Here is a 144179-nt window from a genome sequence, read left to right on the forward strand (position 1 = left end):
GCCTCTCTACATTTCAGGAGTATAAATATTTGTTGAAGGAATAAATGAATTAGTCCCCATTACATTATGAAGTAGATGTTCTAACTGCATTCATTTCACAGTGAATAAACTGTGACACTGATAGGTTGAATAACTTTCCCATGGCCACCCAACCAGAAAGGAGAGCTGGGTTTGACTCAAGTCCTCTGCTTTAAACAATCTGCTCCTCTATTTAAGGAAATGATACCACTATTGAACCTGACATGTGGAATGAAAGTGAAAGACTCAGATTTATCTCTTTTACTTCAGTCTCTGCCCCATATATCCTAGTAACAGTGTCAAGTTCTCCAGATGACCCATCACTTCCCTCCCACTCCAGATGCTGAGGCCTGCTTAAAACTAACTGAAACTCTCCTTCACCTCTCTCACCTGAACTCCTGCATTAACTTCCTACCTGGTCATCCAGTAGTTAGTCTCTCTCTCCTCCATCTATTTTATACACAGACAAATCCAGCTGTATACTTCTTTTGCTCAAGATTTTAACTCATCCTGAATGACTAAATAAACTTATGCTTCTTAATTTTTCCATTTAATACAGTTCATGACTCTATAGATCATTGACCTACATCCAAGGACCTTCTTTTCCAGCCAAATCCTGTTCTTCTTCCTCTGAACACTCCTGGGGCTTTAGCACTGCATCTGCCCTCATCTTCATGGATGTCCTCCTGGCTAGTTTGTCCTGTGAAAGCCTCTTCCACTATTCCATGCAGACTTCTCGACTCCCTTCAGGCAGAAGCAAATCAGAATTCCCCACAGATAAATGGCAAACAAGCACATGAAGTTCTCAGCATCTTGTCATCAGGAAGGTGTAAATTACCATTATGATGAGACCACTACATACTTGTTAGAATAACAAAAATCAAAAAGACCACAAATAGAAACTGTCTGTGAGAATGTTGAACAACAAAAACTCTCATACCTTGTTGATGCAGAAGAAAAATGGTCCCCCTACTTTAGAAAAATTCCTGAGGCTGGGCACAGTGGCTCACTCTTGTAATCCCAGCACTTTGGGAAGTTGAGGTGAGAGGATCACTTGAGGCTGGGAGTTCAAGAAAATGTGCCAGCAGCTTTCTGATGAAACTAAACCATCTTAGCTGTTCTGTAGCTATGCATTTACCCAAAAGAAATGAAGATGCATGTTCACAGAAACACTTGCACAAGAATGCTCATAAGAGTTACATTCAAAATAGACAAAAACTGGAAATGGTTTAAGTGATCATCAACGAAAGAAGAAGTGAACAAATTGATACATTCATACAATGGAATTTTACTCAGCAAAAAAGAAACCAATTATTGATATATGGAAAGCATGTACAATTGGCAAACAACGTTATGCAGTGAAAAATAAGTCTTACACTAAAGAGTACATTGTGTATGAAGTTTCTATAGCAGGCAAAATTAATCTATGATAGAAAAATCAGAATAGTGGTTACACCCTTGGGGTGTAGGTGAGGGCTGGCTGAGAAGCAACATCAAGGTCTTTCTGGGGAGATCTACCTTGAGAGAGGTTGGGTAACACAAGTTCATATATTTGTCAAATCTCATTCATTGTACACTTAAGACTTGCGTGTTTCATTATATTTAAATTTACAGCAAGAGAAAAAATTGTGCCTATGAATATTAAATTTCAATTAACCCTATAAATACTGAAGTTTTTAGGGAAAATGTGATGATGTTGTGCAGTGCATTTTGAAGTGCATGAAAAATAAGATGGTGGATGGATAGAGGGAGGGATGAATTGATGGCTAGGTATGGAAAAAGGCAAATACAGTAAAAGGTTAGTAATAGACTCTAGGAGGTTGGTCAGTATATGGACATTCATGATGAAATTCAACTCTGCTATATCTTGGGGAATTTTTGTAACAAGATTTGGTAAATAACATTTTACAGCTCTTTTGTTTCACTGAATTTGAGATTTCTGATGTCTCTTCTGACTTATCTTTAGCTCCCAATGCGCAGTGCCTAAGGCACTATTAGTCTGGTTTCCCCGCTGTAAAGAAATACGTGAGACTGGGAAACTTGTAAAGAAAACAGGTTTAATTGGCTCATGGTTCCGCAGGCAGGAAGCATCTGCTTCTGGGGAGGCCTCAAGGAGCTTTTCCTCATGGCAGACAGCAAAGCGGGAGCAGACGTCTTACATGGCAGGAGCAGGACTGAGAGAGAGGGAGTGCAGGGGGCGAGAGGAAGGTGCTACACACCTTTATACAACCAGATCTTATGAGAATTCACCATCATAATGACATCACCAAGGAAGTGTGGTGTTAAAACATGAGAAACCACCCCCATGATCCATCACCTCCTGCCCGGTCCCACCTCCAGCATTGGAGATGACAATTCCACATGAGATTTGGGTGGGGACACAGATTCAAACCATATCAGGCACTGTAGTAATCAATAAATGAGTGGTTTATAAAATGCAATCCAAGGGCCATATGGTGGCCCTGAGAACTTTACAAGGGATCTGCCAGGTTAAAATCATTTTCATAATAATACTAAAGTGCTATTACATTTAAAAAATCATTCTTTTACAAGTATACAGTGGGCATTTTTAGAGGCTGCATGATTTGCAGTATCTCAATCGATTAACTACAGAAGTCTCTTGAGAATTCAGCTGACTTTATTAAGCCCGGCAATAAAAAAATTTGCAAGAATGTAAAACAATTCCATCTTTGACTAATTTTTGTTGGTTTTGGAAAATGTAGTTTTATTCAGCAGAAATTTGTTATTTATGTTAACATGATAATGGTTTTACATTGCAATTTTAAAATGTGTCAATACCCACTTTTTATAAATTAACTTAATTTTATATATTAAATGAGTTTAAAAGTCACAATTTTAATTACTGACATAATAAAGAACAATTCTTAGCACTAATAGTTAAAATTTAGATCAATGTTAATCATGAGCATTCCCTTGGCAAAGTTTAGCTCAGTTTTATTTGCATAAATGAAGTTAGGGCATCCTCAAAATGTGTGAAGGGAAGGAGAGGTCCTAAAAACGTAATGTGTGAAAGTCTCTGCAATTATAATTTATCACAGGAGAATGGGCAACTTCATATGAAGGTTAAAACACCTGCATTTGACTCTGGCTTTTTTCTAGAATTTACTGGCTGTGTGATCTTGTACTGGTTTCTTAACCCCTCCGGTCTCAGGTATTGATGCTGAAAATGAGAAACTAAGAGTATCTCTCTTACCTAGTTTGTCAAAGGCCTGTAAGAGCTGAAATTAGGAAGCACTTAGAGCATACCGTGTGCTGGAAAAATGTTTATAAAAAATTAGGCCAAGCCTACGTTCGAATCATTTGTACATGTGAAATTTTCTCTCTTCATGGATTACAGCCTTCTTCAGGGAAAGAGACTTTCTCACTTCCTTCTTTGTATCACCACTGGAGCCTTAAACATTATATACTTAGTTTCCAGGAGACAGTGAAATCAACAGCTGCCCAAGTCCCTGTATATACAGAGTCCTTATAAACACAGCAGGCACCAGCCCATATTTATGGAATGAATTAATACATATTTGTACAGTAGCCTTAGTTGTATCCAGTTGGAAGTCAATTTATGGAAGGAATTCCAAATTTTTAAAGAAACTTATTGTGGTGTTTTTATGTGTACAGATATTAAAGAGAGCCTCACTGGAAACAATTTATCTGAAAGTGGTTCACAAGGAAATTTCCTTAACAAAGAAACAAGAGTGACTTCCAATTAGTGTGTCAAGCTTTTACAAGTAAACAGATGCTTCTAGACACTTGGAAGTGCTTGAAAACTGTGTCCATGGAAGTAGTTTTAGTATTTACTTAAAATATTATTTCTACTGCATATTTATTTAATAGATGCTCTTCAAATAACGCACGAGATTAAATTTGAGTGTTAGCTCCAGCTCAATCACTAACGTCAGATTAATAAGATTCCCACAGTGGAGAAATAACAAGGATAGAACAAAGTCTCCCTGACACACCATGCACAGAGATAATTTTGCCATGTGGCCAAGAGCATGCCCAAAGAATTGTCAATCATCAATGTGAGTTGCCTCTGAAAAGAAAAAGCTCTGCCTCTTGGGCTGTCTTATTCAGAATTAGACCAGATTTTTCAGGTGTCTTTCATGATAGACTAGGAGGGGAATAGAAGAGGGAAAAGACCATGGGATACAGTGTCATATCTCTTTCTTCAGCTATGGAAGTAACACCGAGCTAAATTTTGCCAAGAAAAGGTTGATTATTGAAATAGATCTGGTTTCCAATGACAACAGTTTGTAATTGCCTATTAATATGCTTACACAATGATGGCAACTATGCTGTGAATATTTAATTCTAGAATGAGCTGACAAAAATAAATTATAGATGGAACACGCATTAACACAAATTGCTTTCATTAACCACAGGTTTATTTCAAAATGAATAGACATGTAGGAAAGCAAAATATTTTCATGTCTGTCTACTGATGTGATTATGTGGCCTGCTTTGATGGAACTGTACTAATGAATGTGAAGTCACTGCAGAAGCACTGCCATCAAAGAGCTCATAATACTATCTTGTAAATATTGCTGACACCAATTTTTACTTTACAGACTTTCTGCCTATTTTATTCAGAGAAAAATTCAAGTACTTCGGATCTGTTGTATTTTACCATAATCTTTTAGTTCTTTCACTCTCTTGGTTAAAATGCAATTTCTAAATGTTTCATTGCAGAGTGAACATGTTCATGTGATTTTATGTCTAGCCTAAAGGCCTTACGTGTTCCTTGCTTTTTGTCTTGGAGAAATGTCCTTTTGTTGCTTACATGCCAGGTCTCTCTCTGCTTATCTTGAACATTATTTTTGTTATTGAGATCTCCATTGTCCCAAAAAATGCCAATATAGAATTTAGACTCTCCACCTGCATGGGTCTCCACAGTGAGTTTTGCAAGGTGCTCTCTGAGCAGCAGCCCTTCATTCCTGGGTCACTGCTCCTGGATCTTTCACCAGGGCACCTATCTCTTCTTCCAAACGTGTTGCCTCCACCAAGTATTCCCAGGTACCTGCTCACTCTCCTTTCCTAGAGCCAATGTTAGCCTTGCAAAAATTGATTTGTACCACAGCAGGAGACGTTACAAGCATGGCGTACAGAGGAAAGGGTGTTTGGTCATTCAGGCCACCTGCTTTGCTGACCTTTCTCTGGAGCTCCCAGTCATTTCCTGCCTTGCTGGGCTGTGGCTTGTCCTTACCTGTTCCTAGAACAGGTTTTCCTCCTCACTTATTACCTAACACTTGTCTCGACCCCGGTTAGCTCTGCATATCCTGTTTCACCTCATTCTGACTTCCGACTTTTGCTAATTTATTCCCAGCCTTTGCTAAATATCTCACACTCCCACTTCCCTTGGGACACGTTACCTTCATGCTCCACTCTCCCCTCTGGTTTAGTTTCATTCCCGCAGTAATTTGTTGTTATGAGCCTAATGTTCCTCCTTTTCATCCTAAATTACCCTAAACTTGAGGTAGGAAATGGGTCCCTGAAATAGATATCAAATATATGTGTTGTAGTCTATGCAGGCTGCTATAGCAAAATGCCTTAAACTGGGTGGCTTCTAAACAACAGAAATTTTTCTCAAGTTTGGAAGGCTTAGAAGTATGAAATCAAGAAGCTGGCAGATTCAGTGTTCAGTGAGGGCTCATTTCCTGGTTCACACACGGTGCCTTCTTGTGGTGTCCTCACACAGCAGAAGGAATGAGGGGTCTCTCTCTGGCACTAATCTTACTATGACCTAATCACATCCCAAAGGTCCCACCCCCTAATACCATCACATTGTGGGTTGGGATCTTAACATATGAATTTGGTGGGGAGCAAACATTTAGTCCATAGCAATATTACATAGATATACTATATATTACAAATAATATATTAAGATATTATAATATAAATGTAAATATATTTAATATATATGTCATATATTTATAATATCTAAATATGTTATATATAACATATTATTATATATAATATGCCATATATGATATATAAATACAATATAAAAAGTCATATATAATTATATTATATATCATATATTAAATATAACATTAAAAACATATTATATCATATATTAAATATAATAAAGTATAATATATATTTACACATATATCTATATTTATCTATAGAGGGAGATATACTCCCAATATATACATATATTCTCTCCCTATATAAAATATTACTATATATTCCCAAATATATATTAATATACTAAATATTAATATATATCCCCAAAAGAGAGCTCCTTTCCCCTTAAAAAATTTTAGCATTTATGAATTTCTGCCTCTATAATTTCCAAATCTATGAGAATTTTAATTTTGACATTTTCAAATTGTAATTCAGTCCATGGCGGAGAGAGGGGCTGGGAAGCAGACCCAAGCATTGGCATTGGAAGCCAGACATAGTAAGTGGTGTGCAGATAATTTTGTAAAAGTAATCATAATTAATATAACTAGCTGAGGGTTTATTGTTTAAAAGTGAACTGTAACCAATATTCTTTTTCATTTGATTTATGTCCTTATTATTTATTGTAGTGAACACAAAATGTTAAGTTTCCCTAACAATTTTCCTTGTAAGGTCTTCAATTCCTCCATCCATTCCATTCTTCATAATTAAATTCACTTCAACCAATATGTATTGATGATCCATTCTGTAGCTCTCACCACAGCTGAAACACGTCACTAAAATGTCATCCCTTCGAAAGGGATGCCCTTTACAAGTTGAATGACTGGAAAAGATTTGGAAAATGTTCACTTAGGATTCACTGCAATAAAATGCCACACATTGAGCCAGGTTGAGTTGTCCTATGATCTGAATCTTTGTGTCTCCCCAAAATTCATATGTTGAAATCCTAACCTCTAAAGTAATGTGATTAGGAGGTGAGGCTTTTGGGAGGTGATTGGGTCGGGGCAGAGTCCTCATGAAGGGACTCAGTGTCTTTAAAAGGAGGACCCAGAGAGACCCTCACCCTTGCCCCCATGTGAAGATGCAGAAAGAAGTCTCCATCTAGGAACTTCCAGATCTGCCAGCACCTTCATCCTGGACTTCTCAGCTTCCAGAACAGTGAGAAATAAATGCTTGTTGTTTACAAGCAGCCCAGATTAGAGTATGTTTTATAGCACCCTGAGTGGACTTAGATGAGCTACCACTGGACTCTGTGGAAGTAGTGTCTGAGCCAAGACCTAAAGCGATGGCCTTAGTTCTCACATGAATGGACTTTTCCTCCCTTCTCCCTTCCATCCAATCTACTTGGAAAGGAAATACTATGATGCTGTACCTCTAGGATATTTTAATAGAAACTTGACTTCTTATTTGGTCCTCCCATGTTTTCAGTGTCTCTGCAGCACTAACTAAATATACCCTTAGTTTTGTTAGCCTGGACGCTATATTATGCATTTTTCTGTGGAATAAGAGCTGACTTACACTGATTTTGGGGGGGAATTAAAAAATAAAACCTTAAATTTAGTAACACATGAAAGGATACACGTGTATTAGTTTTCTATTGCAACTATAATAAATAACCACAAACTTCATGGTTTAAAACAACATATATGGCTGGGCACAGCGGCTCACATCTGTAATCCCAGCACTCTGGGAGGCAGAGGCGGGTGGATCACCTGAGCTCAGGAATTCAAAACCAGCCTGGCTAACGTGGCAAAACTGCATCTCTACTAAAAATACAAAAATTAGCTGGGCATGGTGGTTTGGTGCCTGTAATCCCAGCTACTTGGGAGGCTGAGCAGGAGAATCTCTTGAACCAGGAAGGTGGAGGTTGCAGGGAGCTGAGATTGCGCCATTGCACTCCAGACTGGGTGACAGATCAAGACTCTCTCTCTCTTCTCTATATATATATATACACACACACACACACACATATATACACACATACATATATATACACATACATATACACACACACACATATATATATAGTCTTACAGTTCCAGAGGTCAAAACTCAAAACTCTTCCTGGACTAAGATCAAAGTAGTGATGGGGCTGAACTCCTTCTGGAGGCTGAGGGAAGAATCTGTCTCCTTGTTGTTTCCAGCTTCTAGGTGCTGCCTGCATTCCTTGGCACAAGGCCCCTTCCTTCGACTCCAAGCCAGCAGTGTAGCATCTACAAAGCTCTCTCTGACTCTTGACTTATCTCCGGTCTCCTAAGGACCTGTTTGATCACATTGGCTCTACCAGATAATCCAGGATGGTCCCCCTCCCTTAATGTTAACTGATTAGAAACCCTAATTCCCCTTTCCCATGGAACCTACATAGTCACAGATTCTGAGGATTAAGGGGTGGACATCTTTTTGTGGGGGCAGGGACACTAATCTGCCTACCTACCATAGCCCTATGATTTTTTTCTTTAAATGCCTTACATTCCAAATGCTTGTTTGTAGAAGTTCTGCTTCTTATGATGACGTAACAACCTCTTTCAGACCAACCAGCCTCCTGAGAACTAGAAAATCTTGAGAAAAAAAAATCTCTTGAATGGGTTTAAGTGCATCAGAGAACTGCTTCAGTAGCTAGAAATTGCAATACAATTTCCCAGAAGAACTCAGGAGATGAGTTCAACATTCTCTGAAGCTTCATTCTTCACAGCACTTGTTAATTCCTGAGCACTGCAAAACCCAAGGGCTAAGGATTTGAACAGAAAGCAGGAAATGAATGCTTGAGAATCTGAGCTAAGGTTGGCTGTTGATACAACACGTGGAGTCAAGGGTTATTAAGACACCCACATTTCAGGGGCGGCAATCTAGACAGGAAGGAAGTGTGTGAAGGTGAACATGGCTTCCTGTGTCGCTCAGGCACTTGCTGATTTTTAAGCAGCTCTGGGCAGACAGACATGGTTAGGGGAAGAGAGCAGAAGGGACAAAACTTGGAGTTCAGGGCCTGAACAATGAGGGTGCCCTCACAAATCCTCCAGATTTCCAGGAAGAACCCTAGAACCAGAAATAGAACCACTCTGTTGTGAAAATGACAGCTCAGTGTCAAGCAGCTTAATCCCAGACTTGATTAAAGTAACTGCCTCATCACCCAAATGCCTTCTAAACAAAGAAAAACAGATCTTTACCCTACATACTTACTTATCTGTGGTGGGAATAATTATAGTCTACTCTTAGTAACTGTCAAGTATACAATACAATGTTATTAAGCTTCAGTTAGTCATTCTGAAATATACACATACATCAGAACATCATGTTGTATACTATAAGCATATACAATTTTCATTTGTAAATTTATGAAAATCAATCAAGTTTAAAAGCAAATATTCATAAGAGGAAAATGATTTCAGCAAAAGACTCGAGTTATTCATACAGTTTTTTCATACTTCATGTCTGACCTTCAGTAAACAATTATCAGGCCTAGCAGGAGGCAGAAACAAATGACTAAAAGCCAAGAGTCAATACAGAAAACAGAAGTAGATCCATAGGAAATTCCTGCTTTTCTGGATCACATGCTCTGGGGAAAGCCAGTTATGAGGACACTCAAGCAGCCTTATGGAGAAGCCCAGGTGGAGAGAAACAGAGCCCCTGAGCCAGCAGCCAGCAACAACCCGCCAGCCATGTGAGCCATGACTCCAGTCCCAGCCAACATCTGACCATAAACATAGGAGGGACCACAAGAAAAAACTGCCCAGTTGTGCCCTCTCAAAGCTCCTGACCAATCAAGACTGTGAGAGGTAACAAGTGGTTACTGTTGATTGTTCAACATACTATGTTTTGGGGAAATTCTTTTTCCATGTAGCATCAGAAAGTAATACAATGCCCAGCAATGCACCTGCATGTGTATACCAAAAGAAATATATGTAATATTAAAGTTAATATAATTGATAGTAAATCCAAACTAAAATAAACTCAAGTGACTATCAAGAGTGGAATGGATAAATAAATTATGCTATACTCATACCAAGAAATACTACAAATCAATGAAAATTCAACTACTACTATATGCAACAATACCAGTGAATTTCACAAAGGTAATATTGAGAAAAGACTCCACATTGAGAAAAACTACCCACCAAATGATTCCATTTATATGAAGTTCAAAATCAGGTACAAATAATCTGTGGTCATAGAAGTCAGGCTGTAGTAACCTTTCAGAAGGAAGGCAGGTGGGCTTTGAGAAGGGACATAAGAAGTACTTTCAGGAGGCTTGTAACATTCTAATTTTTTAAAAAATCACGGTAAAGGATGGGAAGATTCTTGATTTTTTGACAATTTATCAAGCTCTGCAGTTTATGTTTAGAAAAGTCTTATAGTGTTCCTATATATTTATGGCAATGCTGTTGAAAGTACATATAAGCAAATAAATCTCAGAATATTCAGGATAAATAATGGCTCTTGTAGATATTTCTTCATTTTAAAATAGAGTAGCTTACCCTGAAGATATAGGCCTGCCATTTGATTAGAGAGCCTGGGTAACGAAAGAGCAATTTTTCTATTATTTGGCAGGCTTGTGTACCTGCAGCAGTCCCCGAGATGGAACTAGACAGTGAATGATGGAGAGAAGGCTGCTTCATCTCGCTGCTGTGTAATGTGCTGTAGAGCTTGACAATGCCCCTGGCTACTGGAGTTTCCAGAGCAGACACCAGTCTTACCCAAGGCATTCAATCTCTCCAGGACCCAGAATTGCTGATAATTGCTCAGATCTGATATCCCTCACACCATGAAGGGAGAACCAGCAGCTGCCTGGAGGCAGAGCCATGCTGCTCCTGGGAGGAACAAGCGTAAGGACGGGAGAACACTTCTCGTGGCAGTCTTCACTGATGGATGTGATGGCCGCGGGAATAAATAGGCATTCCCAAAAATTTGTCTTTGAGAAAGTGTTTTTAATCTGGCATCTGAGATATATCAGCCAGTTTTCAGCAAAGTCATTTTTACCCTGGATCAGAACCAAAGTTTCGCCTGGCTTCTAGGCTTCTGAAAAGCATAATCAAATTTTATGACTTTTAACTTTGAAAATCATAAAACAGCTCCAACACTTGGCTGATTACAGAAACACCAACCTTAAAATTACTTTATCTGCTTTAGAGATAAATGAGGTTGTTTGAGCTTCATTATCTTCTGTTTTCACAAATTAAACTGCTCTTAGATTCTCTTTTGCTCTTAAAAGTTATGCAACAACAGTTTTTTTGTCCTCCACGAGGTTAACGTAATTTTCCTAATCAAGAGGGAAACGTGGAAGTTGTCCTCACTGAATACATGTGGACTCTGCGAATTGCACAGTAAATACTCAGGTCCATTAACTGCAGGCCATTTCTTTCAACAAAAAAAAAATAAAAAATAAAAAATAAAAACCTCTAGGGGAAATAGATTTTATCACTCTCACATAACTGTTCTCTCCGCTGCAGCTGTATGAAAACATCAAGAAAGAGCAATTAGAACCTTTTTTTTGGTCCTGTGGCTGCAGCATCCATCATTTTCAGAGATAGGAAAACTCCTGCTTTGATTTCTTGCTGTTAATCTCTTCTCCTGTAAGAAAGTGCACTGGAAATATCATTTGTATGTAATTGATTTGTATCTCACATCCAAATGCAATAACTCCTTAAAGAAAGTTTTTATTCTTAAACCCTGAACTGTAGTGAAGATGGACTGCCCTCTACTCATTATATAATGTAAAAAAAAAAACTATTTTAAAGGCTGAATGCTTTTTGTTTCCTTCCGATTCCAGACTCTAGTTCACTGCAAAAGTGAATTTTTAAAATAGGGCTTTGCAGCCTAACTGAAAAAACAAGAAGCCTCAACAACATTTCAGTTCAGTTGGACACATATTAAATGACTGCCTGCGATGGGCCAGGAAATGCAGACTGTAGGGGAAAGTGGGTCTTTAGACATGGCCTCTTGCATCATTGAAAAGTGTTTAATTCAACATGCAGACATTCTGTAAGAAGGAAGAAGCTCTGTTTTGTTGAGGGTCACACACACACACACACACACACACACACACACACAATTTTTTCACCATGCAAATTTAAAAGGTAATTTACTTTTGTTTTTGTTTGATCTTTAGGACAGGAATAGAACAATCCTATTTATCTGTTTTTCACATTAGTCATGGAAAATCACTTCTGGTTCAATTAATTCAATATGCTAAAATTCATTTCAGTTGCAGACAGTTTAGGAGACGAAATATTGCAAGGAGGAGGGTTGTGGTGTGTGCTGTTGTTATGGGCTCTCTGGGGTGTCATTTTTTCAGGCTGGAAACCTCTGTGGCCACTGTGCCTTTGCCTGAGCTCTTGTCCTGCATCCAGGAAGAATGAGGTATGCAGACAAGTGAACGGTGAAGAAGAGTTTTACTTAGTGTTAGAACAGCTCAGAGGAGTGGGTAACTCCTGTCTGTGGGCAGGTCATCCCTTCAGTTGTTCAGCTCTCAGCAGAGAAGAGGCCCTGGAGAGGGTGGCTTCTCTCTGCAGGCAAGTCATTCAGACGTCCTGCAGGTCTCTGAAGCTCTCAGCAGAGACGGTAGCTCCTCTCTGCCAGCAGGCAGTCTCTGCAGTTCTCAGTGGAGAGGGTTCTCCTCTCTTCAGCTGGTTGTCCTGGCCTGCGGTCTCTCTGCCCTCTTCATCCACTGGCCATCCTCTGCTCTGCTCTGGCTGAGCCTAGGGCTTTTATGGACCTCAGAGGGGAGGAAGTGCTTGTGAATTGGCCCATGGGTGGCCACAGCTGGCCCAAAAGAACCACCACGAGTCTCCACTCCCTTCCACTGGACCAGCAGCCAGCCCCCAGCCTTCAAGCCCTCCATGGCCTGAAGGTAGGGCCTTACTGGGGACCTGCTCCTTCCACCCAGGAATCAATCTGCCTCCCACTGCCATTCACGGCCCCCAGATTGGGCCCCAGCCTCCCACTCAGAGATTGGAGCTGGCACTGGGAGTGGAGAGAGGCCAGGCAGTGGGAGAAGACACCCCGAGCCTGCAGGGATGGGGAAGCTCCTTGCTGGGGCCCTCAAGGGCTCAGGCAGAGACACACAGCTCCTGCATCTGGGAGGGTGGCCACAGCTGCACCCAGGAAGGCAGATCCTGCCTGCTCCCAGCCTTCCCCCAAGAGCACAGGGGTCCCCGATCCACAGTTGCAGTTTAGGCGACTGTATCCCCACCCAGGAGATCGGGAATCCTGGCTGCTCAATAGAACAGGAGGACTGGGTCTGCAGCTGCTGTTTAGGTAGCTGCAGCGGAATAGGGACCTCCCGTCCCAACTCAGAAGGGGCAGATCTCCTGCTGGCTCCATGGAGTGTGCACCCCCAGCTGCGCTTCTCTGCTGCAGCCAGCATGATGGCAGCAGCCACTGCCATCACTGTCTGGAGAGAAGCACAGACAGGAGGAACTGAGGTCTAGGCTCAGAGGCAGGGCAGGGATGTGGTTATCAAAGATTTCATTGGTGTCAGGGGTACAACAGGTGCCACTAGGCTTAGGTGCAGTGGTGGAACAACATGGCATCTTGTGGCATGCCAGCATTCACGATGCAAACTCTTGCAGTTATGGCATCCCATATCTTTACAGCCAATCTCTCTACTCTACCACCTACACAACTTAGTTTAAAAGCAAACAATATCATTGAAGAAGAGAAAGTGTGAATGAAATGTACCCACAGAAAATCTGAATTTGTGAATTATTGCTTAGTGTAGTATTAGATGTGCTGTGTCCAAATCTGAGACTTGAGGGACTCTGGACCAGACCGAGGAGCACATAGGGGTGGATGCAGTGAGATGAGCCCTCCCGTCCCCTCTGTGCCTGGGTTCCCATCCCAGTGACCCTGTCAGGAAGAGCCAGGGCCTCAAGTCATGAAGATGAGCCTAACAAGCCACTCAGCATGCACTGACCAAGTCACAGGGGTGAGCCACTTGGTGGCTTGCGGTGTTCCCTTCTAAAAGTCATCTTTGCTTTTTCAAGATCACATAGCAGTCTTCATTTATGGTTCCCAAAATGAAGATATATCTCTGCTAAATAAATTATTTATAGCTTACACACACACACACGCACACTCACACATGCACGTGCACATGCGCATGTGTATCTCAATCGTAAGGATCCAGAGTACATTCAGGTAACCAGTAATAGAAAGGTAGTTGTGTTTGGGATTGACACTTCTCATTTGCATGGCACGCAATCCACTCGGCTTTCCCTCTGTCTGTCCACTTTCAGAGCAGTTACATTGAACGGGAAAAGATCTACTTCATCAGCATCAAGATGGCATATTCTTATCTATACTAATTTGTGATAGGCAAGTTTCGTAACTTCAACAGTCTTTATCTCTAGTTCTAAAATATTGTATCATCTACATAGTTTCAGAAATATTACTGCGCTCTCAAAGGCACTAAAAATAGAATAAAAACTGTTTTGTAGTTCCCCCTTGATATGGTTTGGTTCTGTGTCCCTACCCAAATCTCATCTTGAATTCTAATCCCCATGTATTGAGGGAGGAACCTGGTGGGAGATGATTAGATATTGGGGACAGATTTCCCCTATGCTGTTTTCATGATAGTGATAGAGTTCTCACGAGATCTGATTGTTTAAAAATGTGGCACTTCCCTTCTCGCTCACTCTCTTTCTCTCTCCTGCCACCATGTAAGACTTTCCTTGTTTGCCCTTTGCCTTGCACCATGATTGCAAGTTTCCTGAGGCCTCCCCAGCCACGCACAACTGTGAGTTAATTAAATCTCTTTTCTTTTAAAATTACCCAGTCTTGGGTAGGTCTTCATAGTAGTTTGAAAATGGACTAATACACCCATCAAAGAGACTAATCCTTACTTTGGATGGAGGTAAGGAATCCAAGTCCCTAAAACCACATTAGGGCTGGTCCTCACTTCTCCATAAAGACTCCTTGATTTGTGATTGGCAGGCACAATGCCAGTGTGTCACCTGCCATCCAACGTGTAAAGAAGCCTGCATTGGCCCACCTCCATGAGCATTTTCTTTCCTACTGTTTCTGCCCAAGAAGCCTGATACCAGACAGCAGTTAAGGAGGGAGTGTCAATTTCTTTGCATCATAAAATACTTCAGGGTTTTTCTCCAGTGGATGAGCTTTTGGTGCCATGGAGGCATGCCAGCCACCTTTCTGGATCTTGACTACAAATCTTGCATGAGTTCACTTATCTCCAATATGTGTCTCCAAACCTCCACCTTAATTATTCATTTGCCTTCCCTAAAGTAACTTGCTTTTGATTCCTGTTGTGCATTTTATCCTTTCTCATGGGAGAGGGCTTACGCTAGCTGAATACCCTGATTGCACCTCTCACACAATCAACACATCATTATGAAGCTCCAAGTGTGTGCCAGCCATTGCTCTAAGTACTGAGGATTGGGTAGAAACAAAATGGATAAAAATTCTCACCCACAGGGAACTTATGTTCCAGTGGGTAGAAACACATGAGTAGCTATCTATTTATTTCACACAATCTCACTTGTCTCAAATCGAGGAGAAATTTGGAAGATACTGTAGAGAGGTAACCATGTGGAGGAAGAGCATGGAAGATGGTGTGGGTGGTGTAGGGTGGGGCAGGGTTGCAGGGTGGGGAAATGACTGACAGAGGGGTGGGGTGGGATATCAGTGTTGCAGCACATTGTAGTGAATTGTGAACACTTTGGTTTTTACTTTGAGAAGGGAAGACACCGAAAGGTTTTGAGTAAGCCAATGTCGTTTTCCGCCACTGTGCTTCAAAGAATTGCTTGACTCCTGGATGGAGATCTGACTGAAGAGGACCAGGATGGAGGCAGGAGGGACAAGCAAGAAGCCACTGCAATAATCAAGGCCAGAAATGGCAGCGGCTAGGACAGATGGTCTCAGTGGACCAGGTGAGCTCTGCTCACACTAGTGAAATGTGCTTTGAAGGTGGAGTCTTCAGGGCTCTCAGCTGGCTGAAGCTGGATTCACACCAATGCTTTTCATTGCTTGCTATCCTGCTTCTACTCTAACCAGGACCAGCTAAAGGCTTCATGGGGCCCATGTGTGATGAAAATGTAGGACCTTGTCAATTATAGTATTGAGAATTTCAGGAAGGCAACAGCAGCGTATAAACTGAGTGTAAAGTCATAAGCAGGGCTCTGTGAGACAGGACAGGTCCATGTCTCAAACTCAGCCCTGCTCCCACCACCAGCAGACAGCCCCACCAGACCTCAGGAATGGCCTTTTGGAGGTTTCTACGTTCCAGATGTGTTTTTTCTCCAAAATGCTCTGAAGATAAGGTTACAGGTCCTGGGTCCTGCTAACTGGGCTAGTTCCTGGACATGCAGTCTGGGGCAGGTTTCACCACACTGGCTGCCTTCATCAGGTCCCTGGAAAGTCTTCTACTCACTGAGGGACTGACACAGGGACTGATGTGCTTCTCTGATTTAAACTCTATGATGCAAAACTGAAATCAAAGATGCCTCTAAAATGTTTTTGTTTTTTTTTTTTGAGAAAACAGGAAAATGAACCTTTTTTCTGATTATTTTTGGAAAATCGTTTCTTTTTTATAAAAAGAGTGAGATACTTTTGCTATTAATTAACTGCTGAAAAATGCTCTTGGTTTGGAAGGGACACGCAAGGAGAGATAGAGGTGAGCCTTTTGGGATTTCTCAGTGTAGGCACTTGATGTTACCTAGGATTGCATTTTTATGTTGCTTTCTTGTTTTAAGTGAGGACTAAGATTTATTCCAACAAAGTGAGCTGCATTCTTGTTTCCATTTGTTTCATTTTGCTCCAGGTTGTACCTACTCTGAGAGCTTCTGCGGTTAGCACATGCCCTGGGGGTTCTGAGTCACTGAGTACATACAGCTAGAAAAATACTGGAATTAGCTTTCAAAGTGTTTCAGGTTGTCAAGGTACCAGACAATATGTTTCTTACTGAGCCAAAGCTCCAGGGTTCTTGAAATGGATGGAAAGAATGGGGCTGTTTCCATGAACCTCTTCCACTGGCTTCTGCGGAGGTGGTTGTGGAAGAGAGTCCTGAAGGCCCTTCCTGGGATGGGAATAGGGAGGAGCCGAGGACGGGAAAATGATGGATGCATTTTTTTTTTTTTTTTTTTTTTTTTTTTTTTGAGATGGAGTCTCGCTCTGTCACCCAGGCTGGAGTGCAGTGGCGCGATCTCGGCTCACTGCAAGCTCCGCCTCCCGGGTTTACGCCATTCTCCTGCCTCAGCCTCCCGAGTAGCTGGGACTACAGGCGCCCGCCATCTCGCCCGGCTAATTTTTTGTATTTTTTTAGTAGAGACGGGTTTCACCGTGTTAGCCAGGATGGTCTCGATCTCCTGACCTCGTGATCCACCGTCTCGGCCTCCCAAAGTGCTGGGATTACAGGCTTGAGCCACCGCGCCCGGCCGATGGATGCATTTTAATCACTTCACGCACAAAGAGTTTCTCACAATCTTATTATTTATCTGACTGAGCTCAACTATTCTATTTAAACTGAAAGTAAAGAACACAATAGCATGGGTAAAAATTTTCCTGCTGGCATTCCCCAAAATAGGGCTCTTAATATATTTTTAAAGCTTATTTGTATTTGAAAACCTTTTTAAACGATGAAAAGAGTAAGAAAATTCAGGAAAAGGCCAGGCGTGTTGGCTCATGCCTGTAATCCCAGCACTTTGGGAGGCCGAGGCCGGTGGATCACCAGGTCGGGAGATCAAGACCATCTTGGTTAACATGGTGAAACCCCATCTGTACTAAAAATATAAAAACTTAGCTGGGCGTGGTGGCGGGCGCCTGTAGTCCCAGCTACTTGGGGGGCTGAGGCAGGAGAATGACATGAACCTGGGAGGCAGACCTTGCAGTGAACCGAGATCATGCCACTGCACTCCAGCCTAGGCGACAGAGCAAGTCTCCATCTCAAAATAAAAATAAAAATAAAAATAAAGAAAATTCAGGAAAAAATACTGAAACATATAAATATATTACCCAGAAAAGAAGATAGACGGCGGAAAAAAAAACTTGGCTAAGTAATTTGTGTTACTATGAAAGTAAGTTGAATTTATCAATTTTAATTCCAAGAGATTGAATAAGAATTCTTTTTTGCAATTCTACTTGTTGGTTTTTCTCATAAACATCTGAATATGCAATAGTGATCAATTTAGATAGCTGTTGAAAGTGATAACATTTCTTTTTAAAGTCTTCAAATCAAAGCAATTAGGTAATCTTGAATATCTACCACGTGATCCCACAGTGAATTGGAATAGACTTTTCCAGCTAACTCGTGCATAGAATTGAGTGTTATCCAAATGAGAATAGTAAAATGTGTATTGTAGCAAGTGCAAATATAGTCATTATATTTCAGAAAACTCTTACTTAGTTTTGTAGCCATTATAACAAATGTTCTGATTTTTTATTATGTAAGTTTCACTTTTTTGTAACACCAAATTACTGTCAGGACTTTTTTAAAGGAGAACAAGTCTCACCCTTGGATCACAGTGCGTGCAAGTCAATGTCATATGCAAGTTGGACAGGGAACAAGCTTTGGGGAATACCTATTAATTTTGACAATTGTTTCCACTCTATTCTTTATCAAACTTCCTATTTAAATTATCTTCTATGTGTAGCATTTCTAGGTACAATTCTCTACATTGGCAGTTCCCAACGTTTTTGGCACCAGGGACTGGTTTGTGGAAGACAATATTTTTCTACCAACTGGGGGAGGTAGAAAGTGCAGGGAAGGGGAGAAGTCAAGTGCATTACATTTATTGTGCACTTTATTTCTAGAATATATGGCATTGTAATATATAATAAAATAATTATACAACTTACTATAATGTGGGATCTGTGGGACTCCTGAGCTTGTTTTTCTGCAACTGGATGGTTCCATCTGGGGGTGAGGGGAGACAGTGACAGATCGTCAGGCATTAGATTCTCATAAGCAGCATGCAGCCTAGATCCCTTGCATGGCAATTCACAATAGGGTTCATGCTCCTGTGAGAATCTAATGCCACTACTGATTGGACAGGAGGTGGATGGAGCTCATACAGTCATGTGAGCAACGAGGAGCAGTTGTACGTACAGATGGAGCTTCACTTGCTCGTCTGCTGCTCACGTCCTGCTGTTCAGCCCCATTCCTAACAGGCCACGGACCGGTACTGCGGGTGGGAGCGGGCCCTGCTCTTCACTTCCTTTTGGAATGTTCACTGTCACTGGTTTAAGACCACCTTCATTTCATGAAAGTGAAAAGCAGACTCAGATCCATCAGTGAGTGAATCCCTTGTTTCTATGCTGAAGTGTGGTATGCCCTTCACACTGTTCCAAAATTAAAACATGAAAATCCATAAGCTAGAAAAGTACAATAAATTAGTCATAAAGGAACAAGAATACATTAAATGATCCCAATGCCTGGGAGTAGACTTCCCTGAACTGTGTTGGGAGGATGCTCTTTCTTACAGCCTCTGGGACCCCTGGCTGCCAGCCTGCTGCGGCATCTGGGGCAATCAACATCCTTGGAAGCCCCTTCCACAAGCTGAACCCCTCTCGCTTGTCTTTCCCTTCGTTTCTTCCTTCCTGCTTGTGCCTGAGTTATTGCAACAGTGTCCAGATGTCCCATCTGTCCTTGTTTCAAGAGACCTGCAGGTGACAGACACATTTGTTTGCTCTCAAACAAATCTTTCCCCTTTAAATTGCTGTCCAGTTGCTCCCGGCTTTTTATCATTTAAAGTCTAATGCACAGGGCTTGTCTTGTGAGATCCTCTAAAATTTTTTCACCCAAGCCACCCTTGCCGCTTGAGATTGTCTGAGATTATCTGAGTGGACTATGAATGTAATCACAGTGTCTTCATAAAAGAGAGGGATGACGCCAGTGGGGGAGAGGCAATGACCGAGAACCGAAGGAGACCGTGGGAGAGGCCAGTGCCAATGGTCTCCCGCAGCCTGTGGAAGGAGCCGTGCTTTCAGCCCCTTAAGACTAATTTTGGACTTCTGACTTCTGCAATTTTAAGATAAACAAACCTGTTTTGTTTTAATCCACAGAGTTTGTTTTATTACAGTAGCCATAGGAACAAATGCATGACTCAGAGGCGGAATGATTAACTTGAGGGTGAATATCCTTGTGCTTTGTTCCACACCTGCTTAGGAAGTGCTGCTGTCTTCTAAATTCAAATCATTCTGCTGTAAACCCAGGGGCTGTTCTCCACACTGCTAGACCAGTGTGTGTTTATCTCTTCGAATATTTATTTTTCCCCAAACTCAGTACAATACTTCTTTCTGTCCAAACTCAGATTTCATTGCATCTCTCCCCTCAGAAAGGTTCTTCACATCTAACAATGTCTTCCCAATGTTCCCAATCCAGCAATTGAAGATGACCTCCCCTCTCCTCTTCTTTGAGCTACATCGTAGTTATATCTGCAGCATGCAGTTGAACAGTCTTGACCTCCCAAACTATTCTATCAGCTCCTTTAAGGCAAGATTCTTCTGTCAGGATAAAAGCAATAGCAGCAGCCTTGGAGGCAGCAACACCCCAAACCCCTGCCTTGGGGAGCATTCCTCTGCTGCTTCTTGCTAAACATTTTCCAAGGCGTGGCTACAGTAATCTGGCCCTTTGTGGAACTTCTCTCAGTTGGGGTTTGCTTAACGTTTTCTCATGGTTAGATTGAAGTTCTGCATTTTTGCCAAGAATAACCCCAAAGTGAGACACCATGTGACCCTCTCCATTGCAAGGAGACTTGGTGGGTGTGTGTGTGTGTTTGATGGGAAAATATGTTCTTGTTAAGTGAGGAAGTCACACCCGTCCTACTATCTTGGCAGGTGGAGAGGAGGAGAGGAATGGGATCTGGGACATGGACATGGGCTGCAGCTCCAGGACCTTCTCGAATCCCACCATGCAGGGGGGCACCACCCTGGAGTTAGGGATCCTGAAATTCTGCCTTTTCAAGAGCAGCATCTAAAACACCATTGTCTTAATAGAAACTTCTGTTTCCAGGTCTCTTCTGAACTCCTGATTTTTACCCCATGAGTCCTTCCTTATTGAAACCTTCCAGTTCCTTCTCTAATGAGTCTCAAGATTTTCTAGGTTTTGTTTTCTAACTCCCAATCCCCATTACCTCCCTCAGTGGTCAGGCAAAATGGTGAAGCTGTGAGGCTTGTTTTACTTGTTTAGGTGGTAGATTCATGTAAACTCCAAGCATGGAAGCCATACATGATGAATGTACCTTACTCTTTTCACTGCACTGTATTTACTTTTTATTTTATAACACGGACAATGCTCCTTTTCCTTGACACTTGTAGATCACTGGCATTGCCTTTAACCAGCTATAATTGAGCATGAAAAATGCATTGAAGACTCTACGAACCAAAACATCAACCTAAAGCCTTTCCTCTGTGGTATACGTGGCTCTTTCCCTTGTGATGTCATGATAATTTTTATAAATAAGTAGTAGGCAATTGGGAAAGGAAGAGTTGTGATCTTTGAGTCCTCCAAACACAGGTAACAGAAGGAACTCTCCAGTCATCAAAAATAAAAAATCCTTGAAGCCCTTCCCTCCATCTCCTGTGTCCATGAGACCAAAGTCTGTTCCATAGAAAGTCCAACACAACTTGTCAGTCAATTGAACTGAGAAGTTGCCAGTTTTTTGCCCCCAGCCATGAAGAAACAATAAGCAGGAGGAGTAAGAAAGCATTCAGGAGGAGGTCAGAGCAGTTTTTAGTTTGTGGAGGATCCGAAGGAGAAAGGGGTTGTCTGGATTTTGTTTTGCTCTCAATAATGGCACATTAGCAAGAGCCAGAGTGCCTTGCCTTTGCTAGTGTCCTGGGGAGAAAGGTTTCCTATTAGAAAAAAGCAGAGGGAGGAAGGATAAGGCTATGTCTGAAGAGTGTGGAAGGACAGGGGCATGAACTTTGACATCCATGAACCACACAAATCCTGCCTTCACTTGGAGGGAGTGGCAGGCAGAATCGGGCTCCCCTAAAAGCTGTCCATGTCCTAATCCCTGGAACCTGAGAATATGTTACATCACAGATGGACATGGAATTAAGGCCTGTACCAGACCTTGAAATGGCGTGATTATCCTGGATGATGTGTGTGGGCTCAGTGTAATCATGTGAGTTCTTAAAAGTGGAAGACGGAGGCATAATCCCCAGAGGGATGAATCTCCAGGGGGAGGAAACAGCTGGAGGCTTCTAAAGTGTGAGACAGACTCAACCCAGTGCTGCTGGCTGCAAAGATGGAGGAACAGGCGTGAGCCACAAAGTGCGGGTGGCGTCCAAGAGACAGTCAATGAGGAACAGGCGCCTCAGTCCCATCACAAGGAGCTCTGTCCTGTCAACCACCTGGATGAGAAGGAAATGGGCTTCCTTAGAGCCTCCAGGAAGGAACTCAGTCCTGCCGACATTTTGATTTTAGCATGATGAGACCGGTGTCAGACATCCAACCTCCACAACTGTGTAAAATTATAAAATTGTGTTGTCTTAAGGTGCTAAACTTGTGATTAATTTGCTACAGAGCACACACACAGCTCAGTGGCCCACAGGAAAGCATCGTGTATACAGAGTGCACCCAGACAGTGAAGATAAAGGGAAAGATTTTACGCTTTATGCACCATTTTCCATTCCACGGTGGTTCAAAAGCTTTGAATGCATGGGCTTTGTCACAGCTGTTTGCTAACACAAAATTGAAGTTGCTGGAAATCGAATCTTTGGGTAAACAGAGCGCTGCTACAGCTGACCATACAATGAGAAATGACATCCACTTGGGCTGGGAATTAATGGCTTGTTTGTTTTATTGTTTTCTTTTATTATTTTCCTATTTAACTATTCACTTTTTTTCCAATAAACATCGTGTTTTAGAATAACAATGTAACAATTTGTTGTACCCTGTCTGGTGTTTTGCAGCAGGAGCTGGAAATCTGAAAAACATTTTTCTCTCTTTTCAGTGGCAGTGTTCTGAATTCCTAAATTGCTACAGTTTTTCAGGCCCAGTAAGACTTCCAGGTCATATTGAGTGTCTGTCACGAACTCCTGATTTCCTGTGTGATCTTCCCACTCGTGCATATGTTTTTCATATGTTTCTACTCGTTTTACCTATTGTCTGGCATGTGGCAGGGTCACTTAGTCCATACAGACATCATGTATTTTCGAGGCCACAGAAAGCAATAATTTTCAAAGATAACCAAGGACAGCTCCAGAAAGTGCCTTCAGTAGACATATCAGGAGATATTTTGATCCCCTAAGACCAGACCCTGATGGAGCTTGATTTCCTGCACTCTTGCAATCATCCCTGCTGAATTTGGGCTCTCTGTTCCTTCTTTCTGACATTCAGCTCCCTCTTGTTGCCTGTGGTCTTCACCTTGTGTTACTGGAAAGGTCCTGACACTTTTAAACCTAACTCCCCTTCATGCAATCATTATGAACGTATACAACATTTAAAATCTCTTGGCTTTAAGTCTTAATAAGTATAACTTTATTAAAGGATGGCTAGAGTCCCTATGACCCCTATAGCCTAGGGGAACCCTGTTTCACCAGCTTTCCTCCAACCTGGTGAAGACCCTCCAGTTCCATGCAGAGCTTCCTCCCCAGGTGTTCCTGGGCATCCCTTTGAGATACCTTGTATGTTTCATAGGACATAGTGCTGTTCTATAGACATAGACATTTCTGCCAGGTGCTGGCTCTGTATTGTTCTGCCACAAACACTGCAGTCTCTAGTCAGGGGTGACAGCTGCTCTGCCCAGCACTGCAGTTCATTGCTACCAACAGCAGAGACTTTAAGCAAGCAGAGCTTCACATTACTGTGTCATGAGGTGTGGAGTAAGAGCCCTGAGCTCTTCATGCAGTATATCTTGCTAGATGGGTGCCCTGGCAATGTGGCCTGCATTTCATCCTCTTGCAGTGATTTTAGCAAAACAGACCTCTGTTTTTCATTGCAAATTCTTCCCTCCGTAAAGCTCAGACCCACATCTAACAAAATGTGGGGATGCTTTGTCCTTCTTGGAATTTCCCATCTCTTCTGAGAATCAAGGCTTTGTTCCTGGGTTGATTTCATTTTGGATGACCCCAGGCTTTACTTCTCTCCATGTGTTATCAAATCAGGACTTGATCTGTCTCTGTGCCTGACAGCCCTCCCAGGAGAGAATCACGCAAGCAACCTGCAGCAACTCTGAAAAGAGTGTAATCCATGAGCTCATTTAATATGCAAATTGGTGACTAGCATCCCATCGTCATCCATACCATCTCAGAACACGAAAAGAAGGTGCATGTGAGCAGTTGCTCGTGACGGCTTCTCACCCACACCGTCAGAATTCTTTGCTTCTTTTGCAGCTTGCAGTGCACTTGAATGTGGTGGGTTGGGTTTCCATGGATCACATCTTCATGGCTGGATGATGGCTTGCTTACTTCTATTACATTAAGCCTAACCTGGCATATAACACACAGTAGACCCTTACGAATGTTTCAAATACATTTTTCATGAAATACTAGATGAAATTAACCAACGATAAAGGCTTGGTAGGTTGATCCTCATCTTTATGGATATTTGTTTGATTTCATTCTCTGCTCTGGCTGTCACTGCACACAGTTACTCTGTGGGCTTCATCCCTTAGCTTTGTGCCTCGACACCTATAGCTCCAATGTTATCAGTTTTATCAAACATTAGTAGATTTTTAAGAACAATTTTAGGTGTATGGAAAGATCTATCATATAATAGAGTTTCCCTGTACCCTTCTTTTCTCTGACACAATTTGCCCTATTGTTTACATCATGTGTGGTATATTTGCTAGAATTTATTAACTAATACTGATGCATTAACTATGGTCCACAGTTTCCATTAAGGTTCAGTCTTGGATTGTACACTTCATGAGTCCTGTCAAATGTATGATGGTGTGTTTGCATCATTGTAGTATGACAGAGAGTATTTTCACTGCTCTAAAAATTCCTCTGCGCTCCGCCTATTCATCCTGCCCTCTCCCACCTCCTGGCAACCGCAGATCCTTTTGCTGTCTCCATGGTTTTGCTTTTTCCAGAGTGTCATATAGTTGGAATCATATAGTAGGCAGTCTTTTCAGATTGGCTTCTGTCACTGAGTAGTAGGCATTGATGGTCTCTCCATGTCTTTTCATGGCTTAATAATTCATTTATTTATATCACTTAATAATATTTTATTTATTTGTTTGTTTATTTATTGTTGAGACAGTGTCTCACTCCATCACTCAGGCTAGAGTGCAGTGTCACAATCTTGGCCCACTGCAACTTCCACTTCCCGGGTTCAAGCAATTCTCCCACCTCAACCTTCCAAGTAGCTGGGATTACAGGTGCCTGCCACCACGCCCGGCTAATTTTTGTATTTTTCTTAGTGACAGGGTTTCACCATGTTGGCCAGGCTGGTCTCGAACTTCTGACTTCAAGTGATCTGCCCTCCTCGGCCTCCCAAAGTGCTGGGATTACACGCGTCAACCACCGTGCCCAGACATAGTCTTTCATTTATAAAGGTACCACAATTTGTTTATCTGTTCACCTATTGAATGACACATTGGTTGCTTCCAAGTCGTGGTAATTGTGAATAAAAGCTACTTTTAAATGGTGGATGGGAGAGAAAGGAAACACAAGCACAGGTTCAAGCTGAGATGAAAATTAACAGTGTTCTTAGGTGACATACATAATGAAGTCTTCCATATCTTTATCTTAGTTTTATTTTATTGTATCTCTGTTACGTATAATCTAAAAAATTTCTAATTTCCCATTATCCTTTGCTTGAAATTTTCAGATAACTTGTTGTCAAACTTCCCATGTTACACAATAAGAATACAAAGATCAAGCCTTTTATTTTTAAAAAAATCTTTACAATGCAAGAAGTGTTTGTGTGCCTATGAGAATTTTGATACAGTGTGCATATGATAGAGATCGGTTTTCTCTAAGGCTTTCTACAGGGATTCCCATCACAGCTGGGGTTGTCTTCTCTCTGCTGCTTCTCCCTTGCTTCACTTAACATATCCATGCAAGCCTTGCACCAGCTAAACCCTTGTAGGAAGCAACGGAGATGTCTGTGATCAGAGGACCTCGCGTGGTCAGCAGCATTGCAAGCCTGGGCAGGCAGCTGGAAGCTCAGGACCCACTCCCGGGAACCGTCATTACTCACTGATTCCTGGATTTGAAAGAGGGAAGGAAAAAACTCTAAAATTATTTTAGGCGAACATTTTAGTCAAAGGCATAGCACATTTGTTTCTCAGTGGAATTGCTACCAATCAACCCAGCAATCTGCTGCAGATGGTTTTGCTTTTCCTGCACCCCATCCTCATATGGCATCAAGAGATAGCTCGTGGCTGGCCGCAGTGGTTCACACCTGTAATCATAGCACTTTAGAAGACTGAGGTGGGTGGATCACCTGAGTTCAGGAGTTCGAGACCAGCCTGACCAACATGGCAAAACCCCGTCTGTGTTAAAAATACAAAAAAATTAGCCAGGTGTGGTAGAAAAAAAAAAAAATTAACAGTGTGATGGTGGGTGCCTATAATCCCAGCTACTCAGGAGGCTGAGGCAGGAGAATCACTTGAACCTGGCGGGCGGAGGTTGCAGTGAGCCAAGATCACGCCACTTCACTCCAGTCCGGGTGAAAGAGCAAAACTCCATCTAAAAAAAGAGAGAGAGAGCTCTTATGATCACTGTGGTCTCGATACCCTAGTCTCTACACCTACAGGGATGTATCACCCACGTGGGCCTAATCACTCCAGACTTCCAGTCTAAATTACAGGCAGCAGGAAATGAGGCAGGTTTCATCCAAAACAACTCTTAGCAACATAGGACTGTTTCTTTTATTATTATCATTTTATTTGAGATTCAGGGATACATGTGCAGGTTCTTTTGTTTTGTTTTTATTACATTTATTTATTTATTTTGGAGATGGAGTCTTGCTCAGTCTCCCAGGCTGGAGTGCAGTGGCATGATCTTGGCTCACTACAACCTCCATCTCCTGGGTTCAAGCAATTCTTCTGCATCAGCCTCCTGAGTAGCTGAGATTACAGGTGTATACCACCATGCCCAGTTAATTTTTGTATTTTCAGTAGAAATGGAGTTTTACCATGTTGTCCAGGCTGGTCTGGAACTCTTGACCTCAAATGATCTGCCTGCCTCGGCCCCCCAAAGTGCTCGGATTACAGGTGTGAGCCACTGCCCCGGGCCCAGGTTTGTTATATAGGTACATTGTATGTCACGGGGTTTGGTGTACAGATAATTTTGTCACCTGGGTAATCAGCATGGTACCCGACAGGTAGTTTTCCATCCTCACCCTCCTTCCATCCTCCACCCTCCAGTGTACCCTGGGGTCTGTTGTCTTCTTCTTTGTCCATGTGCACTCAGTGTTTAGCTTCCACTTATAATTGAGAACATGCAGCCTTTGCTTTTCTGTTCCTGCGTTAGTTTACCAAGGATGATGGCCTCCAGTTGCATCCACATTGCTGCAAAGGACACGATTTCCTTCTTTTTTAATGGCTGTAAAGTATTGTATGGTACATATGCATCATATTTTCTTTATTTCTTCTACCATTGATGGACATTTAGGTTGATTCCATGTCTTCACTATTGTGAATAGTGTGGCAATGAACATATGTGTGCATATGTCTTTATGGTAGAATGATTTAAATTCTTTTGGGTATATAATGGGATTGCTGGATCAAATGGTAATTCTGTTTGAAGTTCCTTCGGAAATTGCCAAACTGCTTTCCACAATGGCTGAACTAATTTACAGCCCCACCAACAATGTCTAAATATTCCCTTTTCTCCACAACCTTGCCAGTGTCTGTTATTTTTTAGATTTTGTAGTAGTAGCCATTCTGACTGGTGTGAGATGGTATCTCACTGTGGTTTTGATTTGCATTTCTCTAGTGATTAGTGATGTTGAGCTTTTATTCATATCCTCATTGGCCATGTGTATATCTTCTTTTGAGAAGTTTGTGTTCATGAGCTTTGGCCACTTTTCAATGGGGTTGTTTTTTGCTTGTAAATTTAAGTTCCTTACAGATTTCGGATATTGGACCTTTGTTGGATGCATAGTTTGCAAATATACTTTCCTATTCTGTAGCTTGTCTGTTTACTCTATTGATAGTTTCTTTTGCTATACAGAATCTCTTTAGTTTAACTAGGTCCCATTGGTCATCTTTTTTTTTTTTTTGTAATTGCTTTTGGCATCTTCATCATGAAATCTTTGTACAGCTCTATGCCCAGAATGATATTTCCTAGGTTACCTTCAAGAGTTTTTATAGTTTTAGGTTTTACCTTTAAGTCTTTAACCTATCTTGAGTTGATTTTCGCATATGGTGCAAGGAAAGGGTCCAGTTTCAATCTTTTACATGTGGCTAGCCAGTTATTCCAGCATGATTTATAGAATAGGGAGTCCTTTCCTCATTGCTTGTTTTTGTCAACTTTGTCAAAGATCAGATAATTGTAGGTGTGTGGCCTTATTTCTGGGTTGTCTATTCTGTCCAATTGGTCTATGTATCTGTTTTTGTATCAGTACCATGCTCTTTCGGTTACTGTAGCTTTGTAGTATAGTTTGAAGTTGGGTAATGTGATGCCTCCAGCTGCGTTCTTTTTGCTTAGGATTACCTTGGCTATTTGGACTCTTTTTGGGCTCCGTATTAATTGCAATTTTTTTTTTCTAATTTTGTGAAGAATGTCATTTGCAATTTGATAGAAATAGCATTGAATCTGTAAATTGCTTTGGACAGTATGACCATTTTAATAACATTGATTTTTCCTATCCATGAGTATGGAATGATTTTCCATTTGTTTGTATTGTTCCTGATTTCTTTAGGCAGTGTTTTATACCTTTCATTGTAGAACCTCTCTCATTAGCTGTATTTCTACATATTTTATTCTTTTTGTGGGAATTGTGAATGAAATTGCATTTGTGATTTGGCTCTCAGCTTGCATCTTGTTGGTGTATAGGAATGCTAATGACTTTTGTACATTGATTTTGTATCCTGAAACTTTGCTGAAGTTGTTTTCCAGATCAAAGAGCTTTTGGGAAGAGACTATGGGGTTTTCTAGGTATAGGATCACATTGTCTGCAAACAGGCACAGTTTGATTTTCTCTCTTCCTATTCGGATTCCCTTTATTTCTTCCTCTTGCCTGAATACTCTGGCCAGGACTTACAATACTATGTTGAATATAAGTGGTGAGAGAGGGCATCCTTAACTCGTGCTGGTTTTCAAGGGAAATGCTTTCAGCTTTTGCCCATTCAGCATGATGCTGGCTATGGGTTTGCCATACATGGCTCTTATTATTTTGAGGTATGTTCTTTCAATAACTTGTTTACTGAGGATTTTTAAACAATAAAGAGGTGTTGAATTTTATTGAAAGCCTTTTCTGTGTCTGTTGAGATAATCATGTGATTTTTGTCTTTAGTTCTGTTTATGTGATGAATCACATATATTGATGTGCATATGTAGAACAAACCTTGCATCCTGTGGATAAAGCCTACTTGATTGTGGTGGGTTAGCTTTTACATACGCTGCTGGATTTGGATTGCAAATATTTTGCTGAGGATTTTTGCATCTATGTTCATCCAGGATATTGGTCTGAAGATTTTTGTCACTGTCGTTGTGTCACTGCAAAATTTTGGTATCAGGATGATGCTGGTTTCATAGAATGAGTTAAAGAGGAGCCCTTCCTCCTCAAATTTTTGGGAATAGTTTCAGTAGGAGTAGTACTAGCTCTTCTTTATTCATCTGGTAGAATTTGGTTGTGAATCCATCTGGTTCTGGGTTGTTTTTTTTTTTTTTTTACGGGTAGGGGGCACTGACAAGCTTCTTATTACTGATTCAAGTTTGGAATTTGTTATTGGTTTGTTCAGAAATTCAATTTCTTCCTACCTCAGTAATGGGAGGTTGTATGTGTCCAGGAATTTACCCATTTCTTCTAGGTTTTCTAGGTTGTATGCATAGAGGTGTTCATAGTAGTCTCTGATGGTTATTTGTATTTCTGTGAGATCAATGGTAACATTCCGTTTGTCATTTCTGATTGTGTTTATTTGGATCTTTTCTCCCTTTTTCTTTATTATTTTAGCTAGCCGTCTATCTTGTGTGTGTATATATATGTGTATATATATATATATATATATTTTTTTTTTTCTTCAAAAAACCAACTCCTGGATTAGTTGATGTTTTGTATTTTTTGTTTGTTTGCAACTTAATTTCCTTCTCTTCAGCTCTGATTTTGGTTATTTCTCATGTTCAGCTAGCTTTGGGGTTGCTTTGCTCTTATTTCTCTATTTCCTCTAGTTGTGATGTTAGGTTGTTAATTTGAGACATTTCTAACTTTTCGATGTGGGCGTATAGTGCTATAAACTTCTCTCTTAACACTGCCTTAGCTATGTCCCAGAGATTCTGGTATGTTTTATCTTTGTTCTTATTAAGTTAAAATACTTTCTTGATTTCTGCTTTAATTTCATTATTTAGCCAAACATCATTCAGGAGCAGGTTGTTTAATTTCCATGTAATTATATGGTTTTGACTTATTTTCTTGAGAGCTTGTTTGGAGGTTCTAGCAGGGGAGCGCAGCTACTCGTATACCCTTGACCGAAGACTGGTCCTCCTCTAGTGGGGATGGTCGTCCTCTTCGACCGAGCGCGCAGCTTCGGGAGGGACGCACATGGAGCGGTGAGGGAGGAAGGGGACACCCGCCTAGCCAGCCAGATCAGCCGAATCAACCCTGGCGATCAATGGGGTGACAGATGTCGCAGCCAGATCGCCCTCACATCCTTGACTTATTTTCTTAGTATTTATTTCCGTTTTTATCACACTGTGGTCCAAGAGCATGGTTAGTGTGGCTTTTTTTAACTTGCCAATTGTTGTTTTATGTCTGATTGTGTTGAATTTTAGAGTTTGTGCCACGTGCAGATGAGAAAAACTTATATTCTGTTGCTTTTGGCTGGAGTGTTCATAGATGCTTATTAGGTCCATTTAGTCAAGTGTCAAGTTAAAGTTCTGAATATCTTTGTTTGTTTCCTGCCTTGATAATCTGTCTAATACTGCCAGTGGGGTGTTGAAATCTCAACATGGGAGTATTTTCAAAGGAAACTAGGAAATGATTAGATCTAAATCAGAGAAACACAAAAAGGAGGAAGTGAGCTTAGATTATCTTTTCTGAAATTTTTAGCTTAAAGAAGCTAAGGTTGACTCTGGGTATACTTGTATACTGCAAAAGTATATCTAGAAATATTCGGTCAGTACCAGAGATGGTCCTTTATCATACAACCATATTGAGATGAGTTGATGTCAAGAGAATGCTGCCTAAAATGCTCGAGGGTGAGTGGCATGTTCATCTTCATGATGAGTCAGTGCAGTGCAGGTAGTCAGCTTTGCAATGGTTTCAGCCTTCCCTCTGGGAGTGCACATTTGGTAAACCTTGGGAATCTAGAGTTTTGAAAGTCGCTTCTCTGAAGAAAAATAAGTCCCTTTGGGAGAATAGATAACTGTGAGGGAAGATGGACTCACCCAAATCGAAAACTGGCAGCAGATTCCAATGAATTTCACAAAATTAAACATGATATCCTGTGGCTTTTAGATTTTTTTAGAAATAAGATCTTTACAGTAACTCAGTGGTTGGGGGAGGCTTGTTTTATTTTGGAGGGTGTGTGTGTGGGAAAGCTTAAATGCCAGTGTTCTTCACTTTAAGAAACACAAATCGATAACATCTTAATCATTTAGGAGGTACATAGTCACCAGCTTCGTGGCCTTTACAGAGCACATCACTACTTTGAGAAATGGAGTTATTATGTTAAATATCTCTAATAGTTCCAAAATGTTACTGCTTTGGGAGTGTCATCAGATACTAAAATAATAAAGTACATTTTAATGTAATCGAGTGTGTGGACCATAATGTGACCACATACCATGAAGTTCGCATATTGGCCAGCACAGGATAGCATTTGGGTTCTGAATTAAAGCTGAAGGATGTCACATGGCACCCACTACTGTAAATGTATCCATCTTTATTTCAGAGATTTCATAGTGTAAAGAAAAAGAATTTGTGTGTCCTCAGAGCCACCTCTGGTTGCCAATATTCCGAAATCCTGAGTTGCAGTGCAAGAGGCAGTCAGTCAGAAGTGGCTCAGGCTGGCTCATCAGGGCTTGTATCCTGTGGTAGTTGTCATGGATGAGCTTCCCAGAATATTTCATGTAGCTTTTGTGGGTCCAAGACAATGAGAAATCAGACACCAAGACATTCTCACCTACAATTTTCAACTTTCCATATTCGAGAACTCAAAACTTGCTGATACCAATTATTGTTCAATGAGGATTTCATTTTTCTGAGATGGAAGCCATGGCTGGTTTTGCTGACACAGCCACCCATTATTTCCAAGACAGACACCACAATCGTACTTGTCACCCAGAGGCTGGTAGCTGCGATTTACCTGTATAATTCTGTCATCCCTATAACTTTGTTTTCTCTTCTGTCCTTGTGGATTAGATATGTCACGGGCTATTCTAACTTCACAAAAATTTCTCCCAGTGAAAAGAGAGGGGAACTATCTGTACTTGGATGAATCTACCTTAAAAAAAAAAAAAAAAACAGGGTTTATTTCAGGACATAGTTGTAGGTTGGTTGCTCAGGATTAGGTTTCTCTGGAAGGAAGATTGCTTGGTACAAGAATCTCAGCTCATCAAGTTCTATTTAATTCAATGGAAGTTTGAGGGGTACCAATGCAGACTGGATTCTGGAGTCCAACATTGATATCCAGTTCTTGGGGGGCCTCAGGAGGTTGCTCCCACTTGGTTCTCTGAAAGTATGAGCCATTTAACTGCATTGGAAACCCTCTTTCTCTAGGAATAGTTGTATTCACGTTAGAAATCCGGAATCCAATCTAGGAGATTAAAATTCACCTTTCATGCTCCTTTCTTTCTAGGTAATTCCCTGAAAATCAGGGTAAATTAATCTACTCTGCAGACTCAAAACTTGCTGTTTTTCTTCTGCAGACCATCCTTTAACCACTCAGGTGGGGTAACAAGTTGTATGGTTTTCTGTCAGAATCGTGCTCATCAAGTCCAATATTTTTGTTATATTGGTTTTTCCTTCTCACTATTAGCCTTGGCCTTGGAGAGGCCACACTCCTTGCTACCCTTCTCTGTGGGTCACAGTCACTGCCTCATAGGGATCGGCTTCAGTCCTAGACATGCAAAGTGCACTGCAGTCCCAAGCAGCATGCGGATTCCGAACATTCCACACACAGGAGGTGCAGAATTCCCCTGAGAAACAGAATCCATTAGGATATAGTGTAGAAAGCAGAAATCATGCCAGGTATTTCAAACAGAGGACACAAGTAATTGTTTACATAAAAGTTGAGAGTCTAAAAAGGCAAGAAAAGGGTAACCCAGGTAATTAGTACATTTTTAAAGTACCTAACACCTCCAGGCTTTAGGTGATCCATTTACTAGTAACTTAAAGGAAACAGCCATCACCTCTCTACAGCTGGGGAAACACAAGAAGGAAGTGGGATTATTGGCTTTGAAGCTCAGAGGAGGACCCTACAAGGCTAATGCCCAGACCTCAGAATGGGGCAACAGAGAGACCGCTTGTGTTTAGACGTGAGGGCAAATCTTGGAACACTGAGAGCTGTGCTACGGCGTTTGTCCTCGGAGTTGATGCCACAGGAAGTGAGAGCCTTGAGCCATAGCTGCCCTCTGTTGCACATGTTTGTGGGTGGGAGACAGATGCTTAGAGGAGCTGGACCCAGGAAGAAAGTGCCTTTTCCCTTTCAATCTTCCTCCAATATCTTGACTCCCAGAACCTGACAGGAAGTGAGTGAGAATGAATGAGAAATGGTTTCAGGGTTGCAGTCCCAGCATCACACAGTCCAGGAGCTGAGAAACAATAACAAATGACTGAACAGTCCACCCTTTGGACTGCTCAGCATCCAAGTACACCCTGTGTACTTGGGTTTTAACCCTTTCCATTTTAGCAACTGCAGAGTTCTGCTTAGAAAATGCAATTTTGCCTCATCAAGATGAAGACGGTGTCACCTACAAAGAGGGTAGACTCCACTCTCAAAAGTCACTGTATCTACCTTCAGATAGAGCTGATGTATCTGGTAGTTCAGTCACAATCCCATGTGAACATTCCGTAAGTTAAAGACTAAATTGTAAAGTTCGTAACAATGAACAATTCTTACATAAAATACAGAGGAAAAGAGGAAGGAGAAAAACTAGTAAATGTGTGCAAGTTATAACAAGCTACAAAGGAAATATGCAAAGCTGCTAGAGTGCATGCTTCTGTAATGGAAACACAGTTGATAACTGTAATTCCAGTCCATGTTTCCTCTGTTCTCAGGTAGTACTACAGCTACCCCTGGGTGAGTTAGGATGTCCTAAACTTTTACTTTTTAAGTAATCAAAACCTTTATTTTTAAGTTGGTCTTATTTTTCCAGTTAGGATGCTATAGTTTCCAACTTACATTTTACACAGGATGTGAGCAGCAATAGGAACCCTGAGAATCCCCTAGGTTCTAAACGTAGTCCCTTCTGCCCTTACTGTGTAGCACCACCACTGAGTCCTCCAGGGAATTGCCATCTTCTCCTGTGGCACTCAGTGCTTTATTAGGAGCTGTGATGGTGAGACAGCATGATGGTGAATTGGGTATTCCACACACCCACAGAGGTTTCTGCTGACAGAAGCATTAAAGATCAGAAACACAAATACGTATCCATATTCATAAGCAAAATATGTGGATTTTCCAGAGAGTACAAATCATTGCGCCTTTCATGATAGAAGCTGTTTCACATAATGAGCTTGGAGCAAGGTACTTGGATGGCCCCTCAAGGAAAGATGACCACGCCAGGGCATGGAGCTCTTGTCAGAATGGAATTCAACAGCAACAGGTGCCAGATCCATGACGGTGGGAAAAATTGCACGTTGTTGACCCCATGGATGGTCTCATCAGGGCATGGAGCTCTTGTCAGAATGGAATTCAACAGCAACAGGTGCCAGATCCATGACGGTGGGGAAAATTGCATGTTGTTGACCCCATGGATGGTCTCATACCAGACATCATGCCCTTTAGTTTGGCACTGGTGTGACTGAGGAAGGATGACAATGAACAGACAGCTCACCTGGTTCTTACAGCCTCCTCTTCTGTGGAGATGCCCTTTGGTAGGCAATTGTATGGCTTGCAAAACATCTTCACAGCCTGCACCTATCATGAAAGATCCTTCTATGCACTGTTACCCAGACTTTCAACCCCAAAAGACTGTTCATTCCAAGTCCCTGACCATAAAACCAACTCACATAGCTTGTAAATCAATATACAGCTGTTTCTCTTCCGTCTTTTAACCTGGAAAATGTGAACAGCAAATTATATTGCTCAAAATTCTGGCCACCACGATAATTTTCCCTCACCTCTATCATTTATGGACATCCCTGGGTGATGCCATAATGTTGTAGCTGTCAACCATTGGTTGGTGCCACCCTATTGTAAAAAGGATCTATATACAAAGCCTGAGTATTATTCTTCTTCCTCAGTCAACTAATTCATAGGGTTGCACACTGCAAACAAATACACAATCTAATGAGTTCATTAAGTGTTAAATAACTAGGTACCTGGTATTTTAAATTATTTATCTTGTGGAGAAAGTGAAAGTTTCTTTAAAGTCTTTAAATTTTAAAGTGGTGTTAGTTTTTGTTATGCTGTGATACAGTATTTTTGTCCAGTTGTGGCTACATTGCTGGACACAATGTCCAGCTGTGATACAGTATTTTGTCCAGTTGTGGCTACATTGCTGGACACAATGTAGGACACAATAGGGAACTCTGCATGAGGTCATAGGTGTGACCTGAGGGACAGGAGCAAGAGAAGAAGTGAGTTCCATGAGATCTGTGCCAAATGCTCATGCTGCTCATTTGTGCTTTCAGGACTCTATGAAACCCTATATGTTGCATGCGTTGCTACTTGATGATGGGTTTCCTGCTACTCACACCCAGTCTTATGGCTTGGAGACTATAAGGGTTCAGTAGCAAGTTGGAAGATGTGCATCAAAAGCAGAATATTTTTCTGAAGTTTTATTTAGAAACCTAAGGTTCTGTGCTTTGAGTCATTGGTTGGAGTGGACCTTAGTCCCTGTTCAGTATCCCTGCTTTTCACAGATACTTCCAGTGCCATTGGATCTGCTGATTCATAAAACACATGTTGGAGAGCAATGTAGCCACAACTGGACAAAAATACTGTATCACAGCATAGCAAAAACTATCACCACTTTAAATTTTAAAGACTTTAAAAAAACTTTCACTGTCTCCACAAGATAAATAATTAAAAATACCAGGTACCTAGTTATTTAACACTTAATTAACTCATTATATTGTGCATTTGTTTGCAGTATGCAATGATACTGTAAAGACCAAGATGCTAATTATATTTTCCTTCTACACTGAAATGGACATATAATGTAACCAAAATAATAAAACATTATGTTAAAAATACATAATTAATACAAAAAGACTGCAAAATCAAATGCATAAACAAGGAAATACTAAAGTAAAGTTTTTTTTATAAATACAGATGTTGTTGATTAGGGGTTTGTTGTTGGAGAAAGAGATAGGAGTCTGTAGTCACTGTTGCTGTTTGGTGGATGGTGAATGTCAACAAGAGTAAGCAGGTGAAAGAGACAGTGTCCATGACTTGGGGCTGGTCCACATCTAAACTCACAGAAATGGTAGGTGGTCTCTCTTCATCATATATGATGCCCTAGAAGTGAATAATCAGGAGGCATGCAATTGGTAAAACATTAAGAAGAGAGAGAGAGAGAAAGAGAAAAAGAGAGAGAGACAGAGAAAGAGAGAAGAGAAAAAAGACAGAAAGAAAGATAAGAAAGGAAGGAAGGAAAGAAGAGAGAAGGAAAGAAAGAAAGAAAGAAAGAAAGAAAGAAAGAAAGAAAGAAAGAAAGAAAGGAAGGAAGGAAGGAAGGAAGGAAGGAAGGAAGGAAGGAAGGGAGAAAGGAAAGAAAGAAAGAAAGAGAAAAAGAAAGGAAAGAAAGAAAGAAAGAAAGAAAGAAAGAAAGAAAGAAAGAGAAAGGAGGGAGGGAGGAAGGAAGGAAGGAAGGAAGGAAGGAAAGGAGGAAGGAAAAAGCCATGTGTACTAATTCGCCAGGGTTGCCATAACGAAGTACCACTTGCCAAGTGGCTTAAACAACACCACTTTATGGTCTAATAGCCTGGAGCCTGGAAGTCTTAAATCAAGGTGCTGACAGGGTTGGTCCCTTCTGAGGCTGTGAGGGAGAATCTTCTCTCTGGCTCTCTCCTGGCTTCTGGGGGTTGCTGGCAATCTTTGGAGTTCTGTGGCTCGGGCAGTCTACCTGAGCTTCACACAGTATTCTTCCTGTATGTGTATCTGTCTAAATCCAAATTTCCCTTTTATAAAGACATTAGTCATATTACATCTGGGCCCATCTTAATGACCTTATATTAACTCAATCATTTGCAAGGCTCTATTTCCAAATACTCACAGGTACTGGGGATCAGACTTTCAACATCTTTTTGAGGGACACAATTCAATACACAACAGCATATGTTTGCATTCCCTTTGTTTGTGAATGTACAATTTCTGAATGTACAACACAACTGTACTTGAAATTGTATCTTTAATGTGATGTTTTTGTTCAAGTCCTTGTCAAACTCATTTGGAATAGCAATCATTTCTCTGCATTCTTTAATGTTTCTTGCAAGAATTTGTCCTGAAATAATTGTGACTTTTCTTCTTCCTTTCCCTCTGTGCACTGGAGGGATTGGTGTTATAGCCAGTCCGTTCCTGGGGTAAGTTCCTTGTGTTTCAGCATTTTCACTGTGCATTTCACTAAATTCAGCCTCCTTAGCAAAATCTGAGAACATTTGTTTTGAATTTATCACTTTTCTCTAACTTTGGAAGTGTTCCCAAAATGAGAGGCCAATTTTTTAAAAATAAACTTTCTGTTTTAGAGCAGTTTTAGGTTTACAGAGAAATTATAAGCATAGTATAGAAAGTTCCCACATACTTGACATCCAGTTTCTCCTATTTTTAATATCGTACATTAGTATAATATCATTGTTATAACAAATGGATCATTATTTATACATTGCTAGTAACTAAAGTTTATATGTTTTTCATGTTTCCTCAGTTTTTATCTAATGTCCCCTTTCTGTCCCTGGATCCCATCAAAGATATCTTGTTACATCTAGTAGTCATGTCTTGTTGGACTCCTAATGGCTGTGGTAGTTTTGCAGACATCCCTCGTTTTGGATGACCTTGATGATTTGAGGAGTATGGGGTAAGATGATCTATAGAATGTCCCTCAACTGGACTTGTCTGATGTTCTCTCATGATTATCCTGGGGTTATGGTCTTCCAGTAGGAAGACCACAGAGGAAATGTGACATTTTCATCACATTGTATCAAGGGTACATATATCAATATGACTTAACACTTTTGATATTGATGTTGGTCACCTGGCTGGGGCAGTGTTTGTCAGATTTCCCCAATGTGAAGTACACTTGCTCTTGTCTATATTGTCTAGACTCTAGAATGCTAGACTCTAGAAAGTCTAGACACTTTTTCATATATAGACTCTTTGGGAGAGCCTAGACCTAAGGAGTGGAGATTTGTGATACAACATCTTCAGGGAACAATAGCTACAGAAATAATTTGGGATTCTTTTGCAACTGAGATTTGTTGCTTCCATTTTCTTTACTTATTTATTCAATTCTTCCTTTAGATCAGAACAAATATATGGATATTCATTGTATAGATTAATACTCCTTTATTTTACTGTTCAAAGTGTTTGCACTTTGGACATTGGCAGTTCTTTTAGTGGGCATTTGTATTTGACATCCCTCCATATCTTAGTCCTTTCAGGGTTCTATTTCAAATTGCCATAGACTGAGTGGCTTATAAACAACAGAAATTTATATCTCATACTTTTGGAAGCTCAGAAGTCTAAGTTCAGGGTGCCAACATAGTTGGGTTCTGGTGAGGGCCCTGTTCCAGGCTGCAGACTGCTTTCTTCTCATTGTATATTCATACAATGAAAAAATGGTGAGAGAGCTTTTTAGGGTTTCTTGTATAAGGGCACTAGTCCTATTACTGTTTTAACAGCCTGATGGGTTCTTCTTGCCTGCTGCCCAAAAATGCCAATGCACTGAGACAGTAGGTTTTGCAGCAAAGAGAGAGTTTAACAATCACAGGTCCAGCCAAGCAGAAGGATGTGAAACATTTCTCAAATCCCCTGCCTCAAGAAATTGGAGGCCAGGATTTAAAGGATAATTTGAGGGTAGAGGTCTAGGGACTTGGTGCTACTTTTTGGTTGGGGATGAAACCATAGGAGTATATAAACCATCTTCATGTGCTAAGTCAATTCCTGTGGGGTTGGGGGTCACAGTTGAGTCAGTTCATTGGTATGAGTCATGGGTCTCATTGGAGTCAGTTGGTTGCCAGAATGCAAAAGTCTGAAAAACATTTCAAAGACCAATTTAGGTTTAGACAATAGTGATGTGATCTATAGGAGCAATCAGGGAAGTTATTGAAAAAAGGCAAGCTAGGAAACAATAGCTGATGAATGTTTATGCCTACATTTTAGCAGAATTCAGGCCCCTCCCGTAATTCTAAACTTGTGGCCTTGTGTTAGTCTTACAGAGGTGGTTTTCGTCCCCAGCAAGGAGGGGTCAGTTTCAGGAAGGAACTATTATTATCTTTGTTTTAAATTTAACAAATGCAGTTGGCTTATGAGGTTAGACGCAAGGTGGAGTCAGTTAGGATAGATTGCTTTTATTGTTATAATTTTTGCAAAGGCAGTTTCAGTGATGGTTCTATCCTCATGATTTAATCACTTCCCAGAGAATGGCCTACCTTCCACATCCTAATGCCATCACATTGGGAGTTAGAATTTCAACATATGAATTTTGGGGACACACAAACATTCAGACCATAACATTCCATCAGTGTTTGATGCTATAAGATGTTTCACCTTGTATACGTTCTTCCCAGTATTATAATAAGCCATTTCTCTAAATAGTCCTTGTTCCTTGCTTAATGAATAGCATTAAAAACCAAGATCTGAGTGCTTGTGTGCTCTTTTCTACAAGAGTATCTGTTTCTAGGTCCTCTCACCTGACAGATCAGGGGAATATATGTGTATACTAACCCCAGAAGTACACATGTCTAACATTTCTATACATAGCCATGCATCTCTATTAAGTTAACTACAAGTTTGTATTGATGTCTCTGTGGGGTCAAAGGCCACAAGGGGATTAAGGGTCAAGGTTTGCTGAAAAATCACTGACCTGAGGTAGACTGATTAATAGGAGAAAATGTATACAGACTTATTTAATGTGTATACACAGAAGCCTTCAGAATGAAAACCCATCCCCTCAATGAGTTACAGAAGTTTATATGCCATCTTGAAGTTACAGAAATAATGGGGGCTTGGATCTTGGTTACGGGAAGAGAAGAATTTCGTTGAGGGGCAATCAATGATTGTTATGGAGAATGATTGGATGGGGAACATAAATTAACTTGCAAATTGGTATTTTGGGATTCAAATGATCCTTGGACACAATCATTATCTTGCAAAAGGGTCTGTTCACGTTTGGTTACATACGTGATCTTACAGGGAGGGGAAGAGAAAACAATTATCCTCCTTGGTGGGTCTGAATCTCAGGCAGATAAAGAAAATCTAACAAGAACTATAAACCACTGCTCTCAGTGAAATAAAAGAGGACACAAACAAATGGAAAAACATTCCATGCTCATGGATAGGAATAATCAATATCATGAAAATGGCCATACTGCCCAAGGTAATTTATAGATTCAATGCCATCCCTATCAACTACCAATGACTTTCTTCACAGAATTGGAAAAAACTACTTTAAAGTTTATATGGAACCAAAAAAGAGCCCTCATTGCCAAGATAATCCTAAGCCAAAAGAACAAAGCTGGAGGCATCATGCTACCTGACTTCAAACTATACTACAAGGCTACAGTAACCTGGTACCAAAACAGAGATATAGACCAACGGAACAGAACAGAGCCCTCAGAAATAATACCACACATCTACAACCATCTGATCCTTGACAAACCTAACAAAAACAAGAAATGGAGAAAGGATTCCCTATGTAATAAATGGTGCTGGGAAAACTGGCTAGCCATGTGTAGAGCTGAAACTGGATCCCTTCCTTACACCTTATGCAAAAATTAATTGAAGATGGATTAAAAACTTAAATACTAGACCTAAAAACATAAAAAGCCTAGAGGAATACCTAGGCAATACCATTCAGGACATAGGCATGGGCAAGGACTTCATGTCTAAAACACCAAAAGCAATGGCAACAAAAGCCAAAATTCACAAATGGGATCTAATTAAATCAAAGAGCTTCTGCACAGCAAAAGAAACTACCATCAGAGTGAACAGGCAACTTAGACAATGGGAGAAAAATTTTGCAATCTACCCATCTGACCAAGGGCTAATTTCCAGAATCTACAAAGAACTCAAACAAACTTACAAGAAAAAATCAAACAACCCCATCAAAAAGTGGGCGAAGAATATGAACAGACACTTCTCAAAAGAAGACATTTATGCAGCCAACAGACACATGAAAAAATGCTCATCATCACTGGCCATCAGAGAAAGGCAAATCAAAACCACAATGAGACACCATCTCACACCAGTTAGAATGGCGATCATTAAAAAGTCAGGAAACAACAGGTGCTGAGTAGGATGTGGAGAAATAGGAACACTTTTACACTGTTGGTGGGACTGTAAACTAGTTCAACCATTGTGGAAGTCAGTATGGGGATTCCTCAAGGGTCTAGAACTAGAAACACCATTTGACCCAGCCATCCCATTACTGGGTATATACCCAAAGGATTATAAATCATGCTGCTATCAAGACACATGCACATGTATGTTTATTGTGGCACTGTTCACAATAACAAAGACTTGGAACCAGTCCAAATGCCCATCAATGATAGACTGGATTAAGAAAATGTGGCACATGGAATACTATGCAGCCGTAAAAAAGGATCAGTTCGTGTCCTTTGTAGGGACATGGATGAAGCTGGAAACCTTCATTCTCAGCAAACTATCGCAGGGACAAAAAACGAAACACCACATGTTCTCACTCATAGGTAGGAAGTGAACAATGAGAACTCTAGGACACAGTGTGGGGAACATCACATATCGGGGCCTGTTGTGGTATGTGATGCGGGGAGGGATAGCATTAGGAGATATACCTAATGTAAATGACAAGTTAATGGGTGCAGCACACCAACATGGCACATGTATACATATGTAACAAACCTGCATGTTGTGCACTTATACCCTAGAACTTAAAATAAAATTTCAAAAAAAGAAAACAAAAAAAGAAAATCTCACTTCTTTAGGAGAGAACGTGGGAGGGGGAAAGGTCAGAGAAACCTTGAGGTTTCTTCAGTTCGGCGTGTCAAAATTCTGGGGTATGGGTTTCTGAGCCTCAACATCTCCTAATGTAATCCATTACTACCTGAATTATTCTAGCCTCTTTCTCTTGATTATCTGTAAATTCTTCCTCCAACAAAGATAAATCTGCCTCCTACCAATCACAATCTGTTCAGTTCATTTTTCAATTCTAGTACACATGTATAATGGTATCAGAATTGTTCATCTATACCTCCATATGTAACAACTTTATCAACCAGAGTGCAGTGCTTAAGCACAGTTTCTTTTATCCTTAATCTTACAAATTTCAGTCCTCTTCATAGTTTCCCCCATCCTCTTTAATGAAGTTGTTTCATATATTTATAATACAGTTATATTATTTTGTCACAGACTGCATTCCTGTGGAGATCCTCCAAATTCCTAATTGATCTCTGTTAATTTGCGTACATAAAAGTTCATTCTTTGTGCTGTAAATTTTTATGGGTTTTGTCAGATGTATAATGTCGTGTATCTACCATTACAGTATTACACAGAATGGTTTTATTGTTCTAAAAAAATCCTTCTGTGCTTCACCTATTTCCCCTTTTCCTGAGAACCCATGGAAACCTCTGATCTTTTTAGTGTCATTATAGTTTTGCCTTTCCCAGAATGTCGTGTAATTGGAATCATACAGCCTTTTCAGATTGCCTTCTTTCACTAAGCAATATGCAGTGAAGATTCATTTACATTTTCTTTTGGCTTGAGAGCTCATTTCCTTTTTATCACTGTTTATTATTCCATTGTATAAATCTATCACAGATCATTTAGCCATTCATTTATTGAAGGACATCTTGATTGCTTTCAGTTTTCAGCAATTATGAATGAAAATGCCATAAATATTTATGTTCAGGTTTTTGTTGGGGCATCAGTTTTCAAATTGGTTGGGTAAATACATAGCTGCACCAGTGCTAGATACTAGGGGAAGACTATGTTTACTTTGTAACAAATTGGCAATCTACCTTTCAAAGTTGCTGTATCATTTTTCATTTTCACCAGAAATAAATGAGAGCTACTATTACTTCACATATTGTAAGCTTTCTATACTTCAGCCATTTTAATGAGTATGTGGTGCCTTTTGATTTTTAAATGTAATGTTTTCTTTTCAAGATAGACTGATGAGTTATTTCCTTCTTAATGTCAAAATTCTTCCTCAGTTCTTCTTCAAGCATCATTATATGTATCAACACCCCATATTTGCCACTTCATCATCAAGCACATGTAATGTGCCTTGAAAGTTTTTATAATTTTTGGCTCCACAAGTTTCAAAGGGAAAACAAAAGACCATTCATATGTTTTTATAAAAGACCAACACTAAAAGAAAGTCTTGACATATTACCGGGTTAGACAGATAATACAGTCTGACCTTCCGTTTGGGAGAAGCTGGGCTATGCAGGAACACCATCATGGCACACCTATTGGCAACTGGGTTACCAGAATCAAGGTGGATTTAGCCCTCAATAAATTAATACAAAGCAGCTCCTTATTGCTACTTCTTGAGGTGGAAGGAAAATCACTGAGAATATGGAAAGAAAAAAGTAACATATCTATCAATATGGGAAATGGATATCCAGGAGACTATCCATTCCATACATCCTGGATATATTAAAACCTTCAGATGCTCTGTAATCTATCTTGCAGCATTGCTCAAAAGTGCCTTCAGTGTGATGAGAAGGTGTGCTGAAACCCAAGCATTGTGTAAATATGAATGAGAATGGTTTTATTTTTCAAATCTTCAGAATCTGAAATTTCTAGATGCTATGCAGCATCTAGAAATCCCTTTGACTCTGCTTGAAAATCTGTAGTTCTTTTATGAAACTGAACCTTCCTTAAAGAACTTTGTCAAATAGAATAATAACAATAAACTCATACTACTATAATCTGACTTATAACTTCTTTGTCCCAGTGCCACCAGGTCAGTCCATTAGAAAATTTTCTGACTTTAGATTAGCAGAAATAATAATTTGACCAAATATTTTGCCATTGTATAACATAGATAACCATTTTTTTTCAGTCTCCAATATCATTTATCTATTGCTTGCCACCCTGCCAATGCCATGTAATTTCTGTATTTGCTAGGGCAGCACCCCACTTCTGATACCAATTTTTATATTAGGAAAGTTTTACTGTAACAATGATGCATAACACACTTTCCAAAAATCTCATTGAATTTTATTAGCAACATCAGTTTGTCCTTCGTTGAGTTGCTATGACAATTTACCTCTGGTTGAAGTCAGATTCAAATCTGCTCTAACCCCAATGACTTAGATACAATTAGAAAATTTTTTGGCTTGTTATATTTTAAGTCTTTAATAGTAATTTACTCTGGGGTTATAAAATAATGTGCATTTTATGTGCAGAAGGAAAATACCACAGTTGTATAACGGGCTCTCAAATGAAATTGAATTTGAGTTGGTGGCACTTGTTATCTGAAACATGGGGATTGAAATCAAAGCTGGCATGGAAGTTTTCTATTTTTGGTGGTGACTTGCATTGAGTCATGCTTTCTGCCTCTCAAGTGCTTTGGCATGTGTTATCTCACTGCAGAATAACAATTTTATAAAGAGGTGACTTAGATGATTTGACCAGTGAAGGAGATGAGAACCAGTTTTTAGGTGACTTGGTCATGATCAAAAGCTTGAAGGTGGTACAGGTACAACTTGATCCAACCAAATCTGACATGCATCTGTGTTCTCTCCACTCTATACTTTTTTTCATGGAGGACAACTTGGAGAGACTTGCTTTTATTGAGGTGACAGAGGAAGGACAGGAAGCAGTCTTCTGGAAGTTTCTAGTGTATAATAACCATATTTCTTAAACATCTGAATCTGCATGGGAACCATTCTAGCTAAGAGACAAGTATACTTTGATTCTGTTGGGCTATTATTGAGTACTCTACCCTGTAGTTCTGCATCTGCAGTCCTGTGGTTGACATATGTGTGTATAAAATGAGGTATCATCTAGCCACACAAGCTTACGTTAATGTTAGTTATCGGAAAAATATTCAAGGAAAAACAGCCAATGTCTCATGAGTACCAAATTACTTCAGGGATGGCCTTACATTTCCAAATTAAATTATTTCAGCAAAGTTTATGCATAAATTCCAAGCATGCAGAAATTATTTAGGAGATGGTTGCTATGGTAGAAAGTAGTGAACATCCTAATATAGAGATAATCACAGTTCAATTTAAGTTATTCCAAAATGTAAATCTTAGTGAAAAGTTGCTGCCAAAATATCTTACTTGTTGAATAGTTTGATATCTGAAGATAGGTCATTCTATTGGAAATTGATATTTTTAATCCTTAGAGAAATTTAATCAAAAATGTTTACAATCAGCATATTTTCTGAGATCTAACTGTATTGAGTTTTTAAGATCTAGATTGCTTGTTTAAATGTTTTATAATGGTTTATCATATACATAGATGAAATTTTTAAACACATTTCTTTAAAGAAGGGCAATTGTGTTGTTTATAGTTTGTTTTAATGTTACAGACCCTACAAAATCTCTTGGCTTCCATTGGTTTTATAAAAATTCTCCCCCAGTACTCCCTCATTATTTTACAATAGAAGTGCTGCGATTTTTTTTTTTCATATTTTGAGATACAGGGGAATTGAAAAGACTCTGAGAAGCTAGAATATGAGATCATACCCACTAACTGGGCTGAGGTAGACTTACTATAGGAAAGCCCACATTGACAAGATGCAGGAGGAAGCCTAGGCTAACCTAGTGAATTCATCCACGTGACTTAATAAGTATTTATCACACGATGAAGAATACACTGAGACTATAGGAATTAAGTAACGTAGCACCATCCCAGGCCACGGAGTCAAAGGCTGACAGGAAACAGGGACTACAGTTTTCCCAAGCTGAGGCAATGACTGACCTCATTGTTAAGTGTTGGCAGAGTGAGTGCCAGCTACCAAGCTCAGAATTTAAGGACAGGGTTTTAGACCCTGGGGAATTTCAGAAATAAAAGCCTAGATCCAGGACCTCAGATATAAAGATTTAAGTACATGTTGTCAAGTAAGAACAAAGCTGGAACTAGATAAAGAGAGACTTTATTAAAAGGGACTGTTTCAATGAAGGGAGGGGAACTATTGATGTAGGGAGCACGCTCTGGCCATAATATCTGCACTTGTCTCAGAGTTCAGGAGAAAAGAGTCTTTTTATAGAAAGAAGTGAATGAGGCTAGAAAGAGCTGGCTTTAGGAAAGTAGGTGGTATGATGGCACAATCCATCAGGGAGTGTTTTTCCCTATGGGTAACTGATTCCTGAGAGAGGTGGTTAAGGAGGGATTGTCTGCTGGTTCAGACGGAGAATAAGTTGAAGTTCAGAGACCTGAGAGAAAGAGAGAGGTTTGGTGGATCAGATATTTTCCTCAGACTGGTGAGTGAGTGCAAAGAGTTCAGCTCATTATTTAGGAGGCAAGGAATGGGAATTTGAAGGATCTCTGTCTGTTTTTTCCATAGGTAGATGGGCAGCAACTGTGAGTCTTGTCTACGTTACACAGAGAAGAGTGTTTTTTGCAATAAATTGTTTCCCAGAACAAAAGAGGGTGGGTGGGTTTCTTCAATTATCACTATTGTTCAGGATCACAAGGCTCAGGTAAAATTCAACATTGTCAAGGGAACAAAGGACCTAGAACCTTGATGCTAGTGCAACCTCAAGTATAATTGTATAATTCAATACTCAATCCTGACATGCAGGACTTAACACATTCTATTTAAAATCATGACTGATCAGACAAACTCAAGTTGGATGAACTGGTTCTATGGGTAGGAGAGGAATGGTGCACAGATGAAGAGGCAGGTAGGGTCTGAACTAAAGTAACAGGTGTGCTAGTCCCACTCTGTTGGGTCACTGAATCCCTCTTACAATACTGGTTCCATTGCAGAACTTTCTGTAGATGAGTTTCTTGTATTGTTGCACAACAAGATCTTAAACCAGAAAGTGAAAATTCAATTGTGTCTGCAACAATGACTGCAGTGCAGATCCAAGTAACTTTCATTGCACAAATCTAAACTAATTCTGAATTTTCAGAAAGCAGAAGACTATGTTTTGTTATTTTACATTGGGAAAATTGTAATGTGTTCCTAGCCCAACAGAAATGCCCACTGATTCCTCCCAACATCATTAAAAAGCATTTAAACTTATAAAAGAAAATTTGCCAAAGATTTGTCCACATTAGAAAATAATTTTCAAGCCATCTACATAATTATTTAACAATTAATGAACTATTTGAGGGTTTGCTTGCGAAATACAGTATCAGCTAAAAATTACGTTTTGCTTTACATTGAAAAAACATACTGCTGCACCATGTAAATAAATCATAAGATATTGTGTTAGTACTGTGCAATGGATGCAGATAGCATTCACCAAGATAAGGAAAAAAGTCAACTCACATGATGTTTTCCTACTGATTGAAGAGTTCCTTGAGTGGGGCTGAGTATCGAAGTGGAGGAGATGGTCACAGGTATTTGAGTGGGGAGGAAGGCAGCAGGACTGAAAGGGCAGATCTGAGGGTTATTCATGTGCAAATCCAAAGATTTGCAGACTTTGAAAGTGTAGACAAAGTAAGAGGTTGAACAGAACTCAAAGATATACTCTAGTGATAAGAGTTTATGGTTCTTAGTAATATGAGGTTGTGCCTGGAATCGCCTTTTTTGAATGGGGTGCTTCCATTTGTATCATGAATAATTGTGCTATCTGAATGAACTAAATCTTTGAATTGATGTGCTTAATACTTTAATGGATTTTTCTAGACGGTGGTAAATTTTAATATTTAGTTAAGAAATTATCAGTCTTTTGTGGGCTAACTTTTTTTTTCCTATCTCCTGGAAACTTTTATAAGTTTCTTTCCACCCCTGATATTCTTCTGTTTCATTATGATGTAACTAGATAGAGATTTTGAAAGCTTACCCTGTTGCACATATGCCCAGGAAACACCTGTGAAGTTATGTCTCTTTTTACTTCAGGGATATTCTAAGCCCCTATCTCTTCAAATGTTGTCTGTTCACCATTCCACCTAACTCCAACTCTAGGAAATATTGGAGCTTCTCAATTTGTCCTTACTCTTTTAGGATCATTTTTATATTTTCCTTACTTTAAATTTCTCTGTAATTGAGGTTGAGTACTCTGGTACTGTCTTGTTACAGGTATTTAGACAAGTATAAGCAGGACAGGAAATGGCCCTCCCTCATCCACTAGGAATGTCAGGTGATGGTTCGACAGTGATCACATTGCCTCTCTCAAAGTGATAAATTGTCAGCCTGTGCCAGGCAGAGGCCATTTCCTGACGCCCCACACCTGTTGCAGTAAAGTGTTAATTGAATGCAGGCACCAGGGAGAAGTAACTTCCTGGGCATGTGCATGAAGGGACAAAATGGCGGACTATGACCTACTGAGGGCACTCCACAGGAAAAGGGAAGAAAGCCTCAGACCGGCATGTGTACAGCTTCTTAAACACACTGCCTGTGCTCACTTCCCAAGGATAAGGAGGACACTGTGCATCTGGACAATAATGCCCACCCTGAGGGAAGAATCATGGGAAAGGGGCCAGCCTATAAAGTCGTAGATCAAGGTTTAACACTGCAACCTGACCTCAGTGCCCACGTAGGACTCTCCCAAGCGTACTTTCTTTTCTTCCCTATTCTAAAGCCGTTTTAAATAAGCTTCCACTCCTGCCCTGAAACTTGTCCTGGTCTCCTCTTCCGCCTTATGCCCCTCAGTTGAATTCTTTCTTTTGAGGAGGCAAGAACTAAGGTTGCTGCAGAGTTCTACGGATTCACTGCTGATTGCTTGGATACCTTCCACCAGTAACATATTTGGGGCCATAAGACTTGGATATTTGCCACCACAACATTTTAATTCGCTAACACCTTATTTTCATTATATCTTAATATGTTGAAATTTAATTTTGTATACGTTCTAACTGGCTCTTTAAATAATCTCTTTCGACTTGGTTTGTATTAGCTTTCTGTTCTGTTGCTCTTATTTTGTCTCTTTGGATGACGTTCTGTCTTTGGGAAGCCTGCTCTGTCACTTGCACGTTCTTTAGGATGACTGCTTTCTTTAGTGAGTTTGTGGAGCTCGGACTTCCATCACTGGGACTGTCTTTCTTCATGTGCTTTGGAATTTTGGTTTCCAGGCTTGTCTCAAGTTGTTTCATGTGTGTTCACCTGTGTTTAATTTTCCTCTCCCTGTCTGCACACAGATATAGTAGAACCCACTGATTTGCAGTTTCACTTGCTGTGTTTTCTGTTACCTTTGGTCTGTGAACCAAAAACAACTGAGTCAGAGCTCAGTCAATTTAGAAAGTTTATTTTGCCAAGGTTAAGGATGCACCAGTGACACAGGCTCAGGAGTTCCTGATAATATGTGCCAAAAATGGTTGGGGTACAGCTTGCTTTTATACATTTTAGGGAGACATAATACATCGATCAATGCAGGTAAGATTTACACTGATATAATCTGGAAGGGTGGGACAACTCGAAGGTGGGAGGAGGGCCCTCCATTTCATAGGTAGATGTAAAAATATTTTAACTGGCAATTGGTTGAAAGAGTTATTATCAATAGAACAGAACATCTGGGTTAAGGTAAGGGGTTGTGGAGACCAAGGTTTTATCATGCAGCTGAAGCTTCCAGGTAACAGACTTCAGAGAGAATAGGTCATATATGTTTCTTATGAGACTTAAAGTCTGTGTTGATGTTAATGCTGGAGGGGTATAATGAGGCATATCTAACCCCCTCTTCCATCATGGCCTGAACTATATTTTCAGGTTAACTCTGGAATGCCCTTCGCCAAGAAGAGGGCCCATTCAGATGACTGGGGGTCTTAGAGTTGTATTTTTGGTTTGTAGGTCTGCAGTGGCCCAGAAATATTAAATAAAAAATTCCAGAAATAAGCAATTCATAAGTTTTAAATTCTTTCTGAATAGCATGACAAAATCTCACGCCATCCTTCTCATCCTGCCCAGGACAAAAATCCTTCCTATGTCCGGTGGATCCACACTGTCTACACTCCCTGCCTGGTAGTCACATAGCAGCCATCTCAGTGATCAGATTGACTGTCGTGATGTCACAGTACTTGTATTCAAGTCACCCTTGTTTTACTTAAGAATGGCCCCAAAGTGCAAAGGTAGTGATGCTGGCATATTGTCACAATTGTTGCATTATTAGTTATTGCTGTTAACTCTTTCTGTGCCTAGTTTATAAATTAAACTTTACCATAAGTACACATGGTACATATGTACCATAGGTACATAACAGAAACATAGTACGTGGAAGGTTTGGTGTGAACTGTGGTTTCGGTGTTCACTGGGGGCTTTGGGACACATCCTCCTTGCAGAAGGAGAGACTACAGTGTTGCTAAGGCTTCAGGGGCCCTTCAGGGCCTAGGTCAGAACTCAGTTTATATCAGCTGTTCAGCCCTGGCACTGCAGGGACACACGATGGTAAGTGACCCTCACTGGTGCCTGCTCACAGAGGCCTCCTCCAGTCTATGCTGCTCAGCAGGAAGGAATCTCCCATCTGATTCTGAGATCTGAGTCTTGACTCTGCAAAACACATGTGTTTGGGTCCCATTTCTGCTTCACAGGAATGCTTATCCCATTTTAGTGAGGTTATGCTCTTTTAATATATTTTTGTAAATTCACTGCTGGTCTTCACCTGAAGTAGAACAAGGAGAATCCCATGGGGAAGGCACGTGACTCACGTGCTTTTCCTAACCAATCACTTCCTTTCTTTGGTGCTTATAAGATATGCATGAAACTGGGTAATTCCCAGCTAACTTTCCAGAGGTGCCTGTCCTGATATCAAACAGCAACAGCCTTAGCCAGAATCCCCCAGATGATCAGTCTTAGAAATTGAACCCGACAGGGACAGCCCTGGGGGGTCCTGCCTTACATGTACACGTGTGCTTCAGTTATAATTAAATTGTTCATCTGGTTGTTTGCTTCACTCACACGTTGAGAAAAACAGACTGATTCTGTCTCAGTGACTTGAGAGTTCGGTTTGCTACTGTAAGCAGACGAAATAAATAGGTGTGATTAGTAACGTGGTTCACTGGAAACTGAATATGTTTTTTGTTTTGTTTTGTTTTGTTTTGTTTTTGAGATGGAGTCTCGCTCTGTCGCCCAGGCTGGAGTGCAGTGGCGCGATCTCGGCTCACTGCAAGCTCCGCTTCCCGGGTTCACGCCATTCTCCTGCCTCAGCCTCCCGAGTAGCTGGGACTACAGGCGCCCACCACCATGCCCGGCTAACTTTTTGTATTTCTAGTAGAGACGGGGTTTCACCGTGTTAGTCAACCTCTTGGCCCTGTGATCTACCCGCCTCGACCTCCCAAAGTGCTGGGATTACAGGCGTGAGCCACTGCGCCCGGCCCGAAACTGAAGAGGTTTTACAAGGAAGGAACAGTCTCTGTTTTCTTGAACTTCCTCCTGTTCAAGTTAAACTAGAGAAGATCATGCCAGGAGAAAAGTGAGTATTTCCTCTTTAAGTGATTGTAGTGAAAGCTTCCTGTCTTTATGTTAAGACTGTTCACATCACAGAATGAGTAAATGTTAGAAAATTGAAAGGACTCTGAGATCTTTATGGAAATTAGCATTCACCTGAGACATTACAATGAAGATGAAATAGATGCATTTTCTACTCAGCTTATAAATCGAGTATTTCCCTGTTGAGATTTCTCCCTGTTACAAGGCTTATCTTTTTATTCAAATGCTCACGGACTCTCCATTTTCAAGATGAGTGATGTGGGTTGAGTCCGAAACTTGGTGTTTTCTTGGGTAGAGGTCCTCCCTTGTCATCAAGTTCAGAGACGAAATAATGACAGATGCTCTGGCATTTCGGTGGCCTCATCCTTTGGACTGGATTGCCTTTCTCTCTTGTTCTAGAACCTCCATGAACATAGGTTTTGAAGTATTTCTTAACCTTACAAAAGTCTGTGACGTTCATAGCATTCACTGTGGCAAAACTTGTAGATACTCAAAATCTACACTGTATGTCAGTTCAAGTCACACTTCTGTGAACAATAGCAGTAGCAATATTTGGAATAAGAACTATTTTAAATAAATGTTTGTCAATTGTTTTAGACAACGTTGAGAATGTGTAGTATGCAAATAATTCCTAAAGATGTCAATATATTCTGACCCGAACTAAAACAAAAATGTATTCATGCACCATGGAGCTTGTGGGCAGAGACTTTGGGGCTAGAAATGAACTGGTCTGTTCCTACGGCAATCACTGCAGGTGCCCCTTGGTGCATCTGGGTGTGAGAATGAACAGGAGTGACACTTCTCCAGAGGCCGCATCTGGTTCCTCAGATAGCAGACCCTGACTACCCAACTTTTTCTTTATACCTTAACCTATTGTTTTGTGAGACATGCATGCAATTTGAGGTTATTGAAATTGAGAGGGCTGGTAACTTCCATCCCATTTTCAGTATTAAACTTTTTGCACTATTTTTTTGTTTCTTTTTTTTTTTTTTTTTTGTGCCACTGAGAGATCATAGCTCACTGCAGCTTTGACCCACTCAGCTCTAGCAATCCTCCTGCCCCAGCCTCTTGAGTAGCTGGGACTATAGGCACACACCACTACGCCTGGCTAATTTTTAAATTTTTTGTATACATGAGGCCCCACTATGTTGCCCAGGCTGGTCTTGAACTCCTGGCCTCAAGTGACCTGCTTGCCTCAGCCTTGCAAAGTGCTGGAATTACAGGCGTGAGCCACTGTGCCTGGCCAAACATGGTTGCTTTTCCACCCATCGTCTTTGCTGTTCCTATTGCGTGGAGCTTCTCATTCTCTCACCAATTAGAGGCAGTGTGTGTTTGCATAATCCATGCCTTCCTTTGCTGATTATTGCGGTTTAAACCATTTCAGATCATTTCATGCACCTGTAGCTTTTGTTATTGTCCTTTTTGTTTTCGTTTTGTTTTGTATGTGATTGGTTGGTTAGTGAAACTGGCTTGCTTCTGTTACTTTCAGTCATTACAGCCGTGTGAGGACAGGTTCTGCCCACTGAAGACCAGGTCTCTCCATGTGTGGAAGGTGATTTCATCCTCTCCAGGTTGAGCTCTGCAGTTGGACTCAGAAGCTTTACATTAACAATCAGCAGCTGGGTTTGGAGCCTGGTTCCACAAACCGTAAAGATGAGAATTTCATAAACCCTGCTGGATTCAGTTTGGTTTGCAGTTACACCTGTCTAGCGGGCTGCACTGCACTGTGCTCTTCTTGTGGTCCGGGGCTCTGCATTCGGTGTGTGACAGAACACTCTTTCCATACCTGTCCTTGCTGTCCAAATATATGTAGCGCCCCAGCAAAGCAGGCTGTGGCCATGTCACTACTAAATTGCCTAATTTTGTTGCAGTGGTTCTTAAATTATACGGAGTGGCACTACTGATTAGTCCACCCCCAACCTGCTCACGTGTGCAGACATCAGCTTTCCTCAACTCCAGAGGAAAAATGAAGGACGCGAGCTTCGGCAAGCCTGATTGTTAGCTTCAGCCTTCAGAGGTTATTTGTAAATTTCATTTTGGAATGCTGTTTAAAATCACAAAGGCATCTTAGACTGTTTCATGGCTATCATCCTTACATCCAGCTTCTACCCTGCAAAAGCAATGTTTCCGTCATCGTATATAATTGCAAATAAATTGAATTTAAAATGAAGGCAAACCTCTTGGGTCATGTAAATTAGGGCAAGTCACATCATTTCTTCAAACCTTGAGTCCTTCACCTCTAAAAGGGGACACCGACAGCACCTGTTGCCTACAGGTGTTGTGAGAATTAAATGAATGTGTGTCCAGCGACTGATACAGGCAAAACACTCGACTCCTTCAAAGAAAATTAAAACATGTTTTAGCTAAAACATGTGTTCATTGTAAATGCCTGTCTTAGCTAAAACATGTTTTAATTGTAAATGACTAAGGTTTGCTTTTGGAATTTTGCTTTTCGACATAATTTTTACCACTATTCTTTTAAGTAAAACAATAATAACAACAACAGAAACCGCTTTATAGTCTGTTCTATCTAGGAGACAGATATTCTTAGATATTTGGTTTTGAGGCATTTACTGCAATTTTCTTCCATTTCTCTTGCTTCTAACCTAAGATCTTCAATACTCACTATGTATACACATATGCCCATCCATATATATACATACATATATGTAGTATAAACTGAATATACATATCACACATCACATATATGTGTATGTGTGTATCCATACACACACAAGGCCTATATAATAAGATAAATCTGTGACTTATATATTAGATAATCCCAAGATTAAAATAATAACATGAAACCTAGTAACACACCAAAGAAATGAAGGTCCTCAGCTTTTATTTCCCAGTAGAAGTCTTGGCTAGTTTCCCAGTGAAATCGTCTTGTAGATTTGAAGACTAAATAGCAACTTCTCCTTACCTGAGAGTTCTTTATTATGGGAAGTTTTAAAGTAAACTGAAAACGCCCTTCCAATTTTATCCATCACAGCTTTCAAAACTTTGCCTCGTTAAAACCTTCAAAATTAGAGTATGTTTTAAATATTGAGGTGGAATGTCCAAATAATAATTTGTGAAAAGCAAATGACCTTTTCACTATGGAGTTGAAGAAGTGGGTGTTGAGTTCTGGCTCTGTCTCCCATCAGGTGGCCATGAAGGCCAGCTCCTTAGCCTTCCTCAGGGAAACCTGCTTCAGGAAGCCAAGTTGACTGACAGCCCTCATTCCCATCCCTCTGTATTCACCCTAGGCTGCTCTGCACCCATGCCTTGGCATAGTCAGAGAACAAGAACTGGCCCATTCCTGCCCATTAGTGGTTCCAACAGGAAGTCTTGGGTCCAGGACTCCCCATGGCCTGGCTGAAGCTGCCTCAGGTCTCTTGAGGTTTCAGACCCTTCCTATTCAATCCCTTCTTTTCTCACTGGTAGCAAACCTGCATCACAGTCTCAAGGTTCTTCTCATCTTTTACTTCTGCTCTCTATCCTTTATCATATACATTAATTTCTTTTAATTAATGTGTTGCATTTCTCATCTCATCTTCACATCTACTTCTTAGAGGACCTATCAGGCATACCCACTGTCCATTCTCTCTGTGCCTTATCTTCAGGAGAGTTTTGGACCCTACTGTGAGAATTTCAGATCTCTAAAATGGGAAAAAATATTTTAATGGAATCACAAATTCTAGATTATATGTTGCTATACTATTGGAAATAATAAATAAGAATTAACAAGGAAATAAACCCGAATACTTTTTTCAAGATATAGAGGTGTTTAAGAAAGATACCAATTGCTTGCATTCACCCAGAGTGGTTCTTATTTTTCTGACTGAGCACTGAATGACTTGAATGACTCATGGTCCAAATCCATATACTCAAACCACATCTGTAGCAGACTATCAGCCACGTTCACTTAGATGTCATTTGGGCAACTTAACTCAATATTTGCAAAGTGGGATTTACAATCTTCCTTTTTTCCTTCCTAAACCTTCTGCCACCTTTTGGCTTTCTCTTGAGAAGAATGGCAACACCAGTGCTCCCCTAAGTAGACAGGACATCATCTTTGCAGATTCCGCCTTCTTCAGTCCTCATATCTGCTCTTTGTAAGTCTGGTGGAGTCTGTCTCCTCCATAGTTTCTCATTAATTTCAATTCTTCATCCTTGTCATTGTCATCACTTGCTGGGCCACTGTCACCTCCTGCCGTTTTTACAGCAATGATCTTCACACAGACTCACCTGACTCCAATCTCACCTCGGTCAATTTCAACCTTTGCAAAATAGCCAGGATGATCCCGCTCCAATAAAAACTTACTCTTGCCGTTTTTCTGCTTAGAAGATACTGGAAATTGATTCTGATTGCCGTTAGGATAGGGTCCAAATTCCCTTCCCAACATGCTTCTAAAATTTCGCTGACCATCCTATGCGGCCTCTCTCCCCACTCCACCACCTTCCTCAGTCTCTGCACCTCCATGTTGAATTCACAGTTCCCAGAATATGTCATATCTGGCTTTGCTATCAGACCTTGGAACTTGTTCTCTGATGCCCTTAGTCTAGAATATGACTTAACCCTTCTTCTCTTTTCCTGGCTAACTCTCAATTTATTCTTCAAGGCTTAGCTTAGTTGTCATTTCCTCCAGGAAGTCATGTGTACCACTATGCTACTCCTATCCTGGGTTAGAAACTCCAGTTATTATATAGTGGCACATGTGTGTGTGTGTGTGTGTGTGTGTGTGTCTGTGTATATGTGTGTTTTGAGACACAGTCTTGCTCTGTCACCCAGGCTGGAGTGTGGTGGCACAATCTTGGCTTACTGCAACCTCTACCTCCTGGGTTCAAGTGATTCTCATGCCTCAGCCTCACAAGTGAGTGCATCACAAGTGTGATCACCTGGGATCACAGGTGTGTGCCACCTACATCCCACTAATTTTTGTATTTTTAGTAGAGATGGTGTTTCAACATGTTGGCCAGGGTCGTCTCAAACTCCTGACCTCAAGCAATCCTCCCGTCTTGGCCTCCTAAAGAACTGGGGTTACAGGAGTGAGCCAGCATGCCTGACTATGTTCTGTGCTTTATATCAGGGTTTACCACGTTTGATGCTACTGCTTTTCTTTTATCCTTCCGTACTTGAATATACTCTGAGGAGGATGGAGAATATGTTTGGCTAATTGTTCACAAAACCGTCATATAAAAGGTGCTTACTGAATACATGTTGAGTAAAGGATGCTAGTAAGGAGTATTGCAGAAAGGACTGTGCTGCCTTGGACACATAGTGGGGTTAGACAGATGGGGTAACTAGCTTGTCAAGACCCTTTCAATTCTGAGATTTGGAATCTATAACTTCTGTGGTATTTTTAGAAACATATGCTAATGTGATGTTATGTGATATAAACCTATTAAGGAAGGTTAGCCCAGCAGAACACTTCTTTTAAAATATTTTCTTCTAGTTTGAACTATTGTTTATACTTGAATTTTTCTTTCAGAATTCAAGAGCTGTGATAATTATGACTAGACTCAGTATAATTAGTATGTCAGTGAGATTTTTATTGTACTTTAATTCTTATATTACAGCACTATTAATTGTATGATTTGCCCTTGCCTTTTGCAAAGGGATCATAATTTTTGTCTGCCAGTTTGCGAAATCTGCTGTTTCTAAGCATTTTCCACCATTTGCACATCCTGGAAACAGGCTTCCAGGATGAAAGTTTTAGAACATCTTAATCTATTATCTTTTGGTGATAAGCATATGTCTGTGTGTATGTTATAAACATATGTGTGTTATCAGCATAGCACAGATTTATATTTATAAACATATTTATTTGAATATGTATTTATATAATCAATATTTGTGCATGTTTTTATATTTAAGCTATACATTTATATTCTTATAATTATGTATGTTGTATGTATGCATGCATGAGAGTATGTGTGTGTCTTTAGTTCTACTATAAAATTACTATTATAATTCTGAATTACTGAGTCTATACACACAATCTTGGTTTAGTGATGGGAAGATTTAGTCTCTCATGAACTTACCATTAGTAAAAAGAAATACAAAGTTTACTTGTGGCCTGTTTTAGCTCTATTTTTGAAAAATAAAACATACATTTTAGGTCAATTTAAACTGAAGACTAACTTGTGTTCCAACATTGCAACTACATGTAACATTCGTAGCACCTTCTCATGATATGCTGAATCTGTTGTGTGTGTGTGTGGCCTCTTTCACATGATTAATTTCAAATGAATATGTTCTCATCTGGTACAGATATTCTTTACGTTCAGAAAAACATGTGAATGAATCATACAAAGAAGGAGGATGGTGATTATTTGCACAGAGAGGTCTTTAATGTAGGGTTTCTAGAAGCCAAACTTTCAAGTTGGCCTCTTATCTCCTAGAGAAAGGTAGTTGCATCCTGAAGTATGTGTAGGACTTGATCTTTATCAATTGAATATAGCCAAGGTAATGGGGTATTCTGGGATCACATCACATTATGTAAGTCTGTCTCAGTAGTCTGGTTTGAGAGAGGCCCTCCTTTGCTGACTTTGGAGAAGTCAGTTACCACATTGCAAGGGCCTAAGGGCAGCCCCCACCTGCCAACCAGTGAGGAGCCAGGGCCTTCCATCCCAGGACCTCAAGAAAATGAATTCTGCCAACAGCCAGAAGTTATTTAGACGTATTTTTTGTACTTTGGTAAAGATTAATTTAAGATAAGAGTTAGGCTGTATTAAAACATGTTGAAGTGAATGAATGCCTTTGAAAATGATTCACAGGGCCCAGTGAACCCACCACCAAATATGCACCATGTTGCTTGTTCTGTACATGCGGAAAGGGGAAAAGGAATGGAGGCAGAGGGGCTCGAGCATAGGGACAGCAGACTGAGGACATATGGCGTATCAGCCACTTGCTGGACATTCAGCACGAATCTGTCTGTGATTGTGAATACAAAGCATTAGGTGAGAGATTTGACAATCTTAAAGCACTTATGGAGGCAGTAATTATTCTATATGGAGGTTTCTGTATGAAATTGTGATTCATGTTTTGTAGTATGTAAAGTTGTATAGTATAGAGTAGTATAGTATAGTATAGAAAAAATAGGCTATATTATAATGAAATGCAGTATATTTCTGATCTGAAAAACATCAAACTACATATTCAATAATCAAATATGCATCACTCCTTTCTTAGTCACAGTTCTGGGTTTTCCATGCTGGCTTCCTTGTGTGTACTTTAAAGAGATGATTACATCTGGGCTGGCTCTCTTAAGGTTTAGATGTGGCAGTATGATTTGCCCAAATAATGGCAGCGATAAGACAGTCAATGAATGACCCTTTCCTCATCTTAGTGGTTATTTTCTTAGCATCTGAGGAGTGTCTGGAATTTTTTTCCTTAGGTGAAGGATTAAGGAGTGTGAAAGGAAAATAAATCTCGGGACACCCAAATCACTAAGCCAAAGGAAAAAGTCAAGCTGGAAACCGCCTGCCTCCCATTCTACTCCTAAATAAGATTGCTACACACATTTTAAAAAGCTATATATCTCCCTCACAATTTGCCCACAAGTAAATTCCTTGTGGATGAAGGACAGATAGAACTCAAAGTCATCCCTCTGCTCACCTGAGACAGATGCATATCTGACTGCTGCCTTTGTCCTGTTGTTTTGCTAACCCCGACTCAGGCGTAAGTGACTATTCCTGTAAATAGTGCATTCAGCAAAAGATTAATCAGAAACTCAAAAGAATGCAACTGTTTGTCTCTTATCTACCTATGACCTGGAAGCCTCCTCCCCACTTTGAGTAGTCCCCTCTTTCTGAACCGAACCAAGATACATCTTACATACATTGATTGATGTCTCACGTCTCCCTAAAATGAATGAAACCAAGAAGTGTTCCAACCACCTTGGGCACATGTCATCAGGATCGCCTGAGCCAGTGTCACTGGTGCATCCTTAACCTTGGCAAAGTAAACTTTCAAAATTGACTCATGCCTGTCCCAGATACTTTTTGGTTTACAGCGGTATTTTGATAACCAGTCTTTCATATTGTCAGTTTCCATTCTCTTCTCTGAGGATAAAACTTAATAATAACAATATGCAGAAATGAGGAGTTTTTTAACCAAAATTCATCTTACAAGAAACTTCTGAAAATATAATTTTAAAAATGAGAATTTATAATTCTCTGCGTCTACTGCAGTGTTTTCACTACCATGTCAGTGGAATTAGTATCCAAAGCTAGAGTGAGGACTCCCTGTTCCCCAGGAATAGAGGTGGCCTCTTGGTATCTGACTTGGTATCCACAGGGAAGAGCTGGCTTGCTGTTCTACTGCGTGTTTGAGTAGTCGAGGAGAACTGTGTTATGTGCCCTGGAAGGGGCCTTGAGGGAAAGGAACATTCTCTGTCGCCTTTCTTTCTGTATAGGAACAACTCTGCTATTGGTCTATCTCCAGAGCGAGGTGTAGTACAGTTTTATGACCAAAATCCCCTCGTGTATGGTGGATAAGAATATATGCTTCAGTCATAACACATTTGCAGACTGCAAAACTTCTTTGATTCTGAGAATTTATATCTGCTTTAAAAAAATATAGCCTTTCTCTATTTGGTTCTTTAACTCTCACTTCAAACTGGGAGGTTTTAAAAAAGCCCTCCTTCAGAGCACATGATGAGCTTTTTTGGTGAAGCCATCTTGCTGGACTTGCCCTTCCTGATGCTTTCAGCATCCTCCGCCTGGCCTCTATGGGCTGCACCAACAGGCTTCCTTGTTCTCTGGCTTCCATTTGTGTTCATCTAATAAACAACCAGTGACAGTTACCCCAGCAGGAGGGAGAAAGATAAGGTCGGGTTAATGACTGCCAGCACCTGTGGCTGGCCACTGAGGGTCCCAGCGCTTGCCGGGAGTCCCTCTTCACATGACTCTCTCTGTCTGGGTTCTCAGCTTCTCTGAGATGGTTTGGCTGTGTCCCCAACCAAATCTCATCTTGAATTGTAGCTCCCATAATCCCCACATGTCACAGGAGGGACCCAGTGAAAGGTAATTGAATCATGGGGGTGGGTCTTTCCTATGCTGTTCTCATGATAGTGAAGAAGTCTCATGAGATCCGATGGTGTGCAGTTCCCCTGCACAGTCTCTCTTGCCTGCCACCATGTAAGATGCGTCTTTGCTGCTCCTTCTCCTTCCGCCATGATTGTGAGGCCTCCCCAGCCATGTTGAACTGTGAGTCCATTAAACCTCTTTTTCTTTGTAAATTACCCACTCGGGTATTTCTTCATAGCAGTATGAAAATGGAATAATACATACTCCATGCCCTCACCCCTGACAACAAGGCACTATGCTTTTGGGCATTCCCTACCTCCTCCTTGCAGCTTTGTAAATAGTCATTTTATGAGGCACTCCTCAACCATCCCATTAGAGGGTTCCAGAACATCCATTATCTTATCTCACAAGATGCTTACAAAAGATCCACGAGGTGGGAGGCCATTCATATTTATCTCTGACTAACATAGAACGAAGTTGGAGCACAGAGGGTTAGACCAGCTTACTCAAGATCAAAAAGCTGGTAATTGACAGAGGCTGGTTGGTGATAGGGGTCTCATATCACCCACCCCTCTTAGCCCCCTGGCTGTTTCTTCTTAGTGTCATTCTTTCTAGTGCAACTTAGAGCATCATTCTTTCTCGTGCAACTTAGCTTTCATATTTAAATTCGAGCTGGAAACTGGCTTCATTTCTCATTCATTAAAAAAAATTTAAAAAACTTTGGATGCAAAAAAATGTTCTTACATTATGTACTTATGTTTATTCTCTTCGCATAAAGTACCCTGAGCTCACTGACAAAGGGCAGAACATTAATTTGAAATTAATAGATAGCACCATGGAAACTGGAAGTCTGAGTCACAGCTTGTGTGATGAATTGTTCTAGTCATGACTAGAATAAAAGTATATGCTAATGAGGCTGGCTGTGCACATTCCTGATCATGTTATTATTGGATATGCACTACTAGTGATCTACCTTCTAAATGACTCAACACAGGCCATTTCACCCTGACTGGGTTTTGCAGTTCAAGGGCAGGACGGTGGAGGCAGCACCTGGGCCACGTGACAGGTGGAGCACCCCCGTCTGGCTGCCCCATGAGTCTGGCTTTTCTCATGTATGAGTTACTCTGGGAAATGAAAATCGTGTATGTCTACAGATTTAAAGTATACTTTTAAAGCTACACTCTGAATAAAACGAATAGTGCAGAATATACTTAAAGACTTGCTGAATTGACTACATGAAACCATAAATCACAAGATAGCAAAATAATCAATTAAACAATTACTAATCATCTGCTATGTGCCAGAGCCTGTGCTTTGAAACTAGGGGGAAATAAGAACTTTATTCCCCCAGGTTCAGTCTGGTGAGGGAGAAAACATGAAAACACGTAAGATCTCCTGGGAAGTCAATGCAGTCATTGATAGTAAAACTGTAGAACCCCTATGTACGGAACCTCAGTTGATGTCACCTTTGCTAGATGCTGATATTGTTGGAAAACCTCACCTTCTCTAACCTGCCATACCTAGGAACCCCAGGGTGTCAGCTTCTTCCTCCTGACTGAGCCAAGCCCTCCCACCTGTCTATTGCAGCCAGGTTGTTTCAGGCCTCTCATGGCTCTGTGTGTTCTTACTGTCTTCATGCTTCTAATGCCAAATTGCTGGGAACTTGCTGGGAGCGGGGAATATAATGGTGAACAAAACAGAAAATCACCCCTGAGGATGTTCTAGGTTAGGGGAGCCTGTATGCTAATGCCGTGCGGCAGCCTGCTTGTGGATGAGTTGCTTAAGGAAAGCCTGCAGGGCTGGGGTGGTAAGCAGATGAGAGGTGATGCTGGAGACGTAGGCAGGGCAGCTTGGGCAAGGCTGTGTTGGATGGAGGGATTTGAGAAGGTTTTCATTTTGTAGCACTGTTACAGATTGTTGAAGGACAATGGGTGGGAGATGCCAAGAGTCATTGCTCTGAGACTTAGGACAGAGGTGATCAGGGTTGGAGCCAAGGCAGTACAGAAGGGGCAGTGAGGGTGGTGGTCCCGGCCAGGACTGGCTGGCACTGGCTGGTGCTTGAGGCTCAGGATGCATGTTTTCTGGGTAAAATAGAGGTGTTATCTGTTCTGCCAATTGTAGTTTCCATGACAACTCACTGGCCTTTTCCCTTCCAGATTAGCAATAAATATATGAGAAAGACCCTGGGCGAGGTACCGCCTTGTAAGGAAAAAGCTTCCTGAATGGTCAAAATTAGGAACCATGCAATTAATTTGCCCCCCTCCTCTTCCTGATAATGCAGAGAGAGATTCATAAAATCGTAAGCGTGGAGCCGGAAGACCTGAGTTCATGTCTTATCCCCCTCCCTTCGTGAGTCTGGGTGTGCAGGTCCTAAAACATGGGGTCTTATTACATTTGATATTTATATTTTAAAATATAAGTTTTCCCTTCTTCTTCATGCTAGTCATTAATAAACAGTAATGTTAAGCACTTGTTAAGCAATTTCTTTAGAAAAGAATGTGTGATATTAGCTCAATATAGGCCTTCCTCTTCCAAAGCTTAATATGCAGTTCAATGATATTTAGATTTTAATTTTTCATCCAACCTTGCAATCTTATAAAATTTTAGTATTCAGAAAGACTTATATGTTTATTTAGTTTTATTCCTATGTTTTTGCTGTGAAGAGTAGACTGTTTTGTCTATTGTTTGAACTCTTCACAATTCCCATTGATTAAATGTGAACATTTTAGATATGCTTAGGAAAAAAAATTAAGAGTTGTGTACAGAGAGGGTTGTATTATGTGAAATAAAGCCTGGGATCAGGGGTCTAATTAGGAAATACTTGCAGGAATTAAGGGAGAAATGTGGCCTGCCAGGACTTGGGCAGAAGAAATACAGTGAATCATATCTGAGAGGTACTCAGCTTGAATTTGGTGACCCATGGGAGGTAGGAACAAGAGGCAGAAGGGAAAGGTAACTCATCTAGAAAGACTAGGATGGTTGACTGGGTGCAGTGGCTCATGCCTGTAATTCCAGCACTTTGGGAGACTGGGGCGGGTGGATCACCTGAGGTCAGGAGTTCGAGACCAGCCCGACCAACATGGTGAAACCCTGTCTCTATTAAAAATACAAAAATTAACTGGGCGTGGTGGCTCATGCCTGTAGTCCCAGCTACTCAGAAGGTTGAGGCAGGAGAATCACTTGAATCCAGGAGGCAGAGGTTGCAGTGAGCCGAGATCATGCCACTGCACTCCAGCCTGGGCGACAGTGAGACTTGATCTCAAAAAAATAAAATAAAGAAGACTAGGTTGGTGAGGTGACAGGCATTAGTGGTAGCAGGTGCTACAAGTACTACAGACTAGTTTGAAAAGCATTATGTTGGGGGCATCTTTAAAGTGGAGACAGCAGATAGGGGTTCCCTGAACAGGTCTGAATGGCAGATCAAACTGTGGAGAGATTATGTGATGGTCGTTGGCCTGAGGGGGATGGACACAATTCCCTGGAGTGGGAGTGCACAAACAGAAGACTGGGGTAGACCCTTTGGGAGGGGCCACTTCTGCAGATGAGCAGAAGAGGAGCAGAGAAGGAGCAGCCCGAAGTTTGTGGGAGGGGGACCAGGAGAGTCAGAGGAGGCAATGAGAAGCCAACCATCCCCGAAATCCTTTACCTTTCTGCACCCAGCTCTGAGCCCCCCAGGGTCCCTCATACGGATGGCATGAACGGACCCCCCTGTCTTTAGCTTTAGATTGGGTGCAGCCAATGGGAGGCCCAGACAGAAGGTGAATGGGTGACAGGTGCCAAGTCTGAGGTATCATTCCCCCAGCTCCGTTCCCACCAGACTGCAGACTGGGTGCCTCCACCACAGGCCACGGTTCTGAAAAGGCTGCTCTTTCTGAGTTCTGGCTGCCACACTCGTCATTTGCTGCCGAAGATCTGGCAGTGTTCCCAGCTCTGCACTGTTGCAGTCCTGGGTGCCCAGCTACCTCTTTTTGGCTTCCCTTGGTCCTGTGCACAGCTCTATAAATAGTCTACTCACTTGATATACTTTGTAGTGCTGTTTTGAGAGTGCTTTATTTTCTCCTGCTTGGACCCTGGGGGTTGCTGTAATTACAGCTTACACCAGGTCACAGAGATCAAGCAGGCCAAAGCCTCAAATATGACCTTTAGATCTAGCTTCAGACCTTTGCGACCTTGATAGGGGCTGATTTTTAGAGGCACTTTGGAGAATCGGTATGTGTCAAGGGTCCTAGCTGTGCAGGCCTGGAGGAACAACATGCCTTTCCAACCCTAATGTTGTACAAATGGCTCCTGTTACAAGAAAGGGGTGTCCTCCTTCATGAGGTTACAGTAGTCGCATTTTATTCATTACGGTAGTTGCTTTTAACATGACTTTCTTTAATAGAAATTGGCTTTAAGTTCTTAAGTTGTTTAAAAAATCACCATTTTTGCTTAAAAGAGACAAAAAGTTTTGGTGATTTGTTGCATCATTTCTTAGCTATCACCAGGGTGACCTGGACGATGTACAGAGCACCCAGAGCTCTGATGCACACGTCGCATCCTAAGGAGAACTGAATACCTACTGGGGTGGCTTTCCTCACTTGTCTCCGTCAGTAGATAGGGATGTCCAGAGACACATGGGAAAATTAACACTGAGGTGGCCAAGGAGGTGGGCATCAGCTATCCCTATCTAGCAGGCACCCTTCATGGATCCCAAGTGTCTACATCATCAAGGGCACCATTGCATCCACTCTTCCATGGCTGCTTGAAGTCCATTAATATCACAAATCCCATGAATCCTGCTCTTGGGTGGCCTCACTCTCAGCCATAGAAACAACTCAGTTCCCTGCATTTCTGGCCCCCCACTACAAATATTTATTACATTCTTTCCCAAAGTGACTTTAGAGCAAATAGACAAAATAGTTGATGCATGTAAAGAGTAATTATTTTCTACCAAAAAAACTTGTTTTTAATAGCTAGATTTTATTAATGATATAATTTAAAATGTAACAATAAAGATTTCCTCCAGAAAGCAATGAACACCAAAGATGGGGATTGATTTCACATTTCCAAATGTCACCACACAATGTAAGTTATGCCCAATATGTTAGAGCCTCCCTAGCTCCCAGACTTGCCAGGCGCCTGAGGGTCCGATCAGTCAGTTCCACCCCCCATAGTGATGGCCTTGCAGGGACACGAGAGAGACATTGCTGTCTGTCAAAGACACTTGGCAATGTTCTCCTGCAGACAAATGGCAAAGGATACAGTGAAGATTTTAATCACTTGTGTAAATGTTTAAAAGCACCTTAAATTATTGCCATTTTCCTTAAATAGCCAAGCCTTATCAAATATTTGATGATATTTGAATTCAGCTACACAGAAATGATCATGCGAAGATTACCTGCAAGCCAATCACTCATAATTTATTTTCTCATGGTGAAAAATATTAGTAAGTTTGTAACCTAAGAAGGGTCATAAAGCCAAGCTGACAGCCTGTGTGACCGCTGCGTGGGGACATGCTCTGGGCTGGGGGCCAGGGACTCCGTCCTGGGCGTGCTGCTATTATTGGTTGCTGGTGACTTGAATGTAGTCAGGCATCTCTTAACAGTGGGGATACAATTTAAGAAACAGGTGACTCCATCCTGCAAACATCACAAAGTGTACGCACAGAAATCCCAATGGTCTAGCCTCCTACATACACCGGGTATATGGTAGAGCCTATTGCTCCCAGACTGCAAACACCTTCAGTGTGTTACTCTACTGAATACTGGAAGCAACGGTAAACAATGATAAGTATTTGTGACTCTAAATATATCATATCTAAACACAGAAAGGACACAATAGAAATACAGTTATAATTTTATGAGACCACTGTCATGTAGGCAGTCCATCCTTGATCAAAATGTCCTTATACAGCACCTGACTGTAGTTACTGTTTCCCCTTCAACTTCTGTTTCTCAGCCTCTCCCTCAGTGAGTGGAAGCAGAAAAGATCTCTTTTCCAGTTCTGACAGTTGGCTCCTGTTCTTACCAGTAATTCTGTCTTTATGACTCTTCTTTAATAATGAAAAAAATAGCTCAAAATGACATTACTTTTTTAAAAAGTTATATATATATATATGTACACACACACACACACATATATATACACACACATATCTCTCCATATATAGAGAGAGAAAGAAAGAGAGAGCGCACACGAGAGAGAGAGAGAGACAGAGAGAGAGAGAGGGAAAGAGAGAGAGAGGCAGCAAGCCACTAAGCTTTTTATGTTGGTTGCTCGCCCAATAAATAAATTCTGACTTATACTTATCCCCATGCTCTTTGCTTAGTCAGCGTTTTAGTAGGCAGAAATCCAGAATAAAACAAAAACATGGTATGACTTTCTTCCAAGTTGCATCTCACATTGCCTAAACAATTACTATCTACAGACAAAATGCGGTCTTCCCTGTAATGTGAGTGAAGCTTTCTCCTTGAGGAAAGCCAGGCAATTGCTAGAGCTAACATAAGGATCAGGAATGCTTGTCTCTCCTCTGCACAGATGAGCAGGAAAGGAAGAGGAAGGGAGAGGTGCTATGCTTTAAAAATAGAGATTGATGTGCTCCCATGGATTATCATTTTTAAAGGAATACATTTAGGGTAAAAGAAAGAAAAGCAAAAAGATTGAGCATATGCAAGCTACTGTTATGAGAGACGCTTGCTTTTAAACTGTGCAATAGCAAGTAACAAACCGTCAGGAATGGGGCTCCTTCTGGAGAGCAGCCTGAGTGTGGGGGGTTTGGTGGGGTCCAAGCTTCCTCAGCAGGGCCTGAGGGTGGCAGCTTCGGAGGGCGGCATGAAGCCCAGCTGCAGGAGCTTGTGTCTTCATGGGGGTGGAATAGGGAGCAGATCTGATTGCAGGATGGTGATGTTGTACATCAAAGATCAGGTCACCTGGAACATGAAGGGATCCAGGGGCCTTAGTCCCAGGCCACCTCATGAAACGTGGCAGGAACCAGCCTGAGAGGTTGGGGTGGGGGATCTTGCCTTGCAGGCGGGAAGTGCTTCCATCTTGACACAGCAAGGCAGAGAAGCAGGAGGGCAAACCCCATGGCACGAATGCAATAAGTACTTCCAGTTGCTAAGTCTCTGCACACGGAAAGGAAAGTTTCTGCTCATGGGGACGTGAAATGATGTTGCATAAACAAGAGGCAGGATATCAAGGCGAGCCCCAGGGAACAGGAAGACTGGGTGGGGTGACATGAACAGAACCAGTCTGGGGGCACCAGTCCCTCCAAACTCCAGCAGGTCAGCAGCGGCATCTCCTTAAGGATGAGGCCCCTCGTTGCTTCATTGGTCTTAAGGGACTTTGACTCAGGAGAAATCGAAATTGCAGAGACCTTGGCCCTGTGTCATCTAATTCAAGTATCAACTACAGAGAAAGTGGGTTGGGCAACACCCTTACCTAGCTTTAAACCGGATTAGTTGTTTTCCAGGAGCAACTCTTGGCCTGTCAGATGAAGCCAGGCCTTCCTCTCACACGATAAAGTTGTGAGATACAGCAGCAGCTTTTTTTCTAGTTCTTTGGCCCATGTGGCAGCAGTGGTGATGGTGGTGACGGTTGCGGGATGTGACAAAAGGAATGTGACATGACATGGAGGCAAAGAGATGGAAAGAGTTGGGGTTTGGAGGCAGAAAGCACCGGCTCTGCAACTTAAATGTCCCTTTGCAAGATATTTGTTCTCGTGTTGAGGGAAGGGATATTGGAACCTCTTGAGCTTGTTTTCATTATTATTTTTTCTCTTTTTAGATTCAAGAGCACTGCTATAAAGAACCTCCCATGTTGCCTCGCTCATAAAATGTTCAAAACTTCATAGTTCTTTTCCAGGTGTATGTCCATCCGTACCTGTCCCATCCCTCTATTGATTTGGGTGTGGTAACAACACACTGTTAGAGCCAGTAGGGCAAGGAGAGATCTTTGCTGTGGCTTCTGAAAAGAAAAAGAAGTTTGGTGGTATATTAGTTTCCTCCTGCTGCTCTGAAAAGTGAGCGCACACCTACTGGCATGCATGAAACAATACAGATTTATTATCTTAGTCCTGGAGGCCAGTGTGCCCAGGCAGTCTTACTAGGTTAAAGTCAGGATGTTGGAGCACTTCTGCAGGCTCTTGGGGTGGGGATCCATGTCCTTGCCTTTCCAGCTTCTAGAGGCTCCTGTGTTCCTCCACCTTCAGTCCAGCCATGCAGTGTAATCATGCTTCCTTCCCTGTCTCTGACCTTGCAGGCTGCTTCACATAAGAACCCGTGGGTTCCATGTGGGTCCATCTGGAAAATCCAGGATAACCTCCCTATCTCAAGTCCCTTGACTCAGTCACATCAACAGAGTTCCTTTTTCCACAAAAGGTAACATTCACGGGTTCTGGAAATTGCAGTGTGGAGATCTTTGCAGGAGCTCTTATTCAGCCCCTGAAAGATGGTACAAGGACTTCATGCTTGGAGCTCCTGCAGCCACTTTGCTATCATGAGGAAAGTCAATGTGACTTCCGCACTCAGGGAGGGGCTACGGAGGCAGAACTCAGTCGGGGAAGGAGACCAAGACTGCTGGTATCACTTAAGCTTTTGGGTCAAGTCCTGATAGAAGCCAGTCCTAATTCATGGGCTTTCGGTAATATGAATAGACAGATGCCCTGTGATTATGCTCATGCCAGTTTGAATTGGGTTATCCGTATATCTGAAACAGAGAATTCGCTGGTACAAGAGGTTGAGAACTCAGATGGAAAGCTCCGCCTCTTTCTTTGAAGTTAGGAAAACAGAAGTAGTACAGGGAGATGGTGTTTACAGATGGAGACACAAGGCGCTTTGCAAAGTGGGGTTCAGGGTTCCCATGGAGAGCACACAGAACCATCGCTGGCACCGGGCGCAGTCATTAATGAGTAACAAATAAACTGAGGGTGCCCACCTTTCAGCAACAGCATCCCTGACTCTGCCTCTTGCAAAGACCCGGCCAGATCCTTCCCTCCAGGCACCCTGCTTTCTATGCCTTTGCTGAGCAAAAGCCCACACGGAATGCATGGCTCATCTCACTCCCTTTAGCTGGGTGCAAGTACAAGCAGGCCACTGCTCTTACTCAGGAATGAGGAATGAGGTATTGCTCGAGGCCACGGCCCAAGGGCCTCTCTCCATGAAATCCCGTGTGGGCAGACCCCAGGCATCTGAGAGCGTTGGAGAGGATCCAGGGCTGGGGTGCGGCCTGGCCCACTCTCTGCGGGGGCAGTGGGAGGGAACCCCTGATGGCGATGAGACCTTATAGAGCAGCGTGGCTTCATCAGCATGCTTCAGCTCTGCACTGAGACTTTCTGTTTTAATTTTAATAAATGTCAGTGACATAAACTTAGAGCACCAGGGATCCTCAATAAAGAAGGCTGGGCCCAGGCAAATGCAGTATTCTGTTGGCAAAGCTAACATTGGCAAAATAGGAATCTTTCTATCTTGAGCTTCAGCAACTGCATTAGAAAACCTGTTTCATTACGATGGTGAAGAGCCAAGCCCTGGGATTTGGGCAGGCGTGGTTTGAAAGTTCAGTGGCAGCTGCCTGCAGTATGGGACATGGCTGCTCTTATCCAGGGCTAGGAATAAGGAGGAATTGCATTTTCCTGAGAAAGCCCAGGAGAGCAAGCAGCAAGGATATGAAAGTGAGAGACAGACACACAGTGACCGAAAAATGCTGCCTGAGATAGTGAGGCGGCTGCCAGGAACACTTCCTTCCTGGTTTTTCAAAAGGCTACCAAGATAATTAAATAACACTATGTCAATAAGTCTCTGTCTCCCCAGCATCGTAACAGCATGGGGAGAAGACATGGTGGCATTTGCTACGGTTGCTGACATGATGATGATTATGACCAGGGACCTAAACTCAACCACGCCATCTCTGAAAAAAAGCAGCCAAGTAGAAAGGCAATAAATAAACATCAAGCAGGGAGGGCCTGGCGTGGTGGCTTATGCCTGTAATCCCAGCACTTTGGGACGGCGAGGCCGGCGGATCACTTGAGGTCAGGGGTTCAAGACCAGCCTGGCCAACATGGTGAAACCCCATTTCTACTACAAATACAAAAATTAGCTGGGCGTGGTGGTGTGTACCTGTAATCCCAGCTATGAAGGAGGCTGAGGCAGGAGAATTGTTGGAACTCAAGAGGCAGAGGCTGCAGTGAGCCAAGATCATGCCACTTCACTCCAGCCTGGGCAACAGAACAAGACTCCATCTCAAAATAAAATAATAAAATAAAATAAAATAAAAAAGCAGGGAGAAGTGAGAGCCACCAACACAGCCCCTCGACAGCACAAAAATTAATGTGACAAATTTTAAAGACAGTCCTAATATCACTCAGTTAGCTGAAACTCAGAGTAACTGAGTATTTTACAACTCTTGTAGATATGTGTGCATGTTTGTTATAAGTGTATGCATTGTATATATACATGTTCATGTCTGTGTGTTGTGCACATGTGTATGTGTGCATGCCCTTGTGTGTACATGTGTGTTTATGCATGTGCATATGTGTGTATTTGTTTCTGCAATTTATTTCTACCATCTGCATTCTTTAGCTTGTGTGGGCATCAGTTTTTATATTTACTTGTTATAGCCTATAGATTGATATAGAATGCTACCTTGGTCATGCCTAAATTAAAGACAAAGTGAAATATCTTTTGTATGATTTGGATTTTAAACTGATGAGGAGAGGGATTATATGCCAAACTACTACTGAAGACAAAAGACAGTGGAGGCCGGTAGCAGTGAGTGCAAGAAGCAGACATGGATATGTGAACTGAAGCCCATTGCCTTATGTGTTTGCTTCCAGTGGCTATAAGAACTTGAAAAGTGTTGTTATGTTAGGTAAACCATGGGTGCTCATTGCATTAGTGTGGTAGGGATGCCATCACAAAACACTGCAGACTGGACGGTTTAAACATCTCAAGTCTGTTTTCTCACTCTTCTGGAAACTGGGAGTTCAAGATCAAAGTATTTGCAGGTTTGGTTTCCAGTGAGACCTCAATTTCTTGGCTGCTTTCTTGTTGTGTCCTCACATGGTCATCCTTCTTTGAGTCTTATCTGCATCCTAATCACCCCCTCCCCCTCCTTCTTCCCCTCCTTCTACTTCCCCACTCCTCCTCCCCCTTCTCCTCCACCTCCCCTCCTCCTTCTCCTCCTGTTCTCCTTCTCCTCTCCTCCTTCTCCTCCTCTTCCCCTCCGTCTTCTTCTCCTTTCTTCTTTTTCTTCTCCTCCTTCTTCCTCTTCTTATTCTCCTTCCTCCTCCACTTCTTCTTCTTCCTTCTTCTTCTACTCTTCTTCTTTTTCTTCTTCTTCTTCTTCCTTCTTCCTTCTCCTCTTCTTCTTCTTCTTCTTCCTCTTCCTCTTCCTCTTCCTCTTCTTCCTTCTTCTTCTTCTTTCTTCTTCTGCTGCTTCTGCTTCTGCTTCTTCCTTCTCTTGCTCTCTTTCATCTTCTTCTTGGAGATGAGGTCTTGCTTTGTTGCTCAGGTCAGTCTCCAATCCCTATAAGGAGATTAGCCATATTGGATTAGAGCTCACTTATATGACCTTATTTAGCCTAATTACCTCATTAAAGGTTCTATCTTCAAATAAAGTTCTGTCCTGAAACAGCAGAAGTTAAGACTTCAACATAAGAATTTGGTAGGGGGTGGGGAGAGGTTCAACCCGTAGCCCTCACACAGCACCATTTCATCAACAGGTCTTTCCCAAGCATCTTCAGTTCCAGGCTCTGTTTTGAGAATCCTCCTGGCTGTAGCAATGGACACACAGGTGTCCCACTGTTTCCCCAGTGGAGATGCACCTTGCTTGCAGTTGCAGGTAAGGTTGCCAGGGCTGCTTTGGGGAGACAGGGTGTGAGGACCCCAGAGCACCCGGGCAGCCTGTGTGGGCCTGGAGGTAGGAGGCACCAGGCTTGAAGAATTTCACTTTGCATGGGAAGTAGAATACAAGGGAGGAGGGAGGAGGGTTGTGAGGCGTGGAAGGAAGCAGGGGCCAAATGGTACAGATTTTGAAAACCTTGCACAGATTTTGTCCTAAGAGCAATCGACAGCCATGGAGGAAGATGCTCAGGGGCTTATCTTCTGGAAGGACCACCATGGTGCAGAATAAAGAAAGGCCTGGAAGAAGCCAAGTAGAGGCAGACCATGGAGCTCTGTGATACCTAGATAAGATAGGGTGGCTGAGACTGTTCTCATGGAGATGTGAAAAGGGCATGAAGCCAAGAAACATTGAGGAGACAGAACCGACAGAACCTGTGATAAGGTTGGGCTGTGTCCCCACCCAAATCTCATCTTGAACTCTACCTCCTATAATTCCCATGTGTTGTGGGAGGGACCTGGTGGGAGATAATTTAATCATGGAGGCAGTTTCCCCTACACCGTTCTCCTGGTAGTGAATGAATCTCATGGGGTCTGATGGTTTGATCATGGGTTTCTACTTTTGCATCTTCCTCATTCTCTCTTTGCCTGCTGCCATCCATGTAAGATGAGACTTGCTCCTCCTTGCCTTCCACCATGATTGTGAGGTTTCCCCAGCCATATGAAACTGTAAATCCAATTAAACCTCTTTCTTTTGTAAATTGCCCAGTCTCAGATGTATCTTTATCAGCAGTGTGGAAACGGACTAATACAGCCTGGAAAGACTGGCTGTGCCTAGGGCAGAAGCAGTTGGGATCAACTTCTGGGTTGGGCAGCCATGTCCCCTGGGATGCAGGAGGAGGAAGGAGGGCATAGATTGCTGGAGAGGTGATGGAAACTTCCAATGAGGTGAAATTGAGGTTGGCTGGCTGTCCAGGTGGGTCTAGGCTGGCCCAGGTGACTCACCTGGTTTCATGAATGGAAGAAACTGCCCAGGAGGATGAGGACCCAGGGCAGCCCTGGGGAGACAGGTGCTGCCACAACATGGAATTGCCTACATCTGACAAAAAGACTGGGGAGCGATGACAAAGCGTCTCAGGCCTGCCTGCAGCGTTAGTGGAGACATTGGTCTGTCCCATCCTGAGCAGAGAGGAGTAGATAAGAAAACTGCCATCCGTGGCCAAAAGGGAGACGCCATCTCCCCTCCTCCTGTCCCCACCGTCAGTCAGCAGTGCTGGGGCCATGGGCTCTCAGGTGTCACTGCAGGCAGCTTGCCTGCGAGAGTAGTGGCTGAGGAATCCCTGAAGGAGGTGCTTGCCACAGCTCCATCCCTGCTCCCCTGGGACCAGGTGGAACTGTACCCACTGCAGCAGGACAAAAGCTTTCTACAGAGACACTTTATACTAATGATGGTTCCCTGCCATTCGTCCCTCTCAGGAATTCAAAAGTGTCCCACAGCCTAAAGGGAGAGTTAAAAGAGTACTTTAGCCCTAAGGTCCAGCCCAAGTCAGATCATAAGCTTTGGTGCCAGACAAACTAATTTAACCTTCATTCCAACACTCAATAGCTGTGACCACAGGCGAGTTAATTGGCTTCGCTGAGCATAGATGTGGTGATCTGTAAAGACAGGTATAGCAATACTTACCTTTCAAAGGTACTAAAGGACTCGGCGATCTGTTTTGAAATTAAGCACATCAGCATTTTCAAGTAGAAAATTATCTCAGATGCTGAAATAGTATGTAACAAAATTCACCATCATTCCTTAAAAAAAAAAAAAAACTGGCACAGTAGGAAAAGAAGGAAAGTTCTTTAAGTTGATACGTGCTGTCTATTAGAACCCTGCACTAAATCTTTCAAGTGTGTGAACTCAGACCGTTTCCATTAGTCATGTGTAAGCCAGAGATTTGTGAACTCGGACCATTTCCGTAAGAGTCATGTGTAAGCCAGAGATTCCTGTTCTTCCTGCTGACAGCACCTATCACCCAATGTCCTCATCACGGTGATGAAAATAAAAATAAATAAGAGGAAACTGGCACTTACCAACAGTGTAATTAGATGCCTAGAAAAGCCAGGAGGATGAACGGAAAGCCCTTTGCACAGTGAGTAAAACAGCCACTTATCAGAACTGTAAACAATGACTTTCCCTGTACTAGAATAAGCAATTAGAACAGTTTATAACTAAAATTTTACAATTGCACTAATAGAAAAGTAAAGAAATAATTCCCTAAATATTTGTGAAATCTATAACAATCTTTAGAACGTAAAACAAATGTGAGGAGAAGCACGTGGGATCCTAGGTGGAGCCTCGGCCTGTGTCCCACTCTCAAGGAAACAGACAGACTAATGCACACCTGACAAGGTCGCAAAATATGCTTTAGGTGACTAGACAATCCAATTATAAAATTTGTGTGGAAGGAAAAAGCATTGTAAAGTTCATGATAAGCACTATAAAAATTTCAAAATGAAAAAAACATGGTGGAGAATAACTTATCCTTTTTATAGTACGTATGTGGAAAAGCTACTTCATTAGAGTGGAGAACATATGAAATAGGCCTTATATTTTTTAGAAAAGCCATCAATTTGGGACAAATAAAGTTTGATATATTTCTATTTTATGTCACACACAAAGATAAATGCCAGGTGAATTAATATAACAAAAAAGAGGATGATGAGGCTGTGAGAACAAAACACATAATATTATTACTATACTATATAATATTATATATCATTGATATATATGTATAATTTATTAAACATTATATAAATATTATGTAATTATAAAATATTATATAAAATATAATAAGAGTATTATATAATGGAATGGAATATTGTTATATATAAATAATATACAGAAAATGTATTATTTGAATATAGATCTCAGACTGCTGTGCTAGCAATGAGGGATTTATATAACAGAAAATTATGATTATATAATATATTATATTATTTCATTAAATTTTCTATTATTACGTTAATATTCTTCATTTTCTTTTAAATATCATCTTCCTTTTGTTATGCTGACAATATATAATAATAATAGTAGTAATATAATACGCCTCCCTGTCTATGTGAGATAGAAAACACAGAGGCTTAAAGAAACCATAGGTTAAATTGTTGCATGTTAAAATCTCTGTCCCATGAAAAAAATTAAGGTAAGCAACAGTTTAGAAGGAAAGGATTTAAGCATATAAAATAAACAAGGGATTAATGTTCATGATGTATAAATGTTTCTAAAATCCTTTTAAAATGCAACCCAATAGATATGAATCATATAAGTGTAGTCACCCAATTTTTGCTAAAGCAGTAATGGGAATGCAATGGAGAAAAACTACTCTTTTAAACAAATGATGCTGGAACAACTAGACATGTACATACGAAAAAATAAATCTAGGCCCAAACATCATACCCTTCATAAAAATTAACTCAAAGTGGATAATATACCTAAATGGAAAATGTGAAACTATAAAACTCCTAGAAGATAACCTAGTAGAAAATCTAGATGATCTTGGGCAGGGTGGTGACTCCTTAGACACAACACCAAAGGCACAATTTATGAAAGGAATAACAAATGAGCTGGACTTCATTAAAATTAAAGTTTCTCCTCAGTGGAAAATACTGCCAACAGAATGAGAAGGCAAGCCACAGACTGGGAGAAAATATTTGCAAATGACATATCTGATAAAGGACCATCAATCACAACATATAAAGAATCCTTTAAACTCATCAATAAGGAAATAAGCAACCTGATTAATAAGTGAGCAAAGGCCTGAACAGACACTTCACCAAAGCAGACGTAGGCTGGCATGAGCACATGCAGAGATGCTGCGCATCGGATGTCATTAGGGAACAGCTAATTAAAACAACCCGGGGATGCTACACTACTCTTTTAAATGTCACAAATCCAGAACAATGACAACATCCAATGGTGGCAAGGAGGAGGAGCCATAGGAGCATTCATTCATTGCTGGTGGGAGTGCAACTTGGTACAGGCACTGTGGAAGACAACTTGGCAGTTTCTTACAAAACTCATCATACTCTAACAATATCATCCAGCAATTGCACTCCTTGGTATTTACCCAGATAAGTTGAAAATTTATGTCCACACAAAAATCTACACTCAAATATTTATAATAGCTTATTCATAATTGCCAAAATTTGGAAACATCCAAGATGTCCTTCAGCAGACGAGTAGATAAACAAACTGTGATACATCCAGACAATGGGATATTTTTCAGCACCAAAAGAAATGAGCTATCAAGCCACACACACACACATACACACAAACACACACCCAAAACAACAACAAAAACACTTGGAGATCTTAAATGTGTATTAACTCAAAGAAGCCAATCTGAAAAGGTTACATACTATATGGTTCCAAATCTGTGATATTATGTAAAGGGCAAAATTATGGAGACATTAAAAATTTCATTGGTTAAGCCAGGCGAGGTGGCTCACACCTGTAATCCCACCACTTTGGGAGGCTGAGGCAGGCAGATCACTTCAGGTGAGGAGTTTGAGACCAGCCTAGTTAACATGGTGGAATCTGTCCCTACTAAAAATACAAGAAGTAGCTGGACGTGGCGGCAGGTGCCTGCAATCTCAGCTAGTGGGGAGGTTGAGGCAAGAGAATCACCTGAACCTTAGAGGTGGAGGTTGCAGTCAGCTGAGATCATGCCACTGCCCTCCAGCCTGGGTAACAGAGTGAGGCTCCATCTCAAAAAAAAAAGAAAAAGAAAAAGAAAAAAGAAAAAATTTAGTGGTTGCTAGGAGTCAAGGGGAGGAAAACTAAATAGAGAACAGGTGATTTTAAGGCAGTGCAATGATTCTGTATGATACTATAAGAGTGGATCCATGTCATTATGCATTTGTCCAAACCCACAGAGTGCGCAATATCAAGAGTGAGCCCTAACGTGAATTAGGGACGTTGGTGATCATGATGTGTCAGCATAGGTTAATTGAGCATGACAAATTTATCACTGAGGTTGACAGCAGATCAGGCTATGTGTGTGTGAAGGGGGGTTGGAACTATATTGCAACTTTTTGTGCTGTCCACTGAATTTTGTTGTGAACCTAAAACTGCTCCAAAAATTAAGGTCTATTTAAAAATACAAAAATTAGACAATAATACCAGTAATAATAGTAGATACTAGTTAATGAAGACCTACTATTTGTCCAGTACTATGTGTAATCCTTACCTGTGTGATCTTAGTCAAGTCATTTAACCCCCTGGCACCTTACCTTATCCTTCTGTAATACGGGATGATAATGATTGTACTCACTTAATTGGGTTCTTCTGAATATTCAAGTAAGTACAATCTTTTTTGTTGCTGTTTTGAGACACAGTTTCACACTGTCACCCAGGCTGGAGTGTAGTGGCTTGATCTTGGCTCAACCTCTGCCTCCCAGGTTCAAGCGATTCTCTCGCCTCAGTCTCCCAAGTAGCTGGAACTACAGGCGGGCACCAACAGACCGCTAATTTTCGTATTTTTTTTTTCAGTAGAGACAAGGTTTTGCCATGTTGGCCAGGCTGATCTGGAACTTCTGACCTCAAGTGATCCACCCTTCTCTGCTTCCCAAAGTGGTGGGATCACAGATGTGAGATACCGTGCCCAGCCCAAGTAAGTAATATCTGTTACGTCCTTAGCATTATGTCTGGACCATAGTAAGAGTTCAGAAAAATGTAGTTTTTAACTATTATTCTTTATGGAAAAAGGCAACCTCACAGGTAAAAGAGGAAGGCACAAATGGAGCAAACACTGCCATAGCAGAAGATGAGATCTAGAGGGGAAGGCATGGTGGAAGGACATCCGTCCGCTAACAATAACAGAAACAGAATTAAAGCAACAATGACATGCTTTCATACATCTAATTGATACAGAAAGGACATGACTGATTAGATCCAATATGGCTAGGGTGTAGGAAGCTGGGGACTCCCCTGACAGCTGGTGGGAGGGTACACAGATACCTCATGTAGAGGACATTCTCGTATTAACAGTTCTCATCTGGAAGATGCTCATGCACTTCATGTGCGTGGGCGCTCCGTGGCTGATCGTATTAAGTTGCTGGATATTTAATAAGCTCCTCTCCACGGAGGAGCCCTTATTATCAGCCATACATGCAGGGGCACACAAATCAGGGTAGCCAGAGAGCTAAGAGAAATAAATACAGGAGAATTTCTAAGGCTCAGCCTTTTCTTTGCTGCCTTTTGAGCTTTGTTTTTTTGGAGAGCGTGAAATATATATTCCTGTCTCATGAACAGGAGTGATTTTTGTATTCTTTCCCTACAATCGTGGGTCCCATCAGGAAATGTTTCTCTATAACAATAGAAAATGATTTAACCAATCACCTTTGCTCTTGCTTCTTCTTATTTCCAGCTTCCTATTGCAGAAGTGTGTTGGGCAGTGGCCATGGATAACTTCTCTCTGGACCCAAAGGCTCCGCATGTGCCCTCTGCCTTCGGCTTGAGAACCCTAAGATCTGGTCCACTTGGCAGGGTGCAGTGCTCACGCCTGTAATCCCAGCACTTCGGGAGGCTGAGGCAGATGGATCACAAGATCAGGAGTTCGAGACCAGCCTGGCCAATATGGTGAAACCCTGTTTCTACTAAAAATACAAAAATTAGCCAGGCGTGGTGTTGCATACCTGTAATCCCAGCTACTCAGGAGTCTGAGGCAGAAGAATCGCTTGAACCTGGGAGACAGAGGTTGCAGTGAGCTTAGATCGTGCCATTGCACTCCAACCTGGGTGGAGACTCAGTCTCAAAAAAAAAAAAAAAAAGTTCTGGTCCACTGGTCCACTGGCTACCAGTTGAATGCGAAAGAATGAGGCTGTATCATGAAGATATGCCTGGGCTTAATTTTGATAGAGGCAACACTTAAATGGTCAGGAGTCCATATTGCAAGTCCATTTCCCTGTGTGACGGACCCAGCCTTGCTGCTCAGCCTCCCTGACTTTTAACCAGGAGGCACATGGCTGATTCATGGAAAGGAAACAAACAAATATAAGCCCACCTAGTGGGGCACATAGCAGGTGCTTAACACACAAAAGACACAAGATTCCTGAGCTGTTGAGCGTACAGCATGGCTTCAATGTCTCACAACCTCCCATTCAGGCCACAGTCCTAAACTTCAGAGCCAGATAGCCACGCCTGCTCTCATGGGAAGCACGTATGTTACAGATGTTAAGACACACACACACATAAAACACCAACTTAGGTAAACTTCACTTCCAAAACATCAATCTAGCTATCTCTACATGTACATGTACACAAACATATACATATACAATGTGTGTATATTTGCATAGAAAAGCACTTGTAAGAAAGACATTGTATCATCGAATTATTACCAGTGGTTATATCTGTGTATTGAGATATAGATACATTTAAATTTTTTTCTTCCAAATTTCCTACAATGAATCCATAGTAAGGGACTCTGTAGTAACAGATGAGGATAATTTCTTAGAATCATCAAGAAGAAATGAGTCTTTCCTATAATGTTCAGAATAACAGCAACAAATGATTGCCAGTAAGGACTGGCCCGTGCAGAATGGAGCTCGGTTTTGGTTAATCCTGTAGCCTTCCTGTGGACTTGCTGTCACCAAGTAGCTCTGTGATCAGTTCTGGTGAATGAATGTGTTTGTCTTTCTGAACACTCATGGGATGACATTCAAAGTGACAGGCGTGGTGCCAATCTTAACAATTCACATTCTTTATAAATTCCTTCGAAGCAATGACGGAATTATCATAACCATTGTTCTATTACAAAGTAATATTTTTAAACAGAAGCCAGGGTTTTCCTTAAGTCCTCTCAGTTTAAGATGAAATTTGGTTAACAATGCAGCTACATTTCAGCGTTTAAGTTCCAGTTCATTCAAAAGTTATAATTTGACCAGGCTAAAATTTTTCTTTGCTGAGTAGGTTCTTTTTTGCAATGATACTGTAGAATCAATGTAATAGTTTAAAGAAATTCAAAGACTAAATGTTTTAGGTACTTAGACTCAACCATTCAAAATAATTTACAAGGTGGTCAAACACCGCAAGTATTCATGTATAGAATCATAAGCTATTAAATCATAAGCTATTAAAATTAGAAGAGATTTTGGACATGTAGTTTGGCACTCAGACACATTTTTATTGGATTTACTTAAATTAAGGTACAAATGTAATGGTCAACCTTCACATCTGTTTGATAATTAGAAACTTCATTGTCGTGTACATTGTATTTTGTTATGAGCATTGTATTTTGTCATGACAATTATATTATTTAGTAAGCAGAGACTGGAACTTAAAATGGAGATTGTAACCATCAGAAAATATATTTACATCAATAGCCTCTCTCTGAGTCCTAGCACTGGCTCTTAGCACATGCATGTTTGGAACCGGAGGGATAGGGATTCGGTCCCTAAAGAAGTGGCTTCCCTCATGAGGGAGCAGAGTGGAGAAAAAAGACCTTTCCAAGAGGCAGTCTGCTTCCAGTGACATCATTGTGACAAATTCTTTCCCCAGAACAGATAAAGTGAAAGGAAGGAGGCATGGTTTATTATTTGTTTTGTTAGAATAAAAAAGGTCTATTTGAAGCAAAGTCTCTCCTGAATCTCTTTGTAGTTTTCTTCCCTTCAGTGCCAAATCGGACTTCCTATTATGGAATCGTATGCCAAATTTGTTTCCTTTCCTTCTCTAATACATCTTTCAGTTTCATCCTTTTAAAAAGAAAAAATGCAAAGACTCACTCTGGAAGCTTCCAAGGCATGCAGAAAGCCTTATGGGAGAGTTTATCAAAGGATGTGGAAGGTTTTCAGCGGCATACTTCTCTGAGCCTCCAGCTGAAAGACCATATTTATTATTCTGATTACATGGGGATGAGAGGAAAGCTTGAAAACAAATGCTTACATTCAATGTGTGTGATAAAAAAGAAAACTTTAAAAAAAAAGAGATTATTAAAATTCAGAAACACCAGATGCCTCTAGCAAGTTTCATCAGGGGAATTCTTGTGAGAGGGCTTTCATTTTCAGAGTTTTAAATAACTGGAATTTCCATTTTCAATTTTAGTAGAAAAATATAAAATTCCTATTTCTCAATAGGAAAGGAAGTTATTTATAAAGCTATCTATATAGGCCGGGCGCGGTGGCTCAAGCCTGTAATCCCAGCACTTTGGGAGGCCGAGACGGGCGGATCACGAGGTCAGGAGATCGAGACCATCCTGGCTAACACGGTGAAACCCCGTCTGTACTAAAAATACGAAAAACTAGCCGGACGAGGTGGCGGGCGCCTGTGGTCCCAGCTACTCGGGAGGCTGAGGCAGGAGAATGGCGGGAACCCGGGAGGCGGAGCTTGCAGTGAGCTGAGATCCGGCCACTGCACTCCAGACCGGGCGACAGAGCAAGACTCCGTCTCAAAAAAAAAAAAAAAAAAAAAAAAAAAAAAAAAATAAAGCTATCTATATAATCTTTCTATATGCACACACAAATTGGAAAATATATATTCATTAGTTTCAATATTCTGTTTCAGAAATTTTGAAATTACTATTAGCCATCCATTCTCAGTAATACTTTTTCTGTAAACAGGAAGAGAATATATCTCATTTCTTTTCTTATTCATCAAGCTCCAAGAAAATAAAACAGTATTTTCTACTACAGAAATGTGATCTACCCAATCTGAGGTCTTGATACTCTTCATCACGAAGGTCCCTGAGGAAACACGACATGAGTTATGTAAAGAATAAATACATATATATATCAAGATTTGGGAAGAACGGTATGACAATGGTTATACTTTATCCTTGATGAATATATTGATAGAGGAGTTTAGAAGCATACACACACACATTTTTCTGCAAATAATTACTTTTTTGAACATCAGCTATAACAAACTCTTAAATCACCATCGTTGTTACCATTATCATCATCATCACTCTAATTCAAGTCTATGAGAAGAAAATTATGTTTTATGCAAAGCTTTTGATTCCTCATCCCAGAAGGAAAAACTTGGTTCTGGAAGAATATGTGTCCCAGCTGATTATGTTGCTTATAAAAAATTCTAGGAAGTGGCACTGAAAGTGCTAGACTTGGCATTTAAAGGTAGAGTTCTGAGCCTCTTCTGCCACATATTAGGTTTGTGACCCTAGACTCTTTGTCTGAATTTCCTCTTCCGTTAGAGTGGTGAAATTATAGGAATCTTATAAGACACCAGTTAAACAATGTATACGAAAAACTTAAAATTATTTCCATTTAAACAGGAGAGTGATTATTTCAATCACAAGATGTGAAATCAGGATGATGAACCCATTTGACAAGAATCTAGTTCCAGGTAAGATTGAGTAAGCACATGCTGCCTTGTGTGTCTCTATGAACGCAGCTATAAGACCTGGACAGAATGCAGGAATCAACTATTTGAGAAGTCTGGATTTAAATAGTACCAGGTACATGGAAGAAAATGGCCAGAATTTGGAGGACCATCAAACCAGGGCTGAATTTGTAATTTCTCCTGTCCTAGATGCAAGACAACATGAAACTCAGAGGTAGGCATCAGTGTGGACAAAGAAGGCTCCAGGAGAAACCTTGTAGCTCAGTATCAAGGAGCAATAAAGTTGTCTCCTAGAGATACAAGGGGAGATGGACCCATAAGTGCCTAAATCTATGAAGTGCCTGATGAAGGGAGCTTTAGTCTTAAGGAGGTGGGGTACACATTTTGTTTCATGTTTTTAATGTCCTCCCATCACTTGGCCCTAATTATTGGCATAGTCAGGGAAGTGTATAGTAAATAGGCTAAATAAAGCCCTAGCTTTTTTGGGTATAGAATAAAAAAAGGGGGAATTCTAGAAAACCAAAAAGTATTAGTATTTGAGAGCATTATAGAGAGAGAATAACTTGGAAAACAATCCCATGAAGTTATTTACCAATTCCTAGGCTCACTTCAAATTGAAGATGCATAGAGCTTTTCTAAAACAGCGTACCAAAACTCCTTAGAATTAAACTCAGTGATATACTCTACTGCCTAGGTTTTAGACTGGGTGTCACCTACAGAGCTACAGAGCTACAGATCATAAAGGTGCAGCAAAGCCTTTGAAAATGGAATAGTGGACATTCAAAATGCAGCCTACAGAAGGCTAAACATAACTTATAGCTTGGACCCAATGATTGACACCTGAAACAGAAAATGTCAACATTTTTCATAAAATTTAAACAAGACCAAAAGTCTCATAACGTAATACTCAAGTGTCCAAAATATAATTCAGAATTCATCATAGAAAAAACTAGGAAGATCTCAAATTACCTGGGGAAAGGCATTCAATAGATTTCAATGCCAAGATGGCAGAGATTTTGGAAATATATGTTAAAAAGTTGAAGCTATTATAAAATATGCCAAGAAGTAACGGCAAACATTGCTGAAACAAATGGAAAGATAGAAAATCTCAGCAAAGAAATGGAAACTGTATTAAAGAAAAAACTATGTAAACATGTTTGTAAATATGAAAACATTATGTGGTGTTTCCAAAGCTCCTCACTGACCCAGCAGGCTTTTCGCAGAGCACTTATTTGTTAGGTAAGAGAAACCAGGAGCAGAGGAAGCTGAGTATGAGTTTGCAAATGAAAATGTGAGTGGGGAGGAGTGAGGGATGCCTGACCTGTTTTTAACATTGGTTACTAGGAGTGGGGAGTGGGGTGGAAAAACGCTGCAGATAACAAGTTCCCTTTTCCTTCATCACCTTAAAGCACCTGGAACATGTATAGAAGATGTTACTGACATTTAGGGGCTAGCAAAGGATGAATCTGGGAAGAATTATTTGTCTGCAGGGATGCAAACAGTTCCAGCTGTCCTGGCCAGCATTTCCATCCTTAGAAAGGCATTGACTCTTCCTGGCACCAGGGATTTCTTTTACTGATGGTATCTTTTGGGAGAGTCTTGACCTCCCACCTAGTTCACAGGCTCTTCTCTCTTCTGTCCCTCTGCTCTCTTTTTCTTTTCATTTTCACACCCCTCCCCACATTGATTGCGAACTGCCCGCAGAAACTTAAAATTACTTCTCTTCATGATTTTGCAGCACAGCCCATCCTCTTGACTCCTCCTTCCAGATATTGTTGTGGGTTTTGCAATGGGGACCCAAGAGACAATGATTTATTTCACTGGAAGGAGGGTCCTGCCATCCCTAGGATGGGGAAGCAGCTGCAGCTCATTTATATTTTATGTAGAGTTTTTATGTCATTGTTGGTGCTATAATGATTCTCCCTCTTTCTTTTTGTTTCCTGGGCTTTGTTTCTCTCCTACCTCAGCTGGGTCCTGAGTGAGTTGCAAAGTGTTACCAGAAAGCTGGAGCCCTCTGCTGTGGGTGTGGCACCTTGACTCTGCCCATCTTCTGCTCCACAAATTTCTTTAAAGTATTGGTAAATTATTCATAGATATCCTTCAACAAAAGATGGCTTATGAGTTAGACACTCAGTCTTTCCCAAATTATTTCCTTAGGAAACACATTTTGACGCTACTTAACACAGCTTTTGAAAGTTGATGAATCTCATCGAGGTGTGAAGCCATCTCAGCTGACAATGGGGACACAAATTTGCTGCCTTCCTATGCCAGCATCTGAAGAGATGGCATGTGGATGGGAACCAGCCAGGACAGCTGTGGAGACAGCAGTATCTCTGAAGAAGTACAGGCTGTACCTGGCCTTTCCCAGTGACCAAGGCAGTGTACGCAGGGCCACACGGGGAGATCCTTTTACGTTTTATGGTTCGTAGGTGACTGTCAAATTCAGCGTCATGGGATTTTTCCTGTGTTCTTCCCAGCTTCTTTGGGAAGGAGTCCTGGCAGGGGCAGAAGTCGGTGGCCCAGCCCAGCTTCTGGCACTTCTATGGGAGTGAGATGCAAAGAGAGAGTGCAGTACATTTAAAGTGTTTTGCCAAAATATTTTGTGGGATTTGAGAACAAATACCAAATGCGTTGTCTATGGAAAGAAGTGGGCCTTAGGCTGCTATCTTGTTGGGGGATGCAGTGAGACTGAGGGCAACCTCTGACCCCATCTTTAGGATTCACTGGATCGGCTTGGTGTTTGCTCACAGTAGCTTGACTGATGATGACATTACTGTTTATACATTTGGACTACAAGGAGAAATCCCACCACAGACAAGTAGATTCTCTTGTCTTTGTATGGGCGTGCTGCCCTGGCTTGCCTGACGTGTGTATTATGGGATGCATGTACAGGAACAGCTCAATTACCCACTCACCAGACATGAGGGTGCAAGACCTCTAACAGTGAGGCCTGGGACTTGTTCATCTTCAAGATCGAGACCTCACATTTCAGTGTAATCACCATCCACACTTACTGAATTGATCTACATTGAATAAATATGAATTCATGGATAATCTGCCAAATTTAAAATCTTGCGCTACTGGTGTGGGGTGCACAGAGTGAAGTGAAACCACCCATCCAATGGAGGAGTGCTGGCATATTCATCAGCAAGGGCTGAACACAGAACACCACAGGCCCTGTGCGTACACAGTCGTTTCTGCTGAGGCCTCTCTTCCTGCTTGTAGACAGTGCCTTTTCACTGTGAACTTGCTTGACCTCTTCTCTGTGCATGCACAGAGAGGGAGAAAGGGAGAACAGGCAGCCTCTGGCACCTCTTCCTGCTCTTATAATGACATCAGTCAATAAGGTTTGGCTCTGTATCCTCACCCAAATCTCATCTTCAATTGTAGCTCCCATAATTCCTACTTGTGGTGGGAGGACCTGGTGGGAGGTAATTGAATCATGGCTTTAGTTTCTCCCCATACTGCTCTCATGGTAGTGAACAAGTCTCATGAGATCTGGTGATTTTATAAGGGGTTTCCCCTTGGCTTAGTTCTCATTCTCTCCTGCCTGCTGCCATGTAAGATGTGTCTTTTGCCTTCCATCATGATTATGAGGCCTCTCCAGCCATGTGGAACTGTGAGTCCATTAAATCTCTTTTTCATTATGAATTATCCAGTCTTGGGTATGTCTTTATAAGCAGCATGGAAATGGACTAACACACCAGTCCTGTTGGATTAGGGCCCCACCATTATGACCTGATTAGACCTTACTTACCTTCCTGAAGGCCCCATCTCTAATATAGCCACATGGGAGGGCTAGGGCTTCAACACATGAATTTGGGTAGGGGGCACAGTTCAGTCCACCACAGATGGGAACCATCTTTTTTTTTCTGTTTCAACTTTTTTTTCAGTATCAACTTTTTTGTTTTTTTTTTACAGTGATTTAGTGTAAAACAAATAGACACTAATGTAACATGCTTACTTAACATTCCAAAAATTCTCAAAAATTCTCACACTGGACGGGCGCGGTGGCTCAAGCCTGTAATCCCAGCACTTTGGGAGGCCGAGACGGGCGGATCACGAGGTCAGGAGATCAAGACCATCCTGGCTAACACGGTGAAACCCCGTCTCTACTAAAAAATACAAAAAATTAGCCGGGCGAGGTGTTGGGTGCCTGTAGTCCCAGCTACTCGGGAGGCTGAGGCAGGAGAATGGCGTAAACTCGGGAGGTGGAGCTTGCAATGAGCTGAGATCCGGCCACTGCACTCCAGCCTGGGAGACAGAGCGAGACTCCGTCTCAAAAAAAAAAAAAAATTCTCACATTATGAACTGATTTTCTTAGTTTCTGAAACTGAAAAAATCATTATAATTTAAAACATAAATCATCTCAATCATAAACATGAAGAGTTTCCTTGGTGTTCACTCCTGGGATATTTCAAAAGATGATAAAGTATGAAATTAAGCAGAGCCTATTAAGATCAACCATTTTTTATTATATGACCTATTCATTTCAAAATGTAGATGCACATAATAAATAAGTTTTCCAGTGTGTGCCTGCTCAGAGGTTTCTACACTCTCAGAAAGAAACCAAGCTAATTAGACATGAAATATCAACCGGTGAGCAATGGCAGCCTGAAAAAATACCCCTGTGACTTTGCACATTTTATAAATTTATGATTTGGGCAAAATTCAATGTTATATCTATGCCATGAATTCAGAAACAGCAGTAAAATATGGTCATAACAAACAGTATGTGTATATATACACACATATATACACATACACACATTATACATACACACACATCACACACACACACACACAGCTCACTATCATAAACTTCTGCTTTTATTTGATAATATGTACAAATGAATATTTCTCATTTGTTAGCTTTCTTGGCATATTTCTGTCTAATCTTTTTATTTTTTATTTATTTATTTATTTATTTTGAGACGGAGTCTTGCTCTGTCGCCCAGGCTGGAGTGCAGTGGCTGCATCTCTGCTCACTGCAAGCTCCGCCTCCCGGGTTTACGCCATTCTCCTGCCTCAGCCTCCCGAGTAGCTGGGACTACAGGTGCCCGCCACCTCGCCCAGCTAGTTTTTTGTATTTTTTAGTAGAGACGGGGTTTCACCGTGTTAGCCAGGATGGTCTCGATCTCCTGACCTCATGATCCACCCGTCTCCGCCTCCCAAAGTGCTGGGATTACAGGCTTGAGCCACCGCGCCCAGCCTCTGTCTAATTTTTTTAATCTCACCTCCTTCCCTTCAGTTAAGAACAACGTGCTCTCTCTTCTCTAATGATCGAACAGACTCCTATTCCAAAACAGAAGATCTCCACTCTGGAAGGTTAGGAAATCTGTGAGCAGAGGGGGCTGTTTTGCTTTATGTATGTATGATTTTTGGCAATTATTGTCCACCCATGTGGCCAGCTGAGGACTTTTATTATCTTCTTCCTCTGGGATCATCCTAACGGAGAACCTGAGGTTTGGGCTTGGGCACAGGTGGTTTATTTGAGAGTGCAGACAGTAAGACAGGGAGAGAATAGGAGTGATGATTCGTGAGTTATTCAGCTTTTGCCACTGAGGGAATTCGAGCTCAATCCTGCCCAGAGACACTCAAGCCTCACAGGGACATGCTTCAGAACTGCCCGTCTAGAGAATGACATGCTGCAGGTTTTAGTCACTAACTTTTATTCTCCATTGGTTGAAGGTTTTTCCCAGAGGAAGCTTCTCCCAAACGTTTCCAGGCTGCTCTGTCCTCAAGCTAAAAATGCTACATTGGCTTTCCAGAGAACTAGCAAACAAGCAAACGAACAACAATGAAATAAAATGACAGCCTGGGCAACATGGCAAAACTCTGTCTCCACCAAAAATACAAAAAATTAGCTGGGCATGGTGGTGCATACCTGTGATCCCAGCTACTCAGGAGGCTGAAGTGGAAAGATTGCTGGAGCCCGGGAGGCAGAGGTTGCAGTGAGCTGAGATGCCATCGCTGCACTCCAGCCTGGGTGACAAAGTGATACTCCATCTCAAAAAAAAAAAAAAAAAAAAGGGCGGTGGGGTGGAAAATGAAACATACACACACACTCACATATACACACATAAAACTGAGGCAGAGATGAGGCAAACTCTTGGGATGGGATGTTGTCAGCCCATATAGGAACTGCCTACCTGGTCTACATAGAATCTGTGTGGGGACATGGCCACAGGACATGGGGTACCCAAAACTGCAGTCCCCTGCACCCCAGCACCCCTTGGATCTATGCATAATCGCACTGAACTCACTCTATCTTAATCATCAAGGTGGTGGCTGGCCACAGACTATTAAAAAGACATAAAATGATCGAGCAGTTTTACTTCTGATTATATACCCCAAAACTTAAAAGCAGGGACTCAAACAGATATTTATGCATTCATATTCATGGTAGCATTGTTCAACAGCCAAGAGGAGGAACAACTCAAGGGTTCATCAATGGATGAATGGACAAAACTATTTCATACAATGGAATATTTTCAACATTAAAGAGAAAAGAAATTCTGACATGTGCTACATCCTGAATGAACTTTGAAGATATTATGCTAAGTGAACTAAGCCAGTCACCAAAAGACAAATACCCTATGATTCCACTTATATAAGGCACCTAGAATTGTCAAGTTCATAGAGACAGAATGTAGTATGGTGGTTGCCAGGGGCTGGGGGAGGGAATATAGGGGGTTAGCGTTTAATGGGTGCAGAGTTTCTGTTGGGGAAGATGAAAAAGTTCTGGATATGGGTGGTGGTGATGGTTGCACAACAATGTGAATGTACTTAGTGTCACTGAACAGTGCATTTAAAGATGGTTACAATGGTAAATTTCGTGTTATGCATATGGCACCACAATTTAGAAGACATCAAAGAGGGGAAGGTCTAGAATAAGCTACAGTCTCCATTGCTGGGATTGTCTCAAGCTGTAACTGACATTTGTCATCTCCCTTTTCCACGTTTGCTGCTTGCATCGGCCTTATCTCTTCCATCCAAGCCTGGTCTTTGATTCCGTTTCTCTTTGTAGGCTGCTGTGGTTACTCTAATTGCCTCTCCCCTGTGGCAACAGGGCAGAGAGGCACCAAGAGGCACCTCAGGACTCCCTGACTGACCTCAGATATTCTTCTACTCCCTGCTGAGCTTTTAAGCAGAAATTCTAGACCAAGCTATCATCATCATCTTCACAGCCATTTGCCATCATTTGCCAGTAGGAGAGCTTTCTTCTTTATTTGCTTTAAATTCTTTTCAGGGTCATGACAGCTAGCCATTTCAAGCCAAGTGTTTGCATTTTCTGATCTCACTCAAAGATCGTGTGAGAGAGAAGTCAGGGAAAACTACATGTCTAAAACAAGTCTCAATTCTTCGGTTTCTCTCTCCATGGGATCCTTGGATTTAGAAGTCCTTAGCAATGGCTCAGAGATGGAAAAGGAAAAGGTGTATAGTCTATGGACTAGGAAGTACTGGGATGTTTCACATGAAGGTTGTAATTTTAAGGATATTGGGGTAGTATGGATGGTCAGGAGAAGGAGAGGATGGGGAAGGAAAGCAAGTATAGAAATAGGAAGGTAAAGTAGTTTCAGGTTTGTACATTTTATCGCCTTTACCTCAAGAGTCCTTTTGGAGACAATCCTAGAGTTCAAACTTTATTTGGAAAGTTCCTCACACCAATTAAAGAATCTACAAGATTCTTAGGATATAGAGATTTCATAGGTTCATAGAATATACAAGATTTTGTTTTTAAGTTTTCTCAACTTCCAGGAAGAGAGATACAGTACTTACACCTTTACTATTGGTGTGAAGGGCTTCACAGTGCTCCTCCTAAGGAGCAGGAAGATCATATGCTGTTCTTCGACTTTGGTCTTCAAGGTTACCTGTAGCCAGGAGGCTTGCCACTGTTCCCTGCCAAGTAGACCTCATCTCCATTTGTTTCTGAGTACCACGCTCACCCCCTAAAGCGGGGCCTGGCAACAGCCTGAAGAAGGACTAATTCAGATCTAACCCAGGATGCAGCCAGCCTCCACGATGGTCTGCAATGAGATCTGCCTACTAACTGTTCACACCCTGTGAAGTCCCCTCCCACATTGACCAGGGTAGCTCTGTGTGACCAGCAGCCTATGGTAGAAGTGATGACTGCTCACCTCCTAAGTTAGATTATAAAAATGACTTCGACTTTCATCACGGTGGGCTCTCTGTCTCTTTCCCTTTCTCTGTAGCTCACTTGATGTGAGAAGCCTTAGGGACATGCCCCCATGACGAGGCTCTGAAGTCTCTCACCTACAGCCAGCAGATACCTGAGGCTGCCCACCATCATGTGAATGAGTTTGGAAGTAGATCCTTCAGCCTCAGTTGAGTCTTGAGATAACTATAGTTCCAGACAACAGACTGACTGCAACCTCATGAAGGACACTACGCCAGGACCATCAAACTAAGCCAAGCTCAGATTCCTGACCCACAGATACTGTGAGGTGGCATCTGATTAAGCTTTTTAAATTTGGGGTAATTTGTTACATAGCAGTACAAAACTAATACACCAAGGCTGCAGTTTTGTCTTGTTAGGTCTTAATTTGTTCAAAACAGTTTTCTTCTGGATGCAAGGATATTGGGGTAGTATGGATGGTCAGGAGAAGGTGGGGCTGGGGAAGGAAGTTGAGTATACAAATAGGAGGGTGAGGCAGTTGTAAGTTTTGTACACTTTTTTATTGCCTTTATCTAAAGAGTCATTTTGGAGGCAATTCTAGAGTTCAAACTTTATTTGAATTCTATGAGAATTCAAATCTCATACGAGATTTTGAATTACCCAGATGAATTTGTATATGAGACACAAATTACCCAGATGGGTCTATCTGGTGGGATCTTGTTGCTACAATTTGTATCTATGACCATCCTGTCATATGTGCAATATTATGTCACGAGTTCTAACACATAGAGCACCGTCCAGCAGTAGGAGGTGCCCAATAAATATTTGTTGAATTAATGATGCAAAGAGCATGAGTATTACATTGTCAAGCTCAAATCTACAATCAGACCCCCCAGTAAACCACTCAACTTGCAAGAATCTTGACCTGGATATGCCACAAGGAACATGTAATCACAGTTGAGTAATAAGCCAGCCCCAGATGTTCCACAGCAAGGATTTCAGAGTCTAGGCTTCTTCTAAAGAGCCCTGTCCTTCTGAGTCCTTATTTGCTGTGAATTAGTCTTTCACAGAGAGCCTGCCTCCATCCTGGCTCATGAGGACACACTGATGGTCCCTCCCCTTCACAGGCAGTCAGTCATTCCTCTGGCTGGAACATCCAATACGATGTTTCTTGCTCTATCCTCTCACAGGCATCTAGGTTTTAACTTGAAAACACCTTTGGGGATGCAGAGAAACTGACTCTCTGTCTCTTGTGCCCCATATCCTCCCACACAGAGAGAATCTATCTATTTCACTGCAAATAATGGAGTCTGACACACATTAGCTCCCAAACCTTAAAATATCCATCTTCTTTGTGTCCTTAAATAGGTACTTGTCAAAACAGTATAGGTAACATTGAGAAACAGTCATTATGAAACATTAGAGTAGAGCACTAAAATCATGGGATTTATATCCCAGCATCTCCCCTCTGTCATGTTTGGGGGATCTTTCCAGCTGATGCTGTGCTGCGGTTTCACAGAAAAACCACCATAGTTTCCTGTGTGCAACTCCATCCTGGGCTCCCCCTGCTAGCCTGGAGGTTGCCTTCACCAAGGTCCTGAAGGTCAGGAGTCTCTTTCATGGTCTCTCTGCCCTCAACTAAATGTTCTGTAAATAATTAGAGACCGAAGTCTTGACAATAATAAAGCAGCCTTATCCCATGGGTAGAACTAATGAGCAGAGCTCAGTCTTGCTGATGATTAAGTCTGAAATGCGCCAGTAGGGGGAAGGGGCCTGGAATTCTTGTCTAATATTGATATTTATGGCCCTTTGTTTTCCAGAGAACAGATGCCTTCCACTGTGTGAGCGTAAATTCAGAGCCTTTCAACTTCACATTCTCATTGACAAATTATTTAAACATGAAGGCTCTTTTATAAAGAGTGTTATCTTAAAAGGAAAGGAATCAAAGGGCTGAACATGTTAAAGGTGAATTTAAAAGCCTGGCTGCGGTTGACGGTGATGGTCCAAATGGGATAAAGCTGGCTCCCATGGTAAGTGGCTGCATCCATGAATATTCATGCAACACTGTCATGAGAGCCCTCACACCACAGAGGGCACCTTCATGGATGAACCCCCAGAGTCAGACCCACAGGCCCCTACCCTGGCAGCTCCCCGATGCTGGTTCCCAGCCTTAATTGCCTTGTCTTTCAGTGAGAAAATAAAGGCTGCACCTGCTTTCCTCCCTCCTTCCCTGGGGTTTTTATGCAGATCGATAAAATCAATTCCTGCATCTTGCTGTGAGTCTCTTAAGACAAGACCTGTGATTAATATCAGCGATTGTTATTTTAAAGACCTGTCTCTTTTTTTTTTTTTTCTTTGAGGAGCTGGCCTAATGGATACACTTTTAGCATAACCTGCCAACCTTCCTCAAAAGCAAATCAAAATCGATTTTTGGATAAACATACATCTGATAATTTAGTATATCTTTTAAAATAATTGGAGATATCCTGGGGAGTCAAAAAAGTAGACGTAAAGTTGGCCTGTCCTGGGTTGAAACTCTGACCGCAGCCACCTCTCACCTGTGCCCCTTGCACTGCTGGAAATGATGAAGGAGGGTGACGGTACTTCCTTTTACAGCACCTTGCTCTGGGATAAGGAGCCAGGTGATCCGTTTTTCTGTGGCCTGAGTCTCCCACCTGAGGAGTGGGGATTGCAGATTCTGACTTAGAGGAGGAAAAAAGAAGGTTCTGAAATACAATGTTATGATGGGAATATTTTATTTCACATTGACAGAGAAATATACAGTTGTCAATGTATTTTCCTGTGATTGTTCCTCAAACCTTATCAAATAGTTACAGAAAGTAAAGCTACCTTTTTTTTAGGGAGGAGAAACAAGACCCCCCAGGACTTGTCAATGGCACATGTGAAAGACAGAAGACACTAGAAGCCAGTCTTCAGCCCTCCAGTCCAGCTGTGGCCACTGTAACGTATGACCAAACCCCTGGCCCAGTCAGCTCTCAGGGCTCTGAGCCAACTGCCTAGACCCTCTATTTGAGATCCCTGAGAGTTTCAACACAGGGCATGACTGACATCTCCACCGTGTCATTTCCAGTAATGCAGCCTCACTGACAGTGGAAGATCGGAGAGCTCTCGTCAGAGAAGTCACCTGGCTCCATGTGAGTCTTACCCAGAGGGAAACCTGACAATCTTCCAGCATGCTCACCACATTGGGGTACTGACTTTTGTCACTTGATTCTCAACTCACAGCCTCAAGATGCTGGTGCTAATGTACATTGCAGCTGACATCGGAGTTTATTTTTGTAACTGCTCTTGCCTCAGAAAAAGCTCCATCCCAGTACTACTTCCAGGACATGGATGGTCTGGGTGCTGCAGTGAAGACAATGATCATCTCGTTCTCTCAGCGGTTAGGAATCCTGTGGGCTTATGGAATAAGCTCCCTGAAATAGACAGTGACATCCACAGTGACACCGACTGAATTGTGCTCCAGTGACCTAGAGAGTTCCTATTATTTATCTCATTTCTTTTCTACACAAGAACACAAACCAAACCGCTGATGAATGAATATTATTACATGCTTTGGTAGGAATGCAAAGGCAAATTGGGCTCACTGTAGAGAATATCTTGCTCCTCATTTTATATTAAAACGCCTAGATGTCCCTCAAGAGACCATGTCAAGGATGAAAGTTATCCACTGCTTGCATTTGCTAATTTGAAATTGTTCTGATTTCATCTGCATGGCTTAATATAGAAATTCTTTTAACCTGAACAGATACACAGAAATGTGGAATTTATTCAATGCCTTTTTTTGATTTATGTTAGAAAATATATATGGCTATGCTGCCGTCTTTTTATATATAGGCATAAATAAATATAAATGTATAGAGTCAAGTCAGAAATTCTGAAACCACATTGCACTTAGCTCCTTATAGCATAATGCTTTCCGTATTCTTCCTAGTTTATTTCCCCTGATCCTTTAGAGAGAGATACTGTGTTTAAAGTGTAAACCCTTTATACGGAAAAGATGTATTATAATTCTATATGATAATCCTCGAAGTTCAGGAAAATTATCTGAAATAAACATTCTAAATTGAGGAATGAATGATAAAGACTCATCAACTGGGCCAGCAGCAGTGACTCGTGTCTGTAATCCCAGCACTTTGGGAGACAGAGGCAGGTGGATCACCTGAGGTTAGCCTGGCCAATGTGGTGAAACCCTGTATCTACCAAAAAAATACAAAAATTAGCTGGGCATGGTGACACATGCCTGTAATCCCAGCTACTCTGAAGGCTGAGGCAGGAGAATCGCTTGAACCTGGGAGGCAGAGGTTCCAGTGAGCTGAAATAGCCCCATTGCACTCCGGCCTAGCCGTCTCAAAAAAAAAAAAAAAAAAAAGAGAGAGAGAGAGAAAAGAAAAACAACTCATCAATTGTTTTGACACCAGGTTAGACAAACAGGCTGATTTATAGTGCTTGGCCATGTTCTAAGGAACCCAGTTCTGTGGGTTCTCAGGCAATGACTGGGACAGGGGCCATGGGAATAGCACAACCATTACTGCAGAACTGCATCTCTTAAATCAGAATTTCACCAGATTCCGGGGCTCCTGCACTCTCATCCTGCAGCTGTGCCTTGTTTGCTGGATCTTCCAGTCCCCACTTGAACTGAGACACGAACGGCCTTCATGGGGGAGACAGGGCAGGAGCGTGTCCTCTTCACAGCAGCACCCATCAGGGAGTGAGCTTTGCTTTGAAACCTGTGTCTAATGCATGTCTGTTCCTGGAAAGTGATGGTTTAGGAGCAGGTAAGCCACTCTGCTACCCCAGTCTGTTATTTATAGTGGTTTGAGTGTGAAATCAGAAAGATGCTTTTGCTATTGTCAACATTTCTCAGATTTGGCTATAAAAATAGAAAAAAACCCTCTATTTTCTGCCATTCTGTTTACCACCACTTGGTGAGTTTTAATGAAGAATTGCAAGAAAACACATGTGTGGAAACCAGAGTTGAGCAACTCAAGGTATCAAATGCAAGAAGTTCCAAGGATGGTGAAGGTATAGCCAGGCCTCAAAGCAATGCATCTTATGATAACAAAACGGTCCTTTCTATTTTAACTCCAGTAGAAACTTTACAAAACCTCTCAGTGCCCTTTGTTGGAATGTCTTAAGGAGGTCATTGGCAATGAACTATGTTCCCCTGACATGTTTATGAATATGTCATCCTTGGGAATGAACATAGCACCAGATACCCGTAAAGTTTGTGGTTCATAATAAGACAAAATTGGTGACCCGAGCCTTGGTGGCAGGCAGTTTCCTATGGTTGCTGTGACAATTATCACAAATTGGGTGGCTTAAACAATGCAAATCCACTATTTTACAGTTCCAGAGAAAAGAAGTCGGAAGTGGGTCTTATTGTGATGAAGTGAAGCCTCTGGCAGCGCTGTGTTTCTTCTAGAGGCTCTTACGGAGTGCACTAGATTGAATCATGCCCCTTCCAAATTTATGTCAACCTGGAATCTCAGATGTCATTAGAGAAGTTAAGATGCAGCCACCGTGGATTAGAGTGAGCCATAATTCAATGACTGATGTCCTTATAAGAAGATACAACAGAGAAACAGATGCAGATAGACTCAGGGAGAAGGTCACGGGACAAGGAAGCCAGAGGTTAGAGAGACGCATCTATGAGTCTAGGAACATCAAGAATCGCCAGCAACCACCAAAAGCCAGAAGAGGCAAGAAAGGACCATCCCTTAGAGTGTGTTAAGAGAGGAGGACCCTGCTGTCACCTTGACTGTGGGCTTCTGGCCTCCAGAACTGTAAGAAGATTAATTTCTGTTGCTTTAAGCTGCCATGTTTGTGGTAAGTGGTTGGGATGCTCCCTAGGAAAGGAACACAGGGAGAATGTAGTACTTGCCATTTCTAGCTCCTAGAGGCTTCTGCATTCCATGGTTTCTGGTCGCCTCTGCCACTTTCACAATCGGTGGTGGTGGCTGAGTTCTTCTCATAGCATATCTCTCTGACCTTCATGTGTCATCATATCTACCTCTGACCAGAACCAGGAAAAGCTGGACTCATGTAACTAGACTGAGCCCACCTGAGCAATTCAGGATAATCTCCCCATCTTGAGGCCGTAACCTTAATCCCACCTACAAAACCCCTTTTGCACACAAGGTGACATGCTTATAGCTGCCAGGGATTAGAGCATGGACATCTTCATAGGGGTGGAGGGGATTATTCCATCTACCACAGAGGGCAGGAAATAATACTCTGTATTAAAGACAAAACAGTGAATAATATGATTTAAGAAAGGCTAAAACAAGTAAACAATGGACTACCTATTTTATCTAAGGATGAGTATTTGGTGGGAGGAGAACAATAAAAAGTTAAAAGATGAATAAGGCAATTCTCCACCTTTAACAAGTCATATTGCAATGCAGGAAACAGATATGATAAGTGAATCTTATAATAGTAATGACGTCATTTGTTATTGAACTTAAACAAAAAAAAGAGAGCACAGGGGAAACTCTGAAATGTCTCATAGCTCCTTTATGGAAGCCCATGAAACAGGATCCCAGTAATGAATCAAGCTATCTGGAGCTCTGTGATGCTCCAAGCAGAGGTGTCTGGGCACAGGGCAGAGAAGAGCTCATGCTGGAGATGGTTTCCTTGAGAAGACATCTTTTGAACTGGATCTTGAGTGATGTGTGTGGCTTAAACAGGAGAGAAAATGGGATTGCAGACAGCCAGGCCAATGTGAGCAAAGGCACTGAGGAGCAAGCATTCCAGGAACACAAGAAGACCCTGTGGGATTTTAAACAGTCTTTGGCTTTGTAATGAACGTGAAGCTTAATTTGCTTTGCCTACCAGTGGCCACAGAGGCCTGAAGACAGCGGTTCTAAGTGGTTTTCTGTTTGTTGTTATTGACCATTGAGGTGCTCAGACCATGGCAGACTGCAGTTACTTTCCAAAACCAAATCCAGCATTTTTCCCTCTTTAGATTGTTTTTCATTTGCTTTAAAAGTAAATTAGAGATGCACTTGGTCTCTCACAGCAGCCACTTGGCCTCTTCCAAGTGTACTTTCCTTCCTTCCATCAGGGCTCTTAATCTTTTTAATAAACTTTCACCCCTGCTCAGAAAAAAAAAAAAAAAAGTAACTTAGAGTTTAGAGAATGATAAAATAGCAACGTCTAGCACTGATGGGGCTGAAGAAAATGCATTACTTCTACTTTGAGCCTGTAGTTTGTGAGTCAACGGGAAAAGAATGAGCCTGTGAGATGAGTTACCTCTGACACTGGTTAGAAACGAGACCTTCATTCCATTTTTATGTAGGTAATTGTGAAAGGTTTTTGGCACATCTGCCACTAAGCAGATACATGTTCAAGTCTAAAAATAGGTGGGAAAGAAGGGGCCCGTAGGGCACGGCAGATGTGGAGCCTGAATACTACCCACTAACCCCCTAACCCACCCAGGGGTGCCGTCAACCTGAAACCCTCCCCCAGACCTGACCCGGCCTTGGAAGCCTCCCAGCACAGCTGGCTTCACCATAAGCCCCAGGAAAATGAAGTCTGATGGTGTCTTGTACTTGGGAGGTAATTGGGAACCATGACTATCAGCTTTCTTTCAGAGGAAGCAAAATGAACAGTCCAAGTCCATGCCAAATAGAAACTAGAGAAGTTGCCTTAAGGCCTAGGTCCTACAAATATCTTTCAACACAGAGGTGGTTTTCTTTAGGTACCTTGCTAACATGGAAATATAGTTCAAAGTCAGTCGACCCTGGATGGGTCTTCAAGGCTCCTAAATTATTATGTAAATTTTGATGAACACAGCTAATGTAATGAATCCAATATCCCCTACGTTACTTCAGGCTGCAGTTCTGTAACCCTCTAGGGGATATTGTCTGGGAGTCTAATTCTGAAACAAAAAGATAATTTTGTATGTCAATGAAATTCACTACACTTGCTCCATGAGGAGAACAAAAGCCTAGATTTGCAAGTGGGTGTAGTGCCCCTTCCTGGAAAAGTATGACTGTTCTTGGCCACCTGGTGTGGCTTTTATTTTGAGTCATGCACTCTCATGGGTAGAGCAGCAGCTGTCGCAAATAAGCATCCTGAGGTATTCACAGGAGTTAAGGATAAGACAATTCAACAATGGGAATACAAAAGAACATAAAGACAAAACAAACATGAAGTGAATTAAGAGATTAATTTTAAAAATAAATAGAAAGACAAGGAGTGGTTGTGAGCTAGGAGGTGTCCCCACTGTGAAAGATCATCACACACTTCCCAAGCTCTGAATGTGTGATGAGTGAGGTGCGCGAGGCATACGTGGATGGCGGATGGCATCGTTTTCCACACTGGAGCTCTGCTGCTGCACTCCGAAAGATTCCTTTCTGAATGGAGAGAGACTCTTCCGGTCTCCTGTACCACTCTGGAAGTCCTCAAGGCCAGGAAGAACCGTTTCAACTGGACCATTCCCCCCGGGGTCTTCTAGGATGTCGGGAACAGGGAAGGTAGAGCCTCAGAAGGCTGCAGATACAACTGGACCTTCTGCCAGCTCTGAGCAGGTGATAGACCTGGGATGCAGAAATGCCACCTGCTCTTGGCCGGCAGCACAGAACCCCCAAACCACAGAAGGTGGGAACTGGAATCCAGGTGAGTGGAATGAGCGGCTGTTGTGTTTGCCTCTCTTTTGTATGTTCTCTTAATTCAGTGCATCTTTTTTCCATTTCCTGATAATCATAGGACATTTGGGAGTTCTCAACGCAATGAGACTCCAACAGTCCTGGCCCGGGGGCATTCTCTGCTCTGTGCTGCCTGGCACCTTGTCCCTCACCCTGTCATCCTCGCCCCTGAGCAGTCGCCACCACTACTGGCCTCCTCCCATGTCCTGGCCCCGTCAGCCATGGTCACAGGGAAGAGGGGATGTTGCAGTCTCTAAGCCCAGTCTAGGGACAGATTCTAGGCTGCGTATAGTATCTTTCAACCCCCAGGAAATACCCCAGCTTTTCTGGTTTGCTATGTTCATAAGGAAAGACAGGGCATTAGATGGCTCTTCCTGGCTTTGCCTTGGTCAGCTTTTCTTTCCCCAAGCTCTTCTTTTAGGATAGTTGTGAGCTTTTGTGAAAACGCAACTCTAAGCACTGGCACTCAGCTGTGGGACACCAGGGTGATGCCAGTCAGACTGCTCCGGGCCTCACACCTAAGGAGAACAGGAACACTACGGGAGCTGGCAGCCGTGTCAAACCCACCACAGCCCTGTTGACAAATAAGGAAATGCTTCCCTTATCATGTGTTTTCTCAGCTGGCAGAGGGACCCGGACAGATGTCTGCTTTGCCTGTCCAGTGTGATGGAGGCTGGGTGGAAGCTGCCTCGACCCCAGGGCCTGCAGCTACCCACACAATGCCCAGGCCTAGACCCTACGTCTAAGTGGCAGCCACGCAGCAAGGAGGGAGCAGTGGTGAGGGGAGTGGCTGCCCGCTGTGGGTGGCTCTAACCATGGCAGGACACCTTGGAGGAGACGCGTGTGCCTGCCCATCTCTCTGTGGGCCCTGTCATGTCATTGTCATTCTCTTTGTGAGTTTCTTGTGTCTTCTAGAAGAAATCACCACAGATTGCATTGTCTAAAATGACAGAGATTTATTCTCACACATATCTGGAGGCCAGTAGCCCAAAATCAAGGTGTCAGCAGGGCTGTGCCCATTCCATAAGCTCAAGAGGAGAATCTGTCCCTTGCCTTTTTCAGTTTGTGGTGGCTGCTAGCAACCCTTGGCTTATGGCCACATCATTCCTGTCTCCGCCGCCCCCGTGGTCACTGTGCCTCTTCCTCCCTTTATGTGGAACCTCCCTGGATCTCTCTCATATGGGGATATTTGTGATTACATTTATGGCCCACCAGGATAATCCAGACTGGAGACAGGGCATGCTCCTTGCTTAGGATCCTTCCTGGTCCTTAGACATATTTCACTCATTCATGTCTCCTAAGGCTTTTGGCTTGACTTGGCCACCTAGGCTCTTAGGTCCACCCTTTGGTCACATCTTAAAAATGCCTTTACATCAGCACCTAGACAAATGTTTGATCGTAAAACTGGACATCGCAGCCTAACCAAGCTGACACATAACATTGAGCATCCCATCACACTCCATTAACTTCGGATGAATCTGAGCTTGCACCAAACTGTGCACACGGCTGCAGCTGCAGTGAGAGTAGTGCTGGGGGAGAATCCATGAAGAACGAGGCGCAATGGAACTCACTCCATCCACTTCAGCCGGTGCTCTTGTTTTTTTCATAGGTTTCCTATACTGGGACTTAGTAAAGCCTTGTGTTAAGATGGGTGGAAATATTTGGAAAGATAAAAGAGAAAAATGATAAATAAAAAATGTTTGCGTACTACTTATGCCCTGGATCACTGATTTTCAAAGAGTAAGCCTGCAGTAAATCAGATTTCCCTGTGTGCTCAGCCATGCTGGTAGATTTTAAGTCCCTTATTTAAATACATCTGCTTGTCTCTCTCCAGCATGCGTCCATGCACACACAGACAGCCCATTGGGAATCTAGTAATAGAAGTTGACACTCCTAGGAACCTGGAGCTTGGTGCAGTTCTCCAGTCCCAGCCTTCTCATTTCTAATTTCCTGGTTGTGACCCAGTTATGCACTAACAAAGAGAGCTTCCTGGACCCTGAGAACTGCTGGGATGGTGAAATGCTTACAAATGTGGCCAGTCTGCTGCAGTGTGTGATTGAAAAGTTTCTCTAATAGGCCTCTCTTAAGTACAGAGATACTCAGTAATCACCAGGAAAGAATATAAAACAAGTAGAACTGAAGCTAACAGCAGTTACGCCCAAAGAAAGGCATGTGATCAGATTATAGAGGAGGCACTGTTCTTCCTTGGTGCTGTGAGTTGTGTTGTGTCTCCTCAAAAGATATGTTGAAGCTCCAAGCCCCAGCACCTGATGATGTGGCCTTGCTTGGAAATAATGTCAGTGACTTTTTAACTAGTTAATATGAGGTCATGCTGGATTAAGGGTAACGCTTAATCCAATGTGACTATTGCCCTTATACGAAGAAGATGTGAAGAAAAGAAGTAAGAAGGCAATGTGAAGATAAAGTCAGACAGTGGAGTGACTCAGCTGCAAGTCAGGAAACATCGGAGAGCAATGGCCATGGCCAGAAATGAAGAAGAGGCAAGGAAGGACCCTCCCCTCCACCTTCAGGGAGAACAAGGCCCTCTGACACCTTGATTGGATTTCAGGCTCCAGACCTGTGAGATAATACATTTCTACCTTTTTAAACCACACAATTTGTGGTACTTTGTTATGCCAGGCACAGGACATGAATACATTTGGGGTCAGAATGGGGCCTTTGCCTCTTGCTGGGCAAGGAGGAATTTCAGTGAAATTTCATCTTCATTGGAAACAAAGACAATTTGCTCTCTGAAAACTTAAAATATCATCATGTCCTTTTTCTGGAACTAATTTCAATGCTCAAAAAGCACTCACCTTGAGTCCTCTCACTTATAATTATATTGACTTCTCCCAAGACACTTATTTGAGTTTCTTATCACCCCAAGTTTGTTTCCATTTTATTACTGTATATGACTCATGTTGCCTAAATTCAGCTTGACTGTTTCTTTATAATTGTTTTTCATTATCCAGATCTATACATTAAACCTTCTAGAACTCATTTGTGGCAGACCATAAAACATCCCCAGACATGAGTAAAACTTCTGATTCCTCTCAGCTAATCCCATAGTATATTAAATATTTAGACTAATGGTGTGAGGAAAGATTGCGGGGAGTGTTCTTGTTTGGGCAGTAGTAAAATCATTCCCTCTCTGTACACCATTCCTCCCTGGTTTCTAATGAAAAATAGGTCAAAGTCTCCCACTGGATTCTTATTCTATCTGAAAAGACATTCTTTTGTTGAGTGGGGACAAAGTTGCTAAGTTGCTCATTTAATTCTGGATGAACAGGAAGGTTGACAGGGGTAGTGGGTGTCTTTTTTGTAGATGACTGAGGCACTGTCTGCCAACTCAATTTTTCTTTTAAAATTACAACTGGCGGCCGGGATCAGTGGCTCACGCCTCTAGTCCTATCACTTAGGGAAGCCGACGTGGGTGTACCATCTGAGGTCAGGAGTTCAAGACCAGTCTGGCCAACATGGTGAAACCCCATCTTTGCCAAAACATACAAAAATTAGCCAGGCATGGTGGCAGGTGCCTGTAATCCCAACTACACGTGAGGGTGAGGCAGGGAGAGTTGCTTGAACTGGGAAGGCAGAGGTTGCAGTGAACCGCAATCATGCCACTGCACTCCAGCCTGGGTGACAGAGCAAGACTCCATCTTAGAAAAAAAAAAAAAAATGACAGCTGGCAGTCTTGCTCAAAAAAGATAGATGCTGTGAAGTGACTCCATTGTCATCAGATTATTTAATTGCTGTGCCTGGAACTCAAGACCAAACCCTAGTGGCTGTGGGTTGATAGGTAGCACATGCATTTTTCTTCACAGCCATTTTTTTTTTTTTTTTCCTGGGATGGTCAGAAACCACTCTGATGGAACAATGAGTGTCCTGCTGAGAAGGAAGAGGTCGAAGCTGTCCTGATGCCCACCTGGCTCCTTGAGGGCCTTGTTGATCGCCAGCAACTCTCTCTTTCACTTCCTGTACTCATTTCCCACCAAATTCCTATCAAGTGTAGAGCACCTGTTCCTGAACCACACCGTGAGGGGCAGTGGCATGGTCCAAATCTGTTGCGTATTATCTGGATACAAAGAACAGGCTTCTTTTTACCCTGGTTAGAATTATTAATTCATACAATTAGATGTCTTGTTAAGATTATTTATTGAAAGTTAATCTCATCTAGACACCTTCATTCCCACATTTCGATTCAGGTAATTATTTTCATACATATTTAAAAATATATTAAAATGAGACCTAAATCCAGTAACCCTGGACAAGCCATTTATGTTATCTGGGTTCCTGTTTTTCATCTGTGGTAGAAAGAGGGAAGGTGAATTAGATCATCTTTAAGGCTTTCTTCCCTCATTCCCACCACTAGAAACAGCTATCTTTAACACCATGAAGCTCCTGCCCTGGAAACATGAATAAAAATAATACTTGGAAATGGTTACATCATATAGGTTTTGCTTGCTATTAAGGTTTCCAAGAAAGTTTTGTAGATATAATTTTAATATATAGAAACATAACAGTTAGTCAAAATTTCGTTACTCATATCCAGGGACAGTTGGTGTTAATGCTCAAAAAGAGACATATTCCCAGAATTTAGGGACAAGGTTAGTAAAGACCACTCTCCAAGAGTTATGATAAAAATCATTGTAAGATAATGAGCTTAGCCACTTGTTAAATTAGTCTGGAATATGAAGGATTGATCAATGGCTTTCTGATGAGATCCGTACACTTTTCGAAGTTATATGAAAGAGGTTTGGGTGTCTTCTTCAGTTTGGAAAGTGTCTTCAGGAAGACCCAAAGGGACTGTCAGCAGTTTGAAGGCAGCTTTAATGACCTCGTTGAGGAGTCACTTGTCTGCGGCTTCAGTGTAATTTTATTCCTTAGTTTATGTGGAACTCGGACACAGGACGGCAGTGATTGAGGATGCGATCATGTGGCCAGCCGCTGCCCTGGGAGAAAGCCCAGGGTTTCGAAGACCTATGCCCTGGACCGAGGAGAGCTGAGCTGCACTGGGGAGCTTGTGGTCTTCAGACTCTCTCTCTCTGTCTGAGTGCTTGCTGATGAGGCCGCCTTGCCGCCTTCTGAACCCCAGGTCCCCGCTTAATCGTTCTGGAAGCATTTCAACAGCATCCAATGAGAACAAGGCTAACAGGTATCATTGTGAACCTGTTCCATGAGCCAAGAACTGTCCAAGACATTTTGCATGTATCAAATCATTGGATCCCTCACACAAACTTCAGGATGTAGCCTCCAGGATCAGTCACTTTACACAAAGGAGAGAACCCTGCGCTCAGAGGAGTTGAGTATCTTGGTCCAAGACTATGAGCTAGTAAGTGGAGAAATCAGGATTAGACCCCAGGTGGGAACCCTAGGAACCTGCAGAGCCCTCTGCCAAGAAGCTACTCCAGGTCAGCATCTGTGGGAGCCTCTTATAAATTCAGACTCTCAGTAGTTGCCAGGGCGATATGGACCAATTGGAGCCTGCCATGGTCACATTGGTGTGCACATTATACTGTGAGAGGTGCTGCTTAGGCTCTGGGATGTGCCATATAATTCGCAAACCAGTGATTCTGCAGTTAAATTATATGGGTTGTATTAGGGTAGTACAGTTTATATAAACACCTTGGAATTTATGTAATCTTTAAAATAAATAGAGTGGTGAAAATAGTTCCTTTGTTTTTCATTAAAATGGCCAGGGCTTTATTGAGCTAAGTGAACACCCTACTGCCAGTTCCACCTGCTCCCATCACAGGCCACGTGGCCTGGCCTTGCTGTCACCGGGCACTGGGCAGCTGAAACTTCTATTTGTCCTCCTCCAGCTTTCTGCACTTTTTGACCTTAATTGGTCTTTGCCTTTAATTCTTGGAGAGCCTCCTAGCAGTCTTCAGATGTGCTCTGGAATCTCAGTGTTCTAGAAATTGAAGGAACAGGTGAAACATGACAGGCTCAGGGGCTGAGGATCACCTCCCGTCCCTAGTGTCACATGTGAGGCCAGTGTCCATCTTAGAACTTCTTGTCTTCATTCAGTCTTCCTCCCTTTCTCTCAGCCTTCCTCTCTCTCCCTTCATCTCTCCCCTCTCTTCCTCTCTCTTCACCTGGTTCATCTCCCCTCAGGGCACCTTCAGGCTGAAAGTGCCTTACTCCATCACCAAACACTACCAGAGCCTCATCTGTGTTGTGACCTGAACTGGGTGTGTAACATTCAGGGCTAAAAACACAGGGCTTGCCCTCAGCAGCTCAGTTGGTGCCCTGAAGATGTCTTTAATGGAGGGGTGGGGATAAAAGGGAAGGAAAGATGGCAGGAGGAGGGTTCGCAACACTGGAGGCTCTGAGCAGGCCTACAAGTCGCAAGCTGTCCATAGCTGACAGGCGCCCTCTGCTTGCACCATGGCCGCCTCCTTCCAGCTTCCCAAACATCCTCCTTCCACAGGCCTCATGAGCTCCTACAAAGATACTTCATGGGTTTCAGCCTCTGTACACAGTCCGGTTTCTGCTGTGGTAGAAACGTGGCCCCCATGCTTCTGTGGGAATCCCTTTTTGGGTGAATTTCACAGTCAGTGGAAAGATTAACATTTAACACCAAGAACTTGGAGTCGTGAAGAAAAACTGAGGAACAGGCCTCTAGATGGAATTTTCTAATCACATAAAAGTGAGATGGGAAAGTGACCATGATTCCCTGTTTTGTATTTTTCTGGATGTAACACCAGGGAGGCTTTAGGAGTAACCTAAAAGTCCACAGTAGGATTAACCTACACAGATGCCCAGTAGGCACCAGCACCTCCACGGGAGGAATTGGAAAGCCCCCTTTATATGTTGCAGACCCAGCACACTCTCAGGACCTGGCAGCAAACTGGACAGAATTCACTAATGTGAACATGGGGAGGACCAGGCATGAATACGTGGTGCCTGCAATCCCTACACATGGTGAACACTTAAGTGGTCCACCCCATTAGGCTTCTTTGATACTGAAAGTGACAGGTTTATAAATAAAATATAATTAGCTATCAGAGAGGTCTCAGTGGCTCTTAGAGACAATGTTACATACACTAAGCCCTTTTACACACTCATCTGCTACAGTCTTGCTTCCAGGTTGTAAGTGACAATATTATTTTGCAACAGAAGGAATAGGACAGTATCTTCTGGGGTACACACACACACACACACACACACACACACAAAGAGTGAATATCTCGGCCTTGAAATCACTCATGAATTAGTAGATCTGCAAAGCATTTACCAAAATCATTTTGTCCGTAATTAATACAACTTCTATACTAGCCTGCATGAAAATACATGGCAAATCTGCCTTCTGACTTCCCTGGCTACCCCACACTGTAAACAGCAGTTACTCTGATGTAGATGTCACCATCTATAAATGGCACACATTCTTTTTCTTTAGGGTCAGGGAAGCATCATAAATCAAAATTATGGACATTAAATTTAAACATGGAATGTGTTCTTTTCCATTGAAGATGATATTGATTGAATTAAACAATGAATCCACTCAATGCTGTCATCACTCCTGATTTCTCTGACTACGTGTTGTTTTCCAAATATATTGAGCCCTCAGATTTAGGTAATATTTGTGTTGCACAAAGCATAAAGGGATTTCAAATTACCTGATTTACTTACTCAGAAAAGATCTTGGCATCTTGAAAATTTAAGACAAAAAAACACTGATGCCCAAGTCATTTGCTTTAACATAAGGGCTGGCAAATTACTATTTCTTTTTCTTCCTTTCTTTTTTTTCTTTTTTCTTTTTCTTTTTTTTTGAGACGGAGTCTAGCTCTGTAGCACAGGATGAAGTTCAGTGGTGCAATCTCGGCTCACTGCAAGCTCCGCCTCCCAGGTTTACAACTTTCTCCTGCCTCAGCCTCCCTAGTAGCTGGGACTACAGGTGCCTGCCACCGTGCCCAGCTAATTTTTTTGTGTTTTTAGTAGAGACAGGGTTTCACCGTGTTAGCCAGGATGGTCTTGATCTCCTGACCTCGTGATCCGCCCGCCTCAGCCTCCCAAAGTGCTGGGATTACAGGTGTGAGGCAAATTACTATTTCTTTTTTTTTTTTTTTTTTTTTTTTTTGAGACGGAGTTTTCGCTCTGTCACCCAGGCTGGAGTGCAGTGGCCGGATCTCAGCTCACTGCAAGCTCCGCCTCCCGGGTTCACGCCATTCTCCTGCCTCAGCTGGGACTACAGGCGCCCGCCACGTCGCCCGGCTAGTTTTTTGTATTTTTAGTAGAGACAGGGTTTCACCATGTTAGCCAGGATGGTCTCGATCTCCTGACCTCGTGATCCACCCGTCTCGGCCTCCCAAAGTGCTGGGATTACAGGCTTGAGCCACCGCGCCCGGCCCAAATTACTATTTCTAATCTCTACTTTAAACTATGCAGAGGTATCTAATATCACATAGATAAGTTATTTTCAGGAGGGGGTAATTTAACAGCATGTGTAATTGGTTTGAGGTAAAAAAGGTAAACAGCAAGTGTCTGATTTTTAGCTTGGTTGATTTAAATCATTAGAGATTTAGGAAGAGGGTACAATCTGCTGAGCATTCTAAACATCTAAAACATCCCAACAAAAAAAAGTACATTTGAGGTGATGGATATCCTAATTACTCTAATTTGATCATTATACTTTTTATGCATGTATCAAAAATCTCACCAATCCCATACATATATACAATTATTATATATCAATAAAAATAAATAAATAGATATCATCTGAAACAGGGACCACTGTCTCAGTGAGGTATGAACTCTAGCCCTACCAGAAATTGTCCCACAGGGCTCTTGGGGCTGAGATCTGCTGATCTAGTCACTTCTCATTCCCAGCCAGGAGGGTGTGACCTGTTGACTGAAATTAAGACTATTGAGGCAGAACTAATCAGATATAAGTTTACTGGAAGTCAAATTTGAGAACCGACTCAGGAAGGCATGCCAACAAAGGTGGGTGAATTCCAAAGTTTGTTATAAGTTGGAGACTTTTATAAGAAAGTTTAGGAAGAGGGAGGGGGACTTCTCATGTCACAGTTGTCCTTATCATTAAGGGATACAATACAGAGGTTACAGTCATTGGCTACAGATAACAACATACAGGCTAAAATGTTCTATGTGCAAGACAACTGGCAAAACTTCACGGTTCAGAAACAAATCAGGGTCCTTTTCAATGTCAGTAGGTTACACACTAATCAGTATATCAACGGCTTGAGGACCTCAGATAAGATTTGAGAAACTCACATAAGATGCTTGGCTTAGGAACAAGATGTAGTTATGAGTCGTAAGACCTTCTCTAGGTGGTTAATTTGGAAACCTGCCGAATGTGACCTGTAGATTATCAGACTCAAGTAAAATGATGGTGTCCGTGGCTATTTTTCTGCACCCTCAGTTTTGGTGGAGGTTAACTTGGACCTTGGGAAGATATCTTTCCTGTCTCCACTGGCAGCTTCTCACTTGGCAACTCTATGATTCTTTCGAATTGATAAAACTCAGTGTTTGTGGGAAATTGTGATGATTAATACTGAGTGTCAATTTCACTGCATTGAAGGACACGAAGTATTGGTCCAGGGAGTGTCTGTGAAAGTGTTGCCAAAGTATATTAACATTTAAGTCAGTGGTCTGGGAAAGGCAGATCCACCCTTAATCTAGGTGGGCACAACGTAGTCAGCTGCCAGTACGGCAGAAAAATGTCAAAAGACAGACTGGCCTAGACTCCCAACCTACATCGTTCTCTGTGCCGCATGCTTCCTGCTCCCAAACATCAGACTCCAAGTTCTTCAGTTTTGGAACTCGGACTGGCTCTCCTTGCTCCTCAGCCTGCGGACGACCTATTGTGGGACCTTGTGATCATGTGAGTTGATACTTAACAAACTCCCATATATATATATATATTTATATATATATATAAATTCCATTGATTCTGTCCCTCTAGAGAACCCTGACTAATTCAGATTTCAGTACCAGGAGTGGTTCCAGAAGAACAGAATATTAAGGATGGAGTTCTTTCATGGGTTTTGGGGTTTCTGGGGTTGACTGATTAACACTGTTAGACCCCAAAATGCTAAGGACTCTATCAGTGTGGAGAACAGTGATAGTCCTTGGCATAAACAGTTTAGAGAGTTATGCGAAATAAATGCATTTGACACTCCTGATTCATCACTCATGAGAAGCAAAGAGTTCAGTGACTCTGTACATAATACCTTTGACCATATGTGGAGAACCAAGGAACATAATAAAACTGGTTGGTTGCTCCTAAGTCTACTGGACAAAGTGATGAAAGAAAATGATGAACTCAGAGATTGTGCCTCCCAGCTTCAGAAGCAGATGCTGTGAGTCGTATCTGCTAAGATTTCCCTGAATGAGAGTCTTATTTCCTATAAAGAAAGAGCTGAAATTGTGGTAAAACAGACACAAGCTGTTATCATGTGAGTGACTGACCTGCAACAAAAGGTGCATGCACAGCCTCCCCAGGTGTCTACTGTTAAAGAGAGGGTATTGATTGGAAAAGAACGGGACCCTGCAACTTGGAATGGGGACGTGTGGGAGAACCCTGATGAATCTGAGGACACTGAGTTTGTAAACTCTGATGAATCTTTTTTGCCAGAAGAAACAGCTTCCCCATCTCCAGTAGTGACAATATCCCCTCCCCGATCCAAGCTGCCATCAGCCATTCCACTTTTGTCTGAGGAGATAAGCCCTGTGCTGCCTGGGGCAACAGTGATGGCCTCCCCTGAGGCAGTTCCAGGCAAGATAATGTTGATTCTCCTCAGAAACCACCCCCAGCACTCTGTTCCCTTCTAGATCTATAACTAAAGTCCCAGCCGGCCCCTAGAGGTGAGGTTGAGAGTGTGACCCATAAGGAGGTGTGCTACCCTAAAAAATAACTGCTTGAGTTTTTAAATTTATATGAACAGAAATCTGGAAGACAGGCATGGGAATAGATAGTAAGGGTGTGGCGTAATGGGGAAGGAACATAGAATTGGCTCAAGCTGAATTTATTGATTTGGGTCCACTAAGTAGGGACTCTGCATTTAATGTTGCAGCTCAGGCAGTTTAAAAAAGGTTCTAATCGTTTATTTACTTGGTTGGCTGAAATATGGATTAAAAGGTGGCCCACTGTGAGCAAGTTGGAAATGCCTGATCTCCCTTGGTTTAATGTAGAGGAAGAGATCCAAAGGCTGAGGGAGATTAGGATGGTGGAGTGGATTAGTCACTTTAGACCTACTCATCCCAGCTGGGAAGGCTCAGAAGATACACCCTTGACCAATGCCTTGCAAAACAGACTTGTGAGGGCAACAACGACATCTTTGAAGAGCCCTGCAATTGCTCTTCTCTGTACATCAGAGCTAACGGTGGGAACCACAGTCACTCAACTACAAAATTTAAATGCATTGGGAATAATTGGAACCTGAAGTGGCAGAAGCCAAGTGATGACACTCAACTGTGAAAGACAAAGTGGGTGTCGCTACTGTAATGGACAGAAGAGGCAACATGGCAATCAGAATAGTCTGACTTGAGCAGGGCTCTGGCATTGGCTAATTAATCACAGTGTACCTAGAAGTGAAATTGATAAGAAACTTACTGCATGCCTACTTCATTTATATAGGCAGAAAATTTCGAGCTCAAATGGACAAAAGACTAATTTGAATTTTAAAAACAGAAAATCATGGGCCCTCAGTCAATTTCCAGACTTGAGCCAGTTTACAGACCCAGAACCCTTTGAATAAAAGGACACCACTACATGATGTACAATTTATGCAGTGAATCTTTCTCCCCTCCTTTCCCAAGGAGACCTCTGGCCTTTTCCCAGGGTAACTGTGCATTGGGGAAAGGAAAATGATCAGGCACTTTGGGGAATACTGGACACTGGCTCTAAGCTGACATTGATTCCAGGGGACCCAAAACACTGTGGTCCTGCAGTTAAAGTAGGGACTTAGGGAAGTCAGGTAATTATGGAGTTTTAACTCAGGTCCGACTTACAGTAGGTCCAGTGGGTCCCCAGACTCATCCTGTTGTCATTTTCCCAGTGCCAGAATGTATAATTGGCATAGACATGCTTAGCAGCTGGCAGAACCAACCACATTGGCTCCCTGACTGGAAGGGTGAGGGCTATTATGGTGGGAAAGGCCAAATGGAAGCCATTAGAGCTGCCTCTACCTAGAAAAATAGTAAATCAAGAACAATATCACATCCTTGGATGGAGTGGAAAGATTAGTTTCACCATCAAGTACTTGAAAGACGCAGGAGTGATGATTCCCATCACATTCCTGTTCAACTCTCTGGCCTATGCAGAAGACAGATGGGTCTTGGAAAATGACAGTGGATTATCGTGAGCTTAACCAAGTGGTGACTCTAATTGCAGCTGCTGTACTAGATGTGATTTCATTGCTTAAGCAAATTAACTCATCTCCTCTTACCTGGTACACAGTCATTGACTTGGCAAATGCCTTTTTCTCCATTCCTGTCCATAAGGCCCACCAGAAGCAATTTACCTTCAGCTGGCAAGGCCAGCAATACACCTTTACTGTCCTACCTCGGGGGTATATAAACTCTCCTGCATTGTGTCATAATCTTATTCAGAGAGCCCTTGACCACTGTTAGCTTCTGCAAAATATCACACTGGTCCATTACATTGATGCCATTATGCTGATTGGATCCAGTGAGCAAGAAGTAGCAAACACATTGGACTTATTGGTAAGACATTTGCATGCCAGAGGATGGAAAACAAATCTGACTAAAATTCAGGGATCTTCTACTGCAGTAAAATCTCTAGGGGTCCAGTGGTGTGGAGCCGGTGGAGAAATTTTTTCTAAGGTGAAAGGTAAGTTGCTGCATTTGGCCCCTCCTACAGCCAGGAAAGGGGCACAATGTCTAGTAGGCCTATTCAGATTTTGGATACAACACATTCCTCATTAGGTTGTGTTAGTCTGGCCCATTTATCGAGTAACCTGAAAGGTTGCCCATTTTGAGTAGGGTCCAGAACAGGAGAAGGCTCTGCAACAGGTTCAGGCTGCTGTGCAAGCTGCTCTGCCACTTGGGCCATGTGACCCAGCAGATCCAATGGTGCTTGAGATGTCAGTGGCAGATAGGGATGCTGTTTGCAGCCCTTGGCAGGCCCCTCCATGGGGTACACTTGTACTCTGAAAATATCTTCATTTCATATCCTTGCTTCTTTATCATACAACATAAGATTTACTGACTTCACATCAGCATTTAAGGATTGTTAACTTTATGTGATAATATTTGGATTGGAGATGGGTGCGTTTCCAGTTGCACGAAGGATAGTTATATTAGGTTAGGTGTAATTATGACCTTATTATTGTCTTTATTTGAAGAGTATGTATGATCTCCGGGGATGGGTATGGATTCAAGTTGACAAGGAGTGGACTTGTGATAGTTAATACTGAGTGTCAACTCGATTGAAGGATACAAAGTATTGATCCTGCCTGTGTCTGTGAGGGTGTTGTCAAAGAAGATCAACATTTGAGTCGGTGGGCTGGGGAAGGCAGATCCACCCTTCATCTGATGGGTACCATCTAATCAGCTGCCAGCGAATAAAAAGCAGGAAGAAAAATGTGAAAAGGTGAGATTGGCCTAGCCTCCAGCCCATATCTCTCTCCTGTGCTGGATGCTTCCAGCCCTTGAACATCGGACTCCAAGTTCCTCAGTTTTGGAACTCAGACTGGTTATCCTTGCTCCTCAGCCTACAGACGGCCTATTGTGGGATGTTGTGATAGTGTGAGTTAATACTTAATAAACTCCCCATATATACACACACATATATATACACATATGTATGTATATATGTATGTATGTGTATATATGGATATATATGTATATATGTGTATATATACATATATACATATGTGTGTGTATATACACATATATATTCATGTGTGTATATACATATATACAATATGTGTACATATACACATATATATTCATGTATATATACGTGAATATATGTGTGTATGTGTATATATATTCATGTATGTATACATATGTATATATGTGTGTATGTATATATACATATATACACATATATACTCATGAATATATATACATATATACACATATATATTCATGTATCTATATACACACATATATTCATGTATCTATAAACACACATATATTCCCTTAGTTCTGTCTCTTTAGAGAACCCTAATACAGACCTTGTGATCATGTGAGTTAATACTTAATAACTCCCCATATATATACATGTGTGTATATACACAAATATATTCCCTTAGTTCTGTCTCTTTAGAAAACTCTGACTGATACAGAAGTCAAGTAGTATCTGCCTGTGAGCTGACGAGTCCGAGTTTATCCTGGCCCAGTTGATCCATCCTTTAACAAGCACAGGGTTAACCTCCCAGCCTGGCATTCAGGCTCCGCAGGGCTTTGCTCCGCCTGCGTCCTGTTTTGCCCCCTCTGGAAGCAGAGCTGGGACTTCTCCCTGCTGCCATTGTGAAGAGGTAGGCTCAGCCCAGCCCCCATGTGGGAGGCAGGACAAAAACACCATACCTGGAAGAAATACAGAGTCATCTTTCAGTTCTAGTCCCCAGATTAAATGAAACCAGAAATATTTCCTACGGTTGCCCGTTCCTCCTCTGAGATCTCTCCATCCCTGACGTTAGCATCAGTGATGTCAGAGATACATCACGACTTCTGTGTATATGATAATCCGGTGAGGACATGGGTGTTTTCCCATCATGAAAAGATGTTTTTAAGGGGGCGGGGGTTGGGGATATGGCCGTAGTAACTGTGTGTGTGTGTGTGTGTGTGTGTGTGTATGTATGTGCCCTTCCAGTACTTCATACGTCTGTTCGTAATTATTATTATTACTGGAAGGGCAAAGCCTAATGATTGTGCCTGTTTACAGGTAAAAGTTTTTATTGTTGCTTTTCTGAAATTCTTTCTGAGTCTTCCTTCCTTAAGTGGAGGCTGCACTGAGATTTGCTGAGGGGAACGCACATCAAGGAACCCACTAAATTCCACTTGTGCCTCTACAGAAGTCAGCCTCACTACCTTCTTTGTTTGTTAAGCACACATTTGAGTTCTACATGCTGTCAGAAGTCTCTCTCTCTCTCTCTCTCTCTCTCTCTCTCTCTCTCTCTCTCTCTCCTTGGCTCTCTTTCTATTCCGTTTCCAGACTAAGTCAGATGCGTGACCAAGCCGGGCCTGATTCGGACTTGAACACTGCCACGCCTATTCCCTGTTGGTGGCACACGTGGGGATTTTATGGTCTGACCATTTGACATTTTCTGATGAACCATGTGTGTGTGTGTGTGTGTGTGTGTGTGTGCACGTGAGTATACGCATTTGAGTTTTTGGCTCATTTTTCTTGGGGACTCCTGTAGCTTGTGACATTTGAGATTGGTGCAACTGGGTCACAGGAATTTTTTTGTAAGAATGGTGAAAGTTCCAGCCACCTTCCTTATGTCAGTTCCCACACCACTGGTTTGCTATCTTTTCTTCTAACAATTAATAAAATCCTCTACACTATTTATCTTGTTAAAAGAAAAACTTCAGCCAGATTAAATTTAAAGGAGTTTAATTGAGCAGTGAACAATTTGCAAATCGGGCAGCCCCCAAAATCACAGCATATTCAGAGAGACTCCAGCGCAGCCACGTGGTGGAAGAAGATTTATAGACAAAAGAAGCAAAATGAGGTACAGAAATCCGAAGTGAGGTACAGAAACAGCTGGAATGGTTGCAGGTTAGCATTGGCCTTATTTGAACACAGTTTTGAACACTCAGCGGTGACGATTGGTTGAAGTAGGGCTGCTGGGATTGGCCAAGACTCAGCTGTTGTTACCGGTGGATACTCCTGAGTTAGGTTGCAATATTGTCTGCTTATTAAGTTAGGTTGTAGTTCCTGCACAAGGACTCAAATATAGAAGTAAAGAGTCCTTCTCAGGCCGTATTTAGTTCACTTTAACAGTCTTTTTAGCATGCCACTGTAATTTCAAGTCTTCCCCCCAAAAAACTATTCCACTAGGAAGGTGAGTAGCTATATGAACTCTAATTTGTGGTCTGTGTTTCCTTTTGACCTATGGCTAGAACGATTCAGTTGAGACTTCTAATTCTCTTTTTGATTGTATAAGTGGGAAAAAAAAAGGAAAAACAAAAACAAAAACCCTTTCTCCTTCGGCTATATATGAATGTTTATGTCCTCCCAAAATTCATCGGTTGAAATCCTCATTCACAAGGTGATGATCTTAGGAGATGGGGCCTTTGGAAGGCGATTAGGTCATGGGGGTGGAGCCCTCATGTATGGTATCAGAGCTCTTATAAGAGGGACCCCAGAGAGTCAGCTTGTTCCCTTCACCATGTGAGAACACAGCAAGAAGGCACCATGTGTGATCCAGGAAACAGGTCCTTACCAGACACCAAATCTGCCTTCCCAGCTTCCAGAGCTATGAGCAATACGTTCTGTTGTTTATACGTTACCTACATCGTGGCATTTTGTTACAGCCCCCTCCTTTATGACAATGATGTGTTTACAGCTGTAATCCCCTCTGCGTCTTTGGCCAGCTAGCCCATCTCTCTCCCACTCTCACTCTCCCTGACTCCACACACCCACCTCCACTCCCCGCCATGCACCATTTTAACTAAATTGGTCATAAGAATTATTTTAGTTAGCTACTCAGGAGCCTGAAGCGGGAGGATCACTTGAGCCCAGAAGTTTGAATCCAGCCTGGGCAACATAGTGAGACTCCCATCAAAACAAAAAAAATCTCTCGTTTGTGCACACTCTAAGGATATTTACTTCAAACATATCTATCTACCCCTAAAGGAAAGAGAATGTACAAATAGAAGGACAGTGGCTCAGAGAGCAAAGAGTAGGCTAGGAGGGTTTTCCTTAGTCTGTTTAATAACCTTCAGACTGGGAACACATGTGTGATGGAAGGAGAGATGGCTTCTGGTTCGTCTGGAGCTTTGCAATTTCCTGAGACATTCAAAGGGTTCTGAATGAGTGACCATCTGTCTCCTCCCTAAAAAGAAGACAGGGAAACCCTGTGGAAACACACAAATGAGCAAGTCAGTCTGTGAGGAAGAGCCACAAGTGCTGACAACACGCTATGAATAAACTTGCACCTGTAACTTAAACTACAGTCTAGTTAGACAAGTATTTAAAAACATGGCACATAATGAATGATACACGTATCTATAAATACCTCCTAAGTTTCCTGGCTGGCCCAACATTTGACTGAATTCTCTGACTATATTTGTGTGAAGTACATTTCCCAGAAAACACATTGATGTATTTTCCTAGTTTCAGGAAAAACAGGTAAGTTATATGCTTCCTTAAATTCAACAGCACTCCTATTTTGATTGTTTTAGATAAAATTTTAAGCATTTATACACATTTAAGTAATTTCAAGCATTTGCAGAGGGTAAAAGCAAAATGTTGAACTTCTAATGCCTCAAAATTGCCAGCTTTAAAAATATTTAGATTATTTGTTGAAATCAGAAAATAAAGACAATGTTTAACCATGAGTTAAGGTAATGATCTTTCAGAATAAGTTGCAAAATAATTTTAAAAAGAGACATTGGCAACATGGAAAAATAACTATGAGAAAACTTGAGTACAAGCAAGTAAAATTTGAAGAACTTTTAAATGTATAAAGGTAGAAAATATTCAGGGATCGTTTTTAATCAAGACGAATCCTTGAATAGACTGGTTTAAATTTTTCAGCTTAAATATTGTTTAATAGCTTTCCTTCTATTTTATCAGCGTATAACATAATGTCACCAAAGTATTCTAGTTTATACAAGCCTAGTTTTTCCTTATTGAAATCCCAATAATGTATACTTTCAAATTCCTTAGACTTTTTCTTTTCCTTTTTTTTTTTTTTTTTGAGACGGAGTCTCGCTCTGTCGCCCAGGCTGGAGTGCAGTGGCCGGATCTCAGCTCACTGCAAGCTCCACCTCCCGGGTTTACGCCATTCTCCTGCCTCAGCCTCCCCTTTTTTTTGTTTTTTGAAATGGAGTTTCGCTCTGTTACTCCAGGCTGGAGTGCAGTGGCACCTTCTCAGCTCACTGCAATCTCCACCTCCCAGGTTCAAGCAATTCTCCTGCCTCAGCCTTCCAAGTAGCTGGGACTTCAGGCATTTGCCACCATACCCGGCCAATTTTTGTATTTTTAGTAGAGATGGGGTTTCCCCATGTTGACCAGGCTGGTCTCGAACTCCTGACCACAGGTGATCCGCCCATTTTGGCCTCCCAAAGTGCTGGGATTATAGGCATAAGTCACCATGCTCAGCCTCTTAGACTGTATTTTTATAGGCCAATCATGCTGTCTTTCTGTCCACAAGATATTTCAAATCATATGTGAACATTTTGTTAAAATAAATTGAATTGTACAATGATTATCTTTTAAAGAGAATTTATTCCTGTAAACTACGGAGAAAGCTACAGATAATAAAATGAGATTGTAGGGGATATTTATAGAGAACCCTGTGTGTTTATGTGTTTGTCTAGCAAGAGGAAATCAACATAATTTTGTCTTAAAATATAAATGTCTGCTTGTGCCAGAATAAGAACGAAAGTAAGAAAAAACATTTGAGAGTGAAAATGAGTGTGGAAAATCAGAAAGGATGTGAGTTTTGGTTTATATTATCCCCAAAATGAACAACTTGAAAGGAGCAGTAAAAAGTGTTAAAATCTTGACCAAGCTTGCTGAATGTTAATGAGTAGAACTTAGAAATGAGAAAAAGATTTGTAGAAACTTGTCTGCCAATTATTACATGAAAGGTATAAAATAGAAAGGCTCAGATATGGGTTTTCCAAATTGATCTTTTGGCATATGAATATACATTCTGCTCTTTACAGGAAATAGTAAAAAGTTATTCTGTACCTGTATAGCAGAGTTTCTTACAATCACTACATTATTCTGTTAGCTGTTTTGCTTTTTGTTTTTCTCATGAACTATGTTTGAACAAAAGTTATTTGAAAAACACTGACATTTCTAGATAATTGTGTAATTGTTGCCTGCTGTTACCCTGCATTTGTGCTTTCACTTTGGACTCAGACTATAATAATTTCTTGTGTTTAAATATTTATGATTTCAGCTTATTTATTGTCTTTTGTTTCAAATTTATATTCCAATTTGGAATGATAAAGCTTTTATGATATATTTTTTACTTAAACTATCTTATGAGCTTTCCTAATGGTAACTGCGTCCCATACCAGGTGCACTGCTTTCATTCATAAGAAGAGAAATGCCAGGAATAATTGGGTTGGCTTGCCATTTTCCAAAGTTTAAGTTAGCTACACTCAATTGTTGGAGCTCTACTGTCTATTGAACCAAGAATTCAAGAACAGGAAAATCAAAAAGTGAAATCTACTCTCTAGGACAACTAGGAATGAATAAAAACATCATTGTATCAGTCAGGGTTCTCCAGAGAGACAGAACCAATAGGATATGTATGTGTATATATATATGTGTGTATATATATACACACACAAACACACTGTATCTCTCAATAGATAGGTAGACAGACAGATAGATAGATAGATAGATAGATAGATAGACAGAAAATAGGTAATAGATAGATAGGTGATAGATGATAGATGATCGATAGATGATAGATGATTGATAGATAGATGATAGATAGATAGATGTTAGACAGATGATAGATGATAGATAGATAGATAGATAGATAGATAGATAGATAGACAGAAAATAGGTAATAGATAGATAGGTGATAGATAGATGATAGATGATCGATAGATGATAGACAGATGATTGATAGATAGATGATAGACAGATGATAGATAGATAGATAGATAGATAGATAGATAGATAGACAGACAGATAGATGAGTGGGGCTTACTAAGGGAGTTGGCTCACACAATTACGGAGGCTGAGAAGTCTTCCAACAGGCTGTCTGAAAGCTGGAGACCTAGGGATGCAAGTGGTGTGGCTCAGTGCAAGTCTCAGAAAGCCTCAGAACTAGGGAAGCCAACGGTATAATTCTCAGTTCAAGGCCAAAGGCCTGAGAATATGGTGGGGACATGGGGGTACTGGCCCAAGTCCTGGAGTATAAAGGCTGGAGAGCCTGGAGTTCTGATGTCCAAAAACAGGAGAAGAAGAATGTTTCAGCTCCAGGAGAGAAAGAGGGGAAGTTGCCTTTTCTCTGCTTCTTTGTTGGATCCAGGCCTCCAGCTGATTGAATGGTGTCTGCCAGCAAGAAGGATGGAGCTTCCCCATTTAGTTCCCAGATTCACAGGCCCATCTCCTCTGCAAACTCTTTCACAGACACACCAGAAGTAAGGCTTTACCACTTCTTTAGGTTCTCCTTAATCCAAACAAGTTGATACCTAAATTAATATGAAGATATTTCAGCCATTGTGAGTTTTGCAGTTTGGATACCTACATGCACTTGTCTCTTGTTGGCCGCCAGACTGCACATTGATGGAATAAATTAAAATATTCTGGAGCTGAGTCAATGCCCTCACAAACCTCAATAGATTAATCATCTTAGGTTTGCCTTAGATTGAATCCTTACTAGCTGATTACATATGCACTTCAGAAGAGGACCCCAGTCTCCCCCATTTTGATATTGTTTGTTATAATCAGTTTAGCAGAGCTGTCCAACCCCAATGAGCCTTGTCAACTGGTGCTGATTGTTGCCCTTACATTTCCCTAAAGGCCTGAGCTCTCTGTGAACCAGAAGCCATGCGGTGTTCTGAAGACACAGCAAAAGAACAGCCATAAATGCCTCAACAAGGTTCTCCTAACCATTACTACCACAGTGACCCGACTCAAGGATGCAGAGTTCACTGAGAAATCTGACATTGTGAAAGTTATCTGGTTAACCCAACATTACTTAAAAATCACAGATAAGTGGACAAAAAGAATGGATTTATTTTTGATTAAAGTTCCATTTTTAATGAGCACATGAGAAACCCTCTTCTTTCTTAATCTATCTCTAACACTCAATTTAAAAGACAATCATTGTACAAACTAAAATGAACCATTCTTTAAACAGTATCTTGTTCCCACTAACCCCTCAGAATTGAGGAAAAAATCTTATGAAAGTACTTAATAAAGGTTGTAAGCTCACAGATCATATGCAAACTTAAGTATAATGATTCCAATAGAAAATAAGTGTATATACAGCTCTGTCTAAAAACCTTTTTAAAAAGTAGGGACAACGGTTAAGGACTACATTCCTTTACTTTTTATGGTTGTTTTTATGATGCTATTTCCATAATGTCAGCAAGAATTTTTCTTCTATCTATAAGAATGTAATTTTAATCATGCCAGAAATCACATTTAATTAGCTGTTACAAGCCTACAATTACAAAAGTGGGACTCTTCTTCAGATGTAAAAATTCTATCAGCAAAGACTGCCCAGAAACAGTGGCTCGTGTCTCATGTCCTGTGGGATCCCAGTCTTATGATTGCAAAAAAAAAATCACTTCCTGGCAGTGTGGGAACATTGACAATTTTATAACCTCAGAAAAAGTAGATACCCTTAAACTTAAAGTTTTATGCAAGGAAAATACAGTAGCAGCAAATTAGATGCTTCTTCATGTCTGTCCTAATAGATTAACTAATTGATACAATAAAGTGATTCTGACAGAGAAGCTACAATTTAGAGTTTATAAAGCTTCAAGAAAGACATTAATTCTTAGTCTTAATGGTGTGCAGTGCAAGCTTTTAAAATCATACAATAAGAGAATATTTATATACTAATAAACATTTCTTGTGACACTTAAGTCAGTTACAACAGTAACTAAAACAAACCATAAAACTAACCATATGCCATAAAAATAACAAAACAGATGCTCAAATCCTTACCTTCAAGGCTGTAGTAGACTGCAATACAGTTCCAAATTCTTCACCCCTCTATGCATCCACATCTTCCATGGCCTCATCATGAAAAGAGGATTTCATGCATTTCCCTGCCCTTCTCTTTGGACTTGGCCACTGCCCTACTTTAGCTGATTGCATCCTTTCACTATCTCAAATCTTTGCCATTTGAGAAGAACTTCCTAAGAGTAGCTGCTGGCCCCACAGCCTTGACTTCGAGGTCAGGTGGATGGGGTAGACCTGGACCACAGATCTGCTGTGTGAGGTACAGCCATTGTTGATGAGTCCAGTTTAGACAGCAGAACCTTAGAAGACTCACAGATATGTGAGCAAAGACAGAGCACTGTTTCTAACATTGGAGTTGGGGGTGGTTGTTCAATACAGCAATAGCTGGCTGATACAGAGGTGCATGACTGACCACAGTTGAAACCATGGAGCATGAGCAGCACCTTGTCCTGCCATCATTGTCCACCAGCACCCACAACACATTCTGCATTAAGAGACAATAATACTTTGTATCTTGAGATAAAGTAAAAATCACAGTGTCACTCTGTAGTGCACTTGTCTCATAAATAAGTAACACTTTGACCCCTTCCTAAAAGTTACTCTTTCCTTAATGAAAGCAATTTTACTCACAACTATGGTAATATTGATCTCTGAAGATATGTTCATGAGGCTACGGTAATCATGATAAAAATTGCTGTTTATTCACCAGAATTAGATGATAATGAAATCTATAATCTTAGCAGTTTTCAATCTTTCTTTCTAATATCTGTATTTTTAAATTAATTTTATAATGAGGGATTCCTATGTTCTGGACTTCTTTGTTCCTCTTTGCAAGCCAAGTTATTTTCTCTCTGAACATATTTTGTGCTTGATTTTCCCTTTATGATTAATGCCCTCCCCCATCTGTCCCCGTTAGCTCACTCCACGTAGCGGCACTTCTTTTCATCTCTACCCCAATCTTCTCCCTTCTAGGAACCCCCAGAGTGCTTTATACTTCTTTTACAACATGCATCATTATTGTCTTCTAGTTGTTTGTGTTTTGAAGCTTATTCTTTAACTCTGGCATTAAAGCCCCTAGCTCACAACAGGTGTCCAGTAATGTTTTTCCATTTCTAGCACTACCAAACCTCAGGCCCACGTGTTATTAGCAACTCTTGCCAAGATCAGAAGAAGAGCAATGCCATAGAAAGACTCATGTCTCAGGCTCAATGGTGAGAGAATATAAGGCTTGGCCAAAACCTCAAATTCTGGGCTCTGGTCCAACTGGGGTTAGAATTGGTCAGAGCAGTGTTTGTCCCATGAGACGTCAATGGACAAATGAAATTCTTTGAGCCCAATTTTTGTGTGTGAAAGGACTTACTGATGATGATCTTATATGTGTGTTACAAAAGATAATGGAATCATGTCTATAAAGCGCCACCACCTACTAGTTTGTTTAATCAAGATTTGCTAATATTATTAGCCAGTGATTTGCTAATATTATTAGCCAGAATTCCTCACCATGTGCCATTCTCTCGGCTGCAGCACAGGGTATAAAATATTAATAGTTACTGCTCTAAGCAGTAATGCTCTTCTTTAATAAGAATCAGGAAGCAGTTACATCACCCCTAACAAGGAATCCTACCGTTGTTTGTTAAAGAAATAAAGCTACATGGCATTTTTTTAAATGATGAGAACATAGTTCCAACATAGGAAGGTAAAAAGTTTGTATATTTAGTTTTGTTTTTAGCATAACCTGTAATCTGAAACATTCAGCAGCAGCACATAATATGGTAGTGGTTTCACAGGTCAGGTATGCTCTTGTGTAATTTGTCTGAATAATTATTTCTGAGCTGTTTGAACCTGACTCCATTTTTGCTGGATCTCCTATGGATGCAATTGGGAAGAGGCGAGAGAGAGGCCAAGGGAGGCACCCATCCCTGTCATGCCTTCAGTTTCCTCGGGTGGCCACACCTCTATCTCGAAGGTCAGACAGGCTTACTCTGTCATAGTGCTGCAGATGGAAATTCACCTATTTCTGTCTCTACGGTGTGTGGTTTTATGACGCATTCCCTGCAGAGGTGGAGGCAAGCACTACCATGGCCTCCTTGTTAAAGAGTAGAACAGCAACACACAAGCTTATTCAAGCCTCTAATCAGAGAAGATTACAAATCATGCATGTAAAGTAATTGCGTATAAATTATTTAAGACGTTTACAGCAAATTGGATATACTAATCTCTCAGTCAATGCATTTCTAGACCTCTTTATTATCAATGCAGATTCATTACCAAAATGAACAAAAATCATATGGTGTTGTAATGAAGTTGATGTGAGAAGCAAAAACCACTTAATTAAACTCTCTTAATAGCTTGTAATACAGCCCAGGACAGTTATAGCCTAAAACTAGCTAAGACAATGTGCAGTAGAGAAAAAGTGTGGGGTTCATATTGTGACCTGCAGCTGAGGGGTTGCAAGAAGGTCTCAGTGAAACAAGAGGGTTGAGAGAGATTATCACCAAGGAACCACTGCAGTGACGATATACGTAGCTCCAAATGGACTCAACTACTTCGAAGGAAGAATAGGTTAGTATATTGCAGCAAATGTAAAAATGTAAAAACCAATAGCCTCAAAATCTCTGTTAACAGACTTCGGACAACCACCCTGACGCAGAACCTTTTCAATAATGGATGCTTGAAACTGCCGTTAAATTTTAATCTAAGCATTTAAATTCTCATGCCAGCCTCCAGTGACTTCTTTTTCAGCTAAAGAGAAGTTATTTTTGGATGGAATATAAGCAGAACATGGTAATTAAAAAAATTCATGAGATAGTCTACCCACTGTTCAGAGTTGATTAGTACATGAGAATTATTTTCATTTTGGGACATTTTTCCTTTTGAGTGAAACTTTTTAGCTCAGGCTACTTGTAACATGATCGTAAAGTAGCTTTTCAGTGAAGTTTTAGGTTCATGTAGTCAAGGGAGCACTGTCATTGTGCAAAGCTTTACCTGATACATAGGCATGATCATATATTTGAGTATCCACAAAAACCGATAGTGAAGGCTAAGAATTGCTGGCAAGATAGAGGCCTTGAGAATATTATCTGTGTCTTCCGAAGCCACAGGGACCTTCGGTTGCATTCATTCATTCATCTGTTCAACAGAAATACCTGAGGTCCTACTCTGTGCCAGCCTAGTGGTCATGAGAGAGTGAACACGGACATAATGGCTTATAATACAGCCCAGGACAGTTATAGACTGAAACTAGTTCTACCTTCAGTATTTGCTCTATGTAGGCTGACAGCCACTGGAATAGGAAATTAGTATATAGCTAGACTGATGTTATCTTGGAATACTTGAATGGGATTAGAAATTGTCACATTCAATGTATAGGAGAGAAAAGCAAGAGGAGAAACATTCATTGGAACAAAGCAGGACCCCACATGTTATGCTTTCAGGATTTTGCTGCATTTCTTACTTGTCAACAAACTCAGATCCTGTTTAGTCTTCTAAAAATCTCAAATTAATATAAGACTTATGAAAGAACTTGGCTAATTCAAGCTGATGGCTTGAAGACCATCACAAATTACCCAGCTGTGTGCTCTGGGCTGTCAGCTAACACAGCGGGATGGGACTTTTGCGAATCTATTCTTGTTGGTGATGAAAAGACGAGAGCCGTGATTGACACCCAGCCCACACCAAGCTGCCCATTTCCTGTGCGTTGTTACAATAGTTTTCAGGTTGCTCTGCGTATGCTGTCATTATCTTGCTTGTGTAGTTTTATTTTTGTTTTTATTTTCCTTTTTTGTGTGTGTTTTTGAGATAGGGTCTTATTCTGTTGTCCAGGCTGGAGTACAGATCATGACTCAGCACAACTTTGAACTCCTGGGCCCAAGTGACCCTCCTGCCTCAGCCTCCCAAGTAGCTGGGACTACAGGTGAACACCACCACACCCGGTTATTTTTTTTTTTTAATTTTTTGGTAGAGACAGGATCTCACTATGTTGTCCAGGCTGGTGTGGAACTCCTGGCCTCAAGCAATCTTCCCACCTTGACCTCCCAAAGCAGTAGGATTGCAGGCATGAGCCACTGCATCCAGCCTTCCAGAAGTTTTAAAATCTGAAAATGGGATAAAAACAAGAAGAGGAAGCCATCTTTGCAAGACCTTATCCTAACTCTCCTAGGCTCCTTTCAGGCTGTAGACTGTAATCCGGTGCTGAGTTGCAATCCACCCTACATAAGCCCCACAGGAAACCACAGCTGTAGCAGCATGTGGATGCAGCAAGCCCTCGGGAAAACTGTCCAGAGCAAGCGCCTGCACTGAAGGGCTGAGACCCACCCCCAGGGCCGACAGTGTCCAAAGATGCCTGGCAGATCCTGCCATAGGCCACGCCACGACCTGGCTGGGAGTCTCAGGGCATGGTGGAGAAAGGGCCGACTTCCCCAGGACACCACAGCTTGGTTGGCCCAGAGCTGCCTTGAGGTCCCACAGCCCCACGGGCCCGGCCCCAGCCGCTGCCGTGACTGGCTACCTGTGACTCCGATGTGCCACCTTCTGAGATTCCCCTCCTTCCAGCATTCCTTGGCCTGCTTTTGTGTCTCACACCTGGAAGAACATCCTGGTGCATCACCTCTAGAGCTGCAAAGCTGTCTAGTTTTTGGGAACATGGGGCCGAGGAAGGAGCAGAGGAACATTTTCTACCTCTTTTGTGCTCCTACTCCCAGCACACAGGAGACACTGGCCAACTGCATCCTTATTACCACCTCTCTCAGATCCGAATGCCAGGGCGTCATTTTTTATTAGCTTAATTTAAGTGTTAATTATTTTGAATGAAGAAAAAGAAACTTTTATTAAGAAGATAGTATTTCAATGAAAAGCTTAAAACTAACCTTATAACAACTGATTAGATGAAATTAAATGTATCTCATAAATGTATCTCATTTATCTCAATTCGTGTGTGTTGCATGAAGAAATCAGTATTTTCTCAGCCCTTTAGGCACCGCTATAAATAGACCTGGTTAAACGGACGTTTATGTAGAAAGTGGAATGAAATGCTCAATGGAGACACTTACCTTTACTACATCTGTTATTGGAAATGCCCAGAACATAATATTTGAAATGTCTCTTTAATTTTATAAAGGTAATATTTGGTTATGTTTTGATTTGGAGGATCAACCTCTTTTATAATGTTTATTTTGTGAGAATTTAATACAAGCACCATGCCAAGTTACTCTTTGATGACTTAAGGTCGCACAAAGGGTTATCTTGTCGAGTGACTGCCACGCATCTGCAGTGTCGCTCTTTATCAAGTTTTACAAATAATTATGAGGGTACAAGCAATCACAAGGCACAGCCCAGCAGTGGGGGCCCCACTTTGGACCACCTGAGTCCTTCCCTGTCACCTCAGGACTCCCTGTGGCCCAAATTAACATATGAAATAGTGCAATAAAACATGGAGCTACATTTCTTGCACAAAACGAGAGGCATTTGGTCATGAAACATATCCACTTTATACTTAGATAGTTACATAACTTCCATGACATTTTCCAGGGAGCCATGAGCCATGAATCCCTAGTTTCTAAGTTGACTTTTCATAAGGAATCTTAGACAAGCACGTACCTCCTGCTCAAAGCATTTCATTGATATGGTCTCCCTAAGAACTCAAATATTGTTCATGTGTTTGCCTGGAGATCTGCCAATAACTTGTTTACAAGAGGATTTGACCACTTCGCCTTCTCTCTATCAATCAATCAATCTATGTATTCAACAGACCTGAAGGGAGAAATAGCCTTCGGTCTCATTGAGATGCTGGGATTCCCCATGAGAGAAAATCCAGTTTCTGTGGAAAAGTCTTTTTCCAGCCTTCTCCCAAGGAGAGAAGAGGGATTACTGCCAGCAGGACTGAGAAAGAAAAGAGACTTGGGAGATTAGATTATTCATGTCAACAGGATTACTTCTTGACTCCGACCTTGCTTTAAAGTAGACGTCCTCTGAGAATAAGCCAACAGACTTCTTTTTGGTGCTGGCTGCTGGTGAAAACAAGGAAGCAAGACAAATGCATCTTAAAGGCATGCTTACATCTGCTTTTTATTGCTGGATTTTTCTATTGCTGGATTTTTCTACTTGGCCTCACAGGGCCCATGTGGAGAAAGAAACATGTTCTCATAACACATTCTCAATGTGCTTACAAAGATGTTCCTCTGTCAATTCTTCCAGAGAAAGAAAACCTTTGCATTGATTCACTTTGCTATTGTTTTTCCTTATAATGAAAGTACCTAAGTTCATTGTAAAACACTCAACAATTATAAAGATTTATACATTATAAAGATCCTTCATAAAATTATAAAGAAAGGAAAAATCTCCTTCCTCCCATGTGATGTATTCATCTAATGAAGCAGATCGCTCCCTTCAAATCCATGCTAGCGAAAACACCTTCTCAGTGTTCAGGAGAAGCCAGGTCAAAGCCATAGTGTCAAAGAGTCAGAAGGCAACTCTTGACTGTTCAGTGCACCTTTTCCATGAACACCCAGAGACCTCTGTCCCAAACAGTTTCATTGTTGTCTTTACTGCTCTATGAAAGGATACTCACCCAAGAACACTATGTGTGCCTGCATAGCTGTCTGGGTCACTAGTGAACGCTGGCGTATTTGCCAGGAAGCCTGGTACCCTCAGGCTCAGTGTTCTCTGTTCGGCAGATTTGCAAATGCCTCCGTGTCCGGCAGCCCAGGGCTCAGGCCACACCTCATACTGTGTAAGGACTGGTTTTCCACGGTTTGTGATGTTGTGTAAAGACTGGTTTTCCATGGTTTATGACTCCCAGTGGTCTTACCTGTTTGCTGTTCACCTTGTACACTCTATTCATTCATTTGTCATCTAATTTATTCACTCATAAATTCATTTGTTTTTTGTTTCAACAAATATGATTAAGTATCCATTCTTGGGTGGCAGGAGCTGTGCACAAGAACAAATAAAACAGTGTGTAAGCAAGAACGGAGCTGAGGATTAAAAGCAAAAGACCAATGAGGCATGCGGTCCAGTAATTGCAATGTGATGGGAATCATGCTGTCACAGGTAAGGTGAAGCACTTGGGGAGCATGCAGCGAGGGGGCTGAAGCTTAGTGAGGGACAGCTACCACAGCAGAGTGGGTGGCGCAGGATGACCAGTTTGTTAGATTAACGGGAGGAGAAGAGGTCTCTCAGCAGAAGAATTGCACTGTCAAGGCATAGAGACACAGCAGAACAGGCAAAGCTTGTGGGAAAAGGATGATTGCCATGCAACTGTACCTAGGGAACAAGAGAGGACAGGGAGGAGTGAGACCAGAAAAGGGAGCAACGGGGAGGCCGGGGCATGTGGATAGCTTGAGGTCAGGAGTTCGAGACCAGCCTGGCCAACATGGTGAAACCCCATCTCTACTAAACATACAAAAAGTAACCGGGTGTGGTGGCAGCCTCCTGTTATCCCAGCTACTTGACTGGGGCAGGAGAATCACTTGAACCCAAGAGGCGGAGGTTGCAGTGAGCCGAGATGGTGCCACTGCACTGTGGCCTGACCAACAGAGTGAGACTCATCTCAAAAAGGAAAAAAAGAAAAAGACAAAGAAAAGGGAGCAACAATGTCAGATGCAGGAAAATACCTGACAGTGGAGGAAATAGTTAAACTTGGTTATGTAAATAAAGGTGATGGTGGCCTCGCTCCTGTTCCAGGGGACTGTTCTCCTGCACACCTTTGTTTTGGAGCCAGTGTTAATAGCACTGCCTTTCACTGTGCCAAAAGCCTCCCTTAGGATGAAGAGATATATAGATGCTCTTATAGTACTTTAAATAAAAGTATAACCTTGTGAGGTCTGCAACTTGGAATAATAGAAGAGAGGAGTTGGAGTTGAATCAGACCTTGCTATGGTGAGAGTGTCTGTGTCTCCCCAGCTGCCTGTCCTGAAACCCAGCCAGGTTGAAAGGCCAGGGAGTGGAATGAGCCATGCGGAGGTTTGCGGTCTGAGTCACACGTTTGTGTTACTGTGAAGAAGTCAGAGAGGGACAGAATCACCGGCAGATTTGCAAATGCCTCCGTGTCCGGCAGCCCAAGGCTGAAGCCACACATCATGCTCATGCAGCCAATCAACTTCAAGTGTTCAGCACCCCTCAGCCAAAAAGAATCATGGCGAGAATTTTGAACCATTGAGCTCTCTCCTGGCTGACTTTTCTGCGTCTTTTCTCAATGAAGCATCAAGTGACAGATCCAGGCAGATCCTGTACTTTGCACCACCCGCGACTGATGTGACCATTGACTGTCCTTGCAGCCAGGCTCTGAAGGACTTGGTTAGGAGCCCCTGCCCTGCTTGGCTTGAGAAATGTGAGATAATGAGAGATCGATGAATTCCTTTTCTTTCTTTCTCCAATCATGACATCTTTATTTCCTTGGCCCTCTTTAGAAAATAAGTCATTTGATGTTTTTCTTATATTTTTATTTCTTAATCTCAAGCTTGTATTCAGTGCTATAGTGCTATATACCACAAATATTTGTCGGATTCAAGATTATCTTACACAGTGACAACTGTTTAGCAGGTAACCACAATGTCAGGTTTGTGATGAGTATAGGTTGAGGGTGCTGACGTTGGCTGAAAGCTGTGTGTGTGTGTGTGTGTGTATTAGTCAGTATGTGTGTGTGCCTTGTGTATGTATTTGTATATCTTCGTTTGTCGTTGCGTATGTCTGTGTAAGGGTGTGTGTATAAATGTCTGTATGTGTTTGAGTATCTCTCTCTGTGTGTGTAAGTGTGTGTGTCTGAAACTACTTCATTAGTCTTTTTTTTTTTCTGGTACGATGCGTTGCCAAAAATAAAGCCTTTTTTAATACATATTTTTCCTACAAGTGAGCTGTTTTTAATCCTCATCTGTCAGCAAACCTTTACTTCTTCCACAGATACTTGAGGCCATATTGCAGGAAGTCCTCTAATCTGGAGTGTGGTATTCATTTGGAAGCAGAAACCAGTGAGAAGGAGTGAGAGACAATCCCCCAGGGCAGTGGTGTTTAAAATGCCTTCTCAGAACAGGCCCTGACCACAAGCTCTTGGGTGCCCCTTCAGGGGTGAGACCCTAAACCTCGGGGGAGGATGCTGCTGTATTGTGTAAAGAATCCCAGGCAGGGCAGCCCAGGGCCAGCTGAGGCACGGGCAAGGGGCCTGCTCTGGAACAAGTCAGAGACCAGCAGGGCTGAGAGTGGAAGGTAAAGTGCCAGGTGGCCTGCAGGGGTCTGGATTTTGACACCTTCTCCTCTGCTGCCCAGTAATACCCTGGGCCCACCCCCATGGCAGCCATACTGTCCCCTGCTGACATCGACGAGGCCTGCCTTCTGCATCGGAACCTTGCTCTAGACTTTCTGTCTGGAACCTCACTATCCCACCTGGCCGCCTTCTCATGACTGCTCCCTCACTACCCCACCTGGCCGCCTTCTCATGACTGCTCCCTCACTATCCCACCTGGCCCCTTCTCATGACTGCTCCCTCACTATCCCACCTGGCTGCCTTCTCATGACTGCTCCCTCACTATCCCACCTGGCCCCTTCTCATGACTGCTCCCTCACTATCCCACCTGGCCCCTTCTCATGACTGCTCCTTGAAGCCTTTGTTTCCTCAGCTGAATGCTTCTTGCTCACTCTCTCCCAGACAGAATTCCCCCACCACCCACCCTCCTCATGCTACTTGCATAATGCTGGGATGCAGTATTCATGAGCATCGGTGATGGCCACTGTGAACTGTGTTCCCGACGCCTCATGTGTGCAGATTAGCCAAAGTCACTGCGTACCACGTCAGTCCCCCCAGCGAGGCCAGGAGCCCAGCACAAAGGCCGTGTTTTCTTCCCCTTTGCCTTATCCCACCCCAGTCACTCCCAACACATCCATAGTCAATAACCATGAGGCTCTGGGAATGTCCCTGTGACCATGACCTCTTCATCCCCAGCCAGTGTCATTGCTTTCTGCAAACAAGGCCTGCCTTCCTGGGTGCACCGGTCAAACTACAGTCAGCAACCCTGAGTCAGCAAAGGGACCAGCCTAATTGTTCTATGAAAAATTTGCCTGTAAAAACCTACTTAGGATAATGCATTTGGGGTTTAGACTTGTTGTGGCCTCTATGAGTACTTTACTCCTATGGCTGACCAATGTTCGTTTTATTTTTAAATATACTGCCTTGTGTTTATTTATTCACCCACTGACATAGACATCCGGGTGATTTCCACTTTTTTGATTACTGTAAATAGCACTGCTATGAACATTGCTGTACAAGTTTTTGTTTGGACATCTGTTTTCAATTCTCTTGGGTATATACCTAGAAGTAGAATTGCTATGCAAAATCAAGGCAGTTAGACACAAAAAACTACATGCCATATGATTTCTTTTATATGAAATGTCCAGAACAGGCAAATTCACAGATACAGAGAACAAATTTGTGGTCTCCAGTGACTAGAGATGGGGAAAATGGGAGTGACTGGATAATGGATACAGAATTTTCATTTTGGGTAATAAAAAACATTCTGGAAGTAGATGGTGGTGCTGCAGAACATGGCGAATGTACACAGTTCTCTGACTTGAAAATTTTACAATAATTAAAAAGGTAAATTTTATGCTTTATATCTACCACAATAAAAAAAGTCTACTTAAAAATAGAGGTTTTTTAAAAATGTGTAGAGTAAGTTAAGGGAACTGGAAAAAAATTCTTAATAGGTATCGCTGAGTATATATAGATAAATAGATGAAACAATTGTAACTAGAAAAGAAATTACTTGCACTCAATATGGTATACGGTTAACCCATAGAAACCTTATCCTTGTAATTCAGTTTAAACCTGCTTTCATTCTTGACAGCATATATAACAGAAAGTATTTTCAGTTTGGTTGTGGTCCAATTATAAGTACTTATTGTGGACATAGTTGATATTTACAGAACATTCTGCCTAAGAACTCCAGAATACACATTCTTCTCATCAGCACATGGAACATTCTCCAAGACTGACTCTATGATAGGTCGCGAAACAACTCTCAATAAATTAAAACAAAATTGAAATCATATTAAGTATATTTTCAGATCACAGTGGAATAAAACTATAAATCAACTACAAGTAAAACACTCAAAACTACACAAATACATGAAAATAAAACAATCTGCCCCTGAATGATTTTTGGGTTAACAATAAAATCAAGATGTAAATTAAAAAATTATTTGAAATGAATAATAATAGTGACACAAGTTATCAAAACTTCTGGGATACAGCAAAAGCAGTGCTAAGAGAAAAGCTTATAGCACTAAATATCTACATCCAAAGGTCTGAAAGATCACAAACTAACAAGCTAAGGTCACGTCTCAAGAAACTAGAGAAACAAGAAGTAAGCCCAAAGCTAGTAGAAGAAAAGAAATAATAAAGATAAGAGCAGAACTAAATGAAATTGAAACAAAAAAATGCAAAAGATCAATGAAACAAAGACTAATTCCTTGAAAAGATAAACAACATTGATAAGCCATTAGTTAGATTAACCAAGAAAAGAGAGAGAAAATTCAAATAAACTCAATTAGAAATAAAACCGGAGACATTACAACTGACACCACAGAAATACAAAAGGTCACTTGAGACTACTATGGACACATCTATGCACACAAACTAGAAATTCTGGAGGAAACAGATAAACTCCTGGAAACATAAAACCCTCCTAGATTAAATCAGGAAGAAATAGAAATCCTGAACAGACCAATAACACACAGTGAGATTGAATCAGTAATTTAAAATTTGCCAACAACAACGAAAAAGCCCAGGGCGAGATGGATTCACAGCTGAATTCTACCAGACATTCAAAGATGAACTGGTACCAATCCTACTAAAACTATTCCAAAAGATTGAGAAGGAGGGAATCCTCCCTGAATCATTCTGTGAAGCTGGTATCACCCTAATATCAAAACCAGGAAAGGACATAACAACAACAAAAAAGCTGCAGACCAATATCCCAACATAAAGGCAAAAATCCTCAACAAAACATTAGCTAACCAAATCCAACAGCACATTTGAAAGATAATACACCACGATCAAGTTGGTTTTATCCCAGGAATAGAGGGATGATTTAACACACATGAGTTAATAAATGTGATACATCACATAAACAGAATTAAAAACAAAAACTATATGATTATTTCAATAGATGCAGAAAAAGCATTTGATAACATCCAGCATCGCTTTATGATAGAAAACACTCAACAATCTAGATATAGAAGGGACTTGTCTCAGGCTGGGCGCAGTGGCTCATACCTGTAATCCCAGCACGTTGGGAGGCTGAAGTGGGTGAATCACAAGGTCAGGAGTTCAAAACAAGCATAGGCAATGTGGTGAAACCCCGTGTCTACTAAAAAAATGCAAAAATTAGCCGGGTGTGGTCACGCACACCTGTAGTCCTAGCTACTCAGGAGACTGAGGTAGGAGAATCGCTTGAACTCGGGAGGCGGAGGTTGCAGTGAACCGAGATCGTGCCACTGAACTCTGGCATGGGCAACAGAGTGAGACTCAAAAAAAAAAAGGAAGAAGAAGAAAGGACTTACCTCAAAATAATAACAGCCATGACAAACCCACAGCCAACAAGCCAACATCATACTGAATGGAGAAAGCTGAAAGCATTCCCCCTGAGAACTGGGATAATACCAGGATGCCCACTTTCACCACTTCTATTCAATGTACTACTGGAAATCCTATCCATAGCAATGAGGTAAGAGAAAGAAATAAGGGGCATCCAAATTGGAAGAAAGGAAGTCAAACTGTCGCTGTTCACTGATGATATGATCGTATGCTTTGAAAACCCTAAAGACTCCTCCAAAAGACTCCTAGATTTGATCAGCAAATTCAGTAAAGTCTCAGGTTACAATATCAATGTACACAAATCAGTAACACTGCTATACACCACCAACAACCAAGCTGAGAATCAAATCAAGAACTCCATCCCTCATACAGCAGCTGCAAAAATAAAATAAAATAAATGAAATAAAATACTTAGGAATATACTTAACAAGGGAGATGAAAGAGCTCTATAAGGAGAACTACAAAACACTGCTGAATGAAGTCATAGATGACACAGACAAATGGAAACACATCCCATGCTCATGGATTGCAAGAATCAATATTGCAAAACTATACTGTCCAAAGCAAATCTACAGATTCAATGCAATTCCTATCAAAATACCAATGTCATTTTCACAGAATTAGAAGAAGCAATCCTAAAAATTCATATGGAACCAAAAAAGAGCCCAAATAAGCAAAGCAAAACTAAGCAAAAATAACAAAGCTGGAGGCATCACATTACCCAGGTTCAAATTTACAGGGCTATAGTTACCAAAACAACATGGTACTGGTATAAAAATAGAGACATGGAACAATGTAACAGAATAGAGCCAAATACTTACAACGAACTAACGCTTGACAAAGCATACAAAAACATAAAGTGGGGAAAAGATACCCTATTTAATAAATGGTGCTGGGAAGCCTGGCTAGCCAAGTGGATAAGAATAAAACTGGATCCCTATTTATTACCTTACACAAAAATAAATTCGAGATGGACAACAGACTTAAATCTAAGACCTGAAACCGTAACAATTCTAGAGGATCGCCTAGGAAAAACCCTTCTGGACATAGGCCTAGGCAAAGAATTCGTGACTAAGACCCCAAAAGCAAATGCAACAAAAACAAAACTAAATACATGGGACTTAATTAAACTAAAAGGCTTCTGTACAGCAAAATAAATAATCACCAGAGTAAACAGACAACTCACAGAATGGAAGAAAACATTTGCAAATTATGCATGTGACAAAGGACTAATATCCAGAATCTACAAAGAACTCAAACAAATCAACAAGAAAAAAACAAATAACCTCATAAAAAAGTGGGCAAATGACATGAACAGATATTTCTCAAAAGAAGATCTACAAATGGATGACAAACATGAAAAAATGCTCAACATCACCCATCATCAGAGAAATGCAAGTAAAACCACAATGAGACACCACCTTATTCTGGCAAGAATGGCCATTATTAAAAAGTCAAAAAACAGTAGATGTTGGGATGGATGTGGTGAAAAGAGAAGACTTATACACTTACACACTGCCGATGGGAATGTAAATTAGTAAAACCACTATGGAAAACAGTATAGAGATTCCTTAAAGAACTAAAAGCAATCTACCATTCAATCCAGCAATCTCACTACTAGGTATCTACCCAAAGAAAGTCATTCTATTAAAAAAGACACCTACACGCGTATGTTTATTGCGGCACATTTCACAATTGCAAAGATATTAAACCGACCTAAGTGCCCATTGACCAATGAGTGGATAAAGAAAATGTAATGTCTATACTCTGTGGAATATTACTTAGCCATACAAAAGAACAAAATGCCTTTTGCAGCAATTTGAATAGAGCTGGAGATTATTACTCTATGTGAAGTAACTCAGGAATGGAAAACGAAATATTGTATGTTCTCACTTACAAGTGGGAGCTAAGCTATGGGTACACAAAGGCATATAGAGTGATATGGTGGACTACGGAGACTAATAATGGGAAGGGTGGGAGTGGAGGTGAGGGATAAAAAACCACATATTGGGTACAATGTACACTACCTGGGGTGACAGAGGCACTTAAATTGTAGACTTCACCACTGTAAAATTCATCCATTTAAATTTTAGACTTCACCACTGTAAAATTTATCCATTTAACTAAAAACCACTTGTGCCCCCAAAACTACTAAAATAAAAAAATTAAGTAAGTACTTAATTACTATGATAAATAAGTAAAGTTTTATTGTACAGTTAAATCACTCGACATTCCATCATACTTTTTCTTCTTTGATTTTAGGAAGATGAGGCATGGATAAAAATGAACATGGCTGAATGAAAAAGACATGGATCAATTTCAAAACAACTGACATGCTTTTATCATACCTTTTGCAACAAAAAGGAAAATGATGTTTTGTTTATCTCTGTAAAATGTGTAAAAGCCTGAAAACAGGTTTCATTCCATTGGTATCTTCAAGCTATTAGAGGTGATATATAAAAGTGATCCTACCTATGGGGGAGAAGCTTTTAGACCACTTTACAGTTGTATACACAGCATATAAACATTTCAGTAATGAAAATGAAATTCAGCAAGAGCAGGTAACACTCAACACAAAAATAACAGCCATATATTTTAGACCTGAATATTTTGCTGTAACCATAAAACTTACTTGCAAAATGTGCTTCTCTTCCACGAGCCATATATATGCAAATGTCTGGTTATAGAACACGTTGCTGGCAACATCAAACCCAGAGCATGACCTGGTTAACCCCTTCTCAGTCAATAAATATGTCAGAGCACTGACATTATTTCAGTGATATTTAATTTTATGTTACCTAGAACCCAAAGTGATTATTTTCAAAAATACAATTAAAATTCTTTTAAAGTGGATATAAAACTTGCCGAAAGGCCTATTTTTTATAGCACTTATCCAAACTTTAAAAGATCTATTACTCATGAGAATATTTTATATGGTATAATTCCCAGTGCTTATATCAGAGCCAAGGCAATCATTCTACAAGCTGTAGCCCCCAACACGCACAGTCCTCCTCTCCAAGCTCTGCCATTCCCCTAACGGGCATGACAATTACTTCTTAAAGTATCCTCCTTTGAGGAAGACACCATATGAGAAAGCATTGAAAGGGGCTCCCTGAACAGAGTAGAGGGTAGGGATGGGTGCCCACCATCTTAGTGTGTGGCTCTGGATGGCTTTTCTTTCCTGCAGTGGCATCTCCCTCCTGTCTGCCCTGCATATATCTCTCTTCCTTTAGGACTCCTCTCCACTGCCACCACCCCTTGAACATCTTTCCCTACTCCAGTTGGATTCTCCCTCTTTCTTTTTATTTCTGCACAGTTTGTACTTTGCTATAACTGCTGCATGGGACTCCTCCCCCTATGAGAAGGGGTGTGAGGCACACTCACCTGTACATTCCTAGCTCCAAGGCCTGGACAAACAGTGGTCGTTCGGGTCAAATTCATGAATGAGGCAGGGTGCAGTGGCTCACACCTGTAATCCCAGCACTTTGGGAGGCCAAAACAGGTAGATCACTTGAGCCCAGGAGGTCAAGATCAGCCTGGGCAACATGGTGAAACCCAGTTTCTGTGAAAAATACAAAAATTAGCTGGGTGTGGTGGTGTATGCCTGTAGTCCCAGCTCCTCAGGAGGCTGAAGTGGGAGGATCGCCTGAGCCTGGAGTGATTGATGGTGCCACCGGGCTCCAGCCTGGGTGACTAAGCGAGATCCTGTCTAAAAAAAAAAAAAAAAAAAATTATGAATGAGTAAGTGAATGAATGTGCAAATAAGTGAATGAATGTGCAAATTTTCTTTAATTATGTGGCACTTTAAGATCTGCTATGGTCATGGAGCTATATTTCTATGTTGTGTGACTACCTTAACTGTCAATTTTGGTATCACTGTTGGAGTTCAGCACTTCCTTTGGAGAATAGATCTCCCCCGGCATGAAAATGGATGTAACCTGGCAAAAAGTGGTAATCCATACTGATTCCCTGCCAGAGACCACTTCCAGTGTCTGACTGTCTATCATCCATGCATCTGCGCATCCCTCCATCCATTCGTCTAAATATCTATCTATCTATCTATCTATCTATCTATCTATCTCTCTATCTACCTACCTACCTATCTAGTGATTATCTACATCGATATCTATCTGTATATGTGTATGTATCTATACCTGTATGTATATCTATACATCTCAGAATGTATATAAAAGGGGGCTGCAGTCATGTGTTGTGTGTATGTGTGTATTTTGGCTGCCTCTATAGAATTCATGTAAATAAATATTTCTCAGCTGAGTTGGCTGTAGTCGTAGAGAAATATGTGATGGGTACATAAGCATAATATTCCTTATAAAAACTGTATGGATGCAGCCATAATGGGTGGCATTGGTGACTAAGGGTTTGTGATGGTTGAAATTAGGTGTCAACTGGACTGGCCCAAGGAATGCCCAGAAATCTGTTTAAACATGATTTCTGGGTGTGTCCATAAGGATGTTTCCAGGAAACATGAGACTAAGGAAGATCCAGGACATTACTGTACACTACACTGGACTTTATAAACATTGTACACTTAGGCTATGCTGAATTTATAAAAATTATACAGTAATGATGCTATGATGTTGCAATGGCTATAATATCACTAGGCTGCAGGAATTTTTCAGCTCCATTATAATCTTATTAAACCACCCTCATATATTTGAGCCTTCTTGACTGAAATGTTGCTGTGTAGCATATGACTGCGTTTGCAAAGGATGTGGGTGGATGGAAGCCACAGGATGGTATGGTGGCCCAGGTCTGATGCAATGGCCGAGGCTGTCCATCAACACCCATAGGTGTGAAGGGATAAGGGGAGGCAGTGGTTATTGGAAGTTGGAAATAGATAATAATACAGAAATGGCCATCTTGAGAAGTGACGTGTCCTTTATTTGAGGACTGCAGAAGGCAAAGCTGTCCCACACACCCACCCCATGAGGAAAGCCAACTGTATCAAAACCTTGCCTTCATGCCTCTCTACCCCTCAGATCTCCTTCTGGGGCACCCTCCTGGCTGACCCCAACAGGAAGTCTGGGGACTTTGACTATAGTCCACAGAAGACCACCTCCAGGGATGGGGAACCAGGCAAGAAGAATAGTAGTTTTGGAGGGGAAGATAGACGATGCCCAGGCTACGTAAGTCTCTACTGAGCACCAACAACGTTGCATAAAAATATAATTTATCCTTTAAAGGTAATTCTATTGGGAGCAAAAGTAAAAATGTTCCAGGATAATAGTTTCTAGTTATGTGTTTAATATAGTAGAGCAAAAATTATCTTGAGAAAATAAATCATTAGCATAGTCTCTAAATCCTTCTTTATGGTATTAACTGCCCTAATGGGGTTTTGGTAGAAATTGCATAGCTGACAATTTGCAACTAAAGTTTAGAGCAAGAAATTAAGATTGTATATTTAGAAATGCTCCCACAAGGAAATACCAGGGTTCTAATGGAAAAGATGACGGTTCATTGTAAGAAATGAGGTGTTTTTGTTTTGCTAGTGGCTACTTCATTAGGTTTTCAGATTTGGCAAATAAAAATAAAAAATGCTCACTTAAATTTGACTTTCAAATAAACAATAAATCTTTTTAGTATATTATGGGACATACTTATATTTTTAAAAATCTCTTTATCTAAAATCAAATTTAACTGAACATTCTGTTTTGTAAATGTGATAATCCTACATCTCACTGCTGTATACAGTTGGTTTACCAGGCCATCATTTGTTTTTGTCAAAAGGCAAGTTTGAATCTCTTCAAGCATTTCTATGTGAAATTGATTTAAAATGGTTCAGAGTTCTAAAACTTGGTCTGGGATCATTTCTGGGTTGAGCTTAACAATTCTCACTTCTGCTATAGCAGAATTTTAATATGGGACCTATTCACTTGTTCATTCATACATTTATTTAGTAAATATTAATGAATGTATCTTTTGCTACAGGAATTGTTCTAGATGTGGAGGATACTGTAGTGAACATGATAGAGAACATATCTGTTTTTATGCACTGCCATGGAACTTAGAGTCTCAGGGGAAAGACAAATAATGAGCAAGACAATTTGAGGCAGTGACCACACGCAATACTGGAGAACAAAGCAAGGAAGGAGCTGGCAGATAATGGTGGTGCAAATTTTTTTTTTTTTTTTTTGAGATGGATTTTCACCCTTGTCATCCAGGGTGGAGTGCAGTGGTGCAATCTCAGCTTACTGTAACCTCCATCTCCTGGGTGCAAGCGATTCTCCTACCTCAGCCTCCCAAGTAGCTGGGTTACAGGCACCCACCACCACGCCCAGCTAATATTTGTATTTTTAGTAGAGACGGGGTTTTGCCATGTTGGCCAGGCTGGTCTCAAACTCCTGACCTCAGGTGATCCACCCGCCTCGGCCTCCCAAAGTGCTGGGATTACAGGTGTGAGCCACCATGCTGGGCCACGGTGGTGCTATTTCTGATAGGATGCACTCAGGCAGCCTCTGTGCAGAAGGAACCCCTTGAAGCAGAAACCCGTTGAAGGAGTGGGTCCTATAGTAATCTGGCAGAACAGCATTCTAAACAGAGGGAACAGCACACACAAAGCCTCTGAGGTTGTAACAAGCATGGAGTGTTCAAGAACAGTTAGAAGGCAAAGTGGCTGGAGCTGATGGAGGAAGGAGAAAATGGTGGGAGAGGCCAAGGAGGCATGGGAGCCCATTGAGAGACTTTGCACCATGGCTGGTGCAGTGGGAAGCTCTTGCTTAATTTGGCAGCTCAGAAACCATGAATCCTGCTTTTATTTAATTTTATCTTACAGCTAGGGTCTGAAAGTTGTAGAATAAGTGAAGGGAGCAGCAGCGGCAGGCAGAGAACAATTATGTAGTTCTTGGGGGAGTCCAGGCAGGCGTTTATCAGGCTTGAACCAGGAGAATAGCACAGGAAATAGTCAAAAGTGAAGCTTACCTGAGATATACTCTGCGTGTAGAGTCAACAAGGCTGGAAGATGATGTGATGTGGAGACTGAAAGAGGCGCTGAGATTGATGTGAGTTTTGGCTAGACCACTGGATCAATGGTGACATCATTGATCAAGATGAGGAAGTCCTGGGAAGGACTGGGTTTTAGGAATGATAAAATAAAGAGTTCCATATTGGAAATAATAGTTTTTGGATTTAATAGTATTATAGAAAAGTGCTGGAAGGAGACTTGGAGAGTCTGGAGCTTAAGAGAGAAGTGATGGCTGCCAACAGCCATGCAAGAGCCATTCGTATGTTGAACTGAATTTGGAGACAGTGCGTGTAGGTTTGGTCCTCCCAGGAAACTGACCCTGAGTGAACATTAGCATGCAAAAGACTATTGGAGAAAGCTGCTGGGATCAATACCTTGGAAGGGAGCAGGACGGAGCAGAGGGAGAAGCTGAGTTGTGATTCAGCCTCAATGAAAGCCTTCATCTGCTGGGCAGGGAGTTTAGAAAATGAGGTGACCATTCAGTGCTATCCTGAGCTAGACCAGATGGTTGGGCCTTCATAGCTCTATGTGAATCAGTCATTGACTGTGGGCCCCCTCAGAAAGGGGTTAGACAGGTTCTCTTCAGCTGAGATAATCAACGTACCAACATTATAATTAGTCCTTCCACTGCAACTACCTTAAACCATCTTGCTCCTTTCCTCATCAATGAAACAGCACGAAACTCCAACCACTTAAACTATGTTCTCTCCCTTCCTTCCTTCCTTCCTTCCTTCCTTCCTTCGTTCCTTCCTTCCTTTCTTTCTTTCTTTCTTTCCTTCTTTCTTTCTTTCTCTCTCTCTCTCTCTCTCTTTCTTTCTTTCTCTCTCTCTCTCTCTCTTTCTTTCTTCTCTCTCTCTCTCTCTTTCTTTCTTTCTTTCTTTCTTTCTTTTGAGACAGAGTCTCATGCTGTCACCCAGGCTGGAGTGCAGTGGTGTGATCTCAGCTCACTGCAACTTCTGCCTTCCGGGTTCCAGCAATTCTCCTGCCTTAGCCTCCTAAGTAGCTGGGACTACAGCTAGCTAATTTTTGTATTTTTTATAGAGATGGGGTTTCACCATATTGCCCAGGCTAGTCTCGAATTTCTGGCCTCAAGTGATCGATCCATCCATCTCAGCCTTCGAAGCTCTGGGATTACAGGTATGAGCAACTACACTCAGCCTTAAACTATGTTTTCTTCTTTTGTTTTGTTTTGTTTGTTTGTTTGTTTGTTTTTGTTTTTGACATAGAGTCTCACTATGTCACCCAGGCTGGAGTGTAGTGGCATGATCTCAGCTCACTGCAACCTCCCTTCTGGGTTCAAGTGATTCTTCTGCCTCAGCCTCCCAAGTAGCAGGGACTACAGGCATGTGCCACCACACTTGGCTAATTTTTGTATTTTTAGTAGAGACAGGGTTTCGCCATATTGGCCAGGCTGGTCTCGAACTCCTGACCTCATGATCTGCCCGCCTCCACCTCCCAAAGTGCTGGGATTACAGGTGTGAGCCACCGTGCCCGGTCATTTTCTTATTTTCCTATGCCTGCACATGAGCAGCAGAATGTTGCCAAGAGATCCCAAAACTGAGCTGACTGGTCTTATACTAACTTTGCCATTACTAATGTTGAATAGGCTCCCAGGCTGGCCACTAGTCTTTACTGCATTTCTCAGGTAGGCTAGACTTCTCATTGTTGGAGCTGTTCATGTTACTTCCCTCTTCCCTAAAGCCCTCTCGACCCCCACATAGGCACTTCCATCTTCCCTGTTAGCTGGTAATTTAGCCTAATACTTCACTAAAACATTGATAGCCTCATCCACAAACTCAGTTATATTCCCCATGGCATTGTTCCACCTGTATTTGCTCTGTCTTTTTATCCTCCTCTTTCAAAGGCTAATCCCTTCCTGTGCCCATCCCACCCTTATTTCTCAAAGCCATTTCCCCTTCAACTATAAGTCCACTCTTTCCTATATCATCAGCCCTCCCTGTAATTATTCCTATCATTATACAACATATTTTTCTATCTTCCATCAATAAAAACATCTCTTTTGACCCTGTGTCTGTTTTAAACTGCTTTCCCATACCTTTGTCTTCTCTTATGTCTTACTTTTTTAGAAGAATTTAGATGTCTATTAAAAGTGTCTACTCCCAATGTACACTTCTGTCTGTTTCATTCTGCATCCATTCTGGCTTCTACTTGTTCCACTCTACCAAAATGGCAGTTTTCCAGGTCATGAACAACTGCTGTATTTTCAGACCCACAGATTCCCTGGTCCTGCATTGTTCGAAGTTGTCTATTGCAGGTCATTGTTGAAATTTCCTTCTCCCTCTTGACCTCAGCAACGACACTCCCTGGGGGTCCTTCTGGCCAGCGGCTGCCCCTTCCTTGTCTCCCTGCCTTGTCCTCATCCTCAGCTTTGCCCTTTTACTATTCTTCTAGCGTTTGTCCTGTCCATACCTTCTCCCTACATTTTATTGCTTATTCCCATGGATTTAAATATTCCCTATCAGCTGACATTTGATTTAATTCTCCATCCTGGACGTTTCCTCTATCTTCAGGTGCCTTCTCGACATCTCCACTGGGATTTCCCTTAGGTGTCGCATTTTAATCTGTCACATAGTTAACTCTTCATTTGCCCTCCCACACCTCCTCCACATGTCCTCTCAAATGATATCTTAAGTCTCCCCACGCCTCTGCATCGTCACAGCGTCCACCTTGCCCATCTTCCACTTGTCCTGTTGCCAACCTCCTAACACTAAGTCTCCTCCGTTCCTTTGCTTCCTTTGATCTGTTCTTCATACAGCAGACAATCTTCTTGAAGTATAAACCAGATCATGTCACTTGCCTGCTTAAAACTTTTCAAAGGTTTCACACTGTGCTTAGAATAAAACAGAAACTCTCTGTAGGAATGTGAATGATTTCATCTCTACCTATCTTTTCTATCTGATGATACCTTCTTTCTC

Source organism: Trachypithecus francoisi, unplaced genomic scaffold, assembly GCF_009764315.1.
Source record: "Trachypithecus francoisi isolate TF-2019V2 unplaced genomic scaffold, Tfra_2.0 Lachesis_group2, whole genome shotgun sequence".
Lineage (NCBI taxonomy): Eukaryota > Metazoa > Chordata > Mammalia > Primates > Cercopithecidae > Trachypithecus > Trachypithecus francoisi.